Source organism: Daucus carota, chromosome 4 (genome assembly GCF_001625215.2).
Source record: "Daucus carota subsp. sativus chromosome 4, DH1 v3.0, whole genome shotgun sequence".
In the NCBI taxonomy this organism is placed as follows: domain Eukaryota; kingdom Viridiplantae; phylum Streptophyta; class Magnoliopsida; order Apiales; family Apiaceae; genus Daucus; species Daucus carota.
Window position 1 is genome coordinate 33,635,809 of NC_030384.2, and position 138,533 is coordinate 33,774,341.

At 34.6% G+C, this 138,533-nt stretch overlaps 20 protein-coding genes, 2 long non-coding RNA genes and 2 other non-coding genes across 32 annotated transcripts in view; 10 read left to right on the top strand and 14 right to left on the bottom strand.

The window, feature by feature from the left end:
- Positions 1-5,552: 5,552 nt before the first annotated feature.
- On the top strand, positions 5,553-9,478 carry LOC108216696 (ras-related protein RABE1c). The gene is made up of 9 exons (XM_017389527.2): positions 5,553-5,722; positions 5,848-5,960; positions 7,352-7,424; positions 7,543-7,643; positions 8,068-8,133; positions 8,342-8,439; positions 8,647-8,709; positions 8,821-8,913; positions 9,180-9,478. The coding sequence occupies exons 2-9, from the start codon at positions 5,897-5,899 to the stop codon at positions 9,246-9,248; spliced, it is 627 nt and encodes a 208-aa protein (XP_017245016.1). The 5' UTR covers positions 5,553-5,722; positions 5,848-5,896; the 3' UTR covers positions 9,249-9,478.
- A 2,142-nt stretch (positions 9,479-11,620) lies between these two features.
- Positions 11,621-13,484, top strand: LOC108216703 (WAT1-related protein At2g37460). Its single transcript, XM_017389535.2, has 7 exons — positions 11,621-11,855; positions 12,040-12,102; positions 12,190-12,306; positions 12,413-12,653; positions 12,746-12,907; positions 12,986-13,137; positions 13,239-13,484. The coding sequence occupies exons 1-7, from the start codon at positions 11,665-11,667 to the stop codon at positions 13,477-13,479; spliced, it is 1,167 nt and encodes a 388-aa protein (XP_017245024.1). The 5' UTR covers positions 11,621-11,664; the 3' UTR covers positions 13,480-13,484.
- A 138-nt stretch (positions 13,485-13,622) lies between these two features.
- LOC108216702 (type I inositol polyphosphate 5-phosphatase 8-like) lies at positions 13,623-18,665 on the bottom strand. 3 transcript variants are annotated; one of them, XM_017389534.2, is made up of 11 exons: positions 18,468-18,664; positions 17,849-17,921; positions 17,676-17,760; positions 17,519-17,596; positions 17,024-17,114; positions 16,550-16,654; positions 15,901-16,360; positions 15,572-15,768; positions 15,315-15,420; positions 14,963-15,111; positions 13,623-14,494 (listed from the first exon to the last, which is right to left on the bottom strand). In XM_017389534.2, exons 1-11 carry the CDS (start codon positions 18,590-18,592, stop codon positions 14,359-14,361), a joined length of 1,605 nt encoding a protein of 534 aa, XP_017245023.1. In that variant the 5' UTR covers positions 18,593-18,664; the 3' UTR covers positions 13,623-14,358. The 3 variants fall into 3 exon arrangements, with proteins under 3 accessions (XP_017245023.1, XP_017245022.1, XP_063948801.1); XM_017389533.2 differs by having other exon boundaries at positions 17,849-17,924; XM_064092731.1 differs by lacking the exon at positions 17,519-17,596 and having other exon boundaries at positions 17,849-17,924; positions 18,468-18,665.
- Positions 18,666-24,444: 5,779 nt separating this feature from the next.
- Positions 24,445-28,923, top strand: LOC108216815 (uncharacterized). The gene is made up of 4 exons (XM_017389656.2): positions 24,445-24,751; positions 25,308-27,055; positions 27,298-27,442; positions 28,138-28,923. Exons 1-4 carry the CDS (start codon positions 24,694-24,696, stop codon positions 28,755-28,757), a joined length of 2,571 nt encoding a protein of 856 aa, XP_017245145.1. The 5' UTR covers positions 24,445-24,693; the 3' UTR covers positions 28,758-28,923.
- Positions 28,924-33,503: 4,580 nt separating this feature from the next.
- On the top strand, positions 33,504-49,886 carry LOC108219205 (protein ENHANCED DISEASE RESISTANCE 2-like). 2 transcript variants are annotated; one of them, XM_017392521.2, is made up of 22 exons: positions 33,504-33,919; positions 34,408-34,482; positions 34,679-34,732; positions 35,041-35,106; positions 35,650-35,708; positions 35,984-36,060; positions 36,971-37,093; positions 37,972-38,006; positions 38,602-38,702; positions 38,815-38,910; positions 39,628-39,692; positions 40,543-40,614; positions 41,499-41,663; positions 42,692-42,897; positions 43,766-43,832; positions 43,980-44,155; positions 45,058-45,159; positions 46,103-46,150; positions 47,135-47,278; positions 47,591-47,686; positions 47,977-48,078; positions 49,389-49,886. In XM_017392521.2, exons 1-22 carry the CDS (start codon positions 33,704-33,706, stop codon positions 49,479-49,481), a joined length of 2,238 nt encoding a protein of 745 aa, XP_017248010.1. In that variant the 5' UTR covers positions 33,504-33,703; the 3' UTR covers positions 49,482-49,886. The 2 variants fall into 2 exon arrangements, with proteins under 2 accessions (XP_017248010.1, XP_017248011.1); XM_017392522.2 differs by lacking the exons at positions 47,135-47,278; positions 47,591-47,686; positions 47,977-48,078; positions 49,389-49,886 and adding an exon at positions 46,996-47,122 and having other exon boundaries at positions 33,562-33,919.
- A 773-nt stretch (positions 49,887-50,659) lies between these two features.
- LOC108216116 (DNA replication licensing factor MCM5) lies at positions 50,660-56,926 on the top strand. The gene is made up of 18 exons (XM_017388796.2): positions 50,660-51,029; positions 51,266-51,409; positions 51,501-51,680; positions 51,759-51,857; positions 51,945-52,081; positions 52,219-52,324; positions 53,080-53,214; positions 53,327-53,404; positions 53,565-53,669; positions 53,768-53,859; positions 53,938-54,070; positions 54,148-54,243; positions 54,427-54,518; positions 54,614-54,704; positions 55,538-55,647; positions 56,220-56,349; positions 56,444-56,545; positions 56,668-56,926. Exons 1-18 carry the CDS (start codon positions 50,742-50,744, stop codon positions 56,749-56,751), a joined length of 2,202 nt encoding a protein of 733 aa, XP_017244285.1. The 5' UTR covers positions 50,660-50,741; the 3' UTR covers positions 56,752-56,926.
- Positions 56,927-57,231: 305 nt separating this feature from the next.
- LOC108216410 (ATPase 8, plasma membrane-type) lies at positions 57,232-61,903 on the bottom strand. The gene is made up of 13 exons (XM_017389164.2): positions 61,602-61,903; positions 61,388-61,507; positions 61,174-61,272; positions 60,946-61,083; positions 60,545-60,859; positions 60,008-60,454; positions 59,797-59,919; positions 59,579-59,683; positions 59,186-59,495; positions 58,592-59,106; positions 58,149-58,502; positions 57,910-58,059; positions 57,232-57,623 (listed from the first exon to the last, which is right to left on the bottom strand). Exons 1-12 carry the CDS (start codon positions 61,650-61,652, stop codon positions 57,946-57,948), a joined length of 2,691 nt encoding a protein of 896 aa, XP_017244653.1. The 5' UTR covers positions 61,653-61,903; the 3' UTR covers positions 57,232-57,623; positions 57,910-57,945.
- Positions 61,904-62,834: 931 nt separating this feature from the next.
- LOC108217275 (class V chitinase CHIT5) lies at positions 62,835-64,393 on the top strand. Its single transcript, XM_017390113.2, has 2 exons — positions 62,835-63,961; positions 64,083-64,393. Exons 1-2 carry the CDS (start codon positions 62,884-62,886, stop codon positions 64,103-64,105), a joined length of 1,101 nt encoding a protein of 366 aa, XP_017245602.1. The 5' UTR covers positions 62,835-62,883; the 3' UTR covers positions 64,106-64,393.
- A 415-nt stretch (positions 64,394-64,808) lies between these two features.
- Positions 64,809-66,304, bottom strand: LOC108218248 (class V chitinase CHIT5a). The gene is made up of 2 exons (XM_017391155.2): positions 65,147-66,304; positions 64,809-65,015 (listed from the first exon to the last, which is right to left on the bottom strand). Exons 1-2 carry the CDS (start codon positions 66,234-66,236, stop codon positions 64,996-64,998), a joined length of 1,110 nt encoding a protein of 369 aa, XP_017246644.2. The 5' UTR covers positions 66,237-66,304; the 3' UTR covers positions 64,809-64,995.
- A 1,055-nt stretch (positions 66,305-67,359) lies between these two features.
- TRNAW-CCA (transfer RNA tryptophan (anticodon CCA)) lies at positions 67,360-67,431 on the bottom strand. Its single transcript has one exon. It is a non-coding gene; the product is annotated as a tRNA-Trp (tRNA).
- Positions 67,432-68,418: 987 nt separating this feature from the next.
- Positions 68,419-72,935, bottom strand: LOC108218069 (cysteine-rich receptor-like protein kinase 10). Its single transcript, XM_017390993.2, has 7 exons — positions 71,624-72,935; positions 70,974-71,099; positions 70,669-70,808; positions 69,883-70,093; positions 69,162-69,399; positions 68,926-69,076; positions 68,419-68,816 (listed from the first exon to the last, which is right to left on the bottom strand). The coding sequence occupies exons 1-7, from the start codon at positions 72,696-72,698 to the stop codon at positions 68,514-68,516; spliced, it is 2,244 nt and encodes a 747-aa protein (XP_017246482.1). The 5' UTR covers positions 72,699-72,935; the 3' UTR covers positions 68,419-68,513.
- Positions 72,936-75,260: 2,325 nt separating this feature from the next.
- LOC108217888 (class V chitinase) lies at positions 75,261-77,100 on the bottom strand. Its single transcript, XM_017390788.2, has 2 exons — positions 75,945-77,100; positions 75,261-75,841 (listed from the first exon to the last, which is right to left on the bottom strand). The coding sequence occupies exons 1-2, from the start codon at positions 77,023-77,025 to the stop codon at positions 75,819-75,821; spliced, it is 1,104 nt and encodes a 367-aa protein (XP_017246277.1). The 5' UTR covers positions 77,026-77,100; the 3' UTR covers positions 75,261-75,818.
- Positions 77,101-79,094: 1,994 nt separating this feature from the next.
- On the bottom strand, positions 79,095-79,635 carry LOC108217277 (uncharacterized). The gene is made up of 2 exons (XR_010291151.1): positions 79,372-79,635; positions 79,095-79,285 (listed from the first exon to the last, which is right to left on the bottom strand). It is a non-coding gene; the product is annotated as an uncharacterized LOC108217277 (long non-coding RNA).
- Positions 79,636-82,348: 2,713 nt separating this feature from the next.
- Positions 82,349-83,793, bottom strand: LOC108216488 (class V chitinase-like). Its single transcript, XM_017389258.2, has 2 exons — positions 82,681-83,793; positions 82,349-82,536 (listed from the first exon to the last, which is right to left on the bottom strand). The coding sequence occupies exons 1-2, from the start codon at positions 83,756-83,758 to the stop codon at positions 82,514-82,516; spliced, it is 1,101 nt and encodes a 366-aa protein (XP_017244747.1). The 5' UTR covers positions 83,759-83,793; the 3' UTR covers positions 82,349-82,513.
- Positions 83,794-87,272: 3,479 nt separating this feature from the next.
- LOC108218956 (uncharacterized) lies at positions 87,273-91,500 on the top strand. The gene is made up of 5 exons (XM_017392147.2): positions 87,273-87,944; positions 88,747-88,783; positions 88,868-89,104; positions 89,202-89,249; positions 90,864-91,500. The coding sequence occupies exons 1-5, from the start codon at positions 87,646-87,648 to the stop codon at positions 91,122-91,124; spliced, it is 882 nt and encodes a 293-aa protein (XP_017247636.1). The 5' UTR covers positions 87,273-87,645; the 3' UTR covers positions 91,125-91,500.
- A 2,081-nt stretch (positions 91,501-93,581) lies between these two features.
- LOC108218957 (uncharacterized) lies at positions 93,582-98,668 on the bottom strand. The gene is made up of 9 exons (XM_017392148.2): positions 98,222-98,668; positions 97,875-97,958; positions 96,977-97,011; positions 96,709-96,826; positions 95,847-95,920; positions 95,229-95,319; positions 94,875-95,005; positions 94,737-94,785; positions 93,582-94,631 (listed from the first exon to the last, which is right to left on the bottom strand). Exons 1-9 carry the CDS (start codon positions 98,423-98,425, stop codon positions 94,554-94,556), a joined length of 864 nt encoding a protein of 287 aa, XP_017247637.1. The 5' UTR covers positions 98,426-98,668; the 3' UTR covers positions 93,582-94,553.
- A 770-nt stretch (positions 98,669-99,438) lies between these two features.
- LOC108216329 (ABC transporter I family member 1) lies at positions 99,439-102,304 on the bottom strand. 3 transcript variants are annotated; one of them, XM_017389067.2, is made up of 3 exons: positions 102,145-102,301; positions 101,427-101,504; positions 99,439-100,530 (listed from the first exon to the last, which is right to left on the bottom strand). In XM_017389067.2, exon 3 carries the CDS (start codon positions 100,360-100,362, stop codon positions 99,679-99,681), a length of 684 nt encoding a protein of 227 aa, XP_017244556.1. In that variant the 5' UTR covers positions 100,363-100,530; positions 101,427-101,504; positions 102,145-102,301; the 3' UTR covers positions 99,439-99,678. The 3 variants fall into 3 exon arrangements, with proteins under 3 accessions (XP_017244556.1, XP_063948760.1, XP_017244555.1); XM_064092690.1 differs by lacking the exon at positions 101,427-101,504 and adding an exon at positions 101,237-101,335 and having other exon boundaries at positions 102,145-102,300; XM_017389066.2 differs by lacking the exon at positions 101,427-101,504 and having other exon boundaries at positions 102,145-102,304.
- Positions 102,305-104,163: 1,859 nt separating this feature from the next.
- Positions 104,164-105,165, top strand: LOC135152364 (uncharacterized). The gene is made up of 2 exons (XR_010291446.1): positions 104,164-104,309; positions 104,359-105,165. It is a non-coding gene; the product is annotated as an uncharacterized LOC135152364 (long non-coding RNA).
- LOC108216089 (probable CCR4-associated factor 1 homolog 7) lies at positions 104,552-106,023 on the bottom strand. Its single transcript, XM_017388765.2, has 2 exons — positions 105,632-106,023; positions 104,552-105,505 (listed from the first exon to the last, which is right to left on the bottom strand). The coding sequence occupies exon 2, from the start codon at positions 105,480-105,482 to the stop codon at positions 104,595-104,597; it is 888 nt and encodes a 295-aa protein (XP_017244254.1). The 5' UTR covers positions 105,483-105,505; positions 105,632-106,023; the 3' UTR covers positions 104,552-104,594.
- A 2,268-nt stretch (positions 106,024-108,291) lies between these two features.
- On the top strand, positions 108,292-108,365 carry TRNAT-AGU (transfer RNA threonine (anticodon AGU)). The gene has a single exon. It is a non-coding gene; the product is annotated as a tRNA-Thr (tRNA).
- Positions 108,366-108,896: 531 nt separating this feature from the next.
- Positions 108,897-110,999, bottom strand: LOC108218170 (mediator of RNA polymerase II transcription subunit 22a). The gene is made up of 3 exons (XM_064092683.1): positions 110,355-110,999; positions 109,876-109,941; positions 108,897-109,366 (listed from the first exon to the last, which is right to left on the bottom strand). The coding sequence occupies exons 1-3, from the start codon at positions 110,505-110,507 to the stop codon at positions 109,124-109,126; spliced, it is 462 nt and encodes a 153-aa protein (XP_063948753.1). The 5' UTR covers positions 110,508-110,999; the 3' UTR covers positions 108,897-109,123.
- Positions 111,000-113,910: 2,911 nt separating this feature from the next.
- On the top strand, positions 113,911-114,909 carry LOC108217278 (AP2/ERF and B3 domain-containing transcription factor At1g50680). Its single transcript, XM_017390115.2, has one exon. It carries the CDS (start codon positions 113,935-113,937, stop codon positions 114,907-114,909), a length of 975 nt encoding a protein of 324 aa, XP_017245604.2. The 5' UTR covers positions 113,911-113,934.
- Positions 114,910-116,670: 1,761 nt separating this feature from the next.
- On the bottom strand, positions 116,671-121,495 carry LOC108219342 (reticulon-like protein B21). 2 transcript variants are annotated; one of them, XM_017392745.2, is made up of 9 exons: positions 119,878-121,495; positions 119,680-119,739; positions 119,468-119,570; positions 119,251-119,325; positions 119,014-119,164; positions 118,783-118,852; positions 118,131-118,196; positions 117,256-117,378; positions 116,671-117,154 (listed from the first exon to the last, which is right to left on the bottom strand). In XM_017392745.2, the coding sequence occupies exons 1-9, from the start codon at positions 121,223-121,225 to the stop codon at positions 116,922-116,924; spliced, it is 2,229 nt and encodes a 742-aa protein (XP_017248234.1). In that variant the 5' UTR covers positions 121,226-121,495; the 3' UTR covers positions 116,671-116,921. The 2 variants fall into 2 exon arrangements, with proteins under 2 accessions (XP_017248234.1, XP_063947914.1); XM_064091844.1 differs by lacking the exon at positions 119,251-119,325 and having other exon boundaries at positions 119,878-121,364.
- Positions 121,496-123,190: 1,695 nt separating this feature from the next.
- Positions 123,191-138,533, bottom strand: part of LOC108216505 (formin-like protein 13) — a 16,392-nt gene continuing 1,049 nt past the window's right edge. Inside the window, exons 2-18 of one of the 3 annotated variants that reach the window (XR_010291486.1) lie at positions 138,457-138,533; positions 137,756-137,977; positions 136,097-137,658; positions 135,869-136,001; positions 133,004-133,075; positions 131,726-131,824; positions 131,508-131,549; positions 131,336-131,416; positions 131,220-131,270; positions 131,048-131,129; positions 130,474-130,568; positions 126,370-126,441; positions 126,172-126,288; positions 125,237-125,305; positions 125,064-125,130; positions 124,108-124,507; positions 123,191-123,488 (exon numbers count right to left, since the gene is read on the bottom strand). The exon at positions 138,457-138,533 is cut by the window's right edge and continues 624 nt beyond it. Coding sequence is in view for 2 of the 3 variants with exons in the window: in XM_017389278.2 (XP_017244767.2) it covers positions 124,344-124,507; positions 125,064-125,130; positions 125,237-125,305; positions 126,172-126,288; positions 126,370-126,441; positions 130,474-130,568; positions 131,048-131,129; positions 131,220-131,270; positions 131,336-131,416; positions 131,508-131,549; positions 131,726-131,824; positions 133,004-133,075; positions 135,869-136,001; positions 136,097-137,658; positions 137,756-137,977; positions 138,457-138,533 (3,005 nt within the window). In the remaining variant the exon portion in view is untranslated. Of the gene's footprint in view, positions 123,489-123,880; positions 124,508-125,063; positions 125,131-125,236; positions 125,306-126,171; positions 126,289-126,369; positions 126,442-130,473; positions 130,569-131,047; positions 131,130-131,219; positions 131,271-131,335; positions 131,417-131,507; positions 131,550-131,725; positions 131,825-133,003; positions 133,076-135,868; positions 136,002-136,096; positions 137,659-137,755; positions 137,978-138,456 lie in introns of those variants that run through there. The other 2 variants (XM_017389278.2, XM_017389280.2) reach the window with 2 other exon arrangements.

Consider the following 138,533-nt stretch of genomic DNA (forward strand, 5'->3'; position numbering starts at 1 on the left):
TGTGGAGTAGTGTTACAGAAATCGGGAATCGGACCTAATCGGTTGAGCTACCGATTCAGAGATTAATCGGCAATCGGGAATTAATCGGAGTGAAAATCGGATTTATTTTAATATTAAAATATTATTTAATATTTAGTTATTATAATATTAGCTATTTAGTAACTAATATATTTATTATATTCATAAACTCTATAATTATTCATATTTAAAGTAATATAATATTTTAATTTTAATAATTTATCATATATACTTCGATTAATAAATATAAATAAAGATTAATCGAATTTTAAAAATCGAATCGGTGGCCAAGGGGATTAATCGGGAATTAATCAGTTAAATCGGAGATTTTTTGAACACTGTCATGGAGCAATAAAGCAAGCAACGGGTTGCTCCCCGTATCTCTGTGCGTGTGTTTGTTCTGGGAATTATTTATTCCGTTGAAAAAAGGACATCTCCATGGGAATCAGAAGAAGATTCTTTTAGGATCGAATTTGTAGGCAGCTGTTAAGTTAATTACCAGCTGTCTCGCATCCTTTAATCGCGCTCTTATTCCGTAATCGTATCTAATCCATAATTATATTTTTATTTAAAAAGGTAATCACCGTCCAATATGTATTATCTCAAATTATTATTGTTATAATTTCATTGCATTCATTTATCTTTAATTTTATCTGGCTTGTTTCATAATTATTGTTTATAGTTAATAGTTAATTGTATAATAGATTAAATATTATATATCAATAATACTATTTTTTATTGTTATCATTGTATTTAATTTCAATAAATAAAATATTAATCTCTAATTATGGATAAAATAAATATGATGGATGGAGACATTTTTCATATTAGTAAATAAAATATATGAAATCTCAAATGAACGGCGCTTAAACAACAATATAAAATCTAAGAGTTATTATGAAACGTAATCATTTTGAGATTTTCTTGATATTAGTTTTTATATTTTCGACTTAATGAGTTAATGTACGTGATAAACGCCTTTTTCTCACTATTGTACAGGAGTATTTAATAGGAGGAAGAAGCACCGACAGAAATGAATTAAAGAATTAGCTTACCTTTCTTAATCTTACTTAATAACTGAATTCTTAAAATTTTTTGATTTATTAAAAGTTCTTTAATTAATTTTAAAAATTCCGATTAAATCATTTACAGTAAATCGATTAATTTCGATTCACATAACAAACTTGTGTTTACATAATTCGGTAAAAAATGTCACGACAGTGTGATAAGACCATCTCCAACCCATAACACCATTTTGGTGTGAAAAATACACCAATTTGGTGTGAAAACTACACCAAATCAAAATTTCACTCCAACCCATCAACACCATATCCTACCCCAAAAAGAATCTTTTACACATTAAATGGAATATTCTCTCTTTTTAAGTAATTTATATCATTATTGAATTTGTACTTAAATTTTAACATGTTCAATAAACAAGGACCTAAAATAATTATAAATTCATTAATAAATTCAAGAGGACAACTTAATTATATGAATTCCCATGCTCTTCCCATATGTGCTCGATCAAGGCGTTGCGAAGTTCAAAATGAGTTTCTTTATCTTTAATTTGTCGATATCTACTAAGAAAATCTTGAAATTCGTCATCTCCATTTTTTTCCATTCCGACATCAGCAAAAGATGTTTCCACGTAATCATGTACATGCAAATTCAAGTCTCGTTCATCCTCAACTATCAAGTTGTGCATGATAATACATATGTGAGGTAATTTTAATCATTGTGTATTTTGTTTTTAATCAAAATTATTTAAAAAACATATCTTCTATATAAGAATATAAATTTATTGATATTTGGAAATAAATAAAAAAAACTTGAGTAAAATAGTAAAGGAAGAAAATTTAAAACAATTATGATTAAAGAATAAATAATATAACATAAAACAACTTTAATGGGACATAGATGGAATAATTTTGTTTTCATTAACATATGTGAGGGTACAGTAGGTATTTTGGAAAACTCCAAATTTGGTGTAAAAGTTGCACCAAATCAATACTTGACACCAAATTTGGTGTCAACCAATTCATTTGGTGTCAACTTTACACCAATTTGATGTTGGATTGGAGTGAATTTGACACCAAATATGACACCAAAATGGTGTTTTGGTGTTGGGTTGGAGTTGCACTAAGTAAGTGATAACTGCGGAATGGTGGAAGTAAAATCCTATCTGATCCAAAAATGATTTGGGCCTCCCAGTGGTTGAATGGACTTGATGCTCTTACCCGTAAATCGCATTGTGCTATGGATATGCCTTTTCTTTTTTGGCTACATGCGATGCTATTAATATACCCTCTTTCTCTTTTTCTTTAATTCATTTTTTATACTACTACTTTAACCACATATATATACAAACATAAACTTTACCTATTATATTATTTGTATTTGTATACGTTTTAACATTTATATTATGAGATTATTTGCATGAAGAAAGAGGTAGGTAAAGTAGGTTTCTACGATTTTCTAAAGCAAATTAAAATAGACATCATCTACAAAAAACTACTCTTATATAAAATGAATCTACAGAAGCTCTGCATCTAACAAATAGTATTATGATTCACGCAACAGAAAAAAAAGCATGATAAAGGTGTAGGTGTAACGTGAAATCTAGTCGGGTCAAATGAGCAATTTTGTAATAATCTGCGTGTAATATGAAAAGAAGCTTGCTTGAGGAGTAGACATAACCAGCCGGCGATGTGATACGTGCAAGATATCTTGCCATGATTGCATGCCTCGATCGGTTGAACATGAGAGGATATCTGTTAACGGGGTGACATATATTTGGTCGGATCAGTTTTTTTTTTTAAAATAATTTTGTTAAGATGAAACGTTTAACAAGACTGATATCGAAACTCCGCCTAACAAATCTCCAAACTGTGCCCGAACTGTTAACTATAATCTAATTGTGAAATAAAAATGAACTTAATATATAGTCATTTTGTTTATCGTTAATTAACCAATAGAATATTCATATTCTTCAAACAAAAATATATTGCAATAACCGGGGTGTTTGTCTATAGGAGTAGAAACCGCTTTCTGCCTACTTCTTTTTCTTGACCCGTTTGTGTAAAGAAATAGAAGCACTTTTAAAAAAGTGAGAATGCTAACTTCTCTCTCACAACTTCTACTTCTTTTCCAAACACTTTATTAACTTATTTCCATCTCACTTCTAATCCATTTCTTACTTTAAACATGGAATCACTTTTTCTAAACTTGCCCAAACAGCCCCAGTATCTCAAACATTCCAACCTAAGGGTTCATTTGATAAATCTAAACAATTAATATATGAATGAATAATACGTCTGAATAATCTGGATGAATCAAAAATCTGAATTCTGAATGAATAATATTATTTGATATTCTTTTTGAGAAATATCTGAATGACAACTTTTTTCAAATAAATATATAATCCAGTGAAAAAATATTTAATCACATTTATTGACAATAGAATATCATGCGTGTATAATATATCATCCAAATTAATAATGGTTTTAACTTTTTGCACATACTTTGATGTGGAAAAAATATATTTTTACATATTATTTTTAAATTGTTCTTTTTAAATAAAAATATAAATGTAAATTTTTACTAAAAAAATTGAAAAATAATAATAATAATGTATAAAAATATTTTTTTCACCAACTCAAATTAAATAAAAGAGTTAACATATTATTTTTAAGAAAATAAATTATGATCTTCTTGAGATGATATTCCGGAAAAATGCATAATTGCAACTAGTTTTTAAAGTATGTAATGGACTTGATGGTTGATTTCAAGTTAATATCTCCGTCGATGACTCGCTCAGTCAATGAGTGACTCAGCAGATTTAGTGATTCGCTCAGTTGTGTTTATTGCATGTCAAACAAACTGAACGAGATGATTCAGTCATATAATTCTTATTCAGCTCCGTTTAGAAGTAATCAAATGGCCCCCAAATCAGCTATGAAACTGATATCAGAATTGAATTTTAGATGAGTATCATCTGTAACTCAATATTGAGAACTATCAATCAAATCAACTAATACTCGAGTACCAAATATCTCTAAAATATGAACATTTTGTAGTTATACAAAGTGAGAAAACTGAGACACATGCTAAGATAACAAAAGTTGACATCCAAAAATATGGACACATACTAACATCCAAAAAAATACACGACTAACAATCTTAATGACAAAGTACTCAATAATATATTACGCGAGTCATGAAAAACTTGTTATTTTTAACTGCTGCTTGTGTGCGAAGTCGTTGATCTTTAATTTGATGAATATGATATTTTTTTATAATTTTTTTAATTATTCAATACATATATAAAAATGTATATAAATTATGTTTCATTATTTATTTTTAGTTTTTTTACAAATATTTACACACTAAATTTTTATTCAAAAGAAAAATCCTGAAATAAGATATAAAATTATACTGAACAAGTTCAAACTGAGTGAAATGCACGTTTAATTGAGTCAATTTTTTTGTGCAAAATATGCTAAACAATTTCAATTGACCGAAACCTGCTGGTCTTATTAGCTACTTAGCTTATATAAAATGGGACGAGAGGAATTATGATACAATAATTAAACACACACATACATTATATAGAAAATTATCTAATATCGGGTCTTCTGAAAAATTATTTAGTGTTATTTTAAAATTCCATCAATAATTTTAAAACTAGTCATACTTGTGCATAAATTTTGATTTTAATTTAAACAATTTAACACTTACGAACAAAGTAAAAAACTTGATTTTTAAATTTGATTTTATATTAAAGCCACTTATTATGATTAATTTTCAATATGTTTTGGATGAAAAATGATGAAATTTTATTTTTTGATTTAGTAATTCTATATTTAGTGCATAATGAAATTGATACATTAATTTTGTGCGTATATATAGGTGTTCTACCAGATTCTACAAAAATATAATCCTAACTAAAATATAATCTAATTTCAATTTAATATATTTTTATTTTATTATTTATATTAGGATCGAATATATTAACAAAATAAAATAAACTTTAAAATATTAGTTTTGGCCCTGCATCATGTATCGACGATTGTAAGCTAACTGTAATCTTAAATTATTTATTGTTCGATAATTATTATTATTATGTGGATGTCAATTTCTAAATTTATATGTCTACATGTTTTAAGAAAATCATTATAATTCATTGACTTGGACATGCTGCAAATCACCGGTTAATTCTCGATTATCTTCATCGAGAAATCATCGATATCAAATATAAATAAATTGGATTATCAATTCTGAAAATAGATATTAAGATAGTATTTTCGACCGTTAATTTAAATCTTATTTTGATATAGTTATATGAAAATTATAATTATAATGTCTTTTATTCATAAATCATGTACTTCTTACAAATTCTAGAGTATATTCTTTCTTTTTTTTCGTCATAATTCTAGAGTATATTCAGTTAGTTATTTAAGTGTTAAACTAGATGACCATAGGTAATTTAGGTACTGTTGATTTGTTTCCCTCCAGCTGGCGCGGTAAATTTTATCGCCACAAAAATAAAAAAAAAATTCGCGAAATATTTTAGTGAGTGATGACATTTGAAAACCGATGCTATTTAAGAACCGACACACAGACAGACGGTGCAGAGAGAGATTCTTAACCCCACCCGTCTAAGTTGGCATCATAAATAGATCTCTCTTCTTAGTCCGATCAGGTTTGTTTGTTCATATCGTTATTGTTTGCTTCAAATTGCGATATTTGATTTTTATTGAGATAAAAATCGTAAAACTATCATTATGCGATTTTGTTTCTCTACATTGATTATCCATTATGTATTAGGGTTCTTCGTCGTCACTTTCCATCTAATATAGTAGATTAGCACTCACAAATGGCCGTTGCCCCTGCTGCCAATTACGATTACCTCATCAAACTGCTATTGATCGGTGATAGTGGTATGTTTTCTCGATGTTTGATTCTAATAGTACATGTGTTTTGTTAAATGTGATTTGATAACTTACAGAGATATTATGATAACTCATAACAGTGATTTGATTTTGTTAAATGTGTTGCCGGTATTGAATTCATTTTGTTGCAATCTCATCGGGAGTCCCTGTATATGTCATTTATCTGTACTTGTAAAATAATTACTCCGAGTTTGAGGTCATGCAACTCATAGTGTCACACTGTGCCTTACTTTTTAGAGGCAGTAGTTTGCTCTTATATAAGTGTCGTTATCGAATTATACATCATTATACGTTTAGAGGCAGTAGTTTGCTCTTATATAAGTGTCGTTATCGAATTATACATCATTATACGTTGGGAGAGGAGGTCAATAGGTCGCAGATATGCACCGAGATTTTAGCTCATTGCTTCGAACCAGTACACGGTCCCTTCTTGAGAGCTAAGCTATACGGAGTATAAACTTCTTATATCATCTATATGACATAAAGGATTTTAGGCGCTATTTGTTGGAACAAAGAAGGCAAACTGGCCAACTTATATAACAAGAGAGTATTCCTGAATGCTGCATATCTCTTCATAAACCTTTTTTTGGTAGCCTGACAATTTGACATGTTTAGTGTTGAAGTCTAGACCCCTTCAAGCACTAGGGCGGTCCTTGATTCCGGGTATTTAATAAAGAAGCTCCAACAAACTAGTGGCACGTGATGTTAAATTTTCATATTGTATATTTACTAAGTTGGCTTACAAATGAGCAACTCATATACATCTCTGCCTGGTTTAGAACTCGTCTTCAAATTGTCTGTGAAGTCATAGTTTTAAAATACATCGGGAATATGACACTTATCAGACACACACAAAATTTATGAAAAATAGTAGGCAAACTGTTTTGAGTGTGTGTGTGTGAGAGAGAGAGAGGGAGGGAGGGAGGAGATGACTGCATTGCATCATTACTTCAAGATAGATGTTATACATGTCATTAATAGAATTTGTAAGTAATTCCTACATCATTGCTAAATAAATAATATAGCATTTTGAGTTATGTTGCTCAGGTTTTTTTAGCTGTTTTTACCAAAATAGTTACAATGCTACAGTTACATTTAGCAAAATTTGTATATGATAGATATCCATATTCGAACAAGTTCAGTAGTAATAAGGATATAATAGTAGAAAAAGTATGAAACTCTTTTTGTTCTTTATACAACATACATGCTTTACAATATGTTAGTTGTTAGATGATTCATACTTTGTGCATTGAGATCAATGCAAAGAGAGATGATATACCTTCCATCTTCATATATGGTGTTGCAAACTGAAATGTAAGTCATGTGTTTAACTTGGATTAAAATTTAATCAGTTTCACCTGATGAGTCAATATATACAGGTGTGGGCAAGAGTTGCCTCCTTTTACGGTTCTCAGATGGTTCCTTCAACACTAGCTTCATAACAACCATTGGGTTGGTATTTTCAGCTTTTGAAGTATCATATAACCTTTTATAATTTTATCTTGAACTCTTTACTAAAAAACTCAAATCTTATATAGCATTTTTTTTTTTAATAACAAATCTTATATAGCATTGATTTTAAGATACGAACAATCGAGCTTGATGGAAAACGTCTCAAACTGCAAATCTGGGACACTGCTGGCCAGGAGCGATTTAGAACGATCACCACTGGTAAGTGTGATGAGCCATATCATTTTACTTCTGTCCTAAACAAGATAATTAGAGGTGTTTGTAAGTTCAATGCTTCCGTTTTGTATTTATATAACTTTAACATTCTGTATCATAATGGATCATTATTAATCACAAAATTTGGGCCACTTAATTATTGGCTGTAATGATAACCTTGGGTCAAGCTTTTGAACTTGAAAAGTTTATGACCAACTGATCATGCCAATTTCTTTTCTGGTTAAATATGTTGGTGTAGGATATATATCTTCTTTGGCAGTATAATATACTGAGCCGGACAGCCAGCGCCGGCGTTTACTCTTCTGAATTAGTTTAGAAGTTTTTTAAGTTTTTTTAAAGAATTTGGAAAGCTTCATCGTTTCATTTTCCTGATCTGAGTTTACGCTAAAATTGTTCCACTATTTGGCAGCTTATTACCGAGGAGCCATGGGTATTCTGCTGGTGTATGACGTAACTGATGAATCTTCCTTCAACAGTAAATCCATTTTCTGTTTTTATAATTCAACAAATTATTTTCATGTTTCATTTAACTGGACTCGGTGGAAATATATAATCTTTCCCAGTTTAGCAGTCCCTCCCCCTCCTCCGCAGCCCTTCTTTTACTCTTGTTCTGTTTAAAATGTGTTTCAAAATGTTTATATAGTTTTCTTACTATTTGTTGCATGGCATTTTCACATTGTTAGATATTAGGAACTGGATTCGCAACATTGAGCAGCATGCTTCTGACAATGTAAATAAGGTTCTAATTGCGAACAAGGCTGACATGGATGAAAGTCTAAGGGTCCTCTCTCTCTCTCTCTCTTGCGCGCTCTCTCCCTCCCACCCTCCCCCTCCCCCTCTCCCTCCCTCTCCCCCTCACCCGTTCGCCCCCTTCACCCCTCTCCCCTCCCTCCCCCTCTCTCTACCCCAGTCTACCTCCAACCTTGTCTTGCACTTTATCTGTACTTGGCTTTGTCAGTACAATTAAATGAAACGTCCTTTTTTCTAGGTTGTTCCTACTTCAAAAGGCCAAGCACTTGCTGATGAATATGGGATTAAATTCTTCGAGACTGTGAGTAGGCTTGCTATAGCTCACCTTGAGATTTCTTTCCTAAAAAAATATGATGCTGTTACCTTTGCTTGACTTTATGTCCTTCATGTTTGGTGATATATTTTTAATCAGAGTGCAAAGACAAACATGAACGTGGAGGAGGTTTTCATTTCAATTGCCCAGGACATAAGGAAAAGACTTGATGAAACTGGCTCAAAGCCCCAGGTACGACTAAATAACTAGTACCTCTATGGAACCTTGACTACATTACCTATGTTGTGAATATCAGATAATTACTTTGGACTGGCACTGTTATTGTGCAGTATTTCAACATCATTAATAAAAATTTCACAAACTTGTCCAGTTATGAGAATAATTCCATTGTTTGCAAGTAACATCCAGACTCGTCTATTGCTATTCTTGGCCTTGTTTATATTTCCAGTACATGATCTAAAAATCTGATCATTAAGCTGCAATTTTAATTGTTGCAGCCTCAAACGGTCAGCATTAATAAGGCAGCCGAGCCCACTCAAGCTCCTCAACAATCATCTTGCTGTTAAGGTGCTCATATCGATCCTTGCTTACTACTAGATTGTATTGGGGCAGTAGTTCATATATTGGTAAATCGATGGGTACAGGTTTTCGCGTTATTTAGTTTAAGATATTTCTTGCAATTTCTGCACTTGTAAACAGAGATATATAATGCTGTTTTGAAAAGCAGCTTTCGTTTTGACTGCTAAACCGAATCAAAAGAGGAACAAATATTTCCCTTCCCGTTGGGGCCTAATCAGCTATCATTTTTTGTTAGTGCAAGAAACGTCGCTAACTTTATTCCGACCAGTTCCTGCTCAAAGCCAGTACCGTCTGGGTGAGGAAGGTTTAACAGCAAAGTAGATTATGATTTGATTTTTCAGCAGGATCTTATCTATATTTCGAATGATGCTCTGATAGTACTTGGGGATTCGATGGCATATGGATAAAATCATAAAGTTTTCTTTTTATTTGAATTATTTTATCAACCAATAAACAAAATTGATTATATCAATGATTAAAGCAGCAGAAACAAATATTTGCAACGACGGATTTCCACTTGCCAACACAAAATATGGTGGTGCGAGAAAGTGAAAGTTTGATAACCATTTCCACTGTGATGTCTTTGACTGCAAAAAAGAAAAATAGATAAGATTATTTATTTATTTGTTGGTTGAGTAATAAAATTCAACATAAAAAATACATATCTTGCGTAAATAAAAGTTTATATATTCGAACTGGTAATTTGCATTTTAAAAATATTAAATATATACATCATGTTTGATTTATCTCATTTATTTGAGAAATAATATTTCTGAAAAAAAAAAAAGTAACATATATACGTAATTTTTTCCAGAAATAAGTGATTTATTTATTCAAATAAATGTGTTCAATAAATATCAAACACATATTAAATATAAACACCTTATATTAAAAAATATTATGTAAATATAAAATTTCCCCAAACAAATCCTTTTTCACGAAACAAGGGTCCATAAAGTCCCAATTCCTCACTTGTGATTGGTCAATGCCATTCCAGTATCCCTCGCCAATGAATCAGTAAAGTTGCATATGTGCACGCTCACACAATTACGTAAGTGATATCTACGTTGCATTATTGCATGCAAACAAAACTTATTTGAGGACCATTCCACATACTTTTAGTTTCTGCCAAACAAACTTAACAATTTGGATACCTCTGTCCTCTGCGAGCTAAGACAGGCTTCAGCAGAAGCATACTGAACTGCAAAACCGATCAGTTTCGCCTAACGCCTTATGAGAAACAACTAGAGCATACACCAAACAGGAATGTTTCCGCGAAAACTCCAGGTTGAAATAAGTACTCAGATACTAGTTTAAGAATTTCGATTTGCCAACTGAATTCCGAACATGATTTGTTATAGAAACGGATTACAATAAGGGGTGGTCAGATTCCAGAGACATAAAGAAAGAGTTTAACACTTGGGAAGTGGAGTGTTTGGTGCAATGCCGATGCACATTGCATAAAGCATAATAATAGAGCAAAGTATCAATAATGGGATTCAAATGCCTTTCGACTTTTGTGTAGGAATCAAGTGACAAATTCTAATCAGGGGATGCTTCCATATCTGTAATCCCACTGCCTAAACTAATCCCTGCATTTTCTTCCTACAGACTTCCTGTTCCGAAAAAGTTGCTGACATTATTGATGCGCCATTATGTCCTGCGTAAACACCACTATGTTTAGTATCGTATAAAATTCACTATCGTGATTCTCAATCCATGGAACACAGTGGCAAACTGTACTTGATAATGTGATTGGTGCACTTGGTAGTAGTATTTATGTCTGTAAACTGAACTAAAATCTCCACACTCTTTCATGCAGGACGTCTGGCCGTCAAATCCCGAGGCTTTTTTGAAAATCGGTCAAGTCCCGAACTCCGAATCCGAAAATAAATCAAAATAATACACAAGCCCATCACATGCCCCAAAAGACCATGATTTGTTGGTGCAATTGATAGTAGTACTTATTAACTTATGCTTATAAACTGAACTAATATCTTTACACCGATGTGACTGGCGTGTTACACAAACTTCTCCCATTTTTATGAATCTGATGCGGGAACCATTCTTAACATCGCTTGTCATTCAAAAATAAAACTGAAATGCTTAGAGGAGATAAGATGGAAAAACAAGTTTATACTTAATCACAAGCTAATTGAGATACTAAAGTTTCTTTAATGTCTGCTGAAGCCATTATCAGGATATGGTTCCTGAAAGTACTCTACGATTTATCAATAATTAGCATTTTATTGCTGAAGTCATTACATTGCTATTGCTTGAATTACCTAAAATACAATAATATAGCATTTAACTACTAAAGGCACTTGGCTGGTTTTACATCCACTATATAATGTGGCAAGCATTGAAGAAGAAACTAAGTTGCTATCGCGTGAACACCAAAAGATGTCTGCGAGCAAAGTGTTTATGAGAGCAAAGCCCTTTCTTGCTGTTCTTTTCTTGCAGTTCGGGCTAGCAGGAATGGATATCCTTTCCAAAGCCGCTTTGAATGAAGGGATGAGCAATTATGTGTTTGTTGTTTATCGTCATGCTATTGCCACCATTGTAATTGCTCCTTTTGCGATCATTCTGGACAAGTATCTCTCTCCCTCTCTCTCTCTCTCTCTCTCCCCCTCTCCCTCCCTCCCTCCCTCCCTCTCTCTCTCCCTCTCTCTCTCCCTCTCTCCCTCCCTCTCTCTCGCCCCCCCCCCCCCCCCCCCCCGGCTCTCTCTCTCTCCAGTTACTCTAAGCATGCAGACACTGAAAGTAATCTTTGTACAGGAAAGTAAGACCAAAGATGACCAAAGCAATGTTTGGAAAGATCATGCTTCTTGGCTTACTAGAGTAAGTTCTACCACTAACACCTGACTTACCTACTCAACTCTTTTAAATTAATAATGTCATAAATCATGTAACTTCTTATTTCTGCAGACCAGTTATTGACCAGAATCTTTACATCATGGGGATGAAAAACACAACTGCAACATTTGCAGCCGCTATGTGTAACGTTTTACCTGCCATAACATTTGTCATTGCTTGCATCTTCGGGTACACTATTCACTATTGTGCTCATAGACATAGTACCAGCAGACCCATTATTACACATTCTTCCGGCAGAATCTGATTAAATAAGTTATCATATGATTTCTCATAGGCTTGAGAAGGTTAAACTGAAAAGTATGAGAAGCCAAGCAAAGGTAGGCGGCACACTGACTACTGTCGGGGGAGCCATGCTCATGACACTTGTCAAAGGGCCAGTCATCGATTTAATATGGACAAGAGGAAGAACTCATCAACTCCAAGGAAGTGGCGGAGTAGATCTTCAACATTCAGTAAGAGGTTCGCTTATGATCACTGTTGGATGCTTCAGTTGGGCTTGTTTCATGGTTCTCCAGGTGCAAATCTATTTGGTGCACTTAAAACTTTTAGAATTAAATTATACCACATTTAATTACTGTAATAACTACAAGTTCGTTTCTTTCACCAGGCAATCACGCTAGAGACGTATCCTGCTGAGCTCTCTCTCACCGCTTGGATATGCCTGATGGGCACGGTTGAGGGGGCTGCGGTGGCCTTTGTAATGGAGAGGGGAAACGCCGCAGTTTGGGCCTTGAACTTGGACACTAAACTACTGGCAGCTGTCTACAGTGTAAAGAAGCATCCACATAATTTTATATCTTCTTGTTAATTATATAAAATCTTACAATGTTCTTGATACAATGTGCAGGGCGTATTTTGTTCTGGACTAGCTTATTATGTGCAAGGGATAATAATGAAAGACAGAGGACCTGTTTTCGTGACAGCTTTTAATCCGTTAAGCATGATCATTGTCGCTGTCCTCGGATCCTTCATCTTAGGCGAACAAATGTACCTGGGAAGGTACAAAAATCTTCCACCTAAGTCAAAAGTAGTTCAGAAAGACCCTTTTATAACTTATACCAGAAAAAAATTCTTTACTAATCTGCATAAGTTTGTCACAGGGTAATTGGAGCCGTCGTGATAGTTGCAGGACTTTACCTAGTGGTATGGGGTAAGAGCAAAGATTACAAGCCCGAGTCTCTGTCTATAGACGACGGAAAAGCAGCAAAATCTGAACAAATTATAGAAGCGAGTAACGATGATGATGAGAAACATCAAAAGGTTATAACCATAACTGAGTCTACTGAAGAGAATGCAGAAGATGAAGGAAGTAAGAAGACTGGGAATCAGACAAGACGCTAGCTTATTAAAAGCGTTTAAAAAATTATTATTGAAAATCTTAGTCCAGAGAAAATCTAACGCAGTACATAAAGTAGAAGGGGAAGAGATTTAGCAATTTATTCAAGTAATTCTCGTCATATTCCACATTGTCAAATACAAGCAACTTAAGTCTTGAGAACATGTAATATAATCCGATGAAATAAGAACAGATTTTTAGGCAGAAATTATCCAATTAATTGACAACTGATGAGAAAATGAACAATCTATACAATTTTCCCGTCTGTTCTACATACTGCTACCTCTATGGCTAGCTTACAAAACTATTTACCATTCACCTTTAATCTAATTCCCCCTGATAAACTAATTCTCTCTCGAGCTCAACAAGAAAACACGCGCATCTGCAGAAGTTGTGAAAGGAATACTTATGGAACGGAAAGCCTGAGCAGCAGGCATCTAGCCATCGTTTGGTTTATATTTATGCATACTCTATGCACAAATGTTCTGGACTAACCAATGCATCATCATCACTTGTAGGTGTATATCATATACTTGCCCTGAATCAACAAGGTAAAAGTATTTTCATAGTATCTGAGTCATCGTATCAATGATATAGAAGCTAAACCACACTGCAAATACATGCAATATTGCAATCCCTCTTACATCCGGCTAAGTTTCTGAGAGTCATATATGATCAGGTATATCCACCCTGTTGCTTGTCCAGGTGTCAGGGAACAGTCACTCACTTTTGGCAGTTATAAGATTCCATATGTGCAGTTCTAAAATTCTCACTGGATACTGAGGAAGTTGTGACCAGAAACATAAGTAATGCTTTTTTTGCAACTTCGTACTTCTCTTAGCAACGATACTTCTAAGAGAAGCCCTCAAGGTCTCCTGGATGTTTTATTGAGTTAACTTATTTGGTGCATTCACTTGGACCGAGAATAGTGAACAGACTGGTCTGTGATCTGAGAACTTGGACTCAACCCTTTCATACGATATCTGCTTTAGTCCTCCTTTCCACAGTATTCTGTCACACCTGTTAATGTCCAAAATACATTATTATATATCAATCTATATTTACCAACCGAACACAGATATGAATGCATTTCAATTAGTACAAACTCCTCAAATTGTTCACAAGGACCAACTTTAACATCATAAAATATAGAGAAAATAGAAGGAAAAACAATACAATTTGCTAACTGGCCAGTGGCATACTCTACCTAACGCAATAGTGAAGAATACAACAAATGTGTATATTGAAAACTAGAAAAAGCATAGACAAGTCAATCTCTAATGTTAAAGATCTGTGTTAGCTAAGACTTAATACATTTTTGTGACGTGCATAAGCGAAAATAGGTACAAAATATGTATTGTATAAGCACACGAAGCAGGTGAATATGCATCTGAACATTATGCAGGTAATATAAGCAATGAACAGTATACTTGTTTGAATAAATAGAAACCTTTTATTGACTAATCAAAAGGAAAATTGAAACCTCACCAAGCAGGAGTTCGTCGTTTCTCTTTAGAAATGGAGGTTTGTCCCACATAATCGTCAGAGTTGGTAAGATATTTATAGGTTGGAGGAAAACTTATTCGACCTTCTTCCCATCCTTCAAATATACGACCGGCTCTTTGCTCTACTTTTAACTGGAAGTAGCCAAACCATCTATTAGAAAATTAATTGTTCATATACTCGCTTTTTAATTGACAAATGATCACAGATAACTCATTTCATCTTCTAGAAGACCTTAGCTTAATAAAGTCCGCAAAAGGGGCAGTAATTACTGTAAGATACGGCGAATAAATAGAGTAAAGAGAACCCAAAAATTAGCAAATATATTATGTTCTACCTGATCTTTCTCCAAGAGCGCTTGCCAGTCCTTTTTGTCCAGTAACTCATTAGTTTCATCACCAGATGCAAGTCGATAATTTAGATCTCCCAGCCAGATGATCTTACTACATAGATTGAAAGGAAGAATAATTCAGAATAATGTACAGTGGTTGATGAAGCAGATAGACTAAAAAATGTGTGCAGAACACATGTACATGAAATTTATCTTCTCTTTAAATTTAATTGAAAAGAGAGCAATAGTAACTGAGAGCTTACTCATGATCCAGAATACTATCAGGAGACATTGGTTGTCTGGGAACTCGACATGAATGAGGAAATTTAGTTTTCTTCAATATCTCCATGACATCCATATTTCTTTTTACCTCGTCTCCCTCTTTCTGTCCAGAAGCCAGGTGAGTGCAAACGAAACAAAATGTTGTGTTGTACATTGCCATACTCATCGATATAGAACCCTACAATAATCCAGAAAATACGGATAATTAAATAAGAAGCTTATAGCGCTTTATCCGAGCATGTTATTAAATACATCTAGCATTAATATATCATTTATAGTCTTTTACAATTGAAAATTTATGCTTGACTACCTTGTTGCCAAGGTACCCCATGATGCCTCTTCCAACACAGGATACTTTTGGATTTCTGATATGACGATGCAAATCTGAGCGAACCCACACACATAGAAAGAGTCCCACCATTTGCTTACTTGCTACTAATGTATAATCACTTTGCAGGAGACTCTCTTGTCCTACTGAATAGCAAGGTGGACTAGGCGAATCTTCTTCGCTGGAGCTTGAATTAGGATCAGAACTTAAAGACCTTGCAAAATATTCTTGGCTGGTTTCATCTTCTCTTAGAAAGCTAAGTGGATATGTTTGTTCTTCGCTGACTTCAGCATCAGGGGTGGAATTGTAACAATCCGGGACTTGTGGACCAGACTTCTGATTATTTAGAGCTTGTCGAATAATTGAAAGCCATTCTGCTGCTGGACCACTATCCTCGGCACCTAGAACATTTGCAGCATTCAGAGGCACTATCTCCTGAAATCTGGTTTATATATGACAGGGTTGAAAAAAAAAATTAGGCAGCAGGTTATAGAACAAAAGCTATATAGTACAGCAAAAACCAAAAATAGATTAACTCGACTTGAGTTTAAACTAAAATGACGAAAATTGGTCCTAAAGCTAAAAATATAGACAAGTTGACTGGAGCGATGGACAAAGAAGATTATAGTACCCAAGAACATAGATGTCAGCGCTGGCATGAGTAGTTAGCCAATTGTTCAGGTTCAAGTCCTCGTTCGGGGAGTTTCCTCCTACATTCCATGTCCCCACCGCCAGCCTGCAGAAATAAACCCCTTGTTAGCTTCCTATATTCAATCTTATCATCTGCTCAATATCTAAAATTTAAAAATTATCTTGTCTTTAAGTATCCACTATACTACAAATAGTAATACCATTTCGAAGACAGATATAGCCTTTGAATTAAATATCAGGATAATGGATCTAATCTGCGTGATTTTCAAAGGAAGATATGATATCTAATTAGTTTAAATCAAATTTAGAGCGTAGTTGTATTATTTATATGCATAGCCATGTCGAGCTTAAAAATATCAGGGATTGCTATTTACAGTTTCATTATAATATTAACCAAGTACTGTGCCGGTTTCTGTGTACAGAGATTCAACTGCAGAACATGATATGAACTCACCTCAGACTGAGTGGATTGTCGATCAGCGGTATCTCTGGACTAAGGTCTGAAATTCCATTACTTTGATCCTTTGCTTCTATCAGCCACTCTTCTGCTCAATAGTATGGTCAAAAATTTAGAAAGCATAGACTACATGAATCTCTTGACTCAATAGTAAAACTTGACTCAAAACAAAGACATGTAGACTACACAGAATTTTCGCCTTTTTTACTATCCAACTACAGTTTACATGAGAGCAAGGAAATTTGGAAATTATAGACACGGGCTTAAATAATTGTGCTGGAGTCAACTTATGTATAAAATTTCATTGTGAACTTGGTTTTAATGTATTAGTCAAATTAGCAATGGTGCAGTTTTCAAAACCATGTTTCAAAAATTTGGCAAAAATAACAAGAAGAAGCTTCAACCAACTAATTGAAAACGCGTTCAGTTCTTCTTTGATCAACAGCACAGTACAAGACCACAGGAAAACTATTCTGGACCACCAGAACATACCGGAAAACTCCTCAGGCACGATCGCACAACTGTTTTCGCCCGAATAGCTCATCCTTCCATCTCTTCTTTGCAACATAACTAAATATTATAACGTCCATATATTAAAACCCGTTAACGAGCCTAACAAAAAAGCTTACAATGTTTAAGACGGACGTACCTTTAATTGACTGATCCGAATGAAATTCATCAGCACCGCTCTGTATATTCAGCCATTTCCTCACTACTTTCTTTGACCATGAAGCCTGCACCACAATTTTCCAAAAAATAAACAAATTTGTACTCTTGCATAAGAACAACTTCAGTTACATGTATCATATCTTCGACCGTTACCTTTGGTTGTTTATCGCATTCTCGAGTCATCTTTTCGATCAGGAACCTCAAGATTTGAGTTGATCCAATGCTCCTGCTACAAAAATTATGTGAGAAATGACTCAGTTACAGATCAAAGTCTATTTATACTGTGCTTAATCAAAATTTGGCAGGGTGCAATTTGTCATAAACAATTCCAAGCCATTTAAAATCTGAAGCAGAGGGGGTTTGGTAATAAATCAGATTAAAAACAGTGTTCAACTGGGAATAAAGTAAGTCGTCAAGTTGCGGATGTAATTGGAGACAGCTTCTGAAGAAGAATATCACATGGAAATAGAAAAATAAAATAAACCGAAAGAATAAAACAGATATTTTGCAAATAACATGCATATGTTACATATGCAGGTACAAAGCGAGAACTGTCAGCAATAATATTCTCCTTTTTAATTCTTTTAACATTTTATCGTATAAAAAGAGCCGATAATTCGATACTCAGGTAGACGCAGGTGTATTAAATTAGTTATTTCGATATTCGATAATCAGGCGTGGAAAATAAAGAATTATTTTTGTTAGGGCCTTGAAAATAAAGCATGAATTGCAGATATGAAAATGAGGTGACATAAAAGAGAGACAAAGTTACCAGAGTTGTTTGTGGTTGAGATGGTTGATGCGTTGTTTTAGAGGCTTTTTTGTCTGCTTAGCAACCACTGACAGATTGTATAGAAGAAGGAGAAGAAGATTTGAAGTTTGATATAAAGTGATCATATATATATGTGAGCGCAGAGTACTGGTGTAGTGTTATTGTCCGGTGATGAAGAGGAATGAAGAGAACAGACAAGTATGGGGGTTTCCTGGGAAAGGTAAATCGGAGCAGCTGGGTTGTGTATGTATATATACAACTAGTTCTTGCACTAGTATAGATTTGACGCAGAAAGAGAAACTGACAAACTACACATTTCTGTACTTTTCTAAATGTTTTTGCTATATTTGGCACTGTTCCCTCGGTTTGTTTTTTTGTACTCGGCTTGTTTTTTTTTATATTCTCGAACTTTTTGACCTATAATTAAAATTATTAATTTTGCATTTTAATTTTATAAATTATAATATTAATTATATATTTTTGTTGAAAAATTTTAAAATGTTAATTTTAAATGTAAAGTGAAAAGACTTAGAAGTACGTATCAAAACGTCAGACAACATAGACTTAAAATGGAGTAGTACTATATTTTAAATTATCACTTTGTTTGATATTTTTTAGTTTATTAAACCATATTTTAATTATAAGGATATTATATTATTTAATAAACCATTTTTTAATTGTATATTATATTATTGAAGTGATAAGTATATTATCACTTTGTATTGAAGGCTACATATTATTCATTATTCTGAAATTAAGACGTGCTTGCTATCTAACCATATATATACGTTTTGCCAAAAAACGTTTTGTAAAAAACCGTTTGTTTATATCAAACTTTCTGTGTTTTCATGAAAAAAATGTCAATAGAAGGTGAGGGTATTCTGCTAAAACAGTAACTGCAAGATGCTTTGTTGTTTCCTTGTGACCGGATGGCTTGTTCTGACTCCACTGCATTCAGACAAATACTCTTATGTTCTTTTAATTTTATTTATTATTCTTCGAGAAATCTATGTACGAATTTTTATCAAGAATAACTATACACTTTAAAGTAAATTAAGCCGGATTTTTAATTTGAAAAATTTATCCATCATCGTTATTAATTTATTATCAATAAATCATGGGTTGCTCGAATGAAACGGTTATGTATTAGATTAGCTAGAGATGTTAAGCATGTACATCTGATGGGCAGGGGGTCAAAATGAGTGGAATTTTTTCGAAATATTACGAAATTTCATTCGGTTCAGATTACTAATATAACGGTTAAATATTATCCGGATTATCGAAAATTTTGAAACTCATACTAGACTCTGATTCAAATAAACTCGTTTTAAACTCGATCGATAGATTTCTTGCACTAGGATATATTTCACGGGATTTTATATCAAACTGGCCACTCATTACTTCAAAATGTCTCGCTTAACCCACCCATCTTATCGAGGACTCATTTAAGCCAATATAAACCAGTTATATATCATTTTACCCATATCACTATTCATATCTCTTTATAGCAAGTCCAGTACTAGATGCTATATATCTATTGCTATTGCTATAATATAGCATCAAAAAATATTTTTTGTGCTAAAATAAAACTTGCACTTCAAAGCTAAGTTCTATAACTACTTTCAAATTTAACCAACTCATTAACTTTTACCTAACTTCTATAAATAAAATATAGAACCAAGGGTGTGGCAACATGGATGGATCCATCCTTGATTTCAAATATAGAACTGCATCTATGCATGGATGCATCCAAATATAGCACCCCTTTGGAGTTGAGTTTTTTTTATTTTTGATGTTATAATATAGCAATAGAACCAAGTATAGCATTGCATTAGAGTTGCTCTTACTTAATCATTTATCAAAAATCAACCGTTTGTCATTTTACTATAAAACCACTTCGAATACTTTCATAATTGTCTCTAGTATTTATCAAAATAATTTAAGAATTTTTAAAGCAACATAGCTAGAATGATCAAATAAATATATATTTATAATTATATATTTTTTAATTACATAGTTATGTTGTTTTAGAAATTTTCAAATTATTTTGATAAATACTAGAGACAATTATGAAAGTACTTGAAGTGGTTTTGTAGTAAAAACACAAACGATTGATTTTTGATAAATAATTAAATAAATAGGTATATATAGTGATGTGGATAAAATGATATATACTTAGTTTATAGTGTTTTAAGTGAGTCGCCGTCGAGATGAGTGGTCAAGCGAGATATTTTGACGCAATGAGTGGCCATTTTTATATAAAATCCGATTTCATGGTGATATACTGATATTCGTCTTAATTACCTGCACGCTAAGTCTAAATTATACCGAAGGGACTCGTGACTCCATTGTTTTCTAAGAGGCAACAGTAAGTCCCTGTAGTTGGGATTGGTGAGACAAAATCTATATATTCAACTAATACGGATGACACTTGTAGCAACAAATTACTACATCTCGTCAAATTATTATAAAATAATTCCATTTCCCAAACGAGATCGAAATGAAAACGAAACTAGATCCGCGCAAAGGATAATAAATTTAAATACATTGTCATCATTCGTAGTTTATTAAATGGAGTGTGTAGTATATGAACGTGGCTACGCATAACATTATATATAAATATAGCATATACGACCTTTTCACCTTTTCGATAAATTTATAGTAAAAATGCGTGTGATGAGAGAACATGTGTAATTTCTATTCGACATATTTAATTGCATTGATTTTAATACGGAATTTGGATATGCATTAACGTATAAAATCATCCACCTGTAGGTTTAGGTATTAAACTTTTCAAAAAGGTTCGGTAAATAATAGTTACGTAGATCTCATGCGTGTACATAGTTTATACTTTATAGGTTAAACAATATTCCGAAGGTAAAATGACAGCTTTGGTCAATGTTTTTGCTGTTAAGCAATTTTTAATGATTCAAATTATTAATAGCGATTACTATAAAATGCTCATTGTGGTGTTATTCATCCCGAAAAGTATCAAATTTACTTCAATACATTTTATGTCCCATTTTTTTTTTTTTTAGTTTTTGGAGGAGAAAGCAATTTTTTTTTAAAAAAAATGAAATGAATCTTGCAAAGTTCACTCAGCTCCTTCATGGAAAGAAACCTGTTTTTATTTTTTCCAAATTTTAAAACAGTATAATATCACTTTTGAAGAGCTGATATAGAATATATAGACCGTATTAATGAGTGAGCTACAATATTTAACATCAGTGTACAAACAGAATTAATACTTTCTCAAAATATGTACTTCAATATAAACCAAACATGATCTACAAAATGAAAACCGAACATGCTCTATGTTTCTCAAGATGTGGTGTGAGTGAGTGAGGTTCTAAACAAAAAACCACGCTAAACCTAAGTTACGGGAAGAAAATCTTTATTAGATCCATACTAATCCAAATTTTAGAGTGTTACTCTTGCATTGTTAGATCGGAGAGGACACAGAGAGGAAGAAATAAAATGGAAAAATTTGGATTGGTTAATGACTCGGTAGTATATACATAAAATAATCCTAAAGTGGGACTTCGGTTGTCGCATGTGTTGATTTGCACAGGCACAGGCACAGGCACAGTCCTCCCAGCCTCGTGGAGCGTTTCTAGTGGAGAGCAGGATTCGAAATCACATGCTATATGCGTATGCCTAATCAAATGTATTTTTTACTTGAATTATCGTTGCTAAGGCACGTTAGTCACAAAGTAAACGTTTTATTTATTAGATTGTCGCTTGTATGTCTCGACGTTCTAGTCTAGTTTTTTTTTTTTTTTTTTTATGTATTCTAGTCTAGTTATTTATCCATTTGAACAACTACTGATTAAAAGAAAGGGTTTTATATCAAACTGGCCACTCATTACGTCAAAATGTCTCACTTTACCCACCCATCTCATCGGGGACTCGTTTGAGCCACTGTAAACAAAATATATATCATTTTACCCATAATACTATTCATACATTTTTATTTAATCATTTATCAAAAATTAACCATTTGTTTTTTTGCTACAAAACCACCTCGAGTACCTTCATAATTGTCTCTAGTATTTATCAAAATAATTTGGAAATTAAAAAAGCAGCATAGCTATTTATTAAAAAAAATATTTAGAAATAAATATATATATTTATGTGATCACCCTAAGTATGTTGCCTTAGAAAATTCTAAATTATTCTGATAAATAATAGAGACAATTATGAAGGTAATCAAGGTGGTTTTGTAGTAAAAAAAACAAACAGTTGATTTTTTATAAATGATTAAGTAAATAGATATAAATAGAAATGTGAGTAAAATGATATATATTTGATTTATAGTGGATTAAACGAGTCCCTGATGAGATGAGTGGGTAAAGTGAGACATTTTGATATAATGGGTGGCCAATTAGTTGGGAATAGTGATCATTTCCGGCTTATTTATCTTGTCGAAGCCCGAAATAAAACTCTGAGGACCATTTTCTCTCGACAATGCTGTAATCATTTTCTCTCGACGCTCTTCCTCGTTTGCAGTTCATTACGAGGCCCTGTCAAGCACTTTAACGTGTTGGTACAAAACAAAATAACATACAGACCTAAAATTCAGAATGTCAAATAATACGTACAAAATATAGAACATTTTCATATTATATAGATGGCCTACTTCGGAACTCGCAGCACTTGTGGGCTTTCATCCTTCTGACCCAATGATTCGTTCTCGCTAGCCGCTACTTTGCTGGCTTCGCTGTCATATTCGGCAGCTCCGTATGACGGGTGCTCATAGATTTCGTATCTCAGTTAAATCCATCATACCTCCCTACTCCATATGTTACTCCCTTTGTCCTGATTTTTTTTATAAGCTCACTCCATCCTGAAATTATTGAGAGTATGTGAAATTTTAAAATCAAACAGACTCGATTTGATTATAAATTGTGTGTTATTTGTTTATAATTTTATCAATTTGAAAACATAATCGATCAAGACTCTTTTCATGATAACCACTTAACAAAACAATGACAACAACAGAAAGACTTTAATTATTTACGTTTTCAATTTCCACCTTTTAATCTAGTAGTATTCATTAAGGAAAGGATAATTACAATAAAAATGATGATGAAAGGAAAAAATAATTTCGTTGTTTCGACGACTGCACGTCTTCACCGCTCCCTCCCTCGTTCCACTTTTGAGTATCCTTTTAAAGAAAAATTTATCTTAAAATATTCGTTCTTTTCCCTTTTTATAATATTTTTCGAAATTTTTTTAAGGATATTCTTGCCCTACAATTTCTGATGTTACAAGAAAATTATAACTTCTTCAATTTATAATCATTTTACATTTAACATTAAAGTTATAGTGAGCGGTACTCCCTCCGTCCCGGTGAGTTATATACATTGGGATTGGACACGGAGACCAAGAAAAAGTGTAAGAAATGAGTAAAGTTAAATGGAAAGTGGGTAAAGTGGTGGGACCCATATATTTTTTAATAATAGATTTGAGATAGTGGAGGAAGGTAGTGGGTGTAATAGTGTTTTTATTATTATAAAACGATTTGGCTAGTGTGTGCCCATGGGTACATGCTAAGCGCGGAAATTTTTGTATTTGGGAGATTTTGATTGGTGTGGTTGGTGTATTTGCAGGGGGGTCCACCATTATCATGAGATAGGAGCCAATCAAAATGATCTAAGCACAAAATTTTCCGCGCTTAGCATGTGCCCATGGGCACACCATAGAAAAACCGATTATAAAATGGAGATAATGGGAGAATGTAGTGGGTGTAGTAGTGTTTAATATTATAAAAAGTTGCTATTTTGGGAATGTATAGAAATGATGGGACATCCTAAAAAGAAAACTGTATATAATTGATTGGGACGGAGGGAGTAATAAACAAGAATATCTCGATTTATGTAGCAGCAAATAGATTAAATTCTTGTCAAAATCGAGGGAAAAAGCGGTAAAATTTAAATGGCAAAAGGCCGCAGACGGTGAGATTTGAAAAAGGGGGACAGATGGGCGCAAGGATAGGGCACGCACGCATATTACATGACTCCCCCTCTTTACTCCCATCTATCTACTCCACTATTCTACTACTGGTCTACTACCTCCACCACCTTCCCCATTTTGAATGTTCAAATGCTAAAATTGCCCCCCTCCACCAGTCCCCAACCAAAAAAACCCTCAAAACACCTCTCTCTCTCTCTCTCCCCCGTCCCTTATATGTATGTCGGTATTCTAATTGATCGAGTTAGACCAAATGGACGGAATCAGGGATCAAAGGCACAATTCCACGACCCCCACAAATGCAGCTGGAGGTCTCTCTCTCTCTCTCTCATAGTATGATATCTGAATTTTGTATGTCAACCGGCAAATTTAAGCAAATGATCGCTCAATCTAGTGCACTTATCGAGTATATGGAGTTGGGAGTATTCAATTTCATTGATGAATTTGCTGATTAATTTAGTTCCACTACATATCATATGAATTCAAATTAATTACTCCCGTGTATGATAAATTTCATTGCTATAATTAGTAAGATGTAGTTTCAATAACTTCACTTTGCATCTCAAGTGCAGTCATGTTGTTTCATGTGCCTAGACATGGGAATTATTCCGGAGCATTAAACGTTAGTTTTCAATTTTTTATTTTGATTAATTGTTTACAACAATCAGTCTTATAAGTATGTAAAATATAACAGTTTTATGAGGGTCTCTACCTCAGTTGTGTAGTGTACCCCAGTCTGAGTTGAACTTACTGAACTTATAGTCGTTCATATGGTGAGGATATACTGTCGTCTTATTTCCGTTCTTGGTCTGTTATATTTTATGTCATGCACATTATCTTAATGTTGATATGCTCAAATTATACTAGGAAATCAACATATCTCTAAGGATAAAGGTATTTTGAAGATGACATCGCCAAATGTAGTTGCTAGATTGATGGGTCTCGATGTGTTGCCATCACCTGAGGTTATTCATAGACCACAAAAAACACTTGCTGGCAATAATAGGCTTAAAAGTTCACCAAGAAGGTCACAAAGTGATGATCACCTGTGTGAGGCCCAGTTTTATCATCAGAAGGGCTCTGTGGAGCAGCCACAGTTCAAGGACGTGTTCGAAGACACATCTAAGAAATCAGGCGCCAGCAAAAACCCAAAAGTTGAGCTTCATCAGCAATCTGATTCCTTAATTCCAGAGCATCCTTGTAGGCATAAATCTCCTACCAGTTATCAGATATCTGTTTTGAAGCCATCAAATCCTGGAAAACAGAAGACCAAGGCTGAGGGATGGAAAGCCGAGAGGGGAAGTCAAGTGAAGGATGATTTTGTCTCTCAGCAGATACATGTGGATGACTTTCTGACGCGCACTTATGGTAGTCCTGGCTCTCAAAGTTCAGCTAAGTCATCAATCATTCCCGCAGACAGAAAAAGCGAGTCTGACATCATCCCTAAAAGGATTGTCATTCTAAAGCCAAACTATGTCATGGCGCAGAATGCTTCAAACTCTTTTTTATCTCCTGATTCTTCTAACTTTGATTTCTCTGACTATAGCAACCATAAAGATTATGCAAGTACTTTGATGTCGGAATATTATTTTGGAGATATGGAAATTCGTAAAGATGTAGTGAACTTCAGAAAGCCCAGGTCCAGAAAAGTAACAAAACGAGTCATGAAAGCTACTAGAGATATGAGAGACACTTCTAGTTACATGATGAATAATAGAGACACTGCTAATAAATTTGGTGAAAATACGGGAGATGATATTGGTGTCGTGATTAATAGTATTCCATCTTATGTTCAAGGAATTGCTGACATGAGAGACCTTTATGACTTTTCTGGAAATGTTTTTGCGAATGAATCAGAGGGAATGAAGTCAACTTCCTGTGATTTAAGAGAATCCTTCGTCACTAGCGAGGCAAAGAAGAGATTGTTGAGGAGGTTGGAAAAGGCACATAAGTATAAGGATGCTAGAGACAATAGTAAAGAAAGCATGTTAAGGGATGTTGGGGTCAATGGTAAGAAAATTACACTTGGTGAAATGCTCTCTACTCGTGATGCATATAGGAATTTGGATGTCAAGATGAGCAGTATAAATCGTAGGGATGGTTGGAATGACAGTTATTCCAAACCGTCATCGAGTTCTAGATCTGTTCATCAGCTGCCTGGAAGAACAAGTGAGCAACAGAATGCAGATGGCGAATTCCATGTTGATGACAAGTTGCTGATCCCTAAAAATGAAACAAATCAGTATCGAAGGAAGGGAGCAAAAAGATATTACAAGAAGAAAGACAAGTCCACAATCAAGAACTCAAGGTCCAGCAAGAGTATAGCACAATCTGATCATCTAAGATGTGCCTATAATTGTGAATCTTTACTGGAAAGCTGCTCTAGTCAGGTCCCGATGGAGATCAACCTCAACAATAAAGTTTCTCCAGATGAACAGCTTTTAATTCCCCGGACGCCTAGTAGTGCTGCTAGTATTGTGGACGCAGAGAACATTCAGCATAGGTCTGGAACCCAGTTTCTTGGAGCTTCTGGTGAATTGCACCCAGAACTATCAATATGCATGGAAAAATATGATTATTTCTTTGTTGCTGATCAAGAGAATTCTACTCCACAGGTATACAATATATAGTAACGTGTGTGTTTGTATTTCTTATAATTATATATAATATATACATTTGCTGTTATTTTAGATATAAAGCGCTTGTATTCTTTGTGCTTTGTGATGGTATATCCTATTTAATATACTTTGCCCCGTAGGGATGTTTTGAGATCAGCAGTAACTTTATGTTAGATGTTTGTCTTAGTTAAATATAATGTAGCGTACTTGAGCTATCTGAAAGAGGTTGAAATTTGCAGCGTACTAAAGCTGAGGCAGAATCTGCAGAGAGTTCCAAAGAGGCTGATAATCCGAGTCCTGTTTCGGTTCTGGAAGTTACTCTTAGAGAAGGTGATGTATTATCATGTCCTGAGAGCTTTGATCAAGTCAGCGCTGACCTGCAAGGTACCTGTAAGCCACTTGCGTATTTCGACTTTGATTATGGAAATTGTGAAAGTCAAAAGAAAATTTTGATTAAAAATAAAAGCATAATCTGTGGACAAAATGTCAAGTTTCTGGATCACTGTTCTATTAATAACTGTGATTGTGATTCGCGAAGTGATTAAATATCAATTGTCATTTATTTGCACATACACATGCTGAATCAACTGTACATATGATTTGAGAAGAAATTTAATACTAACAATTGTCATTTATTGACATACACCATGCTGAATATTTTGCAAGTCACAACCAACCTGATTTTTTGGGTCAGGTAGATCACTCTGTTGGGCACATCCACAATTGCTATATTCTATATACCCTGTACTTGGATTTATCCACCTTGATTCCCTTATATTCTATTACCATGCAATCTTGCACTAGAAATTTAGAATTAGATGATATACTAAAATCCTATATCGCTTTAAAATGCACATGAAATGCGCATTTTTTAAAATGTGCTGAATTTCTGTGAAGTTGGTTTGCATTAATGGAAGCTGAATTTTTTTTAAATTTACACTTCCCTGCATGAAAAAATTATTACATCTACTATTGCTCACACTAATTGAATTTCATTGATAGTTTATCTTCCTCGTATTAGTTAAGATTTTAATAGTCCCTCTCCTTATTTTAACTCTGTCTTGTTGTGCTTCTATCAGAACTTCAAAAGCAACTTCAGCTACTCAAGAGAGAATCTACTTCGTATGCAGGGGATCCCATACTTAATGATTGTGCTGCTCAGCAAGGACCGGTCACATCATTTGAAAATGTAGGGATACATAAACATGAGTATTGGGAATCAACCTACATAATTGACGTGCTAACTGAGTCGGGTTTTCATAATACCGACACAGACACGATCCTGTCAACATGTTATTCTCCTGATTGTCCTCTGGGTCCGTGGGTATTTGACAATCTAGAGAACAGGCTTTGTAAGGAGGTAACTGGATTGAAACATGCAAGGAAACTACTATTTGATCGCATAAATTTAGCATTATCTGAGATTCCGGGATCATTCATGGATCCATTCCCATGGGTGAGACAATCATCAACGGGAATCGGATTCAGGTGGCAGAAATGTGATATCAATGATAAATTGCACGAGCTACTTGAAGGTCAGGAAAAGGATGCATACGAGGATGAGCTAGAAAAATTACTTGACAAGGAAATGAACTGGGTGGGTTCGAGAGATTTCGTTGATGCTATAGGTATAGAAATCGAGAAGGTTCTCACCGACGAACTACTAACCGAGCTTGTAAACGAAGTAGCGTTCCATTAGAATTCACCAAGATATAGGTATGTACATTGACAGATGGGATTATTATGGACTGTTTAGTCTCAATTAAGGAAGCCAGGTACAGTTTATAATTTTATATGCAGTAGCGTCAAATTTGCCGGGGAATGTTTTCACCTTTACTATGATAAAATGATGTGCCGCTCCAGTGAGCACTTGGTTAGGATACTTTTTCGTATTCTTTATTTACCACGTCATATTTGAAGCACTTCGTTGAGTTCGTTACTCCATTTTCACACCACAGAACATGTTTAACCATCAGTGAGAATTAGCTCTTTCCCGTGTACATCCGAATAATTCTGTGAGTACATGATAACATATACATTCATAAATTAAAATTATTAATCAGCCTGCAATTGCCTTCTATTGGCAGGATGACTCTGCCTTGGTGATAGTTTAAAGAACAAGTCCATTATGAAGACCTAAAGAGACTGCTAGTGCTAATTGGTGATTTTACTTTTCAAGTACAAATCACAGTAGTTCATGTAGATATCAAACTTCATGTCGATCCTGAACCCTTTGCTAGGCACCAAATCCATTGCGCAATTATGGATGATGAATGCATATGCACAGGAGGTATGAATGAGAGACACATTCAAAATCAAGCTCAGTATGCACTGACTTCATTCTAAAACAGGGGTATCATATATCACAAGACTTGTTATAAGAGAGAATTTTTGTTCTCGGATCCATTGAGTAGGGTGAATAAAAAAAATAATGAATTTTGAACTACCAACGGGAAAAAAAAATAATAAGATAATAAGTAGTTAAATGAGCTTTTTGGGGATGGAGGGACTTGAACCCTCATGACTTTTAAAAAGACTAATAACAAGACTAAAATAAACTTTTAATTAAAATTAATTTATAGTCCAAAAGAGACAGATATTAACATTCAATTGAAAACTATAGAATATTTCCTTCTCCTGAAACTTTTTTTAAAAAAATTGATAGGTAAAAACAAAAACCCTGGCTGCAGAAACTTGCGCATAAGCATGATAAAAAACAGCAGTATACAGTGATCAGAATCTTTAACAAAAGATCACCATATGTGACTATCTCTTCAATCTTCTGCTCAAGGAACCTCCTTCCATGTAAAAAATCATTACTAAGAACATACCTCAGTTATGCAAAGGAGGGACCAACAGAATGAGGTTCTGCATGCTTTAATGGCTATTCATCTTGTGAACTTGTATGCTACTTGCACAACTACTCCCTTGAGCAGATTCCTGCTTTGAGTAAATTGAGATGTGTAGAAAAACTTATATCTACCTCCAGCTCAATAATACATGAAATAGTACTAGAGATCCAGCTAGTGCGGGAGAAAAGTATAAATATAAGGGAACGTCATTTTGGATGAACAACATATTGGTTCTTTCATTCGCATATTAGTCTCAAGCACAAATCAATTTTCATTTTGAAAACTATTGCATATCAATATGCGTTTAGTACCAGCTTTTCCTAAAGCCCTTAATGAAGCCAGAGTAACATAAGAGTTCGAAGTTCACAACAATACCTCATCAGACTTTGCTGTAATACAGTATATCGCTACATCAGCTCAATGCTAGCATTCCAATATAGAAGCATATATACACTCGCATGAAATTTAGAAAAACAACTTCAAATTAAAAACCATGAAGCAGATAAGCTAAGCTGAAACACACTTCTGATGATCAATATTATCATAATAAATTCAGTCATACTATCATTACAATATTGCAAATTTTACACAAGAACGACACTTGCAACTACATTCATAGAAATGAAATTACAGGGCAAAACGTTGCCTAATATGAAAACACCTAATTACCTAATACACGGATCATAAGTTAACATACCAGTACTAACAGCTAACATATCGTAATTAAGGCTAAACGTCAATTTAAATTATTTGTTTTTCTCTCGAATTTCCTCTTGAAAAAATAAAGGAAACTAACACTTAGCAAAAGCAACCTAAATAATACGGATCAGAATCTCAAACCATATGATTGAGACGCAACAGTCTACGCAAATCACTCGTCGCCGTGGCCTCATCGTTCCGCTTCGCAAAAAAGGCCGGAAACGGGAGCGAACTCGGCGGCGGAGACGCCAACACGGAAGGAGAGCCAGCATACAAACCATTAAAAACCCTAATTTGTTTCGTAACAGTATCCGGGTCGGGTCCTAACCGATCCGTCGAAGACAACACCCAATCTTCATTTGCTAACCCTAATTTCAACCCATCCAATCTCTCCCCACGTTTGAGGATCTTAACTTGTCCGTTGACCAATTGCTTGGCTCCAGATCTCGAATCGACCGTCCGATTGTGAGATTTGTTTCTTGATTGAGCGGTGTTGATTGATCCGGTGACGCTAGGGCTTCGTTTACGTCGGCGAGAACGGGTCGGATCAGATTTAGGGTTGATGTGAGGATTTGATTGAGGTGAAATTAGGGTTTGGGAATGAAAATGAGTGTGGCGAATATGCCCTCGGAGGGAATGTGGTGCTGACATTTTTTTTTTGTTTACGTTAAAGAGCTATGTAAATGGTAAAGATCGGAAATGAAGATGTGTGTATGAGTTTGTGTTGAAAGTTGAGGAGCTGAGCCTGCATTTATAAGCTGTGTATCGCCGTAACGGTAGGCTACAATATTATATTCATGCCGACATAAATGTCAGTATTTGTTTTTTGGGCGGTGCTGTTCAATAATGGAAAGCTATGTCACGAGCAGGAATGATTAAATTGAATAAAAATCAAATCAATAAATTGATTTCATCTTGATTCCTAAAGTTTTTTGTTTTTTTTTTCCTAAAGAAATCTTGATTTCTAAAGTTTAAAAAATCGAATGCAAATCAAGTTGAATCGAAATAGAAATTATTTTGTATTTATTCTAATTAATCATATAAAGAGCATATCATTATTTTAACATAAGTTAATACTCATTCATTTGTTTACAACTAGTTTGGTCACGAAATTTAAGAAATATATATTCTCCGGTCCCAACCATTTCTTTACCTTTTTTTTAGGTGTTTCATCTGATCCTTTACATTTCAAAACTTATCAAAAATAGTCAATGAGTTCCACCATTTTTCCACTTTTTTTTCCTTTTTCACATTCCTTTTACTCCACTATCTTTTTTATACATTAAAAATCAATGGGTCACACCACTTCACCTACTTTTCATTCTTTTCTCCACTTAGTATTATTTAAAGTTAAGTTTTACTTGTTGTGTAAATATTGACGAAATTACTTTTTTTAGCAAATACTCTACAATTGCATTTAGTTTATAATTTTAATATATTTTTATGCATTTTTCCAATTTTAACTGAATTAAAAGAAAACATATATGACTGTTAGTAGTATATTAACTGTGTGGAATATGTATGTTTAGAGCAACTCCAACCATCAAAAATCCTTATATAAGAAGTGAGTTGACATATCAAAAATAAAAAAAAATTCAATCTTTTTAAAAAATCACACTTCAACCATGCTCGCCTCTTATTTATAATTATAGCCAAACTATTATGTTTGTTTATACTTGTCGAATCGCTACAAATCTGTTGCAAATATCACGTCATCCAATGAACATATTGAAACTGTACATATTTATAACAATTTGAAATAATAAAAACATATTATTTTTAAAATACAACTATTTATTATAGCCAACAACATCGAAACAAAATGTAAATTCAACATATTTACATAATATCATACAAATCCAATATAGCCGACCATTATAGTCACTCCCATTGAATTTGGTATAATAGTTTACGTATCGAATGTATATTACATAATATATATACAACACACATTATATTTACATATTTAAAATATATTTTATTAAAAGAAAATGAAGGGGGTGTGCGATTAGGATTTTAAAGAATTTTTTTATTTATAAAATCTGAAGGTATTCAACTGAAATTGTTTAAATCTATTAAAATCTTGAGATATTCGATTGAGATTTTAAATTATAATACAAAATCTAGTGGTATTCAACCATGATTTTAAACTATGCTTTAAAAATCGTATGGCATTCAATTAAGATTATTTAAAATCCATTAAAATTTGATGACTTTCAAATAGGATTTTTTTGGATTTCATGAAATGATGGATTTAGTGAGATTTTTCATTGTATCTTAAATTCTTTGAAATCCCACCAAAATCGAAGTTTTGGAAGTATTGTGCTTAAATCCTAAAGAATCTACGTCAACTCTGCGACATTTTATCAAGAATGCGCGCAAAATCAAAATCATTAAAATCCACAAATAAAAAACAATTCATTAAAATTCTAATCCAATACATCCCTAAAATATATTATAATCGGTAAATACGTGACAAGACTATTCTAATGAAAAAAATAATCTACTACCCCTGTCCTTCTCATTTATTTACAATTTTTTTCATTGTTCGACACGCATTTTAAGACTCTTATATGTATAGTTCGGGGACTTATTTTTGAGATTCTTTTTTTGTGTATATAAATTTAAAAATCAAATTTTTATTCAAAATAAAAACTTAATATACAAATTAGGGGATTATGTTTTCAAAGAGTATTATAGAATAGCTGCCAAACTCAGGTCTCTAAAACAAACTACTTAAGAAGACGGAGTATAATTTAAACGGACAAGAAAATAAAAATAAAGTAGACACGAAGGGAGGTGTCGGTATCAGGATCCGGTAACCACGCATTGTTCATGATTGCTGGCAGTTATATTCCTTAAGTATAAAATCAAGATCAGTTGATTAGTTGTCAAATTAGGAAGTTTCAATCACAATTCACAGCTCACCTAACCCCTTATTATTATATTAAAAAAACATACTCTTATTTGACAGCCTACAGGCGATCATATCTTTGCGCGCTCTTCTGTAGCTACCTGTACACACAGCGAGAGAGTGAGAGAGAGCGAGAGAGGGAGAGAGATATAGCTGAGCAGTATACGCAGCAAAGCGAGGATGACTTCGCCGCCTGAAATGGCGAAGAAAGTAGATATAGAGAGAGGATCGCCGGAGGGAGAACAACGAGGAGGAGGTCGTTTCGAGTATTTCGGATGGGTTTATCATTTAGGAGTTAATAAAATTGGTCACGAATTTTGTCGCCTTCGCTTCCTATACATCCGCGGTAGTCTCCTTCTTATGTACAAGCGAGATCCTCATGATAATCCTGGCATTGTATGTAATTTCACCGCTCTCTAACTATTTTCGCTCAATTCACTCTTAATTACTCATTATCTAGTCCGAATTTGTTCTTTACTAGTTAATTTTAGATAGTAGTTGGTTGCGTATATAAAGTCGGAGTAAAATATACTGCCTGTGAAACAACAAGGTTGATTTAGTAAACAATTATTCACATTAAATTGGTCATGAATTAAGTCTCCTTGGATTTCTCTATATTTGCAGTAGTCTCCTTCATGATCATTATGGCATTGTATGTACTTCCACTATACTGTCACTATTTTCACTCAATTCACTCTTAATTTCTGTTCACACACACACACACACAACATCGATCTTGCTCTCTGTGAAAAACAAGATTAAGTTAGCATATGAGTATTCACATTATTGTCTAGACATCGTGTCACGAGGTTTGTTATACGTGTCTATCAACACAAGATCATCAAGATGATGTTATTTTTTAAATATAACATATTTGTGTGCAGAAACCGATCAGGAGAGGTGCTATTGGGCACACACTAATGGTGGAGGAGTCGGGGAGACGAAAAGTTAACAAGGGTGTAAGTCGATTGTTGGAGATATTACATTGCAGTTATTTTTTTGAATGGATTTGAACTTTTATTGGTTATGTTATTTATTTTGCTGTCACTGAAATACACGAGAATAACAACTTTAATTTGCAGCAGTCTTATTCTTCTTTTAAGACCTATTGGCCGTGACTTCTTCTGTGCCTTTAATTTGACATATTTTCTCCAGGATGTTTACGTTCTGAGGTTATACAACCGGTTGGATGAGACGAAGAAGGGAGAAGTAAGTAAATTTCAGCTCTATCACCTGTTTGTTTATTTAAAATTTAAGATATTCCAGAATCCGGACAGATACATATTATGTAAGATAGGAGGAGCTTCGTGCAATTCTAAGCTCAACAGAAGCTTGTTGTAATAAAATTGATAATTGAAGAGGATATGTGCCTGCACCATTGCGTTCAAGCTTAACTTTGTCTTTCCAGGATAGCGAGTCAATTTTTTCTTTCGTCTCACTTGTTTTATTGTAAAAAGCTGAAATAAGTCTTAATAAATTGTAAGATATCTCATGGTTCGTATGTATATTTCTGGAAGATTGCTTGTGCTACTGCTGGAGAAGCTCGAAAATGGATGGAAGCATTTGATCATGCGAAGCAACAGGTACAATAACATTGTTCTGGGGGTTTTCTTTGAAGAACTATATATATTAACTCTAAACACTGTCATTATAATTAATCAGTTTATACTTTTGATTTCCGGCATCAGTCTGTTATGTTTGCATTACTATCTTGTATTGTTTGCTTTCAAATCTTATCTAGGAGCCTCTTTTCCTCCTGTATAGCCCCTGAATTAAATGTTCTACTTGCATCATTTTCATTCCTTCAATCGTATAATGTTTTTTAATTGCCTAATGAAAAGGTTTTTGTTAGATTATTTTTGTCTTTCTTCATGATATAGAGACCAAGTTAGGTCCAATCGCCTGAAATATATTGTATGTATTTGATAACTATATTGAGCATTAATGTGCTAAAGATGAAAGACTATCAAATCTTACCTTACTTACATTACCTGTTGATGGAGAAGTACTGTCAACTCTTCTCTACACATACACGTGTATGTGTTTGTGTCTGTATAACAAGGTGCATTTACGTTTTTCGTATTATATATATTCATCTGATTGAAATTTACCTTACTTTTTAACAGGCAGAGTATGAGCTGTCTAGAGGCCGTAGTACCAGAAACAAACTGAACAAGGAGACAGAGTATGCTAAATTCAAATAAACAAATTCTCCAAATTTATGTAATTGATATGATGTCTATCAATGCTGGTCATTTCTGACAGTAACTGTTTTTTTAAATTAAAATAATGTCTGAATCACGAAGTAAAGTATATATTGAGAATGCAGTACATTTTCTTTGTTAAATGAATGTAGTACAATTTTAGTTTCCTTGGCACATAATAGAATATATTGACCACCATCTTGTATGTTTATAACAATAATTCTGACACTTGTATTAATTTTTTTGGTTAATGAAGGATTGATCTGGATGGGCATCGGAGAAGAGTAAGGCATTATGCACATGGTCTTAAAAAGTTAATAAGGATAGGGCAAGGTTAGCGAACATGGTCTTGATTTCACCAATTTTTTTATGCTGCCATCAACTATTGTGGAGTGGGTTGTCTTGTATATATATTCCTCAATTATATTCATTTTATCCTCTAAAGAGGAAACCTATAAGGGATCGTTTGTTTCGCGTTCTGTTCCATTTAAACCTATACGTGGTGTTTGATTGGGAAAATGTTTTCTTCAAACCCATACCTCAAACTTATAAGATATGAGATTTTCATACCCAAGTGGGGAGGTGGGTATGAAGTGTGAATATGTGGAATCATTTTTTCCCCCCTCTTTTATTTACATCTCTATTTATACTATTACATGTAAATTGTTAATACAAAATGAAATTAATGACTACAAAATATATCAAAATATTAAATTTATTAAAATTAAGAATAATTAATCATTCATAAATATTTTAAATCAACCATATTCATTCCATCTCAACCAAACACATTATATCAGAAATGATACCTCAACCCCAAACCACCTTAACCCGATTCCTCATTCCAACCTCATACCCCTTCTTGAACCAAACGACCCCTAAGATATTAGGTTACATGTCTGGCAAGGTCCTCATAATTATATTGTTATGTTTGTGGCGTCAGCAAAATAAAGAACCTTGCCTCAAGGTATTATTTATGAACAAGCCTAGAGGTCTACTGTTTCTGAGGAGATATAAAGTATATCTAATTTGTATCGGAGAAAACTTCTGCATTATTAGATACACTAAATGTAATTGAGTAAAATAAAATAGGTTATGCTAAACAAAATTTCAAAGATAGCCAGAATCTTGGAATAACTAGAAATTCCCACAAAATCTCTTTTGCCTGCGGCAAAAGTAATTAACTGCTGATTATTTCTCCAAGTAGGTCATGACATTTTGGGGACATGCGTTGTGTATGTAGGTCCGGAGACTCTTTTGCGCCAATCCTCACTGAATGTCAACATACAAACCGCAGGGAACTTAGAAGGAGATAGCGGAGATGTTATTGAAGGGCACGAGTGGAAGTGTGTCCGCACAGTAAATGGTTTTGCTTTCTTCTCTTACCTTCTTATTAAACAAATTTTAGTGTTTTTTTTGCACCTTACCTGTTTAAGTATCATTATGACCCCCACCTCTTCTTTGAATAATCACTGCTGGTGTGAAAATTACGAAAACTTGATAAGGTTTTTTAGTACACAAAATATTCTCATTAATGTAGAATTTAGTGTAAATGACTTAGAGTTGGTTTTGGGAATGTAGAACGTAACACTAAAACAGTGTAGAACTTATACCATTTTGGTGTCATAGGTTAGAGATGGTTTTAAGCACTTCTGAGACCAGCTATACCAACAAAGATACTCAATGTTATTGCTGCAGTAGTGATCGATGTTGAACAAGTATAGCTGCTTTTATATGTTCTAAAAAAATGAAAAAGGTTATTTATCTGTCGGTGCCCATCTTAAATTTGTAAGTTCATGAAATACAATAAACAGATTAGAAATTTGAAACTGGGTTGTGGCACATGGACTATTTCTAAGCGAACCCTTGTAAAGCTGTAAAAAACTAGGAAGCCTTATATTATGAAGTCACCATCTGCAGAATGTCATATAATAGCTAATTTAAAATGACATATAAGTTGAGATTTTGGCTTTTAACTTACCTAGAGATTATATTAAGTTAACAATTATTTAAATTTTAGGAAGTCGCATTGGCATGCTGTGTTAATTAATCGTGTTGGGAGACGATTACTTTGACAGGCAACTTGAAAGGTCATTGCTTATGCCTGCTAGTCAGGTGGCTTTTACTTACCATAGCAAATGGGGCATATAACTGACAAAAATATACTTTCTCATTGTTTTAGAATTATTGAAGCTCGGATTTTGTCTGTTACATTTATTGACTCTCGTATCTTTGGGATTGCAGGTGTTAGAGTATTTGAGGATGTTGCTGGCGTTAAGGTATCAATTTATAACTTGTTAATAATATACATGTCCATTCCCTGCTCAACCATACCCAACATTGTAGAATGTGGTAAACATGACAAGGAAAACCCAGCCTTAAAGCAAAAATGAAGACATAGAATCTAGTTGCAAACGGGTTATGCCGAAAATATGGTTCATTTTTGTTTGTGTTCCAGTGCAGTGGCAATAATATTTGATGTAACGACTTATGAATTTTCACGTGGAAGAAAAGAAATATGTATTATCATTTATACATCAACCTTTTAGTCAAATAGTCAGTTCCACTCTTAGTTTCTTTTTTGTCCGATGAAAAGTTTTATTAGAGGTATGTAGCTATGTAAGGATATTTGACAGAAAGAAAGTCGCGTAGCGCTCAGCGTTAGAGTTGCCTAATGTATATCCGATATGAGATGTCACATTGTTCTAGGAGTTTTGATGTTTGCACTTGCAGAGTGAAACTCTTAGCTTGTCGTCGTTAGAATTTTATCGATATATATGATACACGTGCACAAGAATTTCTAGATCACAATTTCATTTCTTAATTGCCTCTGGATGTGATTGAACTCTATTTAACTGCTTTCAAATGCTATAGGATGGTAAAGCAGTTCTTGTCAAAGCTGTTGGTGTTGTTGATGCAAGTGCGGATACTGTTTTTGAAGTGATATTTAACATTGACCGACAATGGAGATACGAGTATGTTGCTCATTTTGGCATATGCGTGCGTGTGTGTGTGTGTTTATATATATATAATATATGTATAAATATAATTTTATGCTAATTTTGATCTAATTTGTAAGCGTTGCAGGTGGGATGTACTGACAGTGGACTTGGAGCTGGTCGATTCTTTGGATGGACACTATGATATTGTTTATGGCACACTTGATGCTGCATATCAGACTAGGTAAACTTGCTTAAGATGCCTAATAGCATGTACTTATATGGTCCTCATATAATTTTTCTAATATCCTGTCTTTTAATTTTTGTTAAAATCAATTTCAATTCAATTCACAAGCCACCTTCAAGTTTATCTCTTGCCAGTTTTATGGCACAGTGGTGAAGTTAAAGATAACTATCACTTTTGAACTGAGATAAACACTTGTTCATGTACTGAATGATGTTTTAGGCTCAAATTTTAGGTTATTCTGTTTGACATATGTAATGCTAACAATAGGATTCAAACGGCACTTAGTTGTGGCTGTATGATTTAATGTAGCTGTTCCTGTTATTTGAAGAGGATATATGTGTTTGTTGGAGGCGTAATCCAATTGCACATGTAAAAAATTTCTTTTTGTGTCCTCCCAACAAGCACTTTTATGGGCGTTATAGCAACTCTAAACTCGTATATTAATGGAATCTTATTTATGCATCTCTACATAATTAGTAAAACCAGAAACTAATGCCAGACATCTTAAATCAATATATTTACTCATCAAGCAGAAAAAACCCTACAAACCAGAGTTTTATTGTGGAGTTTGAAGTCGTATATATACATTACAATGAAAGTCAAACCGTCATTTCTGAGACTTGCAATATTTCCTCTTTCACTCTTGGTGTGTTCAGTGCATATATTTGTATTCCACTGTTTCCATAATCCTATTGTTTCAAACATTTTTAATAGGTGGTCATCCAAGAGTGATATTGTCTTCTCCAGACAATGGTTTCGTGGACAAGATGGAACTTATAGTAAGCAACTCTAGCTCAATATAGTACCTATTTTATGCTTGATATTTTATTGTGGACTTCTATAAATTCTTGGTGAATAAGCTATTGAGTGCTGAAAGATGGTGGTGGGTCAGGATTTTGTATGTCATGGCAAACAACATTATCAAAGGCTTTACTACACCGCCAAAACAGCATTTGATACTTCATATTAGTTGCACTTCAAATGATGTCAGATTAGTGGTCAATGGAGCTGAGATTCTTTACATAATTCATTTGACATGTATCAAAGTGGGTTAAACTGTACCTTTTGAGATGCCAAACATGTCTTTTGACCCATTTACTATAGTTTGTCTCAGAATCATATTTATGTAGCCCAACTTTTGGAGAGGTGGCAAATGCAACATATAACTAGCAAAAGTCAGTTTCTAAGTTTCGGTTTAAATAACAATAGTTTTCTCACCAAATGCATGTGGATTTCCCTCTACAAATTGAGACCTTAGTATATAATCCAATCCATCTCACATCCTTACGTCCATTATCCTTATTAAGGTTTAAGTACTCTAAAAAATAGATTCCTCATCAGTGTCATGCAATTCGCTCACATTAGACTTGGTTTTGTCCAATAAAATTTGATGTGGGCTGATCGACCATAGTCTTGTAAATTTTGGCAGTGCCTTACTAAGGTACTTATTTTCTGTGGTGAAAGAGAGGGTACTAATTAAGTACAAATATATCTCTGTAAGTACTGAATTTGGCGTATGGATTGAGCTGACTGTTGACATTATTATATTCTTTGATATCATATTGTCTCAAATTACACAGGCTGGCTAGTCTTTTGTGATTGATGAAAATTGTGCCTATGTTGTTGCAGCAATATTGCATTTCCCGGCTATGCATAAGAAGTGTCCCAAAAAACCGGGTTATCGGCGCATAAAAATTAACCGTAAGAAACTTTTTTTGCTAATTTGTTTTGTATATTTAGCTTTATTATTTATTTTTTATTTAGTGACATGCCGCTTCCCATTAAACCATGCCGTCTACGTTTTAGCTCTTACAAAGATACTCGTGAGATAGTCATGCTTCATGTTTAGAAGTATAATTAATAACATAGGGTCATGTTCACATATTATACTTATAAAGATAAAGATTTATTATATATAGGGGGCTGAGTTTGATCAGCCATCACCATCATCCAACGGTTGGTATAAAATATTTTTTCTCCCTCCAACCTGCTAAGAATTATAGCTAGAAGAGAAAGTGTCTTAGAGCTATATTTTTGAGCTGGTAGGGGGAAGAAAAAATAATACCTTCCCAGCCGTTGGATCGTGCAATGGTTGGTTAAACTCTCCCTGGCCATCAATGGCCAAGGGACCACGCGCACACACACACACACACACACACATATATATATATATGTAAATATTATGTTATGCTATTACCAATACTTATTACTAATTATGATAAAGTTGTGGATTTCCGAATCAAAATCTCAATGGAAGAAAGGTTGTGCAGTGCACTTCTATTCGATGAAGCATGTGCATCACTCTGCACTTGGGACCGAAAGGTCCTTTGTGCTATTTTGTACTATACAGAGTGATCACTGCCTTTATTAGTAAGATCTTACCACTAAACAATGAATCCTGGAACAGAAGAAGGGACTTGGACAACGAGCCCTGTTTATGTACAAATTAGATTCGTTCCTGGACTTTCATGATATTTTGTCTGCCTTAACACACATTAAATTGCGTAATTCTACAAATATTAGTAGTGTTTCTAGTATAGTATGGATGCTACAAACTTTAACTTTTCTACATTATTTTTATGTAGCTTCTACCTGGGAGATAAGAACTTTAAATACCACAGCAGGCGATGCCAAGTGTCTTGTAACACATATGTTGGAGGTTGATTCTAAAGTCTGGCGTGGTTGGAAGAAAAATCAAAGATCGAAGTTTGAAAAAACTGTTCCCTATGCATTATTGAGTCAAGTTGCAGGTTGGTGAAGCACATTTCGTCTTTACACTTCTTTGTATTCTAGGAAATAGAGGGATGTGTTTCTTGTTCAATGTGATATTTTTATTTATTATTTGATAAACTTATACTATTACAAGACAAACTACCCTTGGCAGAAGTATTGATATAGGAAAAAATATTTTGTATAGAATGGTGGTATATATGTAGGAAGAAAATATAACCTGCCACAAAAGAAAGAAAAATAGAAAGTGCTAGAAAAGATAATAAAATGTCAAAAAAAAAAAAAAACTTTAGAGGCTAAAGATTTTTTTTTTCTTTTAATATTTGGGAATAAAATTATCTTAACCCAGAAACAAGCAATTTGAATATATGTAGATGAATAATTATCCGTGAGCTGAAAAGAAAATGAAAGCAGCCAGAAATGAATGAAAGAAGAAATATTTTGTGAAGACCAAGAGGATAGTTGGGCGTCGCCTTAGAACTCCCAGAACGCCAAAAGCCATCGCCTAGTCTGCTAAATTGAAGGATCCGCCTAGTTGACGCCTTGACAAAAATGGAAGAACATGAGTGAAAAATTTGGACTTATAGGTATTGACATACATGTATTGTCTGGCCTGGGGATCAGGGACCCTAACATGTGGGGAACACGGGAAAAAGCTTTTCAGCTATCCGGCAAGGATGCTTGCCTGATCCTCTTTACCCTCAATTTTTTTCATTAAGTGAAAATTTAAGATTTGAAATTTGAATTAAGAGTATGATAAATGGCCAAAAATCTGTACTTGCATAGGAGAAAGATTTTAGAATATTGCTGAGGAATCAGATGTAGGTATTGTAGCTTGCAAGTGAGAAGGGTGTAGTTTCTAGCAGAAATGCAGAACTGCACATTCTTCACAATCATATTGGTATTTTTATTGATGAAAGTAGCTACTAGTATTCCAAAATATTTAATTGACGAAAATGCACACTAACTTGATTATGTTACATGAAAGTTGTTATTCGATCTGATTACGCTTCTCGCATCCTTATATGTTTTATTATGTATCATTTAGGTCTCAAGGCATACATTGGTGCAAACCCCGGATTTAGTAATGAATCATCCAGTACGTTTCTATGCTCGAAAAGTTCCGATTACTCTACATCAGATGGTGAATTCGTGGATGCAGCAGAAGCTACGGATGAATTCTATGATGCTTTATCTTCTGACTCATCGTCATCTGAAGAGGATAGTGATAAAGAAGTGGAATCTGATAGTAAGGTATTTTTTTCATCCATTGAGATAGCAAGCTTTGTACTTTTAGACTGTTTGCATTAGTAGATATTCTGCTACCCAGTGCATGTGGTATTTGTGAGACTAGTAAATAATTTATAAACCAAAGATAATAAGTTTACTAACCAAACATATGCGATATGAAACCGAAGTGAAGAATATATATATATATATATATATATATATATATATGTTCATTATCATATATATATATATATATATATATATTTAGTAATAAATAGTATATTTATCTATATGGTTTATATGTGGGGCAAGTACTTTAAAAAAACATTAAAGTATTATTTACAGTAAGCTAAAGCTCGAAGGGCCCAAGTCCACTAGGTTATTTCATTAGGGTTTATTCCTTATATAAGCGATGTATCCCACATATCATAATATCATTGGAATAATATAGTACTATCAAACCGGGTCTCCTTCCTGTTCATGGGATTTGGTCTATAGGATTTCTGCCTTTCTCGGTTGGAAATTTCTGGGAATAGTTGATTTTCTGAGGTTTTTCACGTTAAGTTATCTTTGTTGTCTTTTTGTTTCATATATTCATTGCTTCTCAAAGTTTTCCTGCATCAATATGGTATCGCAAGTATAATTCTGTAAATTTAACATATAATGTTCAAGAAATCAGATGCATTTACCTCTTTAACAACCTGGTGAGTGATTGGAATTGTAATACTGTGATTCTCTTTTTCCTCCCACTCTTTTTTACAGTGAACTGTCTGGATTCTCAGACTTGGTTAACGTATTAGCTTAAATATTTCCCAATACCAATCTTTATTTCCATTGGTGGTAATCTGATATTTCTAATTGAGTTGTGAACTTGGTCTGAATATTCTATCAGGTGAGAAAAATAAAGCTGAAGAACGTGTCTTGGGCTATTGCTGGCTTCTCGAGGAAGCGAACTGCAGGTACCTGACACCTACACGTCATGACTACAGAAAATACCAGGAGTCCATGACTACCAGAACCAGATATCTCTTATTGCACCTGGTTGGCTTCTTATTATTTCTATTATAACTTCTTTGATGGACTGTGTTTATCTGTTCTTTGTGCAGATCCATTCGCCAGTAAGGAGTTTGATACAAGTGTGGATCCGGTTGCTTTAGATCCTACCCAATACAAAGGTTCGATGCGCCAGGCGAAGGATGGGGCTGACAGTGATTGCTGGGCATCTCCAGATGGTGCTGACTTTAAGATCAGAGGAAAGACGTATTTAAAGGATAATACTAAGGTGGATCCATCTCCCAAACAATTACACTACCTGATGTCTTTCATCTGTACTATTATATATGATCAAAGCAAGACCTAACACCGTCAGTTCTTATCTGCTCCCAAGGTTTTGGAAATTATTATTATATAATATTTGAATGACAAAGAGCAAATATATAGGCAGTGGCGGAGCCAGAATATGAATATAGTGTGGGCCAAAAAAAAAAACCTTGAGCAAAATTCTATCATGACAATATATTGTCATGATTTAACAGAAATTGGTCACATTTTTCTATTCAGGCTAAACCTTTATTCCAGAAAACAAATACATTCATATAGTTTGTATAAGCAGTGAACACTGTACATACTTTATCTTCAACTATCTATGATCGGGTTAAATATCACATACAGTACTCGTTCGGTTCAAATGTATCAAGTGAGTCACTCGTTACAAATGTGACTCAACATGGTCACTAAAGTGAAAATTTCTATCAACTTGGTCATTAAAAGCTTTAAGTTTTGTATCAATTTAGTCAATGACAGATGGTGTCCTTGATTCAAATCCGTTGTTGGGCTAGCGCTCTATAATCTATTTATGGGCTGGGCTTTGCGCGCCTATACTTGCCTCCGCCCATGTATAGACATTTACCAGTTCCTTAAGAACAAATTGGTAGGGTTTTTAAGCTCTGAAAAGTCTAAATATTTTTACATAAGGTTTGTATATAGGTCTATTTACCAGTTCCTTAAGAACAAATTGATAGGGTTTTTAAGCTCTGAAAAGTAAGGTTTCTTTTGTAATTGTCAAGTAAATGTTTTTTTTTTGGTGATCATTTATCATCTTTATTATGATTTTTATTCTTGTAGTCTAGTTTCTACTTCTTAGATATCACTCGACTTCATCTAAGTTATGTGTACTGTTTCCAGATTGCAGGAGGAGAACCCCTTCTTAAACTTATAGCCGTCGACTGGTTAAAGGGTGATAGTTGCATCAATAACATTGCATTACATTCCAGTTGTCTTGTTCAGGTAATTGAAATGCTTGCATTCATCATTTTTATGTTCAATGTGAGACAATTATTAGATAATTCAACACGTTTATGACATATGGAAGTGCTGGTAAAATCAGTTTTGCCGCTCCTGTCCACAGTTATTTTTTAAAATTATATTCCATGTTCTGTGATCTTCGTACCTCCTTCTTTGATCCTGATACTGGGTGAACATGGGTTAATTGATTTGGTTTGATGACCTATGAACTTGACCGACTTCCGTATATTTATATTGCTAAACACATAGGGTTGTTTCTATTTTATTTAGTTTCTGAATTGCTTCACCCTCAACCTTAACAGTTCATAGAAGGGTACACACATCCGTTTTTATAAGGGATTTGCAAGAAGCCAAGCAATTACTTGTAAGCCGTACCCATGGGTCTAGAGTACCTCAGGATTATCTGTTACAAGCTGTCTTGTACTTTTACTAAGCATAGGTTCCTCTCAGTATTATTTTTAACTTATTTGTAAATAAGGTAAGCCAGCTGAAATGCAAAACATCTAAATGTGTATGAGATTGTTTTGGGAACTAATTGCCAAATTTGTTACACTTAAATATGTATTGTATTCTTTTATCAGAAGCTTCTTTTGTTTCAAATCAAACCACCTTTCCCTCCTTGTTCTTAAATTGAGATTTCCAGACCCTTGGGTGAAAAACGCTGGCAAAAATTCCGGGGCCTTGATTTTGCTGTCAAGTACTTCAGTTACATTCTGCATTTCCTTACTTAGTTTGAACTTTCTTTGTATTGCAAATTTTTTACATTTACATATTTTCCGTGTTATCTTCATTACTTGGTAACATTATCATGTTCCTTGAAAATTGAAGTACACTTAATGTATATTACGCTTCTGACATTGCTTTGATGGCTTTTTCCTTTCTTAAGTTGACTTTTGCTGTATCTTATTCCAATTTTTATATGCAGTCCGAAGCTGGCAAAAAACTCCCGTTCATTCTTGTTATTAATCTGCAGGTATGAAGTTATTTATTGGTCTCCTGTCATTTATTTGAGATGTCTAACATGTTCTCAGACTTGTATTTTATTTTTCATTATGTTGTAATATGCTATCAAAATATGCTTAATCTTTGTAATTGAAGCGGGGCAAGGACCAAGGTGCATAAGATGGACCTACCAGATGTGTATCTATCATGAACTTCTTAACTTACCTATTAAATCTGAAGCTTCTATTTAAACGTAGAACAGGAACGACATTATTTGCTTAGGAGTCTATATTGACTTACATTCTAACATGATTAGATGTACCCTAGGAATTTGTACTAAATTTTGTTGGCAAGTTCCTGTACTAATTACAATCTACAAATGAACAAGTATATCAAGATATATCTCCTACTTGAGAATTACAGATTGTGGGTGAATTGGTAATAGTATTCAACTATACATGGTTCTTAATAGGCTTAAGTTGTTTAATTTACTATCTCAGTAAAGAAACAGTTCTTCATAGTCTTAATTTGTATAATGTGATTATCTCAAATAAGGAGAGTTAAATGTTAATTACCAATAAAAAATTAGTTCGTGGGTTACAACTGGTTTGTAGTGAATAAATTGAAAAACATTGTAGCATCTTATTGGGGAGGCAGAACTGATCTATTTTTTAGTTGATTTTGGTTGGTGTTTCTGTTTCACCTTAATACTATTTCATGTATTTTTGAGGTTTTTTGGATGGACATTAATGATATGGGGATTTTATGATGTCGTTTATTTTTCAATTAATTGTTCTTTCCCCAATAAAACTAGAAAAATCACCAAAAAATATAACATATTGGAGAACCAGAATGATATGCCAGTTATCCTGTCAGGGCGGTTGGTGTTTTTCTTGACAGTCTTCTCTTATATATGAGCATGAGCTACTGTGGAAGGGAAGTAACGTTGAGGTTTTTCTGCCGTCATTATGTTGTATATTTTTCAGTATGAAAGAAATATTTTTGCTTATTTTAGGTTCCTGCTAAACCAAACTACAGTCTGGTACTCTACTATGCTGCCAACAGGCCTGTAAATGGAAGTTCATTGCTGGGTCAATTTGTGAATGGGACGGACTTGTTTCGTGATTCAAGATTCAAACTCATCCCAAGTATAAAAGAGGTAACAGAAACATTTTAAACCACGACTATCTATATTACATAAGTTAAATTGCACTTGCAAAACACAAAAAAATTTGAACTTAAGATCAATTACTATATACTCCAAATAATTTATTAAATTATGACGAAAGTATCATACTGGTTGATTAAACCACAATGAGTAATACATAAAAAATTTCTTATCTCCTTGTTTTGTTTCAACATATAACATTAGTCTGACATTATATTTCTAGTATTGAGGATTGCAGTTTTGTTTGTTTCTCTGCGTGAATATTATGCATTCTATTGTGCTAATTGTGTGTTTTATTGACAGGGATATTGGATGGTCAAGCGTGCAGTTGGAACAAAAGCTTGTCTGTTGGGAAAAGCAGTGACATGCAATTACCTTAGACAGGACAACTTTTTGGAGGTAGTAAACCGAAGCATTGTTATTGTTGCCATGTTTATTTCCCAGAAATTGATTGAATTATTGGTCTACCCAAATAGCTTGGTTTACCAGATTTTGTTGGGAAAGAAAATAATCAATTTGTTATCTCAATTTTTGCCTGTCTCTTGACCTTATCCTATATGCTGAAGTACATCGTTGATATAAATGCTTGCTCATTTTCATTTGGCAAACTAATATTCCGCCCAGCATTGAGATGTTTGCTAGTATTTGTAAGTTGATTAATATTTATATTACTGACATTTTATGTGCAGATTGATGTTGATATTGGCTCATCATCTGTTGCAAGGAGCATCATTGGTCTGGTGCTTGGATATGTAACAAGTATCGTAGTGGATCTTGCAATACTAATAGAGGTCTATATCTTGTTTTCTTGTGGTTATTTACCTCTAAGCAATCATTGTCTATTGCTCATAAATGGTTATCATGTGCTCTTCTCGTAAAATGGATGTGTTCTTTTTGATGACTTTGGAGATTTGTGCCTGTTGTAGGATATGATGGGAGTATAAAAGATTTTGTTTTCTTACTAAGATTGTGATACCCTCATGGAGTTATTATAAATTTTCATCCTTCCACAAAGATTCATAGAGCAACTTAAGAGTGGTTGCTGATGTAGGACAAAATTAAAAATAGGTTAGGACTATACTAATTGAGGAGTTAATAAATGAGAGAACTGCATCGATTAATAGTGCTATTTAAGGGTGTTCTTATAGAGCACAAGTTTCTCACTTCTCAGGGAGTAGAAGGTGTGGAATTTGAAGTTTTGCAAAGGAGCAAGAAGAGCAGAGTATAAATGAGAGAACTGCATCGATTAATAGTGCTATTTAAGGGTGTTCTTATAGAGCACAAGTTTCTCACTTCTCAGGGAGTAGAAGGTGTGGAATTTGAAGTTTTGCAAAGGAGCAAGAAGAGCAGAGTATTAATTTTGAGATGAAACAGTAATGGTATGACTAGGTTAGGTTGAATAATGATTTAAGAGTGTTAAGTGAAAATGGTAATACTTAGTTAAGTAGATAATGAGCTGGCAAGGTTTGAAAAATAGGTTAATTTTAAGTAAGTAAATGAGAGAACTGGCATGGTTTTATAAATTAACTTGGCTGTTAAGGAGTGGTCCTCTGTAAGAAAACAGAACTGGTAGGTAGCGGAATAAAGTACAATGTAAAAATGAAGCTATTGAAAGGAACAAGAAAGAGCTTTATTGTATTCATTGCAAGTCCATGATTATCTGTGCACAAGCCACAATTGTTCGTTCCATGGTCGTAGTAGATGGAAAATATTGTTCTCTGGGTTTTCTGTTTTTAGGTAGGAATTGGCTCATTATTGATGTTGTTAAATACATATAACAGTCTAGAACTATAAACTGTAGTAGAGGTTAAATTAATGTAAAAACGTATATTGGTCTTGGGAATGAATCAGCCAGCACCTGGTTTCTTATGCCGCTCTTCATAACTTGCTTGAGTTGATAATCTTACACAAATGAAGTCAAATTGCCTTGTAATACGCATAGCAAAAAAAAAAATGCTTTGTAAATTGTAATAATATGTTCTCCTTTTTGTTCTTTTTCATGTTGGGTGTTTGCCTTGGGTAAATTATACATTTGTTCAGCCGCTCACAGCATGCACACTTATATTGCCTCTTTTTTCCACCTGATTTATTATTTTTGCAGGGAAAAGAAGAGAATGAACTTCCAGAATACATTCTTGGCACTGTTAGGCTTAACCGTGTGAAACCTGAGTCTGCTGTGCCTTTCAGTGTATAGACTCATCTTTAGATAAAAATATATTCAGTACAGCTCTAGTCCAACAAAAGCCCTATTGCAGTTTTGTGCCTTTCAGTGTATAGACTCATCTTTAGATAAAAATATATTCAGTACAGCTATAGTCCAACAAAAGCCCTATTGCAGTTTTGTGCCTTTCAGTGTATAGACTCATCTTTAGATAAAAATATATTCAGTACAGCTCTAGTCCAACAAAAGCCCTATTGCAGTTTTGCGACTGTAGTACATATGAGAAACTACAGATTTTAATGTGAAAATTAGTTATGTAAATTATGTACAATCCAGCATTAGTTCTTACAATTTCTCCGCAGTGAGAAGCTTGTAATTTACAATTTTTTAAATACATACTGTAGAAGAGTTTTAAAAATCACAGAGCAAGTTAGATGATGTTAACTGTGTTTTCTGGTGTTCTAAATGTATGATGCTTAATGTTGTATATAGCAGGTAAATATTTCAACTCAAATATTTCTTCACGGAGTTTAAATAAATACGATTTTAATGATCTTATACATCTTATACAGTGACTTAAAAAATTATAATTTCTTTTGATACAAGTTGAATAAAACATTTTAATTTTGTGTATCTATTAACAGCCAGGTGCTCTGAATTTGTGATCAGTGATATGATTTAAAAAATTAATATTTTAGGCACCTTGCTTGCAAATTATTGAAGGTGGTCTAATTCGTTGACCATATAATAATTGTATTAAGAGTGCTTGAGCTCGTGTAAAACTCCAATGGTCACGAAGAAGTATATTTTTCAGTTAAATGCCAGATTCTAGCTCCTATTGGAAATTTAATGGTCCAAATCTTTTTTATATGGAGAAAGACCATACTTCAAATACATTTTCATTTGTATTGTTTACAATAGAAAAATTCATGAATTTGTATAATAAAATGATTTTTACAACTTTAACAAAGATGAACTCAATTATTCTCTCTGTTCCCTTCGAATTTAAAATGTCACTCGATTTGTTCTTATTTCTCTCCAAATCAAATTTAAAAAGAAAACAAACAAACAATTTTTTTATTTGCCAGATAATCCAAGGGAGAATCTGGGCCTTCTAAAACCAACAACACAACATGGGCTGGGATCTCAACTAGCCCACAATAATCTCCCGCCAAATCTTTCCCGCGCTCACCCCCATATTTTCACAAAGAGGGTCCTTCACTTCAGCTGCCGCTAAGTGTAAACTTAGAGAGAGAAACCACAGTAGAGAGAGAAACAAGTGGAGATTGAAAAATGTCTGGATGGGATGAAGGAGCCGTGTACTACAGCGACCAAGCTCAGTTCCCCCGCGGCGCCGGCGATCCGGAACAGGCGGCGAGTCGCCACACGGTGCTCCGAAAGTTCAAGGAGTTCATTCGAAACTTCGCGCATCAAAATCAACCTAATGTGTTTCCGTACAGAGAGAGCCTTGTTCAAAACCCTAAGTTCCTTCTCGTTAATCTCTCCGATCTTCTCAATTACGATAAAGACCAGGATCTCCGTGATCTTCTCCGTAAAAACCCGGCCGATTACCTTCCCCTGGTATTAACATTTTCTAAATCCCTCTATTGATTATTAGTCTCGGGGACCGGAGAATTTTATTCATTTATCCAGCTTCTAGTTTAGTTGTGCTGATGTGGATATTGACATTTTTTTTGATTATCTAGATTATATATTTATATTTGAGAGATAAAGTGCATATGACATTAAGAAGCAATTAGTTCCTCTTTTTTTTTTTGTGTGTGTGAAAGTTATGTGATTTTGTGAATTATGTGTAGTTTGAGACGGCTGCTGCTGAAGTTTTGGCAAGTTTGAGGTCTAGGGTTGCTGGTGAGACTGGGGAAATGGAGGAGCCTGAGACTGGGGAGGTGCAGATCTTTTTGACATCAGAGGAGGATCCGGTGTCAATGCGTTTGTTAGGGGTTAGTTTAGTTATTTTTTTAGTTGTGTGGTGTTTTGCTGTTATGAGTTTATATTCTGATTTTTTAATTAGTTATTTATGTCTAATGCTAGGCACAATACATATCAAAATTGGTTAAGATATCTGGGATCACTATTGCTGCGTCAAGGACTAAAGCAAAGGCAACTTATGTGACTTTATTGTGTAAAAACTGTAAGAATGTAAAAGTGATTCCTTGCCGTCCTGGCCTTGGAGGGGCAATTGTGCCACGTTCATGTGACCATGTGCCTCAGGTGTTGTTTTCATTGATTTGATTCTGAAAGTATTTGTTATTGGTGCTTTTGTAAGAGTGTTAACTAAATATATTGCAGGCTGGAGAAGAACCATGCCCTATTGATCCTTGGATTGTAGTTCCAGATAAAAGCAAGTATGTTGATCAGCAGACTTTGAAATTACAAGAAAATCCCGAGGTGAGAGTTAAAATTGTTCAGAGTAAACTCACATACATTAACTCGTAGATTTATGTGCTCACAATTTAGTACCGTTGGTATGGATAGGATGTACCTACTGGTGAACTACCAAGGAACATGCTTCTTTCAGTCGACCGGCATCTGGTGCAAACCATTGTTCCAGGCACAAGATTGACGATAATGGGTATTTATAGTATCTTTCAAGCTGCCAATTCATCATCATCGTATGTCTCTGTTTTCACTATCATTTATTTCAATTTTACTTCTGTTTATAATTTACAGAAAATTGTAAATTTTATGTGTAATTAGCACTAGATTGTTTAATATTTCATTTGTATGATATCGTTGAATTTTTATGCAGCCACAAAGGAGCAGTTGCAGTTAGACAGCCTTATATAAGGGTTGTGGGAATAGAACAAACAAGTGAAGCTAATTCTCGGGGGCCTACCAATTTCTCTGTAGATGAGGTAGTTATTATGAATATTATATACTATGCCGACGTTAGTTTGTTGATTTCTTTTTATACAGTAGCATAGGCTGAGCTTTTGAGACGTTTTGGATAGTACTATGCTAATACTTTTCATTGGGTCAATTTTGCACCTTCCTCATCTTCTATTATTATAAGTCGTTGCATAAAATTATAAAAAACGTTAATAAGTTTTAATTAGTATTTTTTTAAATAATTATAAGATAGAGCTGCCAGTGGTAGCTTTGTTACTGAACTATTGGCATTATTTAGATTTTTTTCATAATGCTCTAGTTGATGATCGATTTGTTGTTGGCTGAAAAAAAACTGATTGAGGTGGCCGTGTTATAATAATTAAAATTTTGATAATATTTTATTTTTTTTGAAATTCTTTAAATATTGTCTTCCATTGAGATATGAATTTCTTATCCTTCCATATCCAATTTCTGAATTCTTAATTAAACTTCTTTGACGCAATAGAGAGTCCAAGGTGCAAAAAATGTTCAATAGGCTTCTATAGTGCTGTAGGGTAGCGAACCTGTAATACATAGGACATAATGATAAAACTAGAATTATCACCATAGCCATTTTGAACATAATATTACTAACATCCTGGACAAGGGTTCCCACGCCCCCCCCCCTCCCCCCCCCCCCGTCTCGTGGTGGTCTAGATGATACTCATTATCTGAAAGTGGAGCACATCATATCTTGTTGTGTTTGGCGTTTCCATTTCTTACATGGCTCTGTCAATTCCAGATAGAAGAATTCAAGAAGTTTGCTTCAGAAGGTGACCCATATGAAAAAGTATGCTCCAAGATTGCTCCCTCTATATTTGGCCACGTTGATGTGAAAAAAGCTGTGGCCTGTCTCTTGTTTGGTGGATCAAGGAAGGTAATTTTGCAGTTTTGACGGTTGAAATTTACCTTGTTACTTGTCAGAAAAAACTAATGATATACTACAAGTGACAATTGTTCGTATTAACTAATTGCCTCTGTCAATTCAGGTTTTGCCTGATGGTGTTAAGTTAAGAGGGGATATAAATGTGTTGCTTCTGGGGGATCCATCTACTGCTAAGTCACAGGTCTGGTTACAATTTATGATACATATTGCTTTAAAATTCATAGTTGGAGGCTTGTAGCCTTCTACATACATAAGATTACATGAATTTTACATATTTAAAAGAACTTAAAATTTTATAGCCATGCATATAAAGTTAATATTCCTGGTATTTTTTAATGTAGTTTCTTAAGTTTGTTGAAAAAACGGCTCCTGTAGCTGTATATACATCTGGAAAAGGTTCCTCAGCTGCTGGTCTTACAGCCTCCGTAATTCAAGATAGCAGTTCTGTAAGTTTGTGTACTAGCTTATGCATAATTCGCCGTGCTGTTTCACTTTATCTATTTTGTTGTTAACTATATGATTTTTTTTAAATAATTAAATACAGCGCGAATTTTATTTGGAAGGAGGGGCCATGGTTTTGGCAGATGGTGGAGTTGTCTGCATCGATGAATTTGACAAAATGAGGGCGGAAGACAGGTGCTCTATTATTAAGTTCTAATTTGATGGCTCCTTTTCATTTTATGTTTTATTTAATACTTTGTACATGTGGCTCAGGGTTGCCATTCATGAGGCCATGGAACAGCAAACCATTTCCATTGCCAAAGCTGGTATAACAACAGTACTGAATTCTAGAACATCTGTACTTGCAGCAGCAAACCCTCCATCAGGACGTTATGATGACCTAAAGGTTTGTATGATTATTATTGTTCTAAAAACTTATCTCTTCTCTTTTGTGCTGCTTATATTAACAAGTTCAACTTCCAGACTGCACAGGATAACATTGACCTACAGACAACAATTCTTTCAAGATTTGATTTGATATTTATTGTGAAGGACATCAGGATGTACAGCCAAGACAAGGTACGAAATTTATGTTTTTTAGCCCTTTTTCTTTTGAGGTCATTGTGATTCAGTACCTTCCAAGTTTGAGGGTAACGTTTATAATCCTTACCTGCTTAGTTCCTGCAAATGCACCTTACTTTTAAGAAGGCAGTGTGTCTCGGGTACATAAAAATCCATCTAATTTTTGTTTTATTTATACAGAATATAGCTAGCCATATCATCAAACTTCACGCATCTGCTAATGCAGTCACAGGAGACACTAAAACTTCTAAAGAAGATAACTGGTTAAAGAGGTGCACAGCACTATTTTTCTTCATATTTTATTATATTTGTACAAGCTACTTGGTTGAATCAAACTTGGTTGCTAATTTGGAGGTACAATAACCAGGTATATTCAGTACTGCCGGACTGTATGTCGTCCTCGCCTATCTGATTCAGCAGCCACATTGCTGCAGGAGAGTTATGTTAAAATTAGACAGGTACACTATTAAAAGTATCAGGCTAGATATATGTTGAACTGCGGGATTATTTAATTAGTCTATTTACTTCACTCAATCTATACATTGATAGTTTTATACATCGATATATGTTTTAGCTTGTTGTTAATATGGTTCAACAAAGTTTTGGGTTTGAGTGCTCCTACCCCCAATATGATCAATAATTTTTGTAGTCTTGTCTGTCTGTGAACAATTTTGTAAGGTTGATAAACAGTTCTTGCTTTTTTTTCTTTTGAAAATGTTTTGGGTTCAAAGTTTTGTTAATTTGTGTACTGGTATCGTGTTAATATGTGGATGTTAACAATATTTTTTGTTGTCCTTTTGCCTTGGGAATCAGGATTCATCATTCCCATTGTATAATTGTTGGATTTTTGTTTGAAGTAGTAAAATCATCTGCTTACCAAAATATAATTGTAGATGGAATAAATAACTAGCAACTGGGAATATGTATACAAATAGGCTGTAATCCATCAAAATTTGAGCGGCGATGCTCTTCTGAATTGGCTTCACCTATAATATTTGTGGCAACTGTTGATAAAATTGCTTGTTACATTCCATCCAGAAAATGTCCCCTCTGTTTTATTGGTGATGATACCGTACAATGTCTTTGAATTGATTTCATTACTGCTATCACATTAACAGAAGTAGTCTGTGTGCATCGAATTAGTTCAGGATTTCACTTTTGAGCCCCAGTGGTTGTTCTTTTAAGTTTACAAGTGCACAAAATGAAAGGAGTGGCGAGAGATTGATCCTTAATCCAATTTTGTTATGGAACAAGTTCCCTGTATATAATGATTTTCCTAAAATATTTGTAGGATATGAGGCGACAAGCTAATGAAAATGGAGAAACTGCAGCAGTTCCAATTACAGTGAGACAGCTGGAAGCTATAGTGAGATTGAGCGAGTCACTTGCAAAGATGCAACTGTAAGTTCATGACAAGGTTCTTTTCATCTTTATATTATTAAAGAAATTTGAAGAAAGAATATCTATCAAAGTATTGTGTTACCCATTCCAGTATCATGGCGTTTGAAGTTTTGTAATCTTTGGAAAAATACAAAAGAACTGGGACTTAGTTAATGATACTAAATGTATAGATATCATTACCTACAAGTTATCTGTTAGGTTTTGACATAGACACTAGCAACGGTTAAGGGTTACACTGAACAGTATTGACAGAAAATTGTGGAAATTAGCCACTCTAAGTTATGAAAATATCCAATTTTCATTGCTATTTAAGCAATGTATTTTTTTTTCCCTTTTTCCCCCTTAGTTTTTGCCATGTTGAGATTATTATTAGCCTGCATGACTAATGCAGCAATAAGAGATTCTTACGTTGACAGCTGACAATCGCGTGACAAACTATTTGATTAACTTAATTGTTGACGAACATACTTCAACTATAGTTGAATTTGATACGATACAAAGTTTCAAGGATACATTGCTCTGTATTAAAACATATATTTTTACTCCTTAATTTGGCTACATTGTGAATCCAGGTCCCATGTTGCGAATGATAACCATGTCATGGAAGCTATTAGATTATTCAACAATGCTACAATGGATGCAGCGAAATCTGGGATAAATCAGCAGATAAATCTCACTCCCGAGATGGCAAATGACATAAAGGTTTGGCAAAGATAACCTGCCTCGTCCACTTTACTTCTTTCACCTGTAGTTTTAAGCTCTTTGTTAATGAATGTTTGTACTGTATTATGTACAGAAAGCAGAAACTCAAATAAAGCGAAGAATGGGAATTGGTAGCCATATATCAGAAAGAAGGCTTATTGATGAACTTGCCAGAATGGGCATAAATGAATCCATAGTAAGTGTCCACACATTCTCAATTGTATCCGTCTGGTTGCATTAGTGTGAATCTTACGATTGACTAGATATGTGATAATTTTGCTGAAAAAGGTGATAAGCTGATGTATTATTTTATTGCAGGTTAGAAGAGCGCTGATAATCATGCATCAAAGAGATGAAGTTGAGTACAAGAGAGAAAGACGGGTTATCCTCAGGAAAGCTTAGTATATGGTGTACAAACAATGTTTTAGGTATCAGTGGCAAACATCTGCCTTCCCCTGATTTCTTTGTTAAACCACGCTCAACAATATAGAGTGCTTTATTGGTTAAAAACGCTGCAAACATTGATAGCATAATGTAAACGATATGCTGATGTTCATCATTTCTTATTTTTCTTGTCCTTTTCTAGGTTTACAAAACAAGAAAACGATAATCAAAACTTGACAAATCTTTTAAGCGTCTTAATTTACCGTCTTTCAGCATTGCTGTTTGTATAAGTATAACACGTAATATGTTGTTGCAAAAATGAGTGCTAATATATATACAGAATTCACTACAGAACTCATTTCTTAAAAAACTAATGTCCTGATTTCTAAAAGTTAAATAAAATAATTTGGTGTAAAACAATCAGTTTAATAATTCTCAGATTTATACTAAAATGTAATTGAATATGATGATCTGTGTAAGATTGAAAAACACAAAATATTGCGAAATCATAGTTGAACTTTGGAGGCCCTTGAAAAAAAATCTGCCTACTGCCATCATATAGATGTGTAGCAGCAATTCAACAGTTGTTTAAGGTGTTTGTTATAAAATAATTACATTCCGTCTCAGCTAGCAACAAAAATATAATGTTTAAACAGCCAATTACAGATCTCATCCAACATACTCTACTACCATCTACCCTGTTATATCATAATAAATTTTGATTTAGAAGTAGAAGCAGCAGCAGCAGCTAAATTGTGCACAATGTCCCTTATTTACTGTTGTCTTCCATGAAAAATCTTGTTTTGGGCCGCCTCATTTCTTTTCTATCCATTTACACTATTTTCCACATGCCCCCTTTGAGAATAAGGACTTCCCTTTAACCTGTAATACTTTAGCCCATTTTGTACAAGTGATCAGATATGGTGTCTGTGCAGGACGGATCTAGGATTCAAATCTTTAGGGGCACCAAACGAATTTTTGAAAAACACCAGTATATTTTTATATTTTATGGGGGCAGTTTCATAATTTTGTAAAATTTAGAATGGTGAAAAAATGTCAAAAAAGTTTTTAGGATGACACGTGTCCCATGCTTCTTACTAGATCCGTCCCTGTGTCTGTGTGCATGTACAGGTTGATTAAGTTATTGTACTTTCTTGATCATCGTAGGAATTATACCTGAAGATACGAAAAAAGGCCTTTTGCACAGCAGTGTTAGACTGATGTGCTGTCATTGCCTGAAGATTGTAGGCCGTGGAGGGTGCGTTGAGCCTGAGCCCATTGCGCCTCTCTTTCCTCCTTCGAAAGCTTCTTAGAATTGTGACCATTCTACATAAAGTTAGTTCATTGTTTAGAACCTATTGCAGTTTGATTTACAGTTTGTACTGTGTGTTTACTTAAATTTGTTATGGAAGTACCTTGTTATCTAAAGTGTCCCAGGCATGGCCCTCAATAATGTAGCGTGCGATGAATTTCACTATATCAAGAGGGATGTAAAAGATGACGCTGAAGAGCCAGATAGCTCCGGCCCATCCCCACCCGATCCCATGGATTTCAGCAAAACTCCAGTCTGCGTACACTGCAATGAGGGTAGCTATGAACTGGGCTATAAAGAAGGCGGTAACAAGCATTAGTCCTGGGCGTTCTGCGAATGACCAGCCACGAGACCTTGTCACGAAGATTAGTGCTTGGCTCACAATGCTGACTTGAAGGTATACAGCTGCAGTGATCTCTTCGTGGTTATTCTGAATTGACCTAACTCCGAAAATATCCTGCAACATTCAAATATAAGAACAATTACAAATAGGCCTTAGTTTACAACACTGTTATAAGTTATTTTTTAGAACAAAGGACAACTTACCGCGAAGATGTCAGTTTCAGCAGCCACGTAGTAGAACAAAACAGATATAAGAGCAAGGTATGTGCCAAGGGCAACACCGGTGGCAAAGATCTCCTGAAGCTTCCACGAGTCAGGCACGGGAGATGGCTTCACCCTGTCCTTTGAGATGGTCATAATTGTGCCATCATTCAATACGGCAATGATAAGTACCATGAACGGGGAGAAGTCAAACTTCCAGATGAGAGCAAGGAGCATGAACCCGAGCACTATACGGATTGTGATAGAAACAGCATAAATGGTATAGTTCTTCATCCTTTGGAAAATGGCTCTGCTAGTCAAAACAGCACTAACAATCACGCTTAGGCCAGGCTCAGTCAGAACAATGTCAGAAGCACTCCTGGCTGCATCAGTTGCATCTGCTACAGCAATACCAATGTCTGCTCTTTTGAGTGCTGGTGCATCATTCACACCATCTCCAGTCATACCACATATGTGATTTCTTTCTTGCAACTTCTTCACAATTTCATATTTGTGCTCTACATAAGGCCAAATTTGTGTTAAATTCTGACAGTATTAGTGACTATACATTTTGTACGTAATTTACAATTAAATTACCAGGGAATACTCCTGCGAATCCATCAGCCTTCTCAATGAGATCCTCCACGGGTATGGAAGAAATAGACTCATCGGTGCTTTGGCCAAGAAGAGAAGAGGAGGGGTACATATTAGTGCCCATACCAAGTCTGCGGCCAGTCTCTTTGCCAATCGCCAGCTGATCACCAGTAATCATCTTGACACTGACACCAAGTTCAAGAGCTCTACGGATTGTCTCAGCACTGTCATGTCTTGGAGGGTCAAATAGAGGCAATAATCCCACAAACTCCCATGGTGATCCTTTACTTTCCTTGTCCTTTTCTGGTACGGTCTGTAAATATCATAACGAATTCATCAAATCCATGTCACCTTACTTTATATGTTGTAACTAGTATGTACTAAATATTAAATCACCTGTCGTGCAACACCCAAAGAGCGAAGACCCCGGTTTGCAAAGTTGTCAATGATATCATGAGCCTTCTTTAATGTTTCTCCCTTGAGCTCACAAATCTCAATTATCTGGTACAACATAGACAGATGGGGAATGTTATGTTGAAATATCTAGTACTTTGCTAGTGCAAGTCATGTAGAATGCAACAAACTAGTTGTCAATAGTGATGGGAGTGTCGTACTTGTTCAGGAGCGCCTTTGCTACTCCTATGCCAATTGCCGGAGCTATCAATGTAGGTGATTGCAGTCCGCTTATCAACCGGGTTAAATGGCAAGAAATGCACCTCTTTTATACCAGCTCTGGCCTGCACCAAGTCCGAAGCAATGCAATTCAGTTGATTTCTATTGTTCAGAAAAATTCCAAAGTAAAACATGCAAGAAACAAGAAAATACCTCCTTGGGGTCACTCAACATATTAACTATGGAAGCATCAATTGCATCCTGATTTTCAACTCTGGAGGCCCTAGCTGCATACAGGACAAGATCATCTTTATCCATGTCCCTCGCAAAAACCTCAATCAAGTGCTTGTCAACAGTGAGCTTATTAAGGGTGAGGGTTCCAGTCTTGTCACTACACAGTATATCCATTCCAGCCATCTCCTCAATGGCAGTCATTCTCTTGGTAATAGCACCCTGCTCTGAAAGCCGGTGAGAACCAATGGCCATTGTCACTGACAAAACTGTTGGCATTGCAATTGGGATTCCTCCGATCAAAAGCACTAACAAATTGTCAATCCCTTGCCTGTAAGTTCTGTGTTGGATCGGATACATTACTATCACTTCAATGACAAGCCCCACAGCAATGGAACAGATACAGAAATTACCAATGGCAGTCAGCACCTGATCCATCAAGAACCATAGTCTGGCTTAGTTAAAGAGTGCATAAATAATCATCAAGAAAAACATTACTGCTAATATTTTACAAAGTACCTGTTGGAAGTGACCAACACTATTGGTACTATCAACAAGATGAGCAGCTTTCCCAAAGAAGGTGTGGATACCAGTGGCAATAATTACGGCCTCAATCTCACCTTGCTTGCACGTGGAACCAGAGAAAACTGAGTCACCGGGATTCTTGGTTACAGGAAGAGACTCACCAGTTAGAGCTGATTGATCAATCTTTAAAGGATCCCCCTCCAAAAGACGAGCATCAGCTGGGATGATATCACCTAACTTAACACTAACTATATCTCCCGGTACCAAAATTGATGCCTCCTGCTCACTCCATTTCCCATCTCTCAAAATCTTCAACAAATATATGGCAAATCAAATTTTAATGCCTTACTCAAATTATTTCCAAACACATTATTTTTATAATATATCTGCAATACCTTTGTTTTAGGAGCTAAACCTGCCATCAGAGCAGCAGCAGCATTCCCTGCATTGTTTTCTTCTATAAAACTAATAGTTGAGTTTATAATTAGCAACACAACGATACCAAGGAAGTCTTGCCAATCCGGTGCTTTGCCCTGCATTTTCGAGGATTTTAGTCAAAAAAATTAACAATTTAACCAAAAAAATAAATATAAAAAGGGTGGTACAAGAATTCTCAAGCTTACCCCTCCATTGGCCAAAGCTATTGCCATGATAGCAGCAGCCTCCATGACCCATGACAGAGGATTCCACATAAAACCCAAGAACTTTAGGACCTTGCTTTCCTGTTGCATGCAAAGAATTTATTAATGCAAAAAAAAAAAAAAATTAGAAAACTTACTCAGAGACCCTGCTTTATAAAAAACCAGTAAATATAAAAAGAGAAACTAGTGTGCATGCCTTTTTCTCTTCAAGTTTATTAGGGCCAAAGGTTTGAAGTCTTGCTAATCCTTCATCACTTGAAAGTCCCTCCCTTGTGCACTTCAATACCTTAAATACTTCCTCAAGGGGGATTTTCTCCTGCAACAAACGTCGACGACATGATTTAACAATAAAACGCAACTCGCTAAGGTCACCATGAAATGATAAAGGAAGTAAGAAAGATATATCTTACGAGATCAACTTTTTCATTTTTAATATCTTCCATGGAAATGTTGGAGGCCATTATTTACAAGAAAAAAGAGGACATGCACAACAAAATGAAAAATAATCTGAAAGACTGATCAAGGGAGAAAGATCGAGATGATACAAAGAAGAACACAGAATGTATGATCCGAATCTCTATCTTATCTCCCTCCTTTAAAGCCTAAGTCTTTCTTCTTCCCCTCCTCTTTCTAGTCTATTTATTCAGGCCTCCAAATCAACAAATGCTTTCTAACAAAAGTTGAAATGGAAGCCTCCCTTCTTATTTATTTCTTCTCTTTCGAACTTTAATATTTTCCATTTCACCCTACACTTACGCGGAATTCGGCCTGCCTATTACAGATTCCTATTTTTTTGTCACCTCCAAATTTCATGGATTACTTTTGATTTTCTTTTTTATATTCTTTTACTCTTAATAGATTGTCACTTCATTATATCATATATCACTACTGATCTTTTTTATTTATATAGGTTTATATGAATGACCATTTTAAATATTTATTTAAAAATATTCAGGGTATGAGGGGATTGAAAATCTTTCTCAGAAATCTTAAAGTATTACAAGTAATAGTCTCTCTGAGACACGACACCATGTTAAGTAACCAACTTTCTGCAAATTGTAAGCGTTGATGTGTACTTTCTTACAAGGGCCTTTTCAATGAAGAACAAGTATGACTGAGAAGAGAAAAATAAGCAAGTTCATATTGTAACCTTTGCAGTATGGTATCTATTTATACCTTGTTATTGTGAGTGATGAGATGCCTGATCTCTTATCCAGAAGTTTCCGCAGTCGATTTGTTTACACGTCATTTATTTTCATTTTAATTAATTAAAAAGACCATTTATGTCTTAAAGTTGTAGGTACTGATAGGATGTTGTCGTTGAGCTCTGTGACAATATCTCGCAATTTTCAATACTCTGGAGGAGGGCCAGACAAAATTTCGTCGAAATATCTTTTATGCAGAAAGGAACCCTTTAGCTTCTGGAATCTTTGATGTTTCCATCGAATTAGACAGAAAAAAAATGTTTTTGACAAGTGAAAAGCTGGCCGAGAGACAATGATCCTGGGAAAAAGCCTTATTAATTGATCTGTATCATCCAGGTGACATGTTTATATTCCTAGTCCGTGCAATTAATTAATCCAAACCGAGTAGCCAACGATGTGATCAAGGCAATGCCTTATGCGGTTGACAAATTATATATATATAAATTGAAGGCAACTCTGTAATTTGGTGATGAAATTAACTTAAACGATGGCTGTGCAAGAGTCTGTACTGATCTTTCTTGCCATTTTCAGCCCGACAGTACTGGCATATAGCGGTATTAAAGGTGCATATTGGCCGTCGTGGGAGGCTGATGCCTTATCTCCAGCGAGCATACCTACTTCATACTTCACTCACCTGTTCTACGCCTTTGTGGAGGTGAACAACGCGACTTATGAACTTTCCATCACACAGCCGGATGACAAATGGATGGGGAACTTCACGGCTACATTACATGCTAAAAGTCCCTCGCCAAAAGTTATTTTGTCGATAGGAGGGGCTAATACAGGCACCATGTTCTCTGACACAGTAAGCAGCCACAAAAGGCGGTCTGCGTTTATAAACTCAACTATTGTTGTGGCGAGGAAGTATGGCTTTGACGGTCTTGATCTTGATTGGGAATTTCCAAACAGTATACTAGACATGTCCAACCTCGCCACATTTTTCACTGCTTGGCGCTTTGCTGTTGACAAGGAGGCCCGTGTCTCTGGCAAGCCGCGGATTCTTTTGTCTGCTGCAGTGTATTATTCTTCTGAGATGTTCTCCACAAGTCCCCCGCTTAGTTATCCAGGTCACGTGATTAAAAAGTACGTTGATTTTGTAAGTCCAATGTGTTTTGATTTTCATGGAACCTGGGATCCCCTAAAAACTGGTTCCCCAGCACCATTATACGACAACTATAGTAATCTTAGTACAAGTTATGGCATCTCTTCTTGGCTAAAAAGTGGAGTGCCATCGGATAAAGTAGTGATGGGACTTCCAACGTATGGAAGAACTTGGGAATTGGTAAATTCTAGTGACCATAATATTGGTTCTCCTGCTCTTGGAGCTGGCTCTCCTCCAGTTCTGACATATGATCAAATAGTTGATTTTAATTTGGAAAACAACGCGACTGTGGTGTATGATGAGGCTACAGTTTCGACGTATTCATACTCAGGGAAAAATTGGACCGGGTATGATAATGTGGAGTCTGTTATAAACAAGGTGAAGTTTGCTAAAGACCAGGGTCTTGGAGGTTATTTTTTCTGGGCACTTGGTGATGACAAAAACTGGGTTCTCTCTGCTGCTGGTGAATTTCTTTACAATTACTAGATCCATTTAATTTTTATAAACCTTTCGTCCACTTCTGCATTTGTATAAATTCATGGACATTAGAATTGGACTAATGAATTGACTGTGTTAAACTGCAGCTTCCAAAGCATGGGACAGCTAAACTAATCTCTCTGTTGTACATGGATAAGTGGCGCCTGAAGTATACATTCGGATTTATGATCACATTTTTTCTTTCGGTTTATCTGTCTGTTGATAATTTCTAAATTTTTCGGCTGGCAAGCTGTGTCTCTACTCCTAGTAGGGATAAGGTATGCTTCTCACACTCTCAGTACTATGCTTCTGAGTAAATTATAGTGTTGTATTTGGTTATTTCTGTATAAAATAAAATATCTGAAATTCAAATACTGCATTAATGTGCAATAATGAATAAACTTCTGTATAATTTGAACCTAGGGTTATCATCCTGATTTCCAGTTACAGTGTTGGATTAATACAGTATTAAGATAGAAACACCCTGCTCCCGAGTTTTAAATAAGGAGGAAAGCAAGTGAAGAGTAGGTAAAGTAGTATAAATTTCACTCCTATTTGTGCTCCCGAGTTTTTTTGAAGGATGAAAGCAAGTGGTTAGGATTTAAGGAATGCTGAGTTAAAATAATTTCATTTTAAAACTTCCACTCCGAAATTAGGATGAAAGTGAAAGCAAGACAGACTTTCATTTACTTCCTTTCTTAAAAGAGCTCGAGAGCAGGTCCTAGGTCATTTCACATCGGCTTTCACCCATTAAAAAACTTTACTGAATGGAAGTCTTCCTGTCTCACTATTAATTCAATTGATCTTACAACTACAGAAAACACTCTTAGGTATATGCTGTTAAACAAAACGAACTAAATGGCAATAAATTCACAAAATTATCAGATACAACACAAGAGAAAAAATATGTAAGGTCTTCCCCAAATCCAATCACAGTTAGCCAGGTTGTTGAATTTCACAAAAGTAAAAGCGGAAAGTGTAGTTGAAGCTCTTGATCTCATCAGCCTTCATTCATCTTAATCAAATCCATAACTGGGATGCTGCAAAATTTCGACCAAACAGTTAGTCCAGTAAGACCAAATATAATCAAAACTAAAAAACTAAATACATGTATATGATTACAAACTTTGTCTGTAAATGTAAAATGATAAGTGGAGCATAGTAGCGATACCTGTTCTGGAAATGCTCCAGTTGTGATCACCATTGAGGGCCCAAAAGAAGTAACCACCAATTCTAAGGGACTGTGCATATCCAATCTTAACAGTTATCGATACAATATCATCATAACCAATCCATGTACTCCCTGCAACTGAATAAGTAGAGACAGTTGCCGCGTCATATGTCACAGTGGCCTTATTTGCCAAGTTGTGATTCCCTATTTCAAAGTATGTTAGTATGCCATCTGGCCCTGGACCGATACCCATAGCTGGGGCTCCAAGACCGCTCACTTCCGGATCTTTCAGGCTCCAGGTCTTCCCATAAAGTGGCAAGCCCATGATCACTTTTCTTCTTGGAACCCCGGCTTTGATCCAGGACTTGAGGCCATAACTGGTACTCAGGTTCCCTGTTAAATCAAATAGTGCTGCATGGCTTCCAGTGGCATTCGGCGTCCACTTACCATAATAGTCATAATTCATTGCATTGATCCAATCCAAATTTTTACTAATTGAAGCTCCAGGGTATTTTACTGGAATCCCAGTAAAATTACCATTGGCAGAATAGTATGTAGCAGCAGCAAGTAATAACTGAGGCTTATATGAGGCTTTAGCCTCTTTTTTCACCTCAGCTCTCCATTCCTGTATTAAAACCCCAAAATTAACCATATCACCAGGAGTCTGTGGAAATTCCCAATCCAAATCAACTCCATCAAACCCAAATTTCCTTGCCACTTCTATGCTTGAATCAATAAAACTCTTACGCGACCAACCAGTTGAGGCCATTCTAGAGAAATAGGCAGGACCATCATTTGCCCCGCCAACTGAGAACAGCGTCTTCACTGTTGGATTCTTGGCGCGTACAGCTGATGTGAAGTTAACAAGCAACAAAGCTGTTGCATCATCAACCTCAAACTTAAACGTGACATTGTTTGGAGTCAAGAAGGCATAATACAAGTGTGTATAGTACGATGCCTCTATAGCAGACGGTGGAAGATAATCTACTGACCACGAAGGCCAGTAAGCACCTTTCATCGTAGAAGTAGCCAATGCAGAGTGACACAAGAAACTTAGCACAACAATAACACAGACACTCTTGCCGTCCATTGCCTTTGCTTGTTTCACACAAGATTAGTCGTAATTTATGCTTGTTCCTTTCAATTCTTTCACTATAAATAGACTATAGAGCAAACCTGAAAACCTGTAGACGGATTTAATTATGTATAATTAATTGCGTTTAGACAATAAGCACTAACAACTATGGATAAAGAACGAAGGCTAGAGACAGAGACTTGGCTCAGGGTCAGGCAGACCAAGTCCAAGGGACATGGTCATTATATTACCACATAAAAATCCTTTTTTCTTGTCTGGTTTGATTCTGATCTGCAGGAAAATCATATGCATCCAAGCTAAGAAGACAAATAAGGCTACATTTTCATATTCATACCCAACTGCTCGATTTTTTTACTTAAAAATTTCGCATTTGGATTTAGCTCTGCGGTGCATCTCATTGGAAGTTTATTTATCGATTGACTTGAGTGTGTAATAAAAGTCATAAGCCTGCAGCTTTAGTTCAATACTTCCAACAAACTAGGCAATGCTTAATGGGAGATTTATGTATTAATTGTCGGTATTTATAAAATTATGATTACTTAGTACAGATAACCAATGACTGTATTTGCCGACTGACTAGTAAGAAAACAATACTTTGGAAGAGCTAAGAACAGCTAAATCAAACAGAGAAGTTGTTGCAGAGTATAGTGATCGCATGCAGGCCCTTTTAACATAAAAAAATTTGACAGTAAATCTACATAAAAAGGAAAATTACAGTATTTTTTATAATCATCCCTGTACAAATTTCATTTTACTCTTCCGTGACTTATTTGCAATGATGCCCTCTTGTGTCAAATTTCTCTCCCATTTCCTGACAAAAAAAATAAAAAATTCTCTCTCATTTGACAGCCTAAATCCATCCTCTATAGGCTTATTTAGATGGCAGGTTGTCTTTTTTGTTTTATAGCGAAAAAATATCAATTATTTTGATATTTTACACGTATTTTTAAAAATTTCGACAAATTAATTTTAAAAATATGTGAAAAATCGACTAACATATCCTCACAGTATTACGTATACACGCCTGTCAATGTTTTTTATTCAGCGTCTCTAATTTCTCCCAAATTTCCTCTACGAAATGTGGAAACGCGTTTTTGATATGCTGGTAAAAAGGAATTGAACCTGACGTGAATCGAACACGCAACCTTCTGATCTGGAGTCAGACGCGCTACCATTGCGCCACAGATCCAACTTACCAAGGTTGTCGTTTATTTGTATAATTAATCGAATTACCTAATTGTTCATCTCCTTTGAGAATGATTTGAGCCCTGCGCTGAAGTAAATATGGAATAAATTGAACGTTATATTTGAAATGGGAACTTCATTATTGCTTGTACTTGGCCTAGTAGAATCAATATAGCTGTGTCCATGTAGGGTTTTTTTTTGTTAGGATTTCCATTTAGGTTTAATCCTGCACTTCTGTAAGAATTTCGCTTCCAGCACTTTACTCCTAAATTATGTACTTCGATATTTAGGTTTAATCCTGTTCTTTTGTAAGAATGATGTGCAAATTCACTTCACTTCAGTATTTCAGGATTGTGAAAGGCAATCAATTATATGTCACGACTCGGAGTGGTTAATATTTATCTATCGACTAATAAAATCTACTATCCTTGTTGGATACAATTTTTTTTGTTCTGTTTTAAATTTGTTTTCCGGGCATTCTGGAGGGCATTCTCAGCTTCTTAAAAGTGCTTCTATTTCTTTACACAAACGGGTTAAAGAAAAACAGAAGCCAGAAGCAGAAGTGGCTTTGCTTCCCAAACAGGCCCATGGTCTGTTGATTTAGTAGTGCTTGGTTAATAATTTTTATTAACTGATATCGAAATGAATTATTTCTTACTGGGTTATAGACTTGTAGTATATTAGTACTATCATGAAAGGGGATGCATAGTTACTTTTGAACTATGATCAAGTTAAGTCCTTTGACACAACGCATCGCCTAGTTAGCTCAAGTTTATGGTCATATTCAGACTTCAGGTAAGTCTTTACTTAACTCTACTTAATACTTTAAGTCAGTGATTAATTATATGACAAATGGCCTAGAGTGGTAAGTCTTTATTTAACTCTACTTAATACTTTTGTTCTTGTATAGTATTTTATAATGGTTTTCTTAGTTCTTCTACATTTTTTTTTGAGATGTGGATGTTATAAATCTGTACACTGATTATTAAGCTAAGGGGCTTGTGTATTAATATCAGTTTCAATAAACCCAGGCTTGAGTAGCATTTGAAAGAATAAAAGACGTCTAAAAGGAGTTAAGATGGACCATCATCGTGGTACCACTTGAGAAATAGTTGCAATATCTACCGACATTACATCTTCAGCGGTAAATCTCATTGCTTCACCATTGCCGTCAGTTGAGAATGCAGGCCTTTCTGGAATAGGTATGACTTCAGTTTCATTTCTGAGCATTGATGAAATATCTAACATAGTTGGCCTTTCTGCCCATTTTTCTTGAACACACAACAAAGCCACTTGCATGCATCTTAAGAGTTTACATGATGAAGTGGTATCATTTAGCGATGGGTCCATGAACTCCATGCCTTTTCCAGCTTTCCATAAGTCATATGCCTGAAAAATTCATTTTTGTTTTTTCAATTTTATCTTATAGTCCTTCACATCATCACATGCCAAATTCTAGATGGAAAACATGATTCATATGTCTATGAGAGTAACTTACGTATTCCAGCAGATTTAACCTCCTAGTTGCACCATATAGATGTGTACATTTCTTTCCACTTACAATTTGCAGTAGTATTACTCCAAAGCTGTAAACATCATATTTTCTGGAGTATATTCCTTTTTTTACGTACTCTGGAGGAACATAACCACTGCATCAAAATTTGAATGATCAAACTTCAGGTATAATGTAATCTAAAACAGCTGTATGAAAGTATATTCTGATCTTGTACTTACTATGTTCCAACAATCTTTGTTGTGTTTCCTTCAATTTCATCTTTCTGGAAGCTTCTAGCTATACCGAAGTCGGATATTTTTGGCCTCATTGCTGCATCCAGTAATATGTTGCTAGCTTTCAGATCTCTGTGAATTATTGTTAATCTTGAGTACTCCTGCAGATACAGTAGCCCCTGAATAACCCCTTCAATGATATGAACCCAGTTCTCCCACTGGACCATTGACCTTGCAGTTGGTTCTACATTAATAGTATAAAAGAGTTTTAGTTTTTTCACGAAACATCCATAAAGGAGCAGGCTGGAACAAGAATTAGATTTACATTTGGGACTTAAAGTGCATTTTTTGTCATTCAAAACCATATAGACTGTAGCAAACTCTTTTGCATTCTATCATTTCCAAGTTTGATTAATTAAGTGTTCTTCTCTTGATTTCTAGTAAAGCCAACTATTTTGCTTAACTATGATGGAAAGAGTTTTGGCGTTTAATGATATATGATGTGTGTGGCTGTGCGCGCATGCCTGCACATGTGTCTGGGAGATAACAGTAATGCATCTCTTGCACCGAAACTTAGCTGGGAAAGTATGATGACTCCTTGTGCTTTTTACCTTCTTATGTAGGAAATGTGACTTCTTACTTGGAAATAAGTAGGAATATAACAAAGAAAACTGACATACAATTTATTTCCTCAGGTAAAACTGAACAAGTGTAAAGATTCGCATACCAAACATGTAAAAATCCAAGCTTTTGTTTGGCATGTACTCGTAGATCAGCATCTTTTCTTCTCTTTCTGTGCAAAACCCCAACAGTCTTACCAAGTTAACATGTTGTAGTTTTGCTGTAAGTGCAACCTCATTCTCAAACTCCTCAACTCCCTGCTTGGACTTTTGGGATAGTCTTTTCACTGCTATTTCCTGTCCGTCTTGCAGTTTTCCCTGTGGAGATTGTAAGGAGGTGTAGTATTTCTCTTTCAATTACAATTTTTATAGGAGTTCTTTCATGAATGCATGCATGTACATAGTCCCCCCTCCCAGCTTTCACAATGCTTGCACAAGTATAATATATTCATAATACCAACCTAATAGTACATACTCCCTCCGTCCCCTTTTACATGTCCCTTTTGAAAAAATTACGCATTTTAAAGAAAAAATTAGTTGAGTATTTGGTTTCCTTGTCTACCCCTAATAAATGCACTGAATTAAATTGATTTATGTGTATATGTGTGGTAGTCAAACATGAAAACTTGTATTCAAAGGGTATTCTTTGGGAAAACATTTAAAAAATAGCTTTGAAAAGAGAAATGAGACAAGTATTTTGGGACAAATTTTTTTCTCAAAAAAGACATGTAAAAGGGAACGGAGGAAGTACTATTGTAAGTTTAAAATCTACATTCACTTCCATATACTTTAGTTTGTTTCTTATTCATTCACTTGTGTGCTGAAAGGCATATGTTTTAGTAGCATGGCAATTGCTTTAAGCATACCTGAGAGTTATAATTTATATGAATTACCTTGTAAACAGGTCCGTATCCACCCTCTCCGACCCTATTGTTCATTGAAAATTCATTTGTTGCTTCCTTCATAACAGCAAAACTGAATACTTGTAGATCAGGAGATGATGACTTTTTGCCTCTATTTAAAAGCTGGTTCACTGAGATATAAGACAGAGGTTTAGGCTATTCATTTTTAAAAAAATTTAAGTATTTAAGAGTATTTTGTTTCATTATTTTCTTTTATGATTTCACAGATCAGTATTACATTTTTTCATGTAATTTTTTAATTATTCAATTTTTCCAAATGTATGTTGTTACTCTACCTTTTAATTTACTAACTTTTCTTCTCAGGAGCATCATGGTGCCCAGTAGAAAGGCAATTACAGCTGCTGTAGGCCAAACAATCAGCATCCACCCTTTTCGCTTGGCATGTTTGTCTTCCAATCCAGCTGTTAAGGTAAATGTGTGATTAACATATCAAATCTGTACATTCCAAGTACTTTCAAAATTTCATAAAATAGTTCAGTGCCTTAAACTTACTGGTTTTAATCGTTTCCAATTCATCCAAAATTTCAATAAACTCTTCGGAAATGATTTTATATGAACTAAGAGATAAGTCTAATACTTGTGAGGATGTTTCATTCTGGGTGACACTGCCAGTTCCATACATTAACAGAATTGTAATAATTTAGCATCTAGTGGTGTCTAATATGCTGCTGATGCATTCCTCTACAAATATTATAAATTTAATATGTCATAATTTTAATTGCATTATGATTTGCCCCTCCCCATTTGTTTCAAATATGGATTTGATAAATTGGGCTTCTAGTTAACAATTTACGTAAAAATTCAGAGTTTTCTACAAGGTTCAGCTCTCTTCCCAAGTCCCCAATTCTCATTTATCTTCTATGTTTATAAAAACATTAAATAATAAAGATTATGTTAACGATATAGTTGGAAAAGCTCTACTTACCTGCTGCCTTGGAGAGCATCCAGTTGTCATCATTAGGGACTTGCCAAACATTATAACCAAGAAGACCCAAACCTTTTGCATAAGCAACTTTAGTTTTGATGGCATCTACGTCATCATATCCTATCCAATTAGATTTTATGGTGCAATAATTTACTACATATGTTGCATTGTACTCGGAAGCAGCTCTGGAACTACTTATGAATTTCTTGATGTACCAGTAAGCCATAGATCCGTCTTCTGTGAGGGCCGGGCCTCTAGCTGGAGAGCCAATGGAATTGTGTGTGGAATTAACTAGTGTCCATGCATAACCATGGTATGCTAACCCCAGCACCAACTTGTTAGCAGGTAATCCACTCTTAATCCACTCCTTTATACCATAATCTGTGTTCAATCGGCTTGAAGGATCATACAAAGCAGCATGAGCAGCTGTATAGTTTTCTTTCGAAGGCAGATGGTAGTCATATGCTTTAATAGTAATCCAGTCCAGGTTTCTTCTTAGAGCGTCAATTGGGTAACTCGTGGAACTTTGCCTTGGTGAGTAATAGCCTGACATAGTCAAGATTAGTCGCGGTTGTTTAGATGTTTTTGCCTCCAAATCTATTGCAGCTCTCCACTCATCAAGTAAGGTTCCCAAATTTGTCATGTTAATCCCCATACTCAGTATAGCGTTCGCGTAGAGTTCTAGCCCTTGAAATTCATACTTCCTGGCTATGTTTATGGAGGACTCAATAAAAGATCTTCTACGAGATGATTGAGTTACCATCAAAGGAAGTGTCGATGAGTTATTATCTCTAGTCCATGCAGATAAGAGTGTTATAACTGAGGGGTTCTTTCTCTTCACTATGTTGGTGAAGGTAGAAATGTAAGGCTCGTCTGCGGATAATAAAGAAAGCTCATAGGTATTCGGGTTGAGATGAGCAAAGGCGCATATGAGGTGAGTGAAAAGAGCCGAGTTAATCTCAGGGACCGGAAATTCTTTACCAACATACCAGTAACCAGCTCTAATCCAGGTATGTGTTTTTGAACAGTTTAATTGTGTAAACAGGAGAAAAAGGGTGAGAAACTTGATTAACATTGAGAAATGCTAGATAGTTATGTTTGATTGTGGCATGCACTTGAACTATATGAAGAAGTGACCCTCCAGGCCTTGGTTCTAATAAGTAGAAACTTCCAAGAAGTTAAGAAATAGTTGCACAAGACATCAGGATGGTTCGTAGCAATGTTATTTCATGTTAGACTCTTGCATGGTGGCTGAATATGATTGATTCACGGGTCACTATGAACTTACAGTCATGTCTAACTAATAAAACCCTTTGTATTAAAAATTTAAAAGTATGTATCAAAAAATCAAATCACATATATTTGAAAATGGAGGCAGTAAAGTTATCAGCACGTCAACCTCCCTTGAACACGTAAATAGTCTTCATGTAGGACTCCGTGAATTGAAATATAGGCCCCTTCTCTTTTGTCACCGCTAAAGATGCATTCCACCTCTTCTGTTTATTTGACCGCGAAAATAGGCTCGGAGAGCCGGGTCTATTTTTATTTACTCCCTTCTGAGTCCGCATCTTGTTACCTGATTTATAATACCAAATCTCTATGTGTTTGAAAAAGAGAAACATGGGGAAGTTTGCTTTACTTGCTTATTCTTACGAGTGAGTTTTTAATCTCTATGTGACGGCCACACACAAACGGGTCGTAAACTACAGTATTGCATGTGGTATTTTTCGAAATGCAGTATTGTAAGTGGTGTCTTGCTAAAGTATAGATACACACAAAACACAATGCCCTTTATTCTAAATATAATTAATTCATTCGTTCGTTTTGAGTGAAAGAATAGAAGGAAGATAAGGTCATGAAATAGTCAAACGTAGTGAACCCTGACGGTCTGAATCATCTGCCTCTGTTAGAGCATCTCCTATGCTTCATTTCTCCTGGTTAAAAAGCTGATGTGGCATTTTATTTTAGATATATCTTATTTTTTTTCAATTTCCATCCCTTTCTCTCATTTTCTAAAAATTTTAAAAGTTGTGAATACATGCACTGTACTACATAGTTAAAAGCAGAGTTCAGCCCTTTGGATTTTCGAAAAATTACTTTTAGGCATATATTTTATATAATTGCACTTTGCATCCTGTTGGTTCGTTTGGCGCGTTCTTTTGCACCCCTTCCGTTAATTTTGACCGTTAAGGTTAAAAGTCTCGGGAGTAGTTTGGGAAATTTATAAAAATTAATTTTAACTAGATTTTATTTAATTTTTTTGACCCTCTAAACGATATTTTTTGAAAAATCTTAAAGAATGAAAGTTGTAAAGAACGAAAAGATCCTTTTAAAACAGTAAAATTCAAAATTATTGAAATCTTTTTTGCAATTGTTTAATTAATTACAAAAATTTAATATCTTGTAAAAAGTCGTAATAAATTCAATTAATTTTCGATTTCGATGATTTTTGATGATTCAGAAAACACTTTCAATTGCCTATAACTTTCAAATTTTATTTCGAAGCTAGAATCAATTAAAACATATTTTAATTGAATTTAAAACTAAAAAATGAGTTGTAAATATTATTTCAAAAATATTTTGAAACATAATATGAGGAAACAACATGAACGAAAGTTATAGGCAATCGAAAGAGTCTTCCGAATCATCAAAAATCATAAAAATCTGAAATTGATTGAACTTATTACGAATTTTTACAAGATCTCCGATTTTCGTCATTTATTAAAAAATTACAAAAAAGATTTCAATAATTTTGAATTTTATTGTATTAAAAGGTTTTTTTTCGTTTTCTACAACTTTCGTCTTTTAAGATTTTTCAAAACATATCGTTTAGAGGGTCAAAAAAATTAAATAAAATCTGGTTAAATTAATTTTTTTAAAATTTTCCAAACTACCCCCGAGACTTTTAATTCTTAACAGTCAAAATTAACGGAAGGGGTGCAAAATGACGCGGCAAATGAACCAACAGAGTGCAAAGTGCAATTGTATAAAGTATATGTCTAGGAGTGAATTTTCGGAAATACAGTGGGTTGCGTTTTGCAATAAACTCTTAAAAGTAATATGAAAATTTTGATACTTTTAGGCTCTGTGATAAAATATAAGAGTGAGATTATGGGGCCGTTTGGGTTAGCTTAAAAGAAGTGACTTCTTGCTTATAGTAAAGAAGTGGAGTAGAAGTGAGAAGTAAATAAGTTAATAAAGTGTTTGGAAAAAAAGCAGAAGCTGTGAGAGAGAAGCTAGCATTCCTGGCTTCTTAAAAGTGCTTCTACTTTTTTGCACAAACGGGTCAAGAGAAGCAGAAGCCAGAAGTAGCTTCTGCTTCTCTTGGCCAAACAGGCCCTATATCTCAATTATTCCAGAAACCATGCAAGTTTTGTGCTAGCCATACAAAGTTCTATTAATATGGTTTCTCCTTTTGACTCATTTTTTCAGATTGTAAAGCTTCATAGCTGATCTTTATAATTTATGTGTTAATTTCTTTAATAATTTAAAGTTTCTTGCAACTTTTCGATTCCTAATTTGACTAGTAACTTTAGTAACATCACAAGGAAAAAATATTGTCAGACGGACTTGCAAATCGCAATAGACAGTGCCAGTCCTTTGCATTATATTGTTTAGTTGAACGGTGGAATATTCTCAATCGACCTTAGATACACTAGTACTAAAATCTGCCCCTTCTGCTCTGTAAGTAGCTGCTAGTATTAAATATATCTAGACACAAATTAGGTGGTCATAAATCGTATTCAATCATTTTATTCCTGTAAAGCCTTATTAAATCTCACATAATGTGGATCTTATTTATATATTACACAATACTGATAAGAGCATCTCCAATGGTGCTCCTAAATCATTTCTTAAACAATAATATAAAATGTGGCTCCTAGTGAGTTAGTACATTGAATAATGTGTGAGCTCCAATGCTACTCTTTATAGTTGCTCTTAACTCATATTTTATTATTATTTAGGAGAGAAGTTGGAGAGAGAAGTGAATTGAAATAGAAGGAAGTGATTATTTTATTCAAAGAAAATAAGTTAGGAGCACCTAGATGCTCTTTAAAAGAAAGGAGAGAGAGAAAGCTCTTAAATTTTTAAACTCATTGGAGCTCTAATTTTTCATATCCTCCTAAATTTTAGAGTTAAGAGCTTGTTTGAGGAGCCCGTTGGAGTTGCTCTTGTAGACTGATTATCCTGCCTTTCATGCTCCCCAGGCTTGTTTAGCTGCAGCAGATAAAGAAAGTTCAGATAAAAGTTGAACGAAATTTAAAGTATGATCTTGTTAGAGTAAAGAGAATTATCTATGAAACCAGTGATTAGTACTAACCTTGTTGAGAAAGAGCCCAATTGGCATCAGCTGCAACATGCCATGCGAAATAACCAAGCAATCCCTTCTGTTTAGCATACGGAACCTTTGTTGAAATGCTCTGCTTATCATCATATCCAATCCATGTCGTCCCTGAGTAACAATAGTCTGCAACAATCGTCGAGTTGTAGACCTTTGGAGCATTGTTGTTTGCAATAAAATCCAATATCTGATTGTATCCCTTGGATCCATCACCAGAACCTCCCGGAGCTCCATTGGCCGGAGCCATCAGTCCATGGTTATTAGCATTGGCAAGCTGCCATGAATATCCATAGAACGGCAAACCAAGCACTAGCTTGTTTGCGCTCACACCAGCTTGGATCCACGAGCTGATCCCAGAGCTGGCGCTAACTCTGCCACTAGGATCATATAAGGCAGCATGAGCATTGGTCATCGAAGGTGCCCATGGCGGACCATAAAAGTCATAGGCCATCACATTGATCCAGTCTAGGCTCCGTGATATCGATTGGATAGGATATCTCAATCCATCGACGCTTGGCCCAACAGAAACAGCTGCAGTTAATAGAATTCTTTGCTTGCCAGAGGCTTGAGCCTCTGCGGCTGCAGCCACACGCCACTCGTCTAGCAACGTCCCCAAGTTGACCATATCATTAGCTGATAACGGGTACTCATAGTCGAGGTCTAGGCCGTGGAAATTATATGATCTTGCCAGTTGTAAGGAGGAATCAATGAAGGATTTCCGAGAAGCAGAGGTGCTAGCCATCTTGGCAAAGTCAGCGTCATACGAAGCTCCACCCCCTATCGATAAAAGGGTTTTGACAGAAGGGTTTTTGATTTGGACAGTGTTCGTGAACTGGGAGAATTGGGCAGCGTTTGCTGAAGAAATGACAACCTGGTTTGTATTGCTGTTAAGATCACTGAATGCGCAGAAGAGGTGAGTGAATAGAGTGGAATCGATATCGGAGGCCGCTATACCGCTATCAGGAAACCAATAGCCACCCTTCACATTTTGTGCTGCACACAAATGAAGAAACTGGAGAACACAAATGAGGAATGCGTAGACAGGAGTTTTGGAAGCCATGGGAGGTCTTATCTTATTTCATGTTTGTGTTGTTTACTTCTCTTTATATAGACATAACACACAACACATCTATCTAGCTAGGATGTGTATCCATCTGTATAATAATATCAAACGATTATGCGTTTGGATATTTTCTGTAAGCAGTTTCCAATGACTGCGACCCGAAATTCCCAGTGACAATGAAACAAGTGGGGAATAAGTCTGGTTCGTGTATCTGTTGGTGGTTTTATGAAGAGATTAGCGTGCATATGATCTAAAGATTTTAGTGGAGTGATTACGCGAGCTATAGAGTGGGCATTGCCAACTTGGATTTTGGCTTTGCATGCTGTAGCCTGTAGGCATTTGAGGATGCATGTACGTGCAACATGCTGCTATGAAGTTTAGAATCGGTCAGAAGTCATGATTCCAAGTTTGCAACCGCATGAAAGTCAGAAGAGAGATGTTATGTTGGTTTTTTAATTTTCAGAGCAATTTGCAGAATGTTAGGGGTGAGAGAATTGAATTTGCTCTGAAAACAAATTACATTTTTCAAGTTGGAACTTGGAAGTCCGGTTGGAATTGCAGTGAAATTTGACCTTTTTGAAATATTAGATATGTCGATGTCATATTTCAATTATACGTTTATATACATGTATTAAGAGGGATGTATTGGATTGAGATTTCGAAACATTTTTTTACATTCATGAAATCCGAGAGATATTCGATTGGGATTGTTTGAAATCTATTAAAATCTTGAGGTATTCAATTGGGATTTTAAATTATGCTACAAAATTTGGTGCTATTCAATTGGGATTTTAAATTATGCTTTAAAATCCGATGGTATTCAATTGGGATTGTTTAAAATTCATTAAAATATGATGGTATTCAAATGCTGATGGATTTTTTTGGATTTCATAAAATGATGGATTTTGCGGCATTTTTCAGTGTTTTCTAAGTTTTTTGAAATTCCACCAAAGTCAATGAGATTTTGAAGCATTGTACCTAAATCCTATCAACTCTGTGACATTTTATCAAGAATCCGCATAAAATCAAAATCACATGCAATCCGTTAAAATCCATAGACTAAAACAATCCATTAAAATACCAACCGAAATACACCCGCTAAAATTCAATTAAATTTATCATATTCAGATCAGAATTAGTTTCGCATTTCAAAATTTAATTTATATATGATCTGTTTATAATTTTAAACAATGGATCAGATTTCATACATCTATAATCTATATACATCTAAATATCAATTAGTAAAATAGAAAATTGGAAAATGAAAACATTCAATATCCACTTGCAGCCGGAGCCTATTGTCTCGCTGATTATTAATATCAAATTCAATAAAACCAGGCTTGAGAAGCATATGAAGAAATAGAAGAAGTCGATAAGATGAAGCATCATCGTGGTACAAGTTGAGAAATAGTTGCAATATCCACTGAAATTACATTCTCAGTGGTAAATCTTGTCACCTCACCTTACCGACTTCTGGATTAGGTATGACTTGAGTTTCATTTGTGAGCATTGACGAAATCTCCAACATAATTGGCCTTTCTTCCCATTTTTCCTTAACACATAACAAAGCCACTTGCATGAATCTTAAAAGTTTACATGATAAAGAGGGTTGTATTGGATTGAGATTTTAAAGCATTTTTTTGCATTCATGAAATCCGAGAGTATTCGATTGGGATCGTTTGAAATCCATTAAAATCTTGAGGTATTCGATTAGGATTTTAAATTATGCTACAAAATCCGGTGGTATTCAATTAAGATTTTAAATTATACTTTAAAATCCGATGGTATCGTCTAGCGATGGGTCAATGAACTTTGTGCCTTTTCCAGCTTTCCATAGATTATCATATGCCTGAAACAATTGGTTTCTGTTTTCTTAATTGTATCTTGTTGTCCTTCACATACCAAATTTCCGAATGATGCATATGTATATGAAGACGATATTGTGCCTGTTTGACTAAACTTTTCAGAAATAAGGGTTTATTTCTAGAGAAAAGTACATGTAACTCTACTTTTTCCAGAAATAAGCCCTTATTCTTTTTACTAAATAATGAATATAAAACACTTGCTTGACAAATAAGCTCTGCCAAACAGAACCAATTATCTTACGTATTCCAGCAGATTTAAGCTCCTGGTTGCACCATATAGATGTGTACATTTCTTTCCACTTATAATTTGTAGTAGTATTACTCCAAAGCTGTAAACATCATATTTTCTCGAGTATATTCCTTGTTTTACGTACTCGGGAGGAACATAACCACTGCATTCAAATTTTGAGGGATCAAAGTTTAGGCATAAACTGATATAACACAGCTGTATGAAAGTATGTACTGATCTTGTACTTACTATGTTCCGACAATCTTTCCTGTGTTTCCTTCATTTTCGTCTTTCTGGAAGCTTCTAGCTATACCGAAGTAGGATATTTTTGGCCTCATCTCTGCATCCAGTAATATGTTGCTGGCTTTCATATCTTGGTGAATTATTGTCAATCTTGAGTACTCCTGCAGACACAGTAGCCCCTGAATAACCCCTTCAATTATATGAACCCAGTTCTCCCCCTGGAGCATTGACCTTGCAATTGGTTCTACATTAATAGTATAGAAGATTTTTAGTCTTTTGTGCAACTCATCAGTTAGAGGAGCAGGCTGGAATAGAAATTGATGCACATTTTACTGTTCAAGTGCATGCCTTTTCATCTAAAATCGTATTAGACTGTGGCAGATCGAATAGCAATCTATTAATTCCAAGTTTGAATAGTTAAGTGTTCATATCTTAATTTCCAGTGAAGTCAACTATTTTGCTAAACCATGGTGGAAAGAGTATTGACTTGTGAGCGGAACCAGGAGACAAACTCACCCGGGGCTCAAAAAATATTCGGGACTCAGAATATTTAACAACATTTGATTGAGGGAAAAATATCAGTTAATACAAAGATTTTTGAAATTTATCCGGGGCTCAAAAAATTTCTTTATATCATTTTTAGAGAACATTCGGGGCTGGAAAAAAATTTTCTACTGGTTTTTTTTCCCTGGCCGGGGCTCCAGCCCCTCCCGCCCCTGCTTGTGATGATATATGATGTGTCATGTGTGTGTGTGTGTTGGGGTGGGGGAGGGGTATTACTAATACATCTCCTGCACCGGAACTTAGCAAGTTAGTGACTACTTGCGATTGTAATGGAGGGGATACCAAACATGCAGAAGTCCAAGCTTTTGTTTGGCATGTACTCGTAGATAAGCATCTTTTCTTCTTTCGCTGTGCAAAACCCCAGGAGTCTGACCAAGTTAACATGTGTGCAAAACCCCAGGAGTCTGACCAAGTTAACATGTTGTAGTTTCGCTGTAAGTGCAACCTCATTCTTAAACTCCTCAACTCCCTGTTTGGAAGTTTGTGACAGTCTTTTCACTGCTATTTCCTGCCGGTTTTTCAGTTTTCCCTGGGAAAATTGTAAAGAGATTTAGTATTTCCCTGTTAATTACACAGTTCTTATAGTAGTTCTTTCATATATGCATGTGCACAGCCCCCCCCCCCCCCCCCCCCCCCCCCGCACACACACACACACGCACAAATGTTTTTCGGTTTTCACAATGTGTGCGCGCAGGTATAATAACCAAACTAAAGTTAGAATTTATAAGAATTACCTTGTACACAGGTCCATATCCACCCTCTCCGAGCCTATTATTCATTGGAAAGTTATTTGTTGCTTCCTTCATTACAGCAAAACTGAATACTTGTAGATTAGGAGATGATGACTTTTTGCCTCTGTATAAAAGCTGGTTCACTGAGACATAAGACACAGATTTAGTCTATTCATCCTTTACACATTTAACTATTTAAGAGTATTTTGTTTCAGTATTTTCTTTTATGGTTTCACAGATCAGCCATACATTTTTTTCTCTAATTTAATTATTCAACTGTACCAAATGTATGTAAATTACTATACCTTTTAATTTGTTTACTCTGTTTCTCAGGAGCATCATGGTGCCCAGTAGAAAGGCAATAACAGCTGTTGTAGGCCAAACAATCAGCATTCACCGTTATCGCTTGGAAAGTTTGTCTTCCAATCCAGCTGTTAAGGTAAACGGGTGATTTAATCTGTACTTAGAAAATTTTCATTCATCAATTCAGTGCCTTCAACTTACTGGTTTTGATTGTTTCAAAAAATCATAGTACTCCCTCCCTCCCATTTTATCTGCTTTTGACTTTTTTACACGTATTTTAAGATTAAAAAAAATCACATCTAAAGTCTAAACATAATTATTCTTTATAAAATTTATATCAAATAATTGTTTTTTAACACCTCAATATACGTGTCAAAAAGCCAAACAACAGTTAAAATGGGACAGGGAATAAACTGTTTGCAAATGAAATTTATAAATTAACGGACGAAAACTCTGATACTGTTGAGTCTGTCTCATTCTGGGTGCCACACTGCCATTTTTCATTCATTACAGAATTTTCATGGTCCAGCATCTAGCAAAGTCTAGTATGCTGCTGATGCATTGCTTTCCAGATATTACAAATTTAGTATTACCCTTTCCTCAGATTACCATCATAATTTTAGTCGCACTGTACATTCCAAAATATCTGCCCCCTCACCATTTGTTTCAAATAATGGTTCCCAATTTACTGAAAGAGTTATAAAGACTTGATAAACGGACTAAATAAACTTCTACTAAAAAAACACTCTAAATAAACATCTACACAGTTTTCTGCAAGGTTCAGCTCTCTCCCCAAGTCCCCAATTCTCGTTTGGCTTCTTGATTGCAGAAACATTAGATAAAAAAGATAACGTTAATGATAAACTTTTTTATCAATAATATATAACGGATCTCCTTAATATATAACATGTTCTAATAAAAAAATTATTATTAATTAAGTCAAAATATTATAAAAAATCGGTTAATATGATCGGTTTGTGTTTCAATTAAATTTAAAATATAAATTATAAAATTATAAATGTTATAAATCCCACATGTTAATAAAAAAGCTATGCTATTAATTAGGTAATAGTATTGTTTTTCAATGCCAGTGTGAGTTGGTAATTGGCACGAAATGGAATCGTCTATTTGACTGATTATGCACGCATAAGTGGCTGAAACATATTTAATCAATTCATTTTTAAATTTTGATTAATTATTATACATTTTTCTATTAAAATAACAAGTTTAACATATTAAATATTAATATACAATTATGTTATATCAGATCAGTCATTTTAATTATTTTTTATTTAATTAATTAATCATTATACTGATTAGTTCCGATCGACTTGAAGAATAATGTTAAGAAGTAGAATATGTTTTAATCACTCACACGCTGTAGATGGTCATAAATAGCCAATCATGTTATTCTCTTCTTCATGAGCTTATTTATATTTAAATTACACATCACAACTGCTCTTACAAGTTTTATTACAAAGTTACTGATCTTAATTTGTAGTCAACTTTTCTTGTGCTGATCTTCGGTTTGTTACTGACCATGTTGCCTTTCATTCTTCCCATGCCTGTTTAGCTGCAACCAGTAAAGAAAGTTACTATAGACGCGGAGCAAGAATTAATCGGATAAATATAATATCAGATTAAAGGGAGCAATATCTGGAGATATTAGAGCCTAGAGAGTAATAGCTAAAACTGATCCTAACTCATAAGTACTAACCTTGCTGAGAAAGAGCCCAATTGGCATCAGATGCAACTTGCCATGCAAAGTAACCAAGCAAGCCCTTCTGTTTAGCATACGAAACCTTTGTTGAAATGCTCTGCTTATCATCATATCCGATCCATGTCGTCCCTGAGTAACAATAGTCCGCAACAATCGTTGAGTTATAAATCGTTGGAGCATTGTTGTTTGCAATAAATTCCAATATCTGATTGTATCCTCTGGCTCCCTCACCAGAACCTTCCGGAGGTCCATTTGCTGGAGCCATCAATCCATGGTTATCAGGATTCACAAGCTGCCATGAACGTCCGTAGAATGGCAGACCAAACACCAGCTTGTTTGCGCTCACACCAGCTTGGATCCAGGACTCGATGCCTGAGCTGCCGCTAACTCTGCCACTAGGATCATATAATGCAGCATGAGCATTGGTCATGGAAGGTGTCCATGGACCATAAAAGTCATAGGCCATCACATTGATCCAGTCCAGGCTTCGTGATATCGATTGGGTAGGATATCTCAATCCATCAACGGTTGGCCCAACAGAAACAGCTGCAGTTAATAGAATTCTTGGCTTGCCAGAGGCTTGAGCCTCTGCGTCTGCAGCCGCGCGCCACTCGTCTAGCAACGTGCCCAAGTTGACCATATCATTGGCTGTTAAGGGGTACTCATAATCGAGGTCTAGGCCGTGGAAATTATTTGATCTTGCCAGTTGTAAGGAGGAATCAATGAAGGATTTTCGAGAAGCAGAGGTGCTAGCCATCTTGGCAAAGTCAGCATCATTGGAAGATCCACCTCCTATTGATAAAAGGGTTTTAACAGAAGGGTTTTTGCTTTGGACAGTATTGGTGAACTGGGAGAATTGGGCAGCGTTTGCTGAAGAAATGGTGACTTGGTAGGTAACGTTATCAAGGTCACTGAATGCGCAGAAGAGGTGAGTGAATAGAGTGGAGTCGATATCGGAAGCTGCTATACCGCTATCAGGAAACCAATAGCCACCCTTCACATTTTGGGCTGCAGACAAATGAAGAAACTGGACAACGCAAATGAGGAATGCGTAGACAGGAGTTTTGGAAGCCATTAGAGATCTTATCTTATTTTATGTTTGTGTTGTTTACTTGTCTTTATATGGAGTAATACATTTATCTGGCTGAGATTTGTTTCTAGAGCACAGCTGTCTGGTTTGAAAATTCAAAACTTGTACTCCCTCTGGTTTTTTTATATGACGTTTTGACTTTTGGCACACACTTTTAAGTGCTTTGACCAGGCAGTTAAAAATATTAATTTTTAAAATTTCTTATTCTGAATAATAGTATGTAATCAAAATTTTTATTCAGAAAAAGAAAATTCAAAAAATAATATTTTTAACTATCCGGTCAAAACACTTAAAAGTGTGTGCCAAAAATCAAAGCGTCATATAAAAAAAAAGGAGTAAGAGCATCTCCGATAGTCTCTTAGTTAGCTCCTATATATAATATAAAATATTAAGAGCATCTCCAGGAGCCTCCTTGTTGGCTCCTAAATATAATATAAACACCGGGGCTCTTAGGAATTTAGAACAAAGTTAAGAGTGTAAACTTCAACAATACTCTCTACATCTCTTCTCTATTTCATATATTATTCATATATTGGGCTCCACTACAACAAAAGAGAGTGAAAGATGGAGGTGAATTGGAGGGAAAGATTTTTTTATTGTAAAAAAATAAGTTAGGAGCCATGTGGTGGCTCTTAACATTGAGGAGAGAGGAGAGAGAAACAAGAGGCTCTTAAGATTTAAGAGACATTTAAGAGTTTTCTGGAGCAATATTTTTCCTCTCCATCCTCAAATCTCAAGTTAGGAGCCTAAATGAAGAGCCTCTTGGAGATGCTCTAAGCTCTTAGGAAGTTAATACATTACTAAGAGTTTGATCTCCAATAATGCTCTCTATACACACTCCTAACACTATATTTTATTATTATTTAAACTCTACTATGACAACAGTTCAAAGTCACATGGGTGAGAGTGAATATTAAATTATAAAAAACAAGTTAAGAGCCATTTAGTGGCTCTTAAAAGATAGGAGAGAGAAGGGGCTCCTAGTATTTTTAGGAGTCACTAAGAGCCTACTGGAGTTTCATTTTTTCTTATCCTCTTTATTTTTGGTTTTAAGAGCCAATTTAAGAGGTTATTGGAGATGCTCTAATCTAAAATGCTTGAAAGAGGACGTAATAGATTTCTTCATTTCGTAAATGTATCCAACTGAATGGATTGAACTGTATCATGTGTACTTCGCCTAAGCTCATTTCTTCTTTGAATGTCTGGTTATGCTTTTCAAATTTTAAATTCATAACATATATTTTTTGTATTAATAAATTTTTTATATTGAATAAGTTAGTATTTGAAAAGAAAATTTAATTTAGAATAGGAAATGCTCGTCATTACCCATGTCCCATGGGTGGCGTTAAAGAAATTTAGGAACAAACGTGGTGGTGGCCTGCAATTCCCAGTGAGAAGTCAGGGAGAAAAAGTCTGGTTCATGTATCTGTTGGTTGTCGTATGAAGAAATTAGGGTGCATATGGTCTAAGATTACGGTGAGTGATTACGTAAGTTGACAGAATTACATGACATCTCGGATTTTGCTTTCAAGGCTGTAGATGCACGTGTCACTATGAATTTTGCAATTGGTCAAACTCAGAAGCCATGAATTCAAGTTGCAGCCCCATCAAAGTCAGAACATGGAACCAAGTCTCAACTTTGGGACCGCAATGAAATTCAATTTTGACCCGGACAAGTTTTCACGAAATAATACTACTTAGCTAATCCTCTATTTTTTTACCGTTTTTCACTGCTCAACACATATTTTAAAACACATACTCCCTCCGTCCCCTTTTAAGGGGTCATTTGGCAAATCTGAATCTAAAGTTGATGAACGATTAATATATCTGAATTGATTAGTTATCTGAATACTGAATGAATAATCTCATTTGATAAAAATATATTTTAGAAATCTGAATCATAATAAATTTTATTTTGATCTTTAAATTTTAATAAAATTATCACTTGACATAATAATGTTAAATATAAAAGAACCATTTTGAACCAATTATAATATAAATTAATCAATAAATATTATATTATATACACATATATATGGGTGGAATAATAAAATCAAAATTAATCAATATATTTAAAATAAAAACAATATTACATGAATATGCTTAGATTTTTGTGTGTTTTTAATTATATTTAGATACTTTATAAAGAAAAATAAAATAAAACAAAAGTAGGTGGATACAGTGAAAGCAGAGGGATACAATGCAGGGTTATTAGCTGAGCGCTACAGCCAGTCAATTGTATATGACTCGGTCAGCAACTGTATTGATTCATTCGGCCACATCCAGCAAGCCAAAAACCGTACTCCCTCCTTCCCATATTAATAGTCCACTTTGTCAAGAAAAAATTTCTCATATTATTTGTCCATTTTCTTTGTCCAATACAAATTATAACAAGTTTCAATGTTAACATTTACTAGTTCACACAATTTTCATTATTTACAATGCAAACTATGTTGACTTTTAACCAAAATGAATGAAAACTTAGTAGTATATTTGTATAACCAATGCATGGCAATGATAACAACATATCACATTTAATACTTCTTAATTTGTGTGATTTGTGCAAAGTGGACAATTAAAATGGGAAGGAGGGAGTAACAAACAAACTTATTAAACTGAATCGTTCAATTCATATCTATTCAGCCCTTTCAGCAGCAAACAAATGGCCCCTAAATGTCCCTTTTGAAATTTTTTTTTGTCCCAAATTACTTGTCCACTTCTCTTTTCAAAGCAATTTTTTGTATGTTTTTTGAAAATGTAACAACTTCCAATGTTTGATTAGCATATATATACACACAACTCTATCTAATTCATTACATTTATTAGGGATATGTATGAAAACAAGATACCCACCTAACATTTTCTTAAGATGCGTTATTTTTTCAAAAGGGACAAGTAAAAGGGGACGGAGGGAGTATAAAACATAGTTTTATAACTTACTTTTAGCAATTTTCTTCTTATAAAAATTTAAACATCAAATTTTTGTTCAAAAGAAAAAAAGTTCAAAAAATTATCGAATTATGTTTTACGAGATCATTAGAATGCGTGTCAAGCCCCGTCGCCCAACGTAAATAAATGAGGGGGCCGGAAAGAGTAGTATGTCTAAGAATTTTGATAATATTAATTGGTATAAATACTTAAGATTCAAATTCTTTCGGATCTGAAAAAGAATAAAAATCTAGTACAAGTCCAAAAAAATCGAATTTAGAAAAATTTAAATAAATCGAAACGGATCTATCAGGTCGGATAAAATTATCGTCGATGTCCCCACACAATCCTCCTCGAAGAGTCACCGTTGAAGGTGTGTATTCTGTTGGGATTTTAATGGTTTGTTTTTAATTTATAAATTTTAATAAATTATATGTGATTTTAATTTTGTGCGGATTTTTGATAAAATATGGTAGAGCACGATAGTTCAGGATATCATGCATTCTGGTGGAGTTTCAAAAAATTTAAAATACACGAAAAATTACTGTACAGAAAAATAAAAGAATTTCGGTTTAGCGGGGAGGGGCCATTATCCTTGCTGTCTGAAGTGTTGAAACTGGTTTAGTACCCTTGTCTCTTTGTTCGACTACACTCCGGCCTCCGCTCAGATCGGATCTACTGTATCCCCTCCCCTCCCACAACTTTTTTCACCAACCCCAACTCATAAAACCAATTTTATTCTTCTCTTTTTATTTATCTATTTTTCTTATTTTCACACACACAACACACACAAACATTACATCAAATATATTCACCTTTCAAACCTCATAACCAAGAATCAGAAACCCCCAAACAACCCAATGCTCAATCCTATTGAATTTCACAATACCAAAATAAAAATAAAAAATCTTGGAACAATTGAGTTGAATTATTGAGGTGCATTAATGGGGAATGTAACAGCAGGTGTGGCTGCAAAGTTTGCATTTTTTCCTCCAGAGCCACCAACATATGATGTCAAGAAAGATGAGAATGGGAAGCTCACATTCACAGGCCTCACATCTGATAAAAACGTGGATGTTCATTTGTGTGAAACCAAGGCTGGCAACAAAGTTGCAGCTACCTTTTGGAAACACCCTTCTGGGAGGCTCACCCTTTTGTATTCTCATGGCAATGCTGCTGATTTGGGCCAAATGCAGGATCTTTTTATTGAGCTTAGAGCTCATCTCCGGATTAATATTATGAGGTACTGCTATCCCTTTTCCTTTTTATCAGCTTTATCGAAAATAATTGTGTTTTTCGGGTTTTAGGTTTGCATTTTATGTTGTATTTGTCCAAATAGATATCTGTGAATTTGTCTTGAATTTTATTTGGAGAAGTAGGTGTTGATGGGTTATTTGATTTCTTGGCATGTTAGTTAGGTATCAATTTATTATTTACCAATGTGGTTCAATTCTATTACGGTTCTGGCAATGCGTATGTTTGTGATCTTAGCTTGTTGGTTATGTGTCTATGTTGTTGTCCTAAGGATTTTAGCTGCTTGAATTGCCCCCTTAGTTCATTTTTGTGCAATGAATTGTGTCATTTTTTTCGTTTTCTCTATGTTATTCTTAGAAACTTTAGCTTTGTGTACATTTGTCAATTTTTTTTAAAAAAAATCAGTAAAAAAAGACGTGAATGAGGAGTTTGTGATTGTGAATTGCCCAAGTTGTTGCATTTGGGCAGGAAATATACTGGTCCAAATGCAACAACTTGGGTAATCCACAAGCCCACTGCAGACTCCCAAAAGATTTGCATTTGGTAGTCATACTTAAGCCTATAAACGGAACTAAAGTCTCCATACTCCTCAACAATACAGAGATGTTACACTTGGTTCCATGTTATTAACAAAGTTATTAATATGTAGAGACATACTTTTTTCATTCAATATGTAAATGAGGGCACTACAGGCTCTTTAAGATTAAGATTATTTGACCTTGTTGCTACTACTAAATAACAACCTTCTTCTTATTCATAGAATACTGAGTTGTCTATTTTATCTGTCGCAGCTATGATTATTCAGGATATGGAGCATCTTCTGGTAAGGTGAGGAAAACATATAATTCTTCTGTCAGACTTCATATATTGGCCTTGTATGTGTAGCTTATAAGAAAGCTTGATATTTGTTAGCCCACTGAGTTCAACACATACTATGACATAGAAGCTGTGTACAATTGTTTGAAGAGTGAATATGGGATCAATGAAGAGGATGTTATTGTGTATGGGCAATCTGTTGGAAGTGGTCCAACACTGCACTTGGCTTCTCGTTTGCAGAGGTTAAGAGGTGTTGTTCTACATAGCGCCATCCTTTCAGGAATACGTGTTCTGTATAATGTCAAAATGACGTTCTGGTTTGACATATTTAAAGTAAGTTCTTTATTCTTCTACTTTCCTCTTTTATCATGCGTTAGGCATACCTTCTGTCTTTGTATTTTAACTGTGGATGCTCTGTTCAATTTTTCAGAATATTGACAAGATAAAACATGTTAGCTGTCCAGTCTTAGTCATACATGTAAGACATGGCTCTCTCTCTCTCTGTTTTTTCATTTTTAAAGTGCAATATATTTTTCTTTTTTGATTATTAAATGCATGCAATATGTAGTTCCAACAGTTGTTCACCATGGTTCAAAAACAGTTGTTCACCATGGTTCAAAGTAGGGCCTTGTGCTTGAAACCCAAAAAAGAAAAAATTTAAAAAGAATCCATGTTGTAAAAGTGGACCTTTGCTATCCATTAATGTAATTATAGAACAAGGATGGTTAAATTTATGTACAAATTGTTTGGGTTCGTAATCTTTAATTTCTAAGACATTACAAAAGAGATAAAGAAGATGTGGCTCCTAATAACCAAAATACCAATCTTGAGCAAAGTAACAACGAAATCCTCGTAGCTCGAATCACGAGCTACATTTAAAAATGTATTGAATAAACAATATATTTGATTTAGTGTTCATATTTTGAACCCAGATGTTGCTAGGGTCACGTTAACCTACGAGACAACATTAAACTTCAGATACCTTCCCGAGATACCAGTAAGTGAAAAACCTTAAAGGTTGCACCAAGACCAAGTACCCCTAGCCATGTATGAAAGCGCAGTTCAGCAAAAGATGATAAATACTGATTACTCAGTCCCAATCTAATACAAAAAATTGTACATACATTCAAATAAGACTAATGATATTCCTGAAACATAAATATTTAAACACAATTATTTTATATAAAACAAACTAGTATATTTGGAAATTAAGTTACTTTGAGCAATAGCAGTCATAATAAGCCTTACAAATAGGTTTATAGCAACAAACATATTCAGTGTTGACAATTATTAAACTTCATGTTGGTTTAGATCCTTTATATTGCCTAGTATATATTGAGTATTGACAGGAAAAAAATCATCTGCAACGTTTTAGATAATTAGTTTAATTATTCAGAAGAAAGTTATTAATCAAATTTAAGTACTTAAACTTGGTAGGAAGAAAACACATGATATAATTTGCACTCCCTACTGATACTCAAATATTGTACTGTCTTCAAAATACAAACTTCTGGTGATTTTACAGCATAATTGGGGCCATTTTTTTTTTTATAATCATTAAAAAGGTCCATTCTCTCAGAATTCCAATTACTTCATGCGGATACAGCATTTCTGGAATGATATCCGACTTGGTAGAAACATAAATATAATCTGTCCTTAGGTATCCATCAAAACTTAAATTAAGTACCGGTTTGATACTTATTACAAACCTGGTCGATTGGTATATACATAAAAATCTAATTCAACCTCTATATATGGTACTTTATAAGTTTACCTGTTTCACTCAGCATGCATCCAAAATAAATGTAGTAGTTTTGACTTATCTATCTTGTAAAAGGGCGTAAGCTGTAGATCTATAACGTAAAATCTCTTCCCAAAATGTCAATGACTTGGTTTGTATTCTTAATAAATCCTTTGGTTACACAAATGAGCATATTAATATGTTCAAAACTACAAATAGCTTCCACTATAGTTGCGCGGATGTGCTAATCTTAAGCAGTATCACTTGAGCTCACTCTTCTTCTCTGGTCATCCCAGTCAAGTCTAATGTGGTCGTACATTGGTGTTCATACATTTTTGTGATGATCCCCAGGGAACAAATGATGACACTGTTGACTTCTCTCATGGAAAGAAACTATGGGAACTGGCTCCAGAAAAATATGAGCCACTGTGGGTACAGGGTGGAGGACATTGTAACCTTGAAACATTTCCAGAGTACATAAAGCACTTGCGCAAGTTTATAAAGGCAATGGAAAATCTCTCGGTCGCTCAACGTTCCAAGCAAAAGTTGACAAACAGCCCAAGTATAACAGATTCAAAGAACAACAGATGCTTGAGATTTGGGAAGAGATGATCTTTGATTTCATATATTCAATTTTTATTTCCTCTGTCAAACCACGTAAAATTTAACAGTGGTGCACAAATAGAGTTCAGAATGTTGCTACATGTGCTTTCATGGCCATATTGAAGCTGCTTGCTTTAGGCATCAGTGATATCGTGCTGGCGGACCATCAGGCTTCTGTTGTAAAATGTTGTGAATTGTAAATACCTTGTTAGATGAGGATGCTGCCCAGTTGCAGATATTTAGATGGGGCAGAACTCCAGGACTATTCATTCATATGTATGTTGCAGTGAGAAAGACATGTTACCAGATAGTCATAAGATTAACAAGCATTATTAATCTGTGTTGTAGAATTCCATAAGCTATTATCAGGAATTTTTTCTTTTTATTTGTTTCATTTACTGGATGCAGTTTTTATCTATTTATCTCTCATGTGAAGTTGGCATCTTGTAACACTTGCTACAACATTGTATGAACAATAGCAAAACCTGGTTATCACTTATTACCAGAACTATGCCAATTAGATCGATCGGGATAAATATCAAATAGGTGACTCGTTTCGTTCAAATGTATCAATTGAGTTACTGATTTCCAAATTGACTCAAATTAGACATTCATTAGAAAAATTTGTATCAAAATTATCACTCTATCATTAGTCAAAATTTTAAAAGTATTATATATTAAGTTTCGCACATTTTTTATGAATGGTATTACATCTAAATGAAAGATTCTGAGTTCTAGTATTTTAGATAATATTTTTTGATTTTTAAAAATTTATCTTTTATTTATTTTTATTTAAATCAAATAAAACAATCAAAAAATCTACATAAATAGTTGATAAAATTTTAAAAATCTAAAAATATTAGCAAAAATAGTAGGACTCGGAATTTTTCATTTGGATGTAATACCATTTATAAAAAATGTGCGAAACTCAATATATAATACTTTCAAAATTTCGACTAACGATAGAGTGATATTTTTGATACAAATTTTTCTCATGAGTGTCTAATTTGAGTCAATTTGGAAAGCACTCAATCAATTGATATAATTGGACGAAACGAATCACCTATTTGATATTTATCCCCAATTAGATCATGGGTTCCATTGTTATCATTTTTGTTTCTAGTACAAGCTAGGCTTCCTTTAAGGCTGGTTTTTGATACAGATGTTACACAAGCAGGCTAAGATTAGAAAACTGATCAGTGCTGTGAACCTTATCAGCTGTTGTTGGATAACGCCTCTCATCTCATTATTGTTTATGGTCTCAGTTCTAAAATGATAGCCGATTCACTTTTTTACACAATTCCAAATTACTTCCTCCTATATAAAAGTTTAACATAAAAAAATTATAAAAATATTATAAAAATATGTTACTCCTTCGGTCTCAATTTATAGGTCCATTTTAGAATAAACACGCATATTAAAAAAAAGTTGGTTAGATATAATTTTATCTCATGTATCATTAATTAGTGCATTGATAAGTGAGAATATACTTGAGTTTCAAAAAAATCACAATAAATATAAGGATTTAGTGCATCGAGAAGTAAAAATAATATTGAGTTTCAAAAAAATCACAATTAATATGTAGATAAATTTGTATTGAAAGAAGAGAGGGACAAGTGTTTTGGGACAAATTTTTTTTTCCAAAAGGAACCTATAAATTGAGACGGAGGGAGTATTTCTATTTCCAAATACATGTAGAAATTCAAAACACGCCTAGATCACCTCTTTTTCAAAAAGAGCTAATTTTTGTTGGGTATTTTAGTTTGATACCGCTTCACACCCACACCCAAAGAGAAGGGAGCTATTTCGGAAGAAATCTTGAAGATGGAAGTCTTCTTTCTTTTCTCAAAAGGTGAAGAAAGAAGCTCATGAGCTTATTAGATTATTTTTGGAACAGAGAAGTATAGGCTATTTCATGCCTTGCCTTGGGAGATTGACATGTCAATATAACAAATTTTTTTAAATTTTCACTTTTCTGGGCTCAATTTTTGTCATTCACTTGCAGATGCAATTTGTCATTAAATTACAATTTCATCTGAAAATATTTTCTAATGCATTCTATTATTATTATTTTTTTTTGAAGGCTAATGCATTCTATTATTTCTAAAGCATCTTGAATATATTTCTAATGGATTCTACTGCTCATTTTGTCTAAATCCCGTCGGAGCTAATTTTACAGGTATAATTTTACGCCGTAGAAGTCTCCAAGGTAAATTCGACAAATCTGGTTTTGTATATTTTGCATTTTCCACCTCTGATTCATGGCCAGGACTGATATCAGTTGAAAATTTTCAATTTTAATATGGGGAAAAAAAATCCCCAAGGTAATCCAGTAATTCTACACGTATAATATTGTATACTTAACACAACTTATTTAATTCTATTTTTATATTTTTTAGAAAATTAATAATTAAATTAAAAAATAAATAGAACACAAAAATGATAAAATACAGACGGACAGAGTGAGGGGCTCAGATCTGAGAGAGCTGAGGCAGGGGACATGACACCGCCATGGCTGCAACCCACCCAGTTGCGCGTACTGTTCACGCGCCCTCTACCGGTGGTTGCCCAGCCAAGATACAGGTCAAATTAACCCAATGCCCCACAGGGTTTGCTATTATATCGTACACTATTATCATCACAGCCTCTCTTGTATCAAACAATATCACCACCACCTCCATTCTCACCAACGATAGACATCTATCTATCTATCATAATTCGTTTAGTTTCATATATATATGTATGTGTACGAGTGCGCGCATAAACACGAGGGAGAGAAATTGAGAGAGATTCAGAGAGAGAGAGAGAGAGAGAGAGTGTGTTAAGGGCAGTTGAGTTATGTGTGAGAAATCATGGGCTAAACGGTAGGGGCAACTGCCCTGTAAAACCATGCCTCCGGCAGCCTCATTCTTTATTAGCAAACCCTAATCTCTCTCTAAGTCCCTCCTCTCTCTTTCTCTCTTTTTATACCCAACATTTTTCTCTCTTTCCCTCCTTTACCCCTGCCTTTTTTACTGTATCACTGTATCTTACTCAAATTTTAACTACTAAGGGGTAGTTTCGTCATTTACATCACAAGCTTTGTTTCTTAAATACTCCGTAATTATGGAATCATATAGTAAAAAACTGACATTTTCTTATAACAATTACTACTAATTTACAAAGTAAACACATTTTCTTATAAGACAGAATCCATAGTCTTTTTCTTTTATTTTATCAGTATAAATACAATGTATAAGAAGCATATGCACACGAAAACTGTAATATAATCCTCTGGTAGCTGTAACAAAATAATTCGAAGGTTCGGATCTTACAAAAAAGCTTCAGTGATAAATAATTTCTAAGAAATTGTATGACTAAATATCAAAACATAATAAGAATATCTTGATCGAATTTTTAAAAAAAAATGACCTAGTGCTGCTTTTTAAACTTCATGATTCATATGAAATGTCTTCCTCCTTGTTTCAGTGAAGTTTGATGTACAACTTCTCCTTTCAAAGTAACCAAGTATGTCACCTGCCAAATAAAAAAACTATTACAAAATATTGCTGAATAAATGCTTTAACATATTATCTCCTGAAACATGATTAATGACTACTGCATAAAAGTCTCCATACTTACAATCTCTATAGAGCCAACTCGGTGAAGAAGGAATCCATTTCCAACATCGCTGCACAATCCGAAAAGAGGGAAAGAACTATTAGAGAACAACCGATACACTTGCACTTCTAAAAATGGCGATTCTTTTGTTTGTTATACCTGTGAAGTATACGTTTCTCATTTATGCTCGTGAAATAAGGTCCTCTCCTCATTTCAGTAATGTTGTGGATGTGAGTCATACCTTCTTTCTGGACGTTACCATTACATGACTGCGCACTAAGGTATGCATCCTAAAGAGAATTTAACAGAGATTAGGATTCGCTTTACAGAGTCCTCACATTAAGCATCAATCTGTTTTTCATTTGACAGAAGGACATTATTTATCTTGAAATAGAGATATGGGAAAGGGACATTATGTACAGTCTGAACTAGTTTAGCTTTAAGATTTAGTGATATTATATATGTTAAGTACGACTCTTCGAAGAAACATATATCACAGCTCAGTTCACTTGCCACTCCATATTTCAAAAACTCACGGTACAGGTCTGATTTCTGCGGACCATCATCGCAACCTTCCAACGACTGGGACCCAACAACAATGCGCCTGTAGTAAAAGGAAGGGAGAAAGGTAAAAATGCGACAAACTAGTGCCAATATTTAACCTAGGAAAAGGAATCAGGGTAATCTGTATGAAAATAGGAATTAAATATCAAAGCATATGAATATAATTGTAATTTCAGAAAAAGCGGCATAAATAGATTGAAATGACGGCTACGTTCCTCAGTATCTTTAAGTAAATTATGGTCATACTGAAGTGGGTCAGTGGAATTTGGACATTCTGACTTCCATTGCTATGTTGAATTTTCCAGAATGATAGGCGCACAAATCAAAACCCCTCCGATGCAGACAAGTTTAGCTTAAGTCTTTACACCTAGTTTTACTATGGGGAACAGCAGGTAATCTGCAGATTCAAGCATGCCATGTGATGCGGACTAGTTCAGTTTTTAGTCTTTGCACCTAGTTTCACTATGATGAACAGAAGGTAGTTTGCACATTCAAGTATGCCTGCGTGATGCTGTTTCATAAATCACCAGAGTCCACAATAATAAAGAAAGCATAGTGTGATCTTACCAGTCACTAGTGCTGGCTTTGAGCAGGTTAGTAAGCCGATGTATTCGATGATTGCCACTGCCAGTAGAATTATCCTAAGTCAAAATGTCGAGATATTCATTAGAAGTAGAATACTATTCTGAATTCTCTCAGATTTATTATAGTAATCAATCACAGGACAATATATCTCCTTCTCAAAAACAAAATGCAATCAAGATGAAAGAATCAAGTCATTTGTGTATGCAAAGTGATTGATCTAGAAGATTCTAGCTTAGTGACATGCCATGTCATTTGAAATTAAATGGAACTGCAGCCAGGTAAAAGCATAGACGGGAGGAACCAAGGCTGTTGGTCAAAGAAGTTGATCTTTGCCAATTTGCTTGATGTTAGCATCGACCCAGATCATAACAATTGCGGATAGACGGTGCCAGAAGTTCTGGCCCTTTGAGACAGTTTTTTGTATTTACTTTTGCGCTGAAGTTTTCGATATAAATTGTTCAACCAGAATCAAGGGAAACCAATTTTGTCCAAGAGCTCTTAAAAAGGAAGTTTTAGTGAAAGGAAAGTCCATGCCAGGTATGGCCATAGTATTTCAGAAGTGATATGTACATGATTATGTAATAAAGTGCTATCGACAAGTTCCACGTATTGGGGGGCACTTCAAACTAACATTGATCAATGGACATTGTTGGTGCGAACAAATGGTCAAGCATAGATAATTACAGGGAAGAGAATCGGAAGCTTGTGAATAACAATGACTGCAACAGGCGCACACACACACACACTTAACGAGATAGATAATGACAGAGAGAACTCCAACAAAATTCCGCTCTCTGCACATTGCAATATAAGATGTAAAGAATTAACTATGCATGAGGCACACCTGTTTGAAGTCGGCGTGGTAAAATATTACATCTAGCACATTTTGGTCTGGGATTTTAATCTGTTTAACTACGTAACCAAGCTCTTCTCCTTCTCCTTTTAGAATGCTAGTTGTGTACCTACATTTACAAAAGTAGCAACTTAAGGGAGTCTAAAACATAAAATCATGAAACTATTAAGCATAACATTATGGAATCACACAACTTTGCAAACAAGTACTACAAAAAGATAGTTGATATCAAATTAGATAACTACTTGAAAAGATTTACCATGGAACTTTTAGCGACTGAAGGTGATGAGTAGCCTGTTTAAGAAGATCTGTTAAAACTTGTCACACATTTATAAAAAAAAAGCCAGAAGTTTGTTACATCAACACATATTCTGATTTAACACAACACTAATGCGGCCATGACCAGACTTCATGTATCAATACTAGAAATGCAAACCTCTTTAATGATTCAACACAAGCCCCCATAAATGATACAGCAGAAACCCCAAACTAGCTACTTCAGCGACATGGGCAGATTCAGGAATCAGAAATCTGGCACTTGCACTTATATATGTAATTATGTACTAATCAATAAGAAATCTCCAACTCAAGTAAGCATGAACAGTGACAAGCTTAAGATTTTAAACTAAGAGCAGAAGTGCTATTAGTGCAAGGGAATGAGGGGGCTTTTGGATTGTTGAGGTTGATGTTAATTAGGAATGATGTGGAATGTCAAGCAGTGTGTTGCAACTTGCAAGTGATCTATGTGGTTGATAAAAATCCTCAAACTTCTAAATTAAGAGCAGAAGTGCTACCAGTGCAAGGGAATGAGGGGGCTTTTGGATTGTGGAGGTTGATGTGAATTAGGAATGATGTGGAATCTCAAGCAGTGTATTGCAACTTGCAAGTGATCTATGTGATTGATAAAAATGCTCATCCAAAGACTAGCACATGGATTAAGGTTCCGATTCTTATTAAACGGGGTTCATTTCCAACCAAACTTCCCCAAGTTCACCATCTCTAAAGGTAACCAAATCTCATTTTTTCTTCCTTCCTGAAGAGAATTTACTCAATTCTAAACAGCTATTTTTTTACATATATAGAAGTCAATTGATCAAAAACAAGATGTGCGGAAGTTAAAAACAAAACTTGAGAAGAAAAAACGAGAGAAGTCTTACATTCTGCAAGAACGGATCATCCTGGCCAAGCTCGCTAAGATTAACTACAAACTGTGCATTGTACAGCTTTATCACCTTCCCCATCTAACATTTCATTGAAATTCCAATCAGAACACCGAAAATTTACAAAATTAATAAACATTTAGAGAAAACTAGACAGACTACAGCATAACAAAAGATTAAAACGTGCGTGTGTGTGTGTGTGTGTGTGTGTGAGAGAGAGAGAGAGAGAGAGAGAGAGAGAGAGAGAGAGAGAGAGAGGGAGAGGGAGAGGGAGAGGGAGAGCGAGAGGGAGAGCGAGAGGGAGAGCGAGAGAGAGAGAGAGAGAGGGAGGGAGAGAGACTAACCAATTTGAGAAGAAGGGTTTGGTGATTAGATGCTCGAGAGCCTCCTCCAACACTAACAAAATAAAAATCATTAGGATTGGTTTGAATTGTGTTTGATCTATGAATGTTGTCAATAGAGTGACCAATGTTGAGAGCTACAAACAGAGCAACGCAGAGACAGAATTGAGTTACAATTGTTATTTTCCATGTTAACGATCTCTCCATTGCTAAACAATCATTCCACACTCATAAATCTTCTTACAACTCACTCTGCTCATTTAACACACCACCCAGCCACAGCCACAAGATCACATGATATGTCCTTAACGCACATGCAATCAAGAATACATTTCAAATAGCAGAATTTCATCTCAGCCGTATAATAGAAGTATTTAACTAACAAAATAAATGGCTGAGATCATAGTGTCAGAGAAGCGGGTTTGTTTATTTGGCGTTCATCTCAGATTCTCGGTCCATCCTGTGAAAAAACAAATCAGAACAAAACGATAAAAATTGTGCAGTGTAATTATATAAATATGTAAAATTTAATCATCTAAAACTAAACCGCACTGATTTTATAACATATAAAAAATCAACTTATTCAATCGATTATTATTTTATAATTTGTCCCTGAAGATTAAAATAATAATATAACATATATCCATTTAAATCTGAAAAATATGTATATATATAAAGGATCCAAGAAAAATGAATAATGATGTCTTCAACGCAGCCCTCAAATGATAAACACAAAACAAAATTAATGATTACACCCAGAGTATACAAGAAATCAGCAATCGACTGATTAGTTCTATTTTTTTACTCGAGATTCAGATGTGTGATTAGGACATATTTGACATTATCGAGTTGATGATTGAATTCATTTTTTTATTAAACTCCTTGCTTTCAAGTTTTTACAATATTTTTATAATTATAAAACTTCTAATCATGATTGTTCGACAGTGTTTAGTTTTTATCAGCAGTTGGAACATCACAAATGCGTGTCTATATTTTTTTATTGTTATTATTCTCAACAATTTTGACATAGAAAACTGTGCTATTTTTTTCACGATTTGAATTTATCTTCTGAAAATGACCAAAACTCGTTGCAAGACAAGTTAATTGCCTTCTGGCATTGAACTGTGTCATCCTTTGCTATCTAACAATATGCAGATTCACATTTCTGAAGTGGCTGGAACCATCAAGCATTAGCTGCTTAATGTTATAAATATAAAATATATAAAAGAAATTAAGTGCGTGCCACCAGTATGATAAAACTATAAAAATCTGTTCAAGATAATAAAAACACTGCAATGCGGTCATAAACCCCTACTAGCCCCACCAATGTGCTTCTAAAAGGCTACATATTTCAGCACCAGTATAGACTTTCATAAATCGGTTATCAAATGTATGCTTTCTATGCCCATCCAAAAAGGACTGAGAAAAATATTAGTATAGATAAATATAGCATTAAGCTTCTAATCACCCCGATCAAGCATGTCCACAAAAGTTATTCTTCTTGGAAAACGGGGTGGCAACCTCAAGTACATGGCATCCTCGATCTGGATAGGCAAGTGGGTGGCAACAATCACAATCCCACCCTGCTTTCTATGTTCTGCAATAACATGCTCCAACAACTTTACTCCATCGTCATCCAGTGCCACTGATGGCTCGTCGAGCAACCAAATGGGCCTGTCTATGGCAAGCAATCTTGCAATTTGAAGCCTTTTTCTCTGCCCCATGGAAAGCAATCTTGCTTTGTCTTTAGCCAATCTTCCAAGCCCCATAAGTTCCAGAGCAGGTAGTGCTCTCCCTTGCTTGCCTTCAAGAACTTCGAACCATTGTACATTGTCGAGTACTGTAAACTTGTCTTTGACAGCATCTTTTAGGGAGAGCCAGTTTAACTGAAGCTTGTACTGGTGAAAAATTCCAGATTTAGTTATATCATGACCATTCCAGAGGATCTCTCCAGCTGATGGTTTAGAAAAGCCAGCTAGCATACGCAAAAAAGTGCTTTTGCCTGACCCATTGGTGCCGGTAAGCACGAGTGCACCACCATCATGAACTGATACATTTACGTGACGAAGAATTTGCTGGGCATTTCTCATGCAAGAAACATTATTTAAGAGCAGTCGAGGGAGAGGAGGTTTTCGGAGAGACATTGATAGAGGTGGGAATTGTAACAATGCAATTAGACTACAAAATGTATATAGAGCGTCTCAAATGTGCAGAACAACGGACTACTCTAATATCTTAGTATGATGAGAATTTAGTTTTATGTTGTTAGATGAAGCAGAATCCAGGGGGCAGCTGCAACCGGGAGAACTTGCCTGTCACAAATATGCAAAAACACAAGAATAAGTAGTATGATATCAAATATCTCAAATACGAGCATTAATGACATATAGGCAGTAAAGGCATATAATGAAAATGTTAATTCATACATGTGTGGGTATACACTCTGGTAAAACGATTGCAGCACAGGAAACTCATGTGCATGTTCTATATAATAAATGTTCTGATTAAAAAAATAAAAAAATTAAGACTGTAAAATTTACAAAAGAATTCTTTTCCCACATATAGTATTACTGTGCCTGGTGTTGATAATATGATGTATAATCCTGTGTGTGTATATATATATGGTGAAGCCTGGAAATTTGCAGCTGAACATGACCCAGACAAGACAAAAGGAATGGTATCAGGAAGGATAGAAACACGATATGATTGTAAGATGCTACGACCCAACAGCCAGCAGTGTTAACTTATTCGAGAAACAAAATGAAGAAAGGCCAAAAGGGTCTTTTGGACTGACTGAAGGGCAAAGAAGTAATTGAACTTTGGAAGAGGGATAAGTAGTAAGAAGAATAGGGTTTGGGGTATCGAATTATTGAGTCTGTTATTTTGTAGTAACCAGGAGAGTACCCACCTCTCGAAAGTGGGCAAGCTCAGTGTCAATTAGGGTTTCCATTTCTTTTGAATCGTTGTAATCAGTAACAATCAGTTCAGTAATTATATTACATCGTCCCTTTTGCTTACATTTCACTAGCTCTATTGTATTTCATTGATCGAGTCTCTAGCATAAGATGATCTGTGGAAATCCTGAAAGAGTCTCTTCCTCTCAATATAAGATTTGCCCTTTAAAATTATGCATTAGTTAATATTGATGAAAAATGTGAAAGCAAAGAAGCTGCATAAATAATGAAGCAGAAATGAATCAGAAACTCACATATCAGTACAATAAATAATTATCAGCAACGTTGTCAAAAGCCGAATCCAAAATTTGCAGAACTGACACAATGCACAACTGAAATTGACATATACTATCAAAAAAATTTGGCAATCAAATGAAATAAAATAAGATCTACACTCATCACTGGATATGATTAATACTTGCAAGTAATTACTTAGGTTATAAAGAAAAAAGGTCTCCACCAGTCCTATGTTGTTTTTCTTTCGATTATCCTCTATGCAGACTTAATATATTAACTACTTTTTTATTCAGCATTACTAAAAACTTTTAAACCGGGTTCAATATATCAATTTAGTTATAATAAGCTATAGCGTGTGTAAATATACTTGAGATGTACTATTATGATGAAAACCAGAAAATAATGTATATTCCATTCTTATTTAATCTACTATTAACAAAATTTGCATACAATCAAGAACACAAATCAAGCCAGACGTCGAGAACAAGTTTTCCAGCTGCGATAAATATCAAACACCATGGGGGCACTACAAGAAATTAGCTAGAGCCCATAATTATAAGCTTAATTTCATGTGGATACGAAATACAGATTCATTACATACACATAAACTGGTTCGATTTGAGAATTGTACAATCAACATAAAAAGGAATGCAAAATCCAGGGTTTGTAATGTAACGCAGCAATAATAATAAATCTACAATTGATTAAGTTAGATTGGAAAAGATAGAAATGCACCTTTAGATAATCAATGGAGTATTGCAGGTAGATTAATTTTCTCAGCTGGACTGCTCAGCCTCAGCTGCGTTTTATTGTCCGACCAAACACTCCGTGCTTCGTCCCCCTCATTTCTCGGCAATTTTTTCCACCGCTCTCACAGGCATTTTGAGACTTTATGATGCTGATCTAGAATCTTTTTTATTTAAAAAAAAAAAGAGTAAAAAAAATATTTTGTGAAATTATATTTTCTTAATTTTTCTCAATTACTGTACTAACTAATCATGTTTTTGTTAAACCTAATAACTAATTATGTTTTTCTTTCGTAAACACTTTAGTTTAAGTGATTAAAAATAGACGACACCTTCTCACTAATCATGTTTATTTCTAATAATTTTTTAAATTAAGTTATCAAAATTGAAACACCACATCCCCACAAAAACCTAGGTACTTAACATTTTCTTCTTTCAGACAAAAAATGGAAAATGCTAGGCAATTTAAGAACTTAAAAATATTAGATTATTTATAAACTGTTTCCAAACTTTTCTTTTAAAAAATCTAATGACAATAATTTAATTAATTAAACTCATATTAATAATAAATAATACATATTCACATAAATCATCCAATTAAAATCAGTCACTTATTTTTTTCCCCTAAATTAATCTAATAATAAAAAATCATACGTCATCTACACCAATGATCAAGTCGAACAAACAGTAAATTGCAATCACCAGTTCTCATAAAGAGACAGTTAAACAATATTTTGAAGAAAATGTATATACAAATGCAAGTACCCGCTTCATGCATTTTTGTTGAATTACTAGTACCCTCTTCATCATTTCCAGATTGATCAGAACTGCGATTCCATACAAATTTTCATTACCAAATCAAGACCCTGCTTACAATTAAGAAGCAAAAAACAAAACTCTCATCAAGGAGAGAAAACAACCGTCAACGCCACAAGAAAATTGCCCTAAAAAAAAGATGGTTTTATCGGCGCGAAGAATCTATAATATCTTGAAAATATCAATTATAACATGGTCGAGATTCCCATGTACAACAACTAAAATTCATTTAAAATGTTTAAAAGTTGTCGACATGACAAGAATAACGATTTATTTGTCTATTACCGTTACCCTTTAATTATTAATAATATATTTTTCACGCCATTCTTGTATTGCCTTCATTTTAGAAAAACTACATATATGTGAAGTTTTAAAAGATTTTTGAAAAATCGGATATTTTATTCCAAAGCGAAGAATCCAGAGTAAGAATTGAAAAATCGTCAATTATAATTTTATGTTCGAGTTTCTTGTATACAACAATTAAAATTCAATAGATAAAATTTGAATATGGTCAGCTCTACGAGAATAACGATTTATTTGTCTCATACTCATTAATCAACAAGAATATATTTTCACACCATTTTTGCATTGTCTTCATTTTAGAAAACGTTCCAAACTTTAAACGTTCAAAAGTTTTTTGAAAAAAAACCGGGATTTTACAAAAATGTAAAGATAAGATATTGAGGTGCTGAATGGATGCAAGCGTTCGTCAATATAGAAATAAGATATCAATGTGCAAAGTTGATGCGAGCGTTCATCAATATAGATAAGATATTGATGTGTAGAGTTGATGCGAGCGTTGGCCTCGCCAACGCTCGCCTCAACTTGAAGATCTGGCATAGAGAAGATCAGCTCAAGTCTAACCGGTTCCACGGCAGAGATGAGATCAGCTCGGTTCCAAGGCAGAGATGAGATTGGCTCAATTCTCACTTGTTCTGAAAACCAAATATACTGCCAGGTAAAAAACTACTGGTCTAAACTGAAAGGGGTCGGCATCCCTCACATGCAGCTTCTGAGATTAATGGAAGTCGCTGATAGTTAAGCATTTTGCTGGTATTACCTCTAGGGCAGAGAGAAATGATGGGAGTGTAGAATACGGGATTGTTAAGTAGATATGACACTAGTCTAGAGCCTATAAGTAAACACTGACTCGAGGTTATTCTTAAGGGCCTCTGCTGGCACTTCACCGACTTAACTTGGAATTTGCAGTCAAAGGTAAAAACATAACAAGCCTGGGGGTAGGCCGCAGGGGTTTGATCAAAGTGCACACAGGGCTGGAATTCATCGTGCAAGGTTAAAACAGAGAAATATAGCAAGCTTGAGGGGCAGGCCACAGAGGTTTGATCAAAATTGCGCACATAGCAAGCTTGAGGGGCAGGCCACAGAGGTTTGATCAAAATTGCGCACAGTATATCAAATGATAGCTAAAGAATAGAGCTTGTGCAATCTATTTAACACCTCTTCACCCAATCCCAATATAGCAGGTATGTTGTTATTAGTCGGAACAGAAGTTGACTGTGATCAAGCCAAGTAATTATAAGACCAAGAAAATTAACAAGAAGACACTATAAACACAGATATTAAGAGAAACAGATTTTTATTCAACTTATGTAACTTTAATTTTCAAGGAGCAGCTTTATAATTCTCAACACCAAGACCATACAACACCCCAGCATACTTCTCAGGTGAGCCACTAAAAAAGCTTTCTTTCAACTTCATGAAGGCACGAGAAGTGAGCAAACTATCCGAACCAGCTTGGTGACAGATTCCAATTCTCTCAACTTCCAAAAGCTCAGCAAGCTTGTTCAGACCACCATGGAGACTGTTGCAGAACCTCATGAGATGCTTGATATCATAGAACACCGGGAAATACATTTTCAGCAAATCAAAGAAGCCCGCTTGTGTATCAGGCAGCTTCTGGCAAGTCAGCATCTTCAGCAAGTAACCAAAATCATAACCACTGTGAAAGGTCACCCATTGAACATTATCATTCAGAACAATCCCTGACGACATCAACAGCTCACCAAACTTACCAACATCAATACCCTGCTCGCTGTTTCTCTGAAAATCAATACCACACTGAGTCAGAAGCTCAATTGAGTCATTAGCATAGGCATCTTTCTCCAAATCAAACTCACGGAAGTTGAACTGCCAGATACATCCCTTGTCAGTCCCACAAGTCGGCAAATTCCCTTTGTCATCAGAAAAGGTAAGACCTAGCTGAATCAACTTCAACATATCAACATTAGCCTTCAAAGTGTGGAAATTGTATTCTGTCGAGCTCTTGAAAGTCATAATCGGCCTGATAACAATGCCAGGGAACTCTGTATCCATAGCCACGAAAGGATAGTCATCAACAATTTCAGAAATTAATGCAAACTCTTGTTCAAGATTGTCACTCCATACTTCCCTTATCTGAATCGAATCATCTGTCGACAGCATCGCCATTATTCGAACCAACAGAGATATCAGAACACCAAATCTCCACCACAAAACCGAATTTGGCAACATACAACACAACTTTAACCACTAATCTGCAAGCCAAACAAATCATACCAAACAAATTAAACCCCCAATCTCAAAAATCCAAATCAAAACAGACCTAAATTCACAACACAAACAAAAAACATCAAACAGAAATGAAATTCACAAGATCTTACCTTAAACGAGTACTTTTGTTCTGTTCCGAGAGACGCTAGCTCCGATTTGCAAGAGTTATACTTTTATTTATGAACTGATTTATTTGGATTTAATTATTTATTTGTGAGTGAATGATGAGAAGGGAGAGAAAGGTGAAATTGATTTGGGGAAATGAGTAAAGGCGGTCAGGTTATTACAGGACATAAAGAAATGAAAGATGCTGTTTGGTCTGAAGAGAGCGATTGAACGAACCCTAACTCCACATTGTAACGCACTTGCGAAGTGAGGGGCTAGGCTATCTTATGTTATGTTTGTACGAGGAGGAAGATATAGAGAAGCGGATTACAAAGTGGTGTCTAGAATGCCCCACAGATGCTTGCACCCATCATGTGCCTGTGTAGATACAGATTATTGTATGTGATTTCATGTGTGATATCTCTGCAATATCAGAAAATTATTGTCAGTATTATAGATTAAAGGGTGAAATTTGTATCTAAATTTCAGATTTTTATGATTTGTTTGTTGTGTAAATGTTAAATAGGAGTTGGATATGTTTATTTTAAATTTTGTTACGCGGGAATTTAAAATTACCGTTAATATAGATAAAATGGTAGGTGGATATGTTTATTTAAAATCATTTTTACGAGATTTGAAATTATCGCGTTAATACATACGTTAGAAAAAAAAAAAGTATAATATATTGATATTAATTTAGAAGAATGATCGTCATCTGTCTGCTCTGCGCTATCATAGCAATATTGTTATTATTATTGGATTAAACGGTGAAATATTACCTAAATTCTAAAGTTTGTAAATATAAAATGGCAGTTGGATATATTTAGTTCAAATCTTACTTCGAAGGAATTTTATAAATTGCCTTAATGCAGATAAAATAACAGCTGAATATGTTTATTTTAAATCTTATTTCGCGGGATCTTTTAAATTAACGTTAATATAAATGACCAAAAAAGCTGGTATAATATATTGATATTACTCGTGGAGGATGATAGTCGTCTATATCTAAAATAGAGTATATAATAACAATAAATTTTATCCATTTTGAATTGATCTCTTCACATAATGTCTTCAAAACACTTAGAGTTGTACGGCAATACGAACTCTGATGTTGCTATAAGATTAAATGGTGAAATTAGTACATAAATTCAAGAATTTATGATTTTGCAAAATAGCAATTGAATATATGTGTGTGTGTGGAAATTAGCTTATTATTTGTAATTATTTTTCAATTTCTATCAACACAGTTAAAAGAGAAGAAACAACCGTTTTAACTCAATTTAATCAATTTCAAAAATTTTTGTCATTTATATGCCGTAACAAGTAGTTAATCTTATCTTTTTAACGTCATCAAAATCCAGTTACCCGTCATTCTTATACCCTCAGGTCCAATTAACGAACGTCGAACGTACACGTAAAGCATGACACGCAAGGGAAAAGTTAAAACCCTTGATATTTTCTTGCTATTTTTTTAATTTTTCAAATTATTTGTTCACAATAATTTATTAAAAATAAATATTTTATAATAAAATAATCATCAAACATGTGATCCCATCGATATAGCATCATTTATTTATAAATAAAAAATAATGACAGAGACAGTTGAAATTTACGAAATAAAATCTTGTATATAAAAGATATAAATGGAGTATGTGATTTTGAATTTTGTGTAACGTTTATCCACATTTTCTTTTATGTACTTATCAATATACTATTTTTATACATTTCTCATATTCATTATATTAACTTATCATTTTTATATAATTTCATATGTGTTATATCTATCTTTTACATCAACTATCTTCTTTTATATCTTTTTCAATTTTTATCTGTCCTATTCATTTTTCTTTGACTCTATCTTTTTCTTTTATGTATATTATCTTAGCACACAACTCTATCTTATAATACGAGTCAATCAAATTCTAGTTTATTAATTTTGAGAATAAAAAATATATATGTAAATTATATATATATATATATATATATATATATATATATATTAATGATCAATGTTATCTATTTTTAACATTGATATAGCCCTTATCATTTTTCAACAATAACGACACTTTCTCAGATTTCCTCAAATCCGTTGCCATTTTTGATTAATATGTGCACATATACATTCTTTGATCAATAAAACGAATATTTGTGCTTTCAAAAAAAAAAAAACGAATATTTGTCAACAAATATAATAAACATATATATTTGTAAATACTAAATACTACTCTCTCTATCTCAAATTAGATGAGCTCGTTGACTTCGGGCACACATTTTAAGGTTCATTGACCGCATAGCTACATTATTTATTTTTTAAATTTTTTTTTGCAAATAAAAATTTAAATATGAAATTTTTATTTACAAAAGAAAAATCAAAAAAAATATATTTCAGAACTAGACAATCAATGCACTTTAAGTTACGTGCCCAAAGTCAACTAACTCTATCAATGCACTTTAAGTTACCTGCCCAAAATCAACTAATTTCTAATTTGGGATGGCGGGAGTACGATGCTAATAATAAGTAAAAATAAAGCGATAAGCCATACATGTCAGATTGTCAGCTGGCATCATCAGCCAACGCTTCGTCATTACGGGCAAGTTAGTACTATTGTTTAATAAAAATTGCCTACAAATATTTTAACCAATCAAAGATAAAACCTCATCGTTAGCTCTCGTAGCTCAGTTGGTTAGAGCACCCGTTTAGTAAGCGGGAGGTCTTGAGTTCGACTCTCAACGAGAGCATTTTAGAGTTTTCCCAACCCTATCGGATTCTCACGAGGATTTGCTACCAATAATATCTTGTTTCCAGGTTCTATATCGGAACACCAGCTGCAATGCCGTTATTGTATCCATTTATATTTTGTGCGATTGAGTTATTTGTGCATTATGTTGGTCACACATCTAACTTGAAGTTTGATTTCTACTTCGCTATGCATCACCAAAATTTCTTTTTCATCACTATTTCTCTAACACAGATCCTCTGCATGCAGGACTATGGCGAATAAAGTGAAGTTCTGCATGCATTCTGATTTCCAGGAGCATTCGAAGTCCCATCAAGCCCAGTGTCTTCCATGGAGACAGGACTCTTAGGAAGCTTTTCTCGGCATATTAACTCCGGCAGCTTGATTCTTCCCAATTCAGACTGATTATCGAACTAACAATGAAAATGGTTCAGTGCCATCTTGTAAGCAATTCTAAGCAAAATAGAAATCTTGAAAACTCAGTCACTGGATGCGCAGAGAATTCTATGAGATCACAAAACAATGTCCAGCTTTACTTCCAAAGTACGCTAAGTTCTTATGAATTCATATTTACAACAGCATAAACGACGGTGATTAAAGGTTTGCTTACATTTAAAGTTCAGAGTTTACTATTGACATTTGCCTCACTGGATCATGAATAACAGAAGCAGGCTGTAAATTGTTTTACAGGTTGTTACAGAAGCATCATTGAAACCTGCTTACAGATCATTCAAAACTACCCAATATCTTTTATGAAAGCTATTTGATGTTGTCAATTTGGTTCATCCCAATTGCAGATGAATAATAGTGGGATTCAAGTTCTGTAAGGCTAGCAGCAGCATCGTCTCCAATTCTAGCCAACATGCCATCTGTTTCGTCTGCCAGCTGGTTTAGTTCCTCTGTTCTTTGCTCCACATGATCATTAAGGGTTGAAAACCTTGAAAGGGTGGTTGTCTGTTTTAACTCTGACACCAGCTTAAGCAATGAATCGGCTGACTGAACCTGTTATTCACATATCATAGCTCTTTTGAGTGAAAAGTGGTGAAAATGTGTGTAGAAGCTATGAAGCATGCATACAGAGTGACACAAGTTCCTTCAAGCCATTTTGTTATAAGTGGACAAATAAGACAACTTTGTGCGACACCAGTGTTTGTCAATTTTCTTTCTTTGTTTAAAAAATCTTTAGCAACTAGAAGTTTCCAACAAGGGGAACAAGTCTAGCAGGGCTCCTAAAGTGGCAGCTCACGGTAGCCGTCTAACCCTGCTAATTCATAATAACAATAAACAGTTAAAGGCCAATCAGAACCACATCAGACCTTCAAAGGCGAGTCAAAACCACAATCAGCCGTACACCAGATATACACATAATTCAGAATTCCATGCAAGAGTTTTACTGAATATAAGGCATAACAATATGTCAACTTATTTCCTTGTCAATCCGCAATAGTTTGATACTGATGGTTCACAAAACATTTCTATGTATGTAAAGATTTGAGATGGCATCCTCGTACCATTCTGGATGCACGCATCTTCATCATCAAAGCCTCATGTGAATTTCTGACAGGTTGATCATTAACCTGCAATGTGCAAAATGCTGTTAGTCTATGTCTCTATGGCATTTGTTCAATCTGATGCAAACTTGAGCCTCTAGATCACATGACAACCTGAACACTTGCAACAATTAAGAGCACAAACGTAAATAAAGAATGATGAGCGTAAGTGTATTGGACTGACAATGCTACACTCACATTAGGATGATTTGACCTATATATAGTCACTTTTAAGATTAACAGTTCATAAATATCATAATCTATACCGTCAGAACTTACCAATAAAAAAGTACTTCCGGATAAGGAAAAGTTAATAATGATGTTTGAGCAAAAAAATTAACCATTTGGTATTTGATTGTGACAAATAAACCATTTAACAAACTCCACTTCTTCCCGAACCGACATTGCTATATGCAAAAGGATAGGGAGAAAGAGAGTACCCTAGCAACATTGACGATGAATTTAAAACTGTCAACAAGAGTTCCGATGTCATTGTCGACTCTCTGCTGCAATGTCTTCTGCTTTTGAGCAGCAGCAAGCGCAGCTGCAGCCGTAGGACCACGACCAATTCCTCCAGCCCCTCCCTTGTTCATGATTGATTCCAAAGCCGAAACGGCTGTTACTTGTACAAGAAAATCAACCACACAATAACCTCGTTATACATAGCATGCTGTAATTTTTTCTGCTAACTAAAATTCTACAGGAACATATGTAAAAACAAAATGTACATATGTAAAAACAACCACAGATCATGAATGAAGTTCTAAAAACTCGACTTTCAACTCAACAGGAGATTTCGAAAATGTGATTATACTTGTCCGACATTATCGTCAAATTATGAAAACCTAAACCCCCAAAGTATTGCTAAAAGTTCACAACTATTTAACTCAAACAGCAAAGACGGATCTGGAAAATTAGGGAATCAAATTAACCTCAGTTTTGTAGAGTTAACTAACTTTTAATTGATGTAGATTATTGTAATTGATATTATTAGCATCCAGCTTGAATTAGATTAACGTATTAAATTATGTTCACAGATAGCGGACTTGTATATAAATAAACCTGTATAGAGTAGAGTGTATAGTTGGATTGCTGAAACTGCAGCAACGCTAGCAGGTTGGGTCTTTATATAAGCAGAGTGACGGGCTTTCACCCCGCTGAAAAGTGAAACCGACCCGATCGGGACAGGATTTGGGTTTTCTATTTATTTTTGAACATTTTAGGTTAATTTTATTATGCTTTATGTTTTTCTATAAATTGATTATATAATTTTATTTTATCCTTTATTTGTCATTTTTATCTTAATTATTAAAATATAATATTCAATTATAATATTATATCATTATAAAGTTCTCATAAATTCAGATTCGGAATCAGTTCATAATCTTTTACAAAATTGGATATTCGAATCCAATCCAATTTTTAATTTCTATTAAAAAAGTTAATTTTATTCATAACAACTAATCTATACTTCTATACTATACTTACTATACTATTAAAGCCGAAACATTGAAAGTTTGGTCGGTCGGTATTTGGGCCGAGTTATGGGCCTATTCATATAATGAAGTATCCTTTTTAGTTAAAATTATTATTTTTTATATTTTCTAACTAAAAAAACTCAATTTTCTAAAAATAATATTGTTCGACATGGCAATTATCCTTTCTAACTAAAACACGTTATCTTTTTCACAATCCTAACTAAAAATGGTTTTTTCTAAACATAAAACATGGAACACACGTATAAAAAGGACAATATTATTATATATCCACACTATATTATTAAAAGTAAAACATTAGTCGATACATGGGTCGAAATACGGCCTATATATTTAACCAATTATTCTTTCTAATTAATATAGATTATCTTATTTATATTTTCTAACTAAAATAACTCAATCTTCTAAAATAACATATATCAGCATAGTAATTATCTTTCTAACTAAAACACATTATCATTTTTAGATTTTCAAACTTAAAAAGACAGATCTTCTACGATTAACACGGGCGACACATACATAATAACCGGTGATATTTTTCAATTAAAATACATCAACATTATTTTTAAATACTCTAATGGTCTCAATTTAAAAGTAATATTATAAATCTATACTATACTTATATTATTATATCACTAAAGCTGAAATAGGAAAAGTTGTTGGTCGGTCGGTCGAGTTTGGCGAGCCTGTTGGTATTCGACCCGAACCTCTTTAATTTATAACATATTATAATATATTTTTTATTTTCTATTAGACTAAAATATTATAAATTAGATCAGTATGATGGGTCAATATTTGGATTACGCGTCTCTTTAACTTATAATATATTCTATAAAATATTATTAATTATTAATAACGAAATATTGATCGGTTGATATATATTTGAGTTTACAAATCTTCTTAAATTATAAAATATATAAAAAAAATATTTTAACATACTTATTAAAATATATATGTTCGACGTAATTCTTAATTAGCTATTTGACAGACTTAACTACTAAGAATTAATTCAGCTGTTAAATAAAAAATTTATTTAATCATATTATTCTATCATAATTTTATTTTCAAAAAAAGATTAGTTCAATTTAAATATATATAATAAAATAACAAATATTATAACCGCCCGTGCGTGCACGGGTTATAAGCTAGTAAACTAGTTAAAGGATATTGTAACAAATAACATATTAAATAAACCAATAAGTAATTCTTTATATAAATATTTTAATTATTTATTCTATTTAATAGATGATTTATACGAAAATCAGAAAATTTTCGAGATGAGTAAATGAAGGAGTTATTAATTTTTTTTACAGATATTCATTGATACTTAAAAATGATATCAAATTGAATATCAAAAATTATATTTGAATGACATAATATATTTTTGTACTCCACTTTCTACTTCATCAATGTTTGATGAATAACTTGTCCTTTTTTTAACAATATATATAACTTGGTTTGTGTTAAAAGTAGTTTTATCCTTAAAATCATAGTAACAATTATGATGATTGCCGATATTTGTAACATATTTGATAATGTCCTGAGAAAAACAATTCGAATCTTTATCTGTTTGAGTGTATAATTAGCACTTTCCTTGCAATCTTCCCATTAAGTCGACTGTCACCTTTAATTGGCTCTATTAGCTACTAACTGCCCTGCTTTGTTACTAATTACACAACAGAATATACTACTTTGATTTGTAAAAATTACAATTGCAGATATAACTATCCAATCTTTGAGGAAAATCAGCATACTAATTACACAATAAAATATAGTATTTTGATTTGCAAATTATATTTACAGATATAGCTGACCAATCTTTGAGGAAAATCAGCAAGGTGACAATGATTACAAACGGAAAGATTTTTGTACTTGCTAACTTTAAGAAGATCCTCTCATCATAAATATTATTACCCTGTAAAATCTCCTTAAATACATCAGTATTCTTGAAATAATCTCTCCTTTGTCTTGGCCAGATTATATGTACCTGGGCAAATTAACACATGCACACATTCAAAGCCCTGTCTTAATCTCAACATAATACAGGTATGCAAGTTCTTTATTTGTGATTACTCTTACAACGATTATATAAACACACATTCAAAGCTCTGTCTTAATCTCAAGTAATACAGGTATGCAAGTTCTTTAGTGATTCCTGTTACAAGTTCTTGCTGGTTAGTTTTGTATGTTAAATTTTAATGATTGTTTGTTATTACTTCTTATGAGTTGAGTAATTAAAGTTTGAATTCTCTTATAGAAATCTTGTGGTCGTATTATTTTGTGCTAGTGATAAGTTTGTTCTATAATTTTACGGAAGTAGACAGTGTTTGTAACATCCCACATTGTTAAATTGAAAAGTGATCAGTTCGAATGCCTTAATAAGCCGTGTCGAGCCAATGCAGGCTTACTATGTACTGATCCGGGCTCTGAAAGGGCTATTTTAAGCATGATTTTTGATGAAAAGTGTTTGGTGTCATGGTGTGCCTGACCAGGTATGAGCGAGGTGTCAGGCGCCACGGTGGATATGGAGAGGAAGGCTAGTTTAATCAGGACTAAGCGTGCAAGAAGCGATAACAATACTTATAGTTCCCGATTCAAGGGAGTGGTTGCTCTGCTGAATGGCCATTGGGGAGCCCAAATATATGCCAATCATCAGAGGATTTGGCTCGGGACTTTTAATTCGGAGAATGAGGCTGCAATGGCTTATGATAGCGCAGCCATCAAGCTTCGAAACTATGATTCCCACAGAAACTTCTCATGGTCAAGCATCAATGCAGAAGAACCAAAGTTTCAGCGTCAGTTCAGCACAGAAGAAGTGATTTGCATGATCAAAGACGGTTCCTATCCGTCAAAATTTTCTGATTATCTTAAGCTGCGTGGTCAATCAAAGGACTCGGAGAGTGGTGAGCTGAATTTCTCAGTGGAGCAAAAGAAAGGGGAGTTTCTGTGTTCTAAGCTTTTTGAAAAGGAATTGACACCTAGTGATGTTGGCAGTCTCAATAGGCTAGTGATCCCGAAAAAACATGCTGTCACTTATTTCCCCCGTTTGTCTCGTGGCAATGAGGCTAGTGGAGAAATTGATGACCTTCAGCTGGTTTTCTATGACAGCTCGATGAGACAGTGGCGATTTAGGTATTGTTATTGGAAGAGCAGCCAGAGCTATGTTTTCACAAGGGGCTGGAACGAGTTTGTGCGCGAAAAGAAGTTAAAATACAAGGACAGGGTTATTTTCTTCACATATTCTTATGTAGGTGCAACTGACAAGCTTGTGCAGAAGTGTCTGATGATTGATGTAGCTTATTACAGCGATAGCGTTGTCGATGAAACGAGTGATGATCTGGAGAGGAGCATGCATTTTGGCCAGGAAAATGTTGAATTGCAGAAGAATGGTGTTGACAATGATGCTGAGAAAAATGCTGACAAGGTCTTGCTAAAATCGAAAGGAGCAGCAGATGAACAGAAGATTGGCTTTAAGCTTTTCGGTGTACAGATCATCTGAATTCTGAACATGAAGGTTTTAACTATTAAGTTGTAATGCTTTCTCTTTCTAGTTGAAGAGAAAACTAACTTTGTGTTTCTGTTTAATTGTTCTGTTGAACTATCTGCTTCTCTTTACATTTATGTCAGGGTAACTTATTTGATAATGCTTTTAAAAAAGTTGTTGAATCAGTTTCTATTTATATTGTTTGTTGTGTGTGTGTGTGTGTGTTTTTTAACATAAACTAGTACAAACTGTGGGAGTGTTAGATTGTGAGGCCATTTAAATCACTGTAATTTGTTTTATGCTATGTTGGGATGATTTGTATTAAGAGATGCTTGGTATGATTATTAGATAATTTATGAGATTATGCTGAAACTGATATCTGTGACTGGTTGAATTAGTGAAGTGATTATCTCAACATCTTCGTTTTTCTGTTCTTACTTAACAAAAAAGCCCAATTCAAAGGGCCTAAATGCGTAGGTTGAATAATAAGGCCCATAAAATCATTTTAGTAGGTTGAATAATAAGGCCCATAAGTCAATATTGTTGTTTGCTTTCATGACCATATATGCTTTTATGCATCATATTTTTTTTTTAAAGTACTTTATGCATCATATTTATCAAGTCCTTGCAGATATTACTATATTCACGAAAATACATAAAATTAAATACAAATATGTCTGAATATATAGATACAGAATTCAGGCAAAACCATATTAATAAGAGCATATGCGACGATACTCCTAAATCATTTTTTAAACAATAATATAGAATGTTACTTCGTTAATATATTGAAAAACGTGAGAATTTCAATACTACTCTTTATGAGAGGAAAACGTTAACTAAAACAAAGGGAAGATTGGAGGTAAAATGAATATTATATTCAATAATAATAGCCAAGAGTAGCCGATACTCTTTAAAAGAGAGAAAAGAGAGGAGCTCTTGAATTTTTAAAAAACATTAAAAATCCATTAGAGCACTATTTTTTTATATCTTTAAATTTTAAGTTAAAAACTTATTTGAAAATGCATTTAAAATGCTCTTAAATGTCATATATCATATTATAATTAGAAAAAATTTATAAGCCTATCGAAGATGGTATAAGGCGGTCAAACGGATAATTCGGATACGGATACGGATATGCCTACATTTGTATCCATAATTGTAGGACTCAAGTATGGATAATATCCGCTTTACTTCGAATACGGATAATATCCGTTTTTTCTCAAATACGATGCAGATGTTTCGGGCGGATGTCGGATTTCTTTGATGTGTAACCCTATCTAATACTTAAGTTCTGCTACCTAATACTAGAAATAAGGTAAGGGTTTTATGCTTCTCTCCTGAACATGATCCTTTTTATATGTGTATAAAGTATTTGTATAATTATATAAAATTTGTGTAAATGTATTATTTAATGCATATACACACTCTACAAGCTAATAAAATCAAATTTCAATTATATATATAATTAAATATTGTATAATTTAAATATCATATATGTATGTAATTTCGGATTCAAATATCGCAGATTCGAATACGGATAATATCTGATTTATTTTAGATATAGATAATATCCGCTTTTTTTCATATACGAATGCGAATTTCTCAGACGGATTACGGATTTTTCGAATTTTTTTAACAGCCATCCCGGATGGATGATGCTCTAAAAGCATGTCCAGTAAACTTACTTTTCAGCTCGCTTGTAACTCATTCAAACTCCATATTTTCGTAACCAATCAATATTACAAAGTAGAAAAAATATGTTAACATCGTTACTTCTTGAAACCAACAAACACGCTCAATTATTTTATTAAAAAAAACCCAATAAACTACAATTAAGTAAAAGTAGCCACAACCTTGGAACATATACAGAGCTTCCTACTTATTAAAGTTTAAGGCAGTAATATAAAATGCATGTGGGAGCAAATTTGCACCATTGCAACTTTGCAAGTGGTCCAATCCACCAGTGTGCTATCATAATAATTTTTATAATATATACTTGTTTGTATATCCATCCGATTATTAAATTATGATATGGGCTTCTTTGGTTTCTTAGTTTCCAGTATAGTAGGCCCAGGCCCTTGTCTTCTCATGCGTCCACCAATGATTTGCTTGCAACTTTTATTCTTTTTTTCTTCAACTAACACTAATGACGATGATGATTTTCCACTAATTTCTTCTTCTGCATCATCCTTGATCCAATCCTCCCCGTCACTTAAAGATTGCTGGTAGTATTTAAAAGCCACAAACACCATGAACACTGCACGTTTAACATTGTTTAATCATGCATTAGTACTTTTAATTAGCCACTTAGTTTTAATTATTAAAGATGTTTTGTGGCGTAATGATGATTATTATCACCTGCCCATATCCGAGCAACGACGGAGGAAAGGTTCCAGATGAGAGTGAAAAGGAAGAACCCTACTGCCTTCTTCTGGGAACATGATTCCCATGCGTCTCGTATACGTCGAATCCAAAATGTACCTGCAATTTTTTAGCGTTAAAGATCATTAAAAATAACCGGAAAAGGCACTAAATTGATCATATATTTGGATCATAAATTGATGATTTGGCTAAATAGAGACGTTACTCCGTCACATAAATGTCACATCATATAATTTTAACATATCAGCTCTTCCCGTCATAAAATTTTGATGTTGACTAACGAAATGTACATGTTGCTAATTTAAGTGACCAGTTTGATACCGATTTAAGTTTAGTTTGTTATCTTATTTTAAAGTCCCTCATTGGATACTTTCAGAAAACAAAACTCATTTGCTCCAAACAAGTCAATCAAAGCAAGTTCATACAAAATAGTGGACCCCTGCTTTTATACAGCAGATGAGATAATGAGAACATTGAGAAGCTTCTATATCACAGAGCCGTTAGTTATGTGTTTCATCACAGTCCACAATAGACAGCCAGACACACACACAAGCATAAGTGTCCAAAACTCAGGTCCACTCATAGGACCACTGGTGCAGTGATCTTAACTTCAGTGTACGTTTGGATCCAGTTTCTAGCTACTCCTCACATTCTTCACACACTCTGCTAAATGCTTATTGAATCTAACACTTACAAATAAATACCCAATTCAAGTGTGCCATTATTGGACTGCGTGTACTGGCATAACAGTAAAGTACAAGTATCATAACAGTAAAAAAAGGAGAGTACATAACTGCAGCAGATAAACATTGCATGTGCATGCATTCAAAGTTAAAAAGGATGTTTCTTACCAAATGCAGTTAACTGAGAAGAGTAAGAAGAGCAGATTTTTGGTACGGTGAAAGCTCCGAAAAACCCTGCAATTTTGGAGAATGTTCAGCAAAAGGAGAAAACCAGAAATACTTGTTCACCTGAAAATACTTGCATTTTCGGGTTTTTTGATACAGACCGTAGCATTAGTCGTATTTCACTAGAGAGTTCTTCACGAGTTATGTTTTCTTCGTTATAAAATTACCTTATAGATTCCGAATACATCAATTGTTGAGATGAAAGATTTATGTTCCATGGTGCTTTTTGCATAGTATTGTAAGACAAGACACATACACGGGTCCATTAGTCGTAACAAATTGACATTTCAGTTTAGGACACATAGGTTGAATCCCCACATTATCTTCATATCTCAAAAGCAAAGATATTCTTCTTCACTAAAGATATAAAGCAAAAGGACAATAAACTTAAGCACACTTGCATCTTCTTTAGAAAATTAGAAGGGTGTTTAATCATTTTGTTTATATGCAACTCTATTCAAGGAGGGCTTGATTCAAAGTTAGTATAATTAATTCTGAAGGCCTTTTTCTCTGTGTACACACGCCTCGCTTCTGAGACTCGACAAGGGTTAATGTACAATGAAAGGTAAAGAGTACATGTTAAGGTAAAATTCACCTAATTTGGCCATCTTCCAAATAGTAATGGAGCTTCCACACCTTGCTAAAACAAAGAGCAGCACTGCCAACTGCCAGCCACACAATTTGTCAATTTATGCCAAAAATCACAAATTGGGAAAAGATAATTATAAAAAATATGTAAATAAATGTACACATATCAAGCATATAAGGACATCACCTAGATTAAGGAAGAAGCTATAAAGTAAAAGGCTAAAAGCAAAGAATTTACCTTCATTGTGGTTGCAGGATCACCAGAAAACAGAGCTCTTGCTTTCAACAGAAACTCATTTACATATGGAAGAATCATTTTTAGCAACCAAATTGCTTCCTCTACCCCAAAGACATATTCTTGGTCTGTTTCATCCTCTTCTGTAACTCCACTATTATTGAATAAAAATAATTACTGCTGTAATTCAAGCATATCATTGTAATAGGACTGAAGAAATTACTGGTTCTTATAACTTACCGCTGTATTATTGATCTGACGAGGAAAGTTATAGCAAGATAAATAAGACCCACGTAGGAAACTACAGATATTACACTGTAAAATGCAATAAACAAAGAAGATTAACTCATTAGTTCTGCCTCGGAACAGAATACCAGTTAAAAGGGAATAAATTTTCCGCATGTTCAAGGCAATAAGCATATGGATCAGTAAATGCTTTAGATATTAATAATCTGACCTTATATTGAGATCTGTGGTGTAAGAAGATGACATTATGACAAAAGTTCCCAGTCCAAAGATGAATGCTGATTTTGATGCATCTCTCCACATGACCAAATCAACTGAAAAAATAACATCCAGAGCAAAGAGCATAAACTAATCTGTGCTCGAATTTCAAGGGCTTTATTAAAGAAGAATAATTGGCTTTATCAGTGAAAAGAAAAAGCCCACCTAAGCTCTGCAGTTTGCTGTGTCTTTTGGGCACTGAATAATATTCATCTGCAACTGGAACTAAATGGCAGCAGGAAAAAAACAATCAAGAATGATACAGAACAAAATCTATGACATTGACATCTTGACTCTTGGCAGAATGGTCTGATTAGTGTAAAAACTAACAAAAGAATTAGCAAAGCCAAAATGAAAACTTACTTGCTGTAGTTTTTGTGGATTTTGAGACAATTCTGGGATGAATCGCAACAGGAGGAGTCTGCTTCTTGACTGTCATTGAAGTGGGAGATGATCGTAAATTACTTTCTTGAATTTTCTTTTCTTCAATCACAATCTTCTTAGCCTTCTCTTCTGGAATGCCAATTTCTATCACATCCAAGCTTTTCTTTATTGTTTCAGTCTCGATTTCCTCATCAAACTCTTCCTCTAATTCTAATTCTTCCTCCCAATCATCTTCATCATCAGTCACCTCTAGCTTAGGAGGAGGTTTGATCAGACTGACATTAACCAGATTGCTTGTGATCGTTTTTTCTTCACACTCAATAAGCTCTTCAGAATTTACATCAGAACTACACATAGCAATACCAACTGAGCTCTCCTTGATACCCCCAACAGATTCCTCAAGCACCTTTTCTGACTCATCAACAAGCTCAATGGACTTACATAGCGAGTCCCCTGATTCAGTTGACATCCTCCCAGAATCACCAACAACTTTGTCAGAAAGTGATTCAAATTTGACCAATTCAGATGAAACCCCCTCACTGCTATTGCCAGGCACATTCGAATCCTTACTAGCCTCCGATCTCGTCTTCCTCAGTGCAGCATTACTCTCATTCGCCACACTGGACCCCTTACTCGACGCAGACTTCACCTTTCTCAACTGAACCGAACTCCTATCAATTTCACCACCAAGTCCCTTGGACTCTTTCTGTGCCATAGCTCGTGTCCTCATACTCCGAACAGGACTTTTCTCCATTCCATCAACAGAAACACTAAGCTCCCTAATCAACTCAGACCTTGTCCTCCTTATCTTAGAAGGACTATTCTTAATCCCATCAGCAGACACACTCAATTCTTTAGTCTGTTCATCCAAATTCTTGCTCCATTCAGACCTTTTCCTCGCAATCTGAATCTTACTTCCATCAACAGAATCACTCAATTCCTTACACTTCACCTCCACATTTTTACTCACTTCAGATTTTTGCCTCGAAACCTTCACCGGGCTTCTCTTAGTCTGTTTTTCATCATTTTTTTCGCTCAATTCAGACATTCCCACAGAATTCTCAACAGAAACACTCAATTCCTTACATTGTTCCTCCATACTATACCTCAATCCAGAGCCTCCCTTTGTAATCTGAACAGTCTCAGCTCCCCAAGTCTTTCTCTTCCCACTAGTTGCATCAAGACTCTGTTTGGGTCTCACCCTTTTTTGCACTTGAGTGGCACCATCATTACTCTGATCAGCACCACAAATACCCTTTACAGGACTCTCAGTCTCATGATCACCATTGAAAACTTTGACAACCTCATTGACTTTATTAAACTTCATTTTGCTCTCCCAAACAGAGCTTGGAAACACAACAACACTTCTTGATTTGACCACTTTCTGTTCCCTGAATCAAAATTGGCAAGAAAAAGTAAAATCAAAAATAGCTGTTTGATCAACCATTATGACTCATGGGTAGTCAGTGGTTAGTAATGGAGGAGGAGGACAGGCTTGGAGCTTAAGAAATGGCGGTTGGTATGGTTATGATGATGTATAAAGAAGCACCAGAGGTGGTGGGACTGGGATCACTGATCAGAACTGTTCCTACAGTTGATATTTATATATTTTTAAGAGACGTTTTAAGTAGTGCGTTATTCTTCAACATTTAGATTGTGTTATTCTTCGACATTTAGATGAATATATGAGGATCAGGTTATAATAAAATTTTAATATAAATTTTTGTCCGGTGATTAAAAAATATTGAACATGTTAAAAATGATATTTAATTTTAATTCTTGGATATTCATTTAACAATCTAAAAATAATATATCTATTAAAACATTCTTGATAATCAATTGACCGGTATATTAGAATTTTAATATTTTTTTAAGTAGTAATCATCTGTCGTGAATCTGAAATATATATAATATTTTTTTAGCTGCTAGCTTATTTTTCTTTTTTCGTTGTGCAGTATAAATGGATGCTGTGAAATGCTTAATTAAAAAATAAAGGTGGATTATGGATATAATGAGTGGGTTTAACAGAAGAAAGTAAATCTGGTTGCATATAGATGTGAAGATAATGATGACGATTGGGTATGTGGATTAGAGAATAAGATTAAAAAAATAGAAGGTGAAGATTACATTCACCGGAGACTCCTGTAATCGAGACGTCTAAAAGTCGTTAACTTCACATGCTCAAGACATTAGTCTCGCCACTGTCATTTTCTTCCAACTCTTTTCTTTTTCTCTTTTATTCATGTAACTAACGTTCATAATATTAGCAGTTGATAATTATGGGTCCATTTGAGGCTTGGACACGACCGACTCGTAGATCAAATCATTTTCGGGAATGATTCAATATTATTTATATTATTATTCATATTTTATTATTATTATTATTATTTTAAAGGAAATGTTGGAAAGATAATGGAAGAGAAAGTGAACAGAAATTGAAGAGTAAATATTATTTTCAATGATAATAAGTTAAAGAGCACCAGATACTCTTTAAAAAAAGGAGAGACAGAAACTCTTAGATTTTTTAAGAGTTACTAGGAGCCGCTCAATGGAGCTCTAATTTTTCACATCCTTTTTAAGATAAGAGTCCGTTGAAGATGCTGTGACGAAGCACAGGGGATGTTTTGTTACATTCACATGACTACATGACATAATAAATCTCCTTCTGCAAGCTAGGAACAACAGAAACAGCATAAGTATCAGTTACAAAATTCACCCTGTCGCAATCTGACAGATAGTGAACATAGATGATAATTTGATATATCAATTATCAGCACAACTTTGAACTGTATGCAACTGAATGGTTAGCAAACAGGCAGCATTACACAAGTAAAAAGTACTCCCTCCATCTCAATTTAAAAGATCCTTTTGAGAAAAATTTTATCCTAGGTGGTCAGCAAACAGGCAGCATTACACAAGTATAAAGTACTCCCTCCATCTCAATTTAGATGACCCTTTTGAGAAATTTTTTATCCCCAATAGTGAACATAGATGATATATCAATTCTGAATTCAACACAACTTTGAACTGTATGCAACTAGGTGGTCAGCAAACAGGCAGCATTACACAAGTAAAAAGTACTCCCTCTATCTCAATTTAGATGACCCTTTTGAGAAATTTTTTATCCTGAATTAGTTAAGTCTCTCTTCATATTTATCAACATTCTCTCAAAAATACCCCTTCTCATTTGTCATTTGCAATGTATTATCTCTCTAATACTATAAACAGTCAATGTAATAAATATGTGCATGAGATGGAAAATGACACTGTCACTTAAAAGTTAAAACTCCTTAATGTGTGAAATGAGCAAAAAGATCATCTAAACTAAGATGAAGTAATTAATATGGAAAAAATGAATTTCTAATGGATGCCGGACACTTCTGAGGTTTGATTATTGTTTATTTACTTCTTCCCTTTAAAAGATGCAGTACAAAGAAGAGGAGGTTCTAACTTCTAACAATGCACAATTTCCAAATGAGCACCGGCTTTTTACATAATGAGCTTGTTTCCAAATGGTTCTGACCAGTGACCAAGCAGTTAGACAGTTGACCATCACAGGTATTGAACTACACATAACTTTCCAGTCCGAACTACCAAAGAGAAAAGCAATATAAAGATTGCATATTTCAAGCACAATTCAGTCTGCTGCTCAAGTTTTCAAGTAATAATGACAACATCAGATATTAAAACGTGGGAAAATGGGTATAGAAATGATAAGCAATGACTAATAAGACACACTATGAATATAGAAGGTACCCATATCCATAGTCATATACACTTTCAATCAGATCACAAGAATGGTCCAACTGTTTTCAGAGTTTATTGGATAATACAAAGAGCTAGGTTGATTTTAGATAGCGGAAAAGATACCACACGCAACAAAACTTCATCAAGAAATTTCTCATTCTATTAAAAGCAAAGGAAACTCATGTTTACTGTTATACTAGAGTATCTAGTAGTAAAGATATTACTCGAGATAACATGAAGAAAAAATATAGTAACTAGATAAAGTAAACGAAAATTATTTGAGTCACTATATCCTTTACAGTAAAACACTTGCCTTCTTGAAGGCAATGAGAAAAGTCCTCACATATACTAAAGATGATAGATCACATTAACTAGTTTTCACATTGGAAACCGTAAGTTCAAAATTCCAAAAAACTGAACATTAAAGGCACATGGAACATCAGGTAGCAAAAGGTTGCTCACCTTTTTTCACAAAACTCCGAGCAGATTTTGCCACATCATCTTGAGCAACAAGTCTGCTTCAATTTTCTAAGAGTGATACACTATTTTCTTCATTCGCCATCAGAACCCTCTCTGCTTTGCTGAACTCCATCCAGGGTCCTGCTTTTAGCAACAGGCAGATGATTTTTCTCACCGTGCAATAGATCTAAAGTGCTTATCCCAGAAAGTGATTGTCTTAAACTGACTTGCGACAAAATTTATTTGACAATACTGACTTCAGAACCCTTATGTGAATCATTCTTCTCTTTCTGTTCACTTGCTGCTTCCTTTTCTGCCTTTTTCTTGTCCAACTCCTGTTGCTTACAGTTTTCCTCATGAGCTTTATTAAACATCCTCACAAAGTCAAGTAGAGTTGAGACAACTACAGCAACGGTCATTAGTAAATTAAAAATTAGAGCTTTGGAGAATATGTAAATGAACAACGATAAAGCAGACTATTCTAGTGTTCTTCTGTAAAATGCAATGTGAAAGATGATAAATTTTGAAACCAACTCTGATGAATTAACAACTTTATGGTGCTGTTATCATATGCAGAAATACAAATCATAGTTTTACTTATAAAGGTAGTCATTTTATAAAAGCATCATAATAGAGGTCTGGAGGTTTAACGTATGATGTGTAGAGCTTTATTCAAATTGATGCAAAACAATAATATGGTTTTAGGGAAAGATTGTTAGCATAATATAGAATAAAATCAGTGCAAACCCAACCATCTAACTAATTCTAGAACAGTACTACTGTTATTCTCAAACAGCAACACAGTAGGGAACATCCCATCCAACTCCTGTTTTTATCTTAGTCATCGACGGTTTTATTAAATTTTGGAATGACATAAGTAAAGCACCTTAAACATATATAACACCAATAAAATCATTGACCTCACACAACACTCTAATCACTCATGTAGCATAAAATACCTTGCTCAAATGTACAACGACCTGCATCTTCTCCAAAGTAAAGAATTGACTCATCTATGTTTCTTCCCTTTAAATATATCAGTGTTAAAGATAGTCGGATCAAAAAAGAACAAAGTATGAAAGACAAAAAAGGCTAACGTCAAGCTAAATTTCATCAAAAGTTAGAGCCATACCACCACAGAATACAGTGAAGCTAAAGACCTAAGTTCGCCTTCAGCAATACAAAGGAACTCCCTTGAAACCTGAGTAGCATAGACACATAAATTTGAGAACCAACAAGGTTAAGAAATTAACAAGAAAATGTAGCAAGAACATCACATATGACACTAACTAAAACCAACTTTGAGTTTAAATAAAGTTTTGACTATCAAGCTGATCTATTAGTCTTAAACATGAGAAGTTTGAGTTTGATTTGGTTTTCAAGGACAAAGCAAAATCAAAAAACAACTCCTGGATTTTTCATAATATATGTTAACCCCTGTGTACCAACGAACATTTTGGTAAGGTCCACTAAGTACTAAAATCGTATAATTAACAAAAAAGCCCGAGCGGCCATGTGCTGAAGACGATTTATATAGTGTCTTGTTACTGCAGTGTAGCTGTGTAGTATACATATGGATCACACACCAAGAGTATACTTTGTTCTTATAAGAAACTAATAGTTCAGAGTAAAAAGGAGACTCAGTAATGGATGCATCCCCTAGTGGAAACCGTGACGATCACAACTCCTGTTCATTGTCTTTCTCATACATTTTCATTACTTTCTTCCATTTGTCTATTCATTTGCTTTTATCGGGAAACAAGATAGAGGAGGGCCTTCAATGAAAAGGGATGGTGGAGGTGATTATTTTTCTTTATACTATATTTACCAATATTGCTTTTCAATTCTATTGTGATTTGTGAACCATTAATGCGAAGATATCCAACACTGACTAAGACTAATATTGAGTTGCCTAGCATGGATCCTCCTGACAAATATGGTGGAGATTAGTTTTTGCCCTTTTATTTACTTATTCTTATAGCGGAAACTGGAAAGCAATAAGATTAAGACCATAATGGAGGAGGTAACTAGGCTGGTTGCAACTTGCAGATAGTGTGCATAAATTACCTTATGAAATTTTTCCGACACAGGTCCATCGTTTTCAGACAAGGACAATTCCTGGACTACCTTCTCCAAACCTTTGTTGATAGCTTGCATTTCCTCAGCCAAAGCTTTTACTTGTATCTGTAGGGGAAAAAGATGTTGAATCAACAGACGTCAATGTTACCAATAACTTTGTTTCACAAGTTGCTCATAAATTCAAACCTTTGATGAAGATTCCAAGCTGCCAAGATCTTTTGAAAAATCAAGAACTTCTGGCAGTTTTTCATCAAGCACCTGAAAGTGATCAAGAAGAATATAGTTGAGAAGAGATTAAGAGATGGCCAAGAGAAGATAAAATGAAATATATTCTTAAACCTTTAAATTGCTTCTAGCCTGATTCAATATCTAAGTTACTAAAATAACCAACAGAAACTGTTATACTGGAATAATGCGTTGTCCTGAATCCTCTTGTAAGCTCACACAAACTATTATAATCTCCATGCCAAATTATTAAGTAGGAACCATTTTGCTCCAGCATTACTTAAAATTCCCACAGTGTTTGTACCATATTTACTTACTCTTGATCATCTATTTCATGGGTGCTACACTTCTACTTAACAAGAAAACCCTGATAATAAGCCCTCTTTTTTTCTTACTATAAAAATTAAACTTTTATATTTGTATTTGTCTTTTATTAATTACATATATAGTACCAAAAAAATAAATTTATATATACAAGCATCACATGGGCCGGTGCGAAGCATGAGCTTGTAGATTAATATATTATATACATTAAGAAATAGAAAGTAATATTACAAAAATCAATAAATAAGTAAGAAAAAATATTTATAAGTAGTATGTATTTGATGGGATCCCATTCCTGAAATCCATGTTCTAATCAAACATTTGAATTCCTTATGCAGGATCCTTTTTTTTTTTCTGATATGGATCTTAGTATAATACTCTCTAAGTTCTATCTTTAAAGGTTCTAATTTTTTTTTATTTTAACAAACTTAAACGAGCAGGGGACTATATTATAAACTTATCATATTCTATACGCTCAAGATTTTAGTTAAATAAATTTGTCTGATAAGACCAACTAGTCTATATTCTTGTTAATTTAACCTGACCAAAAGTATGGAGCATCAATATGGAGACAAATATAAATAACTCTCAGAAAAAAACAAAAACATATGAACTACATTCTGCCCAACAATTTCTATTAGAGAAATGAAATTTCTATTTAAAAGTCATATATATATTGATATTGTGAAACATAAAATCCCAATGATTGAAATGACACTGAGTGGGCAGAAATGTAAGTCATCCACAAATTTCTATTAGAATGTAATCAAACTATACATCCCAATTCCCAACTAACATATAAAAATAGGGTTGGTTCCACCTAGAATCAGGTTATACTTGCAACCTTAGTAATAATTCATGGTCTTGTACAAAAACGTACAATATAACATTGATTTCTAATATCAAATATACTTTCAGCTTAATTATTTTTTCAAGAACAATTTCTATAAGAAAAGTAGAGTATAAATAATATTATCACTACTATGAATCAGGGATATCACTGATTTACAACCTATTTACAATCACATACTCAATGATTAGGTTGTAAATCAAGGATATGTAGGCTGTAAATTAGCTCTATGTTGTAGTTATTAATACATATCCCTGATTTACAACCTACAATCACATAAATAGGTTGTAAATCAAGGGATATGTAGGCCGTAAATTAGCTCTCTATTGTAGTTATAAATACAGGAGCTCTTGTGTAACATCACACACAAGTTACCTTCAAAATTCTCTATTCTTAAGTTGGTTATATTAACATGGTATCAGAGCCAGTGAACATATAAAAACACAGTTTCTTTTCAGCAGTTTTGTCTGCTTCTCCTCTGAATTTTCTTAGCAGTTCCATCTGCTTCTCTTTAGTATAATGGATTCACAGCATCCGGTTGCCAAAGTGACCACTTTGTGTACCTTGATAGCTATATATGCAGTTTGCAATTGGGATATCTACCAAATGGAAGTCAAAAATGCTTTCTTAAATGGTGATCTTTCTGAAAACTATTTACACGTGTCCACCTCTTGAATACCCAGTTCCACTGAACATGGTGTGTAAATTAAAAAAGACAATATATGGATTGAAACAATCCCCTCGAGCCAGGTTTTTCAAATTGAAAGGGGTTTTACATAAAGCTAGATATCGTCAGAGTCGCAATGGTCACTCTTTATTTATATCTTTTACATCAAACAGAACCACCTTCGCACTCATCTATGTTGACGATATTTTAATCACAGGTAACGATCGACAAGGTATCCAGAAATTTAAGAATATCCTTCAAACTCTTTTCAGATGAAAGATCTTGGTTTTGCATCTTACTTTCTGGGCCTAGAAGTCTCTCGACAAGCTGATGGCTATTTTGTTAGTCAACAAAAATATACTCGTGATATAATTGAAATGGCATGTCTCACTGGTGATAAAGTTGTGGATACTCCACTTGAGCTAGCTCAAATGTAACATACAGTAAAACAGACGGGTCTCCAATCTCTGATACAACCATGTATCGAAACCTTGTTGGTAGTTTGGTCTACCTCACTGTGACACGTCAGATATTGCCCATGCAGTTCATCTTGTAAGTCAATTTGTTTCTGATCCTCGGAGACTGCAGTTAACAACAGTTCATCACATTATACGCTATCTTCGTTCAACTCCGACCTGTGGTTTATTCTTTTCATATACCAGCTCCTTAGACTTCCACGCTTTTTCAGATGCTAACTATGCAGGCTGCCCAGACACACGCCGCTCTACTACCCATTATTGTGTTCGGAAGTTCCCTTATTTCTTGGAAATTAAATAAACAATCCACTATATCCAAATCATCGAAGGAAGCTGAATATCGAGCAATGTCATCTAATTTAAGTAAAGTCGTTTGGCTTTGACGATTGTTAAAAGACTTTAATATTCAGCTTCATTCCATGAACGAACAAAACATATTGAAGTTGATTGGCATCTTGTTTAGGAAAAATTTGAAACCGGTGATATCAGCCTACCTCGTGTTTCCTCTAAAGAACAACTTGCTAATTTCTTCACACAATCTAAAACAAGGAGACGACACGATTTTTTCATAAGCAAACTAATGGTTAACCCACCATTAGTTTGAGGGGGAGTATAAACAATATTACCACTGCTATAAATCTCGGATATCAGATGTGAATAAAAATGATTATGTGATTGTAATTAGGAGATTTTGGAGGATAAGATATACTGCTGAGATCAAGGGATTTGATAAGTTGAGATCAAGGATATATAGGTTGTAAATTAGGGATATGGGGGCTGTAAACTAGCTCTCTGTTATAGTTATAAATACAGGAGCTCTTGTGTTGGTTATATTATCACACTTAAGTTACCTTCAAAATTCTCCATCTTAAGTTGGTTATATTAACATAGAGAAAATGTGTTATGCTGAAGACAATATCTTTTTCAGAGAAAAAATATAGGATCTACAATTACCAATTTGAAACAGAGTTATGATTTGATCCTCACCCTATATGATTTGATGCTATGTTACCCGACTCGGCTGAAAGTGTCCAAACTGGACTCAGCAATATTTTGAAAATTTTACATGTTTTTGGCCTAATATAAGTGTCGGAGTGTCCATACCCATGTCCGAGTGTCGAGTGTCCGACACGTGTACTCGAGGCAAAATGAAGAGTTCGGGTAACGTAGATTTGATGGGCATCTTGTACTAGAAAAGACATTATTCTTTCACTTTTCCCATGTAATATGATATTAACATGAAAGGTAAAGTTGCTATGGGATGGCTCTATCTTTACATGTTTCTAGAGAAATCTTTAACTTTAGAATTTGATAGTCTGCGCGACACCTGGGTACAAGATTTTCCCTGGTCACACATTTCCTTTTTTCAGTTGTTTTATAGGTTCAATAAAGACGGTACAATTTCGAAACTTTTACCTACTGTTATTGTGTTTATTACGCAAGACGATCTATTTTCTATTGTATGAGGAAATCACTTTACTATATAACTGAATGCAAGTTCCTTGGCTATTGTTTTCCCTTCGAATAATATGTCCGCAAATTGGGCGAGCTCTTTAAAAATTCTTTCAAGTTGATAGCTGTCATGTATAAAGGTTAAAGAGACTTGTCAGTGTTTCCAGTCTATTTTATAATTGTATTTTCGTACCCAAATAATCATGCAAGATAGCCATACAGATTCCTGGTTACAGGCCAAGCATAAAAAATCATAGACCCTGGCCTTAAAATTAGGGATTAAAGCAGTACTGCACCTTGCATAGATAATGCATAAGAGTCATCTTGTTGTTGCGAGCACGTGTTTCAGCCAACTTAGGTAGGGTTTCCAGCTTGAACCCAACAGCAGAACCTATAATAAAAGCATTGTAGAACAATCAGCCAAGAAGCAGTAAAGAGCGGCACAGAGATTTTTTTTAAAAAAAATAATTACACACACTCACGCACCCACCTTATCTTTGACAAGATTTAAACCCTCGACATCACGTAAAGAGAGCGAGGGTGATACCAATAGACCATATGTCATTCATTCTTTCTACTTGGCATCCCTATATATACTTTTTTCAGATAATGATCACTGAGAAGTCCAGAAAATTGCTGGCTGATAACAAGTTCAGACAGAATTTCTTTTAAACTTGTTCTGCCTGCTTCAACTTACAAACTAACGACTGATGGACTGACGCACATATGTGAGTGGATACACCGACTGTTATGACCCTGGTTAATAATCTAACCATGCGAATACATTCTATTGGTGCTGCAACTCTTCTGACAAGTTACTTAGCATGCAAAACACCACAATGGAGAAGCGTATTGTTTTTTGTAACTTACCCCTTGCAGTTCCCTGGTTCAAAGCATTTCCTAGTGATAGAATTGTCTGCATAATCTTTTTCAACTTGCTAGAACTCCTGATCTGATAGTATACCATTATAAAATATTAATTATCCGATTTTCCGTTTAACTGTTTTTACCGCTGATTAAGCAAAGAGATTCATATACTTGCCTGTTCTGCAGTTGAATTTACAACATCCAAGCTGTTCCGAAGGTCGGAAACCTGATACAAAACCGTCATGCATCAAATTAGCCCAAAACAAAATACATACAAGGCAGTTCTCTAACCTGGGATCCAAACTGCAACTTGAAAGAGAAAACTCTGAGCTTGGATTCTGCCCGTGGTACTTTCATTAGTTCAAGGAAGAACTGTCATGGTTATTCACAAAGAACCAGTGTTAAATCAAAAGTCACAGATATAGATCCCTAAAATGGTATCAGTAAAGTCAAAACCGCAAACCTGTTCGCATTTTCCCAACTTATCCTTTTCGGCTTTGTAGTTCTGTACAAAAAAACCATCAGTATATAACTAGCTTCAGATTCTGTACAAGTATGAAACATTTTTTACTTTTGTAAATGCTATAATTTGACATATATTCAAATGACTGCTTTTATTGCTCAAAGTTGCATTAGTAACAATAAAATACAATTACAAATTCAGGAATCAGATCTAATTACCTTAAGCAATTCCATCTCCTCTTTCGTGGGACAAAATTTAATGAGGTTATCTAACTGATCAGCGTCTATTGCTGAATCTTCCAAGGCTAGGACCGAATTCTGAAAGATTAAACATCACAAACAGGTTGATGACAGATCATAAGTACCCCTATTAGCTATAAAAACAAGCATATATACATCATTTAGACACAGAGGTTGTATGCAAAACAACGACGAGAGACAGATACATGTCCCTACTCTTGAGTTGTACTTCAACTTCTTTACAATCAGCAAGGAATGACACTTACAGTAAAAACTCTATAAATTAATAATGTCGGGACCGGAGAAATTTATTAATTTAAAGAGTTATTAATTTACCGATAAATTAATAATTATTAATTTAAAGAGTTTTAACGGATTACACCGTACATACCAAACAAAAAGACAAATTAGTTTATGCCTCTTAGAATTAGCTTACAGTGAACCTTGGGATTCAATGTAAATTATTAATTGCCGTGTTCATATTTATTGGAAATCAATAATGACAACCTAAATTAGTAACTACTGTGTTCAAGTGTATAAGAAATCAATAATGACTTTTCAGTTTCCGTGAATTATTAATTTATGATTTTCTTGGTACCGAAAATTATAAAGGGATCTCCCGAAAAAAATATTATCTTATTATTTTATCGCGTTTTTCAATTTTTTACACTGGCCCAAGTCAGGACCAGACAAATTTATTATTTTAGAGAGTCTATTAATTTACCGAGTATTAATTTAAAGAGTTTCTACTGTACATTTAAAATTAGGGCCTAAAACACAGTCAGGGTTCTTCATATGGCAGAAATTTCACAATGGGAATTCGCTATTTTGCTCATATATGCACATAAATATTGCGATGGGGTTTTATGTCGTCAAAAAATCTCCCCCCTAACTACCTAATCTCCCTGGGGACTCATTTAAAACACTCAAATAACTATATATATCACCCCATTAATATTTAAAAAGATAACATAAAACTTACCGGATCATAGTCACAAGATAGAGTCTACTCCATTTGACTCATATAATAAAACTAAATGACAACTATATATGCAGAAGAGCGTTAAAGCACATATAGTAGCATCAGTACGACTTATTTATGTGACCCACCTACAAAAAGTAAAACGTAAGTACATTTCTGTATCTTGCTGACTAATCACAACCATAGTAAAACCCTTACAAATTTTAAAGTAAATATTGATTCTTGTCGAGCAAACACGAGTACTTTCAGACAGGGAAAATGAGTAGGCAACTTACCATCAATTCATTCAAAGGTATCTTCACTTTTGAGAGCATTATCTCACAATTATAGGCCCGCTTGTGGTCGATCTGGACAAAAGAAAGAATATACTGAACAGTGCTTTAATAAGGAAAGGATCTGGAGTAACAAAGAAACAAAGCTCTAGTAGCAATAACACATTATTGACGTTACCGGTTCAAATATTGGTTTTGAACAAGCACACCTAAGAGAGGAGTATCATTACATTTTACTTAAGCCACCCACACGAGGTTCAGTTTATTAAAATTAACAGAAAGAAATTATATTTGACCCGGCCAAAGTTTTACAGTGATTTAGTATAAGGTTGGACAAATGTGATGTTATTTAGAAAGACATCTCCATGACAACATCCTGCTCAACTCTTTAGTCTCAACGTCTGTATACTAATTTATTACCAAAATACATATCCCCACTACTAAATCTCCCTCTCCCTCTTTAACCTGGTCTTTTTTGATTAATGTTTCAAAAAATGTTCACACAACTTTATATCTTTTTTAACATTATAAATTATTATACAACTGTATCAGCACTTTCAGTGAATAGTTTCAACAAAGAAAACTAAACTTACATAATTATACACCCATCTCATAAGATTTCCTTTCCCTTCTTAATACATTAAGGGAAGGGGGTATATTTAGACCTGGCAATTTGGTACACGACAGGAAAACACGACACGGAAAGTTCGGGTTTGGTTTTCAATATTCGGTACACGAACACGAAAGTACACGTTGAATTTAGTGTCGGGTTCGGGTTTTTATTTTATATACACGGAAGTACACGAATGTACACTATATAAATAATATTTCTTTAAAAATAAGTATATGTTCATGTAAAAATATACATATTTATATATATATATATAATATATATATACATGTACAAATTTGTACAAAACTGTATACAAATATACAGATTTAATATATATATATATATATATTTCATTATATAATACATAAAAAAAATGTGTTTTTTAAATATATTTTAATTAAAATTTATTATCATATTTATATTAAATGTACACGAAAAGTACACGACACGTTTAAAAACGGGTTTGGGTTTGAGATTACGTACACGAGTCCGAAACGGGTCAGATATGGGTTTCACCTTCAAGTACACGACATGTGAAAGTACACGACACGAAAGTACATGACACGACAGGTCTAGGTATATTGAGTCCAACAGGGGCCATCGACTCCCCCAAGACGGGGTCTAATAATATTATTATTATAAAATTATATGTAGTTTATTAATTGCTAAATGTATAATTTCTTTATATGGCCCCTATCTATCAAACCTTCAAGTAAATAGTTTAGGGCCTGACTCTTTACTTTTAATTTATTAGTGCAGTAATAGACTAAGTAAAAAATGTCAGCAGTAGTAATATAGTAGCAAGATTGAGAATTTTTTTTCCCAGAGCACACTGTTAAAAATGTATTCCCTGTGTTTAGGTCATGACCTCCTTGTCGGATGGTATCTCCTCGCTCTGCTTTGAGGGTTTGAATCTTGTTACCAGAGTTGCGAGTTCAAATCTTGTCAATGACAATTGGTGCTTGAGTGTGTTTAATTATAACAAAAACAAAGGTCAAACTGACCTGAAACTGATCCCTGGATGGTTTTGGTGATCGAAAAGAACACATAGCAAAACATTTAGCTTCTTATAGTTAAGCGATTGGATACATAACAACTTTGTATTTAATTTCACAAAAACTTTGTACATCATGTAAAATTAGAAAATATTAAATGCTTGCTTATTTGTACAATGCTACTAAATAACAGTTTTTCTCCCTTCCTAAATCAGTGTCCCCCCTATCAATCTCCCACCTTAATCACATTGTTCTCTACCTAATAATGACAATCCACTAATTCTCTTTTCCTCCCCTTTTCATTTATCTTTTATTTATTCATATTTCGGATATTATTTGCACATCTTTTTTATAATTAAGAGTGAAAAGCAAACAGTCTTCCCTCTGTTCTGGTTTCTATTATGTCATGTTTTAGGGTTTACGACTTACTATGTTCATTTGATGTTTTCACTAATCTATTCACTCTGAATACCCCTTCAAAGGATTCACTTCCTTCACACTTGTGCATATACTAAATGACAATTAAAAACAGGAGCAGTTGATTTTGAAAAATTGCTTTGTCTCATGTTACTTGTCCATCTTTATATATTTATATAAATTTATTAGCAATTTTCCACCTTTATCCTTTCTTATTTGTCATTTCCAATGTTGACTCCACTTCATATACATATTAAACTGATGCACTTTCTATGGATCGGCATGGAAGAAAGATATAACATTAAAATTTCTTTTCCAGTAAATCCTTTCTAATAAATCCTCGAGTGAGCGAGAACTGAACCCAAGACCTTGGATGACAGTAATTGTGCCCTTAACTGGGGTGAACATATAAAGTTTCTTAGTGTGGTTGAAAGGTTATCAATTGACAACTAAAATGAGACAGAGAGAGTATTATTTACATATATATATATATATATATATATATATATATATATATATGACATATACTTAGTCACTTTATAATTTTTGAATATGTTATTTAAAATTTTAATTAATAAAATACATTAAATTATTAATACTAATTACATATTATACATATACTTATACTTATGTTATTTTGCCACAATCGTGAATGACCAGCATGGCATAAGGACTACAGAGTTTACTTAATAAATTACTCTCTGAAATATCGATCAGGGTCTATAGTAAAACCTAAACTGAGAGTACCTAATTTAAGTATCAGCAGTCACTGATTTCCACAACCTACAACACACAAAAAAAAAAACAGTCATGTAAAGATATAAAAATGTTGGAATAGATTACCAGCTGCACTTTTTCAGGCTTGTTCACTGCTGGGGTACGTGAATTCGTTTTACTCCCTGGACCCCCTTTACCTGATTTGGGAACAGCTGCTGAGAACAGAGACTCTAGTTCTGGGATATCAATATCCGGTGCCCTAATAAAAATATTTGGCAGATTGCATGTTCATGTTATATTGCAGCTAGAACATATACCAGAAACACATTTATTACTAACAAAATCCGCACGTACTTGGAAGCATCAGCAGATCTTTGTGTCTCATCCCACAGACTTCCTTGTACAGCTCTAGTAAGCTTTAGCCAATGCAACGGCTTCAATTTATTGGTCCGATTCATTGTTCGTGATAATAATCCTCCCCTTCCCATGCATGGGGGTCCAGAAGGGGGTGGAATAGGGGCTTGAGGATTTCCAGCTCCTGGTGGAGGGGGCGGAGGAGGGCCCTGTTGATTTGCAGCTCCTGGTGGAGGGGGCGGAGGAGGGCCCTGTTGATTTGCAGCTCCTGGTGGAGGGGGCGGAGGAGGGCCCTGTTGATTTGCAGCTCCTGGTGGAGGGGGCGGGGGAGGACCCTGTTGATTTTCAGCTCCTGGTGGAGGGGGCGGGGGAGGACCCTGTTGATTTGAAGCTCCGGGTGGAGGGGGGGGAGGAGGACCTTGTTGACATTCAGCTCCTGCAGGTGGGGGCTGGAGAGGAGCTACTGCAGAAGGAGGTGCAGGAGGAGCATGGGATGATAAATTGGGAGCCGGAGGTGGAGGAGGTTTGCCCTTCGGAGGTGAATCTTCCTTCGATGGGGAAGTAGAAGGAGAAGATGGCGGTGGAGCCCCACCAAATTTGACGTTTTGATCCTTCGCTGAAGCAGGATCTGGAGGGGAAGAAGGTTCATTTTTAATGTCCTGGTCCTTCCCAGGAACTACAGGTGAAGCATGTGTGTCTGAAGGAATTGCGGGTGAGGTGGGAGCTTGAGGTTGATCATTTTTAGTATCTTTGGTATCCTTAGAAGATTGAAAAGCAGCATCTGTGTGTTGCGGGTGAGGATGTGCAGATTTTACACTTCCAGGTGAGCCATCTTTTAAAGGAGTAGTTTGAGGTACATGTGGTGTTGTGGAAGGAGGAGAATCTGGAGAGTGACCAATGTCAACAGCAGGAGGGGGAGGAGATTTAGTTTTAGAAGCAAACTCCTCCTTGGGAGGCTGCCTGGATTTGGAAACAGCCGATGGAGCATTCTCAGATCTTTCATATTTGTTAGCATCAGGCAGTTCTGTAGATGAAGGACCTATATCTTCCGAGGTTGATCGATGTTGAGATTTTTCTGGCGAAGAAGGTGCATGTAGAGAGGGAGAAGACTCTGTAGAAGCTACTCTGGAGGAGGGTTGTGAATGTTGTGAAGGGGAAGTTCCTTCAGATTTGAACTCAGTGGATTTTGGCTTGGCCATATTTTCACTTGTATTTTGAACTTGAGCCGTCCCATGAGAGGTCTCGGATTGGTTCTTATTGTCCAGTGGTTTAGGACTCTGTTGTTCATCTTGATGCTTTTCAGCCAGCTTTAGCAAAAGGCTGCTAGGATCTGCAGTTTTATCAGGGCCAGCATCTAGCTTCTCCCGGGCGTTAATTGTTGACCCAGTTATCTGCTGGATCATATCCAATGCAGCATCATTCTTTGGTGATAACCAGTCTACATTATTGAAGATCTCTTGGACTTTTGCAAATGCCTCCATTGGGAGACCATCCTTTTCTTCAAAACAAGACAAATCTATAGGAACTCTAGACGCAGCAGCATCCATCTCTGAGAAAATAACCTTCATCCAAATTTTGAATTCAAACAGTATATGTATAGAGAATACTCGTAGGGAAACAACAGTTCAAAAGAGAAATCCAAGTGTGTCAATAATTTACCTCTGCTCTAAAGTCCCTTGCAAATTGATCCTTTGCATCCCACAGCATGTCAATATCATTCCAGTCGAGCATTATGATATTTGACCTAATAAAAGCTGTATTAAACATGACACGTAAAATCATCTGTTCTTGTTCCATGTCATCGTGTAAGTTCATGCACTCAAGCACAACATCACCTTGAATGTGGCAATTGATATCAATTTTAGCCACATCACATTCTGCCTGCAACAATAGATGTTGCAAACGTTATCATAATAACAAACCATGAATTTATAAGCATTGAACCCAGTGTAATCTTATATGTATACCAGATCTTAGCGCTGACCATCTTTTAAGTAAACCATTAAATTTTATAAAGTTTTGCTGAAGAATCCAAATAGACAGCTCATTCTCATCTATTTTTGCTGACTAAGAGATGGATCTTTATTAATAATTGTTTTATTGTAACCTAATAATTGTGGGTTCAAAGTTGATGAGTTATGTTGGCTGTTTACATTCAACTAAATGTTCTCTAAATAACAAGTGAACTATATATGAATTTCTTCATTTATATGTAAAAATGAAATACAGGAGGTCCATACAAAACAACGAAGATTATCTAGCAACGAATCACTTTTATGAAAAAGATATATGTCTTGCAAGAATAATAAACATTCACATAGATAGTAATGATGATCCAAGGAAAAAATCACCTAGTTTACCTGCTTGTAGTGCCGAAGAGCCTTGCCCTGCCTTGGTGTTGAAAAAAGAAGTTTAGGGTTTTGATCAGAAACCTTAA

Bases quoted from the DNA above. Each gene is read 5' to 3' on its own strand.
- LOC108216815 (XM_017389656.2), top strand. From the start codon at position 24,694: ATGGACGGAATCAGGGATCAAAGGCACAATTCCACGACCCCCACAAAT. The intron at 27,056-27,297 runs GTATACAATATA...TGAAATTTGCAG, and splicing joins AAGAGAATTCTACTCCACAG to CGTACTAAAGCTGAGGCAGA. The intron at 27,443-28,137 runs GTACCTGTAAGC...TGCTTCTATCAG, and splicing joins AGTCAGCGCTGACCTGCAAG to AACTTCAAAAGCAACTTCAG.
- LOC108218069 (XM_017390993.2), bottom strand. From the start codon at position 72,698: ATGTTAATCAAGTTTCTCACCCTTTTTCTCCTGTTTACACAATTAAAC. The intron at 69,400-69,882 runs GTATGCGAATCT...CTATTAATGTAG, and splicing joins CTTGGATTTTTACATGTTTG to AACCAACTGCAAGGTCAATG. The intron at 68,817-68,925 runs GTAAGTTACTCT...TGAATTTTTCAG, and splicing joins GGTTAAATCTGCTGGAATAC to GCATATGACTTATGGAAAGC.
- LOC108216488 (XM_017389258.2), bottom strand. From the start codon at position 83,758: ATGGCTTCCAAAACTCCTGTCTACGCATTCCTCATTTGCGTTGTCCAG. The intron at 82,537-82,680 runs GTTAGTACTTAT...TACTGGTTGCAG, and splicing joins TTGGGCTCTTTCTCAGCAAG to CTAAACAGGCATGGGAAGAA.
- LOC108217888 (XM_017390788.2), bottom strand. From the start codon at position 77,025: ATGGCTTCCAAAACTCCTGTCTACGCATTCCTCATTTGTGTTCTCCAG. The intron at 75,842-75,944 runs GTTAGTACTAAT...TATCTGCTGCAG, and splicing joins TTGGGCTCTTTCTCAACAAG to CTAAACAAGCCTGGGGAGCA.
- LOC108219205 (XM_017392521.2), top strand. From the start codon at position 33,704: ATGACTTCGCCGCCTGAAATGGCGAAGAAAGTAGATATAGAGAGAGGA. The intron at 34,483-34,678 runs GTAAGTCGATTG...TATTTTCTCCAG, and splicing joins GACGAAAAGTTAACAAGGGT to GATGTTTACGTTCTGAGGTT. The intron at 47,687-47,976 runs GTAGTAAACCGA...TTTTATGTGCAG, and splicing joins GACAGGACAACTTTTTGGAG to ATTGATGTTGATATTGGCTC.
- LOC108218956 (XM_017392147.2), top strand. From the start codon at position 87,646: ATGGGGAATGTAACAGCAGGTGTGGCTGCAAAGTTTGCATTTTTTCCT. The intron at 89,105-89,201 runs GTAAGTTCTTTA...TCAATTTTTCAG, and splicing joins TCTGGTTTGACATATTTAAA to AATATTGACAAGATAAAACA. The intron at 89,250-90,863 runs GTAAGACATGGC...GATGATCCCCAG, and splicing joins GTCCAGTCTTAGTCATACAT to GGAACAAATGATGACACTGT.
- LOC108216116 (XM_017388796.2), top strand. From the start codon at position 50,742: ATGTCTGGATGGGATGAAGGAGCCGTGTACTACAGCGACCAAGCTCAG. The intron at 55,648-56,219 runs GTAAGTTCATGA...TTGTGAATCCAG, and splicing joins TCACTTGCAAAGATGCAACT to GTCCCATGTTGCGAATGATA. The intron at 56,350-56,443 runs GTTTGGCAAAGA...TATTATGTACAG, and splicing joins AGATGGCAAATGACATAAAG to AAAGCAGAAACTCAAATAAA.
- LOC108219342 (XM_017392745.2), bottom strand. From the start codon at position 121,225: ATGAAGTTTAATAAAGTCAATGAGGTTGTCAAAGTTTTCAATGGTGAT. The intron at 119,740-119,877 runs GTAAGTTTTCAT...GCTGCCATTTAG, and splicing joins ATCCACAAAAACTACAGCAA to TTCCAGTTGCAGATGAATAT. The intron at 117,379-118,130 runs GTAAGAAACATC...AAAAAATTGCAG, and splicing joins TTCTCAGTTAACTGCATTTG to GTACATTTTGGATTCGACGT.
- LOC108217278 (XM_017390115.2), top strand. From the start codon at position 113,935: ATGGAGAGGAAGGCTAGTTTAATCAGGACTAAGCGTGCAAGAAGCGAT.
- LOC108216089 (XM_017388765.2), bottom strand. From the start codon at position 105,482: ATGTTGCCAAATTCGGTTTTGTGGTGGAGATTTGGTGTTCTGATATCT.
- LOC108216696 (XM_017389527.2), top strand. From the start codon at position 5,897: ATGGCCGTTGCCCCTGCTGCCAATTACGATTACCTCATCAAACTGCTA. The intron at 5,961-7,351 runs GTATGTTTTCTC...CAATATATACAG, and splicing joins GCTATTGATCGGTGATAGTG to GTGTGGGCAAGAGTTGCCTC. The intron at 7,425-7,542 runs GTTGGTATTTTC...AATCTTATATAG, and splicing joins AGCTTCATAACAACCATTGG to CATTGATTTTAAGATACGAA.
- LOC108218170 (XM_064092683.1), bottom strand. From the start codon at position 110,507: ATGAACAAGGGAGGGGCTGGAGGAATTGGTCGTGGTCCTACGGCTGCA. The intron at 109,942-110,354 runs GTACTCTCTTTC...TGCACATTGCAG, and splicing joins TCATCGTCAATGTTGCTAGG to GTTAATGATCAACCTGTCAG. The intron at 109,367-109,875 runs GTACGAGGATGC...TGTGAATAACAG, and splicing joins AGATGCGTGCATCCAGAATG to GTTCAGTCAGCCGATTCATT.
- LOC108216410 (XM_017389164.2), bottom strand. From the start codon at position 61,652: ATGGCCTCCAACATTTCCATGGAAGATATTAAAAATGAAAAAGTTGAT. The intron at 61,084-61,173 runs GTAAGCTTGAGA...TCGAAAATGCAG, and splicing joins TAGCTTTGGCCAATGGAGGG to GGCAAAGCACCGGATTGGCA. The intron at 59,496-59,578 runs GTGATTTAATAT...TGATATTTACAG, and splicing joins CTTTGGGTGTTGCACGACAG to ACCGTACCAGAAAAGGACAA.
- LOC108217275 (XM_017390113.2), top strand. From the start codon at position 62,884: ATGGCTGTGCAAGAGTCTGTACTGATCTTTCTTGCCATTTTCAGCCCG. The intron at 63,962-64,082 runs GTGAATTTCTTT...GTTAAACTGCAG, and splicing joins CTGGGTTCTCTCTGCTGCTG to CTTCCAAAGCATGGGACAGC.
- LOC108216329 (XM_017389066.2), bottom strand. From the start codon at position 100,362: ATGTCTCTCCGAAAACCTCCTCTCCCTCGACTGCTCTTAAATAATGTT.
- LOC108216702 (XM_017389533.2), bottom strand. From the start codon at position 18,592: ATGATCACTTTATATCAAACTTCAAATCTTCTTCTCCTTCTTCTATAC. The intron at 17,597-17,675 runs GTACGTCCGTCT...TATAATATTTAG, and splicing joins TTCGGATCAGTCAATTAAAG to TTATGTTGCAAAGAAGAGAT. The intron at 16,655-17,023 runs GTGAGTTCATAT...TTATTTCTGCAG, and splicing joins GACAATCCACTCAGTCTGAG to GCTGGCGGTGGGGACATGGA.
- LOC108218957 (XM_017392148.2), bottom strand. From the start codon at position 98,425: ATGGAGAGATCGTTAACATGGAAAATAACAATTGTAACTCAATTCTGT. The intron at 97,012-97,874 runs GTAAGACTTCTC...CTTCTTAAACAG, and splicing joins ATGATCCGTTCTTGCAGAAT to GCTACTCATCACCTTCAGTC. The intron at 94,632-94,736 runs GTAAGTATGGAG...TTTATTTGGCAG, and splicing joins GAGTTGGCTCTATAGAGATT to GTGACATACTTGGTTACTTT.
- LOC108216703 (XM_017389535.2), top strand. From the start codon at position 11,665: ATGTCTGCGAGCAAAGTGTTTATGAGAGCAAAGCCCTTTCTTGCTGTT. The intron at 12,307-12,412 runs GTACACTATTCA...GATTTCTCATAG, and splicing joins GTCATTGCTTGCATCTTCGG to GCTTGAGAAGGTTAAACTGA. The intron at 12,908-12,985 runs GTAAAGAAGCAT...TACAATGTGCAG, and splicing joins TACTGGCAGCTGTCTACAGT to GGCGTATTTTGTTCTGGACT.
- LOC108218248 (XM_017391155.2), bottom strand. From the start codon at position 66,236: ATGGACGGCAAGAGTGTCTGTGTTATTGTTGTGCTAAGTTTCTTGTGT. The intron at 65,016-65,146 runs GTATCGCTACTA...GAAATTTTGCAG, and splicing joins CTGGAGCATTTCCAGAACAG to CATCCCAGTTATGGATTTGA.